Source organism: Arachis stenosperma, chromosome 1 (genome assembly GCF_014773155.1).
Source record: "Arachis stenosperma cultivar V10309 chromosome 1, arast.V10309.gnm1.PFL2, whole genome shotgun sequence".
NCBI classification, from domain to species: Eukaryota; Viridiplantae; Streptophyta; class Magnoliopsida; order Fabales; family Fabaceae; genus Arachis; species Arachis stenosperma.
This window is the reverse complement of record NC_080377.1, coordinates 123,174,367-123,316,495: the sequence shown is the minus strand read 5'-3', so window position 1 is coordinate 123,316,495 and position 142,129 is coordinate 123,174,367. Positions and strand designations below refer to the sequence as shown.

The following is a 142,129-nucleotide window of genomic DNA, read 5'->3' as shown; positions in this document are numbered from 1 at the left end:
ATTATATTTACAATTATACTTATAACATGTTCAATTTTTTATACATTTTTATATTATTCAAGTATTATTATTTAATAAATATTTTATGTTCAAAATATTATTTATTTATTTATTTTAACTAACTTATAATTTTATTTCTATTGTTATGTTATTGTTGATTATTTAAAATTTGATGTTAAGACTTTTTTTGTATGTATTTAATTTTTAATTTATAAAATCGTAAATCCAATCCAATCCAAACCGTTTAAAATTGGATCGGATTTTTTTTTGAAAGCATTGAATCCAAACCGCACCGCAAGTAAAATTAGTGTTCAGATCAGATAAATTTTTTACTCAAAACTGATCCAAACCGCACCGCAAACACCCCTACTCAAAACCCTTTTTTCTTTTGGGTCCTACTTAAAATGGATCCCTCCACTTCCACCAATTCAAAATAATATAGCTTTGTCTATTTTTCTTTTTGTTTTTTAATTAGCCATAGAGTTACTAATAAATTAATTTTAGGTGCTAAGCGTGCTATTTTATAAAATTTTATTGTTATAATTTATATTCTTTTAGTTAATATTAATTAATTTTTTATTATAAATTATTTTTTAACTGTAATTTTTTTAAAAAGTTTAAAATTTTGAATTAAAATTTAAGATTTAAAATTTAAGATTTATGATTGACTAATACCAGCCAAAAAAAAAAAAAAATTGCTCCTTAGTTGATATCGAATATTGGATCTTTTTCCCTTGTTGGATAATTATAAGCTTTTACTTAGTTGAAATGTGTTAAAACAAGCAAGCCTTCAAAAGTGCATTGTGTTATTGTGTATGCATCTTACTAAAGTGAAGAGCAAATATATCTCTAGTTATAAGGAGGGAGGGGGAGCATAGCATTACTTACATGAACCATCATGTTAAGTTATGCCGTGGAATAGGATGCTTAGTGTGCTGTATTATTGCCTAACATGGATAGATGCTGCCGCTGAATTCAATGGATGGTTCAACTTTGGGTTCCCACTGTTTTATGAGGATGATTGTTGTACCTGCTAGTCTCTCTAAAAGAGGTTTCTTGAGTAAATTAAAGCTCACCAACCAAAAATCCAAAACTTCAAATTAGTGCATAAAATCTTGAGATTGGTTGCTATCATGCTTTTGACCAAGTAATGATGCCTCACACTCTCACGGATTATTATTTATGGTCCATATTGGTGAGGGATGCTACTTGACCAATAAAAGAATGACGGCTGATAGAAACTCAAAAAAGTTGCCCCCAACTAATACCTTCCGTGTAGATTTCCATGGACCACATTATAATCCCAAGCTATGCACCCGATATTTTTGGTTCAAACAGCTACAAAAAGGTTTGGACAAGGTGCCAAACTCATCACTACCACCCTTTTAATTTCAGGAGACACTATTCCAAATTCTGATCAAAATCAGAAGCCATGGGATAAATGACTACGATCAAAATCATTATATGATCCGCATACATTAAATATTTTAACCATTTTCATTGGATTTAGATTAGGAGGATGTGAACATAATACCAATATGCGTATGTTTGAAGCAATTAATAAGGGTGATTGTTGAGATTGACTAAGAACTACGTCCGGTTTGCGGAAAAAGAAAAAAAATTTGAAATCCTATACCAGAATATGTAAAGAAAGTACTTCTATTTTACAAATATCAAACCTAACAATATTATTATTGTCATCATGCTAATGACTTCTGGCATGCTATGCTGTATTTATGTGTCACTATAAGGACCACACCCCAAATCTAATGCATAATTGTTCTTTCCACACACACAGTATTCATACAAAGTTTTGTAGTTTATTATTCAACAGCCATGGTATGAAAACCATAATTTGTCAGTAGAATTTATACATTACTGACTCTATATCTTGAGACTTGATACAACATTATATGAGACTTTTGTCAGTCCTTTCTTTGAGCGAATTTGGGAAACCTGATTAAAAACAGAACATACAATAGAAAAGGATTACCAGGCAATCAAAACAAACTGGACAAAATTAAGAATATCTAAGTCTACAAGGTTTTGATTCCATCTGGCTCCAATAACATGACTTCATTACAATGACAAGAACTTCCAAAAAATTAGATAAGATAACCATACCATGTTGATCAGTGTAAGCAAATAGATTTCATACCTTAACTTGTATGATGTCTGAAATATCAGTAACATGTGTACCACCACACGGGCACCCAGGATTCTCTCCTATCCTTACAATTCGAGGTGCGCTTTCCTGTTAGACTTCGTGCATTAGTATTATCAATGGATACTCTGGTGCAAGAGAAGAGAAATAAACCTGAAGTAGAAAAACTAGCCTAGAGATGAAATTCTAATTGTTTTCCATTCTTTCATGGATTTGTAAGCATGTTATGTACATTAATCATAACATACAGAATACTGCTCTCTGTCAGCTAATTCGAAATAATTCCTCCATTTCAATTAATATTATGATCTCATCCCAAAAACAGTGCAGAGAAAACAATGTGTCCATTCACCGATACTGATACTTGTATTACAATAAAACATTGTTTAGATTACAATGACTGGAAAGAAATGTTTTCATCTTCAACAAACCATATTTTGAAGTTATGAGAGAGTGGTTAGGATACTACAAGTATGAATGATTATTTCCCATGAAGAATTTCGAGATTGGAGGCCAATGGGAGCAATGAGACAAGCTGCAATATTCTTGACACAGTATAGGGGATGATATGTATACTTATATAGTAACATAATGCTGTCAATCGCCCCTTAACATCAAATCGAATTGAATGTTATTGGTTTATCCATTTAGAGAACAAACTGAAACAATTTTAAAGCAGAAACTGAAAAGGGGGCTTAACGATATCTAAGCGAGGCGACAGCCATACGGGTTATAAGTCATAACAAAGTCAACAACCAGTTTAGGACAAACAGCAAAGAGGAATCAGGAAGACAACATGATGTATCTTCTATAGACTGACCTTGGGAACATAATCAGGAAGACAACCACCACAAAGCTTAGCAGCTTCATCATATGGTAATATATCAGCATGAACCTAAACAGAAAAGTGAAGGTTTTCAGAACCAGATGCCACTTATGAATTTGCAAATTATGAACACTGCTAACTTACTTTTGCTCCCATGGAAATTAAATTATTAGCTTCCAACTCTAAATCCTTTTGCTTATTCTGCATTTCATTTTGTGGAACTGTACCTTTGTATTCAACCCAAGGTCTGGGAAGAATATAACAGGAAGAGAATAGTCAAGGTTACCAAAGTTTAGAAGTATGCAATAACAAAACACTCAAAAGAAAGCAAAGTGCATACCCATCAGCAAAATGGTAAGCTTTGCCAGGCTCTAAATGACCTAATCCTATTCTTGGAAGACAAACATCAAGCAAATGCCCTGCTGAATGCAACCTACACAAAGAAATAACAATGGTATTGAAAATACCACACCTCAGAAAAATTTAAAATGGATCATAAATTAAGCATAGAAGGTAAATCTTTTTGAGTTGCTCTTCAATTCCAATAATTTAATAATCAGTGGTTGTAACAAGGCAAGGCAGAATGTTTCAACTTAGAACTCAATCAAGAAACAGCACCTGGAATTGAGCTTGCGCCTGGACTCATCAACAAATAGTGAGACCTCCTTCCCTTTGTGAAGTTGGGATTCTGCTTCCCCAACCATGTTCTCAAAGAAACCGTAGTGAAAAACCTACATACACAACAATGAGAAATTCTTACATGCGCTGACAGTAAAGGATCAATTAATTATCTTCCATATCAGTATTGTAGATTTACTATTATTTTTAATTTAAATTCTAAAAATACTAATAACATAAAATTCTAAACATTAAATGTTAAAATCCTATACCATAAACCCTAAAAGAACACAACGAATGATAAGCAAAACAAGCAATTCATCAGACTAGAGAGAGAAGGTAAGTTTGACTAGTGAAAAGTGAAAACTGACAACGCCATCTTTGGATCGGACATCAGTAACCACAAACTTGATGGCTGAGTCTGAATCGGAAGAGTCAACGCCATTGCCAATGCGGACGAATCCATGGTCAGCAGGTTGACCACCTCCTTGCGGATAGAATATAGTACGATCCAATATCAATACATCTCTTCCATCTTGTCCCTGCAGTTCAACTAATTCTCAGTTATAATCACAATCAATGAAATCAATTTTTAAATTTCGAGAGGCTTCGTTCTTCATAAACCTTGAAATGCGAAAGGAGTGTGGCAGTGGATTGAAGCTTCCACATGTCATCGTAGTAATCCAGCTTCGTCGGAATCTCACTCTTTCCATCCATCATCAAGCATCCACCGATGATTCCTTTGATTTCTGTCTCGCAATTAATATGCAACCCCGGTCACCGGCGGCGCCACCTTAACAGAGACCAAAAGTAAAGCAAACACCTACTCCCACTAAATTTTGACACGTGGCATTAATATTTACCTTTGATTTTGACTTGGTCAAACCGCCAATTTATGGAAATTGGATACATTACGGATTTGAGTGGATCAATTTAGGTATCATAATCATAATATTAAATAAGCGGATTCGTAAAATATAAATGGTTATTAATTATATTTCAGTACAAAATATTTATATACGACTAGATTATAATTAGTTAGTTAAAAACGGGTTCTTTAAAGATGAGAATAAATTAGTTAGATCTATGACAGATCCTTGTAAAAGTAGAAAGAAAACGTGGTGGGTATTTCTCACATGTTTCTGTTTCCTATAAAAACAGAGAACGCTCTTATCTCTTTCTTATTCTTGACTCACACAACAACAAGAAGGTTGGGTTTCTCCTTCAATGGCTGATTTGGGTATCATCAATAACAAGAAGCAGATGAAGAAGATGAAGAAGAAGAAGAAGAAGCAAGTAGGTCAGGATCATGTGTTCCCTTCTTCTTGTTCTTTCTCTTCTGGCATAAAATTCCTTCCGAATGAGTTGTTGGTGGAGATTTTCGGGAAGGTGGCATCACAATCCATTGTTGATCTGTGCAAGGTGAAACTGAGTTGCAAGGAATTTCTGAAGGCGGCGGAGAACGATCACGTGTATCAGCGTGCATCCATGGAGAACTTTTCCCTGGTGCCACTTCCATGGTTCACCGAGCAGAAAGAATGTTGGTTCTTGAAGCGGTGTAGAGAAAGTGGGAATTTGGAGATTGCATATCGCGAAGGAATGGTGGAATATTTCAGTTCCGGCGACGTTGATCGGGGTCTTGAGAAATTGAAGAAGGCTGCAATGAACGGCCACGATGAAGGGAAGTATGTTTATTCAATGATTCTGATGTGCAGCGATAAAGAGAGAAAACAGGGACTTGAACTGTTTATTACGTTGAATGCGTCCACGTGCATAAGAAGGTGTAGAAAGAGGGTTAAGTATTTTGTTAGGAGCATGTGGCTCAATAACATTCCTATGCTTAATCATCATTCTTTCTTGTGTTCTTCCAACACATGCCAAACCAGTGGCAAAATGATGCTCAATTATAATCTTAATCTTTCAACAAAATGGTGGTCTTCCTCCGATCAAGATCAATGGCTTCGTACTATTTCCTGTCACCACTGCCTTGCAGATTATGAACTACTTTTATTTTCCCATATCTTCCAACCACATTATTAGGAAATTGTGAAAAACATTCCAATATAATTATAGATTATATAATTAGGAAACTGTGTATTAGTTTCAAATATTCATAGTGCTGATTATGTTAAGCTTTGCTTCCCTTTGTACACTATTTTCAATTCAAGGTAATTAATGGCAAAAGATACATGTCTTAACTATTTTCCAGGTTGAAGTAGTCACTCTTCTAAGAGATTTTTTTGCTTCCACGAATATCGATCTAGTTGTTTTTTTATTTTTTACACATGAATTATATATTATAATTAGAATCTCTCTCTTTTAAACTTTATAATTAGTTTGATAGCGACGATTTCCTTCTTATTTGGAATAGTTTGGTGGCTGTGTAATGATGACAGGTTCATTGTTGCCGAACATATATATACCTTTCTTTTATGGAGTGTAGTTATAGCGGTTACGTACATAAAAGGGATCTTCTTTAGTTTTTTCGTATACGCATCTACACACATTTATCGTATACCATAATAAAGAAAGTGTTCTCAAAGATTTCTGTAATATATATATATAATTAGAAATTCGGGTGTAATTAATTTGTCTATGAAATTGATAATAATCATTAAATAATAATTTAATTAAATTTATTAAATTATTTAATATTTTTTAACTATTAATTTTACATGAAAAATTAGTCACCAAAAAAATTTTTACATGAAAAACTGCATCTGAACTTCTAAAATATATATATATATATATATATATATATAAAAGTCCCCTCATGTCATGATTTTAAGTCTCTTAGCTAGTTAGTGTTATTCAAGAATAAGGTACGTATTTTGATAAAGAGAAAAGTCTTATATCCATGTAAAAATTACATAGATGGTATCCAAGTAATTTTTACTCTACGTTTTACCCTCCTATTTATTTTACACGCGTCTCTTATAACCTATATAATAAATTTTTATTTTGTATTATCAACATTTCTCAGCGTAAACTTTTTCATACAACGTAAATCTCTTTTGCGTTCTTCTTCTTCTTCTTCTTCAACCTAATTAAATTTGTTGTTCTCATTTTTCGTGTTTTTTTTCTCTACATTATGGATCTGGATTGATTCAACGCAATTATCTTCGTCGTTCATCTTCTTCGTTTTCTTCTTCAATCTGCACTTTTGAATTAAAACAATGAATGAATCAACTTCAAATCAGTTGAATGAGTACGATTTTGATGATTCTTCTCAAACGCATCAATTTGATGAGGTTTGGATTATTAAATTTTGAATCGAATTTAATGGAATGAAATTTTCTAATTTTATTTGAAGTGAATTGAATGGAATGAGGTGATCTACATCTGAATTGAATTCAATTGAATTGATAATATGTAACTGTGAGTAATTGTGAGTAACTCTGAGTAAATGTGAGTAACTTTTCGATTCGTTAAGTACTAAAGAGGTGGTTCATCACTTTCATGTTTTCGATTCGGTCCGCAGAAAGGAATTTAACAAAAATTAGACCAATATGTTTTGTTTTCTTCCCTAAGCATTATATAATTGTTTCATTGTAATTAAGATTTCGGTTTACCATGAGTACTGTGTTCGGTTCACTATGAATACTGTGTTCGATTCATTCCGTACTATTCAAAATTCTTCTTCCTCACCTTCTACTGCTTCTTCACCAGAGAGAGGAGAAAAAGACAAAAAAATACAGCAGCAACAACAACAAAAAAATGACGATACGGAGAAAACACGTGAAGAAGAAGGCGAAGAAGAAGGAACGCAAAAAATGAGGAGAAGGAGGAACGCGAAGAAGAAGGCGAAGAAGAAGACAAAGAAGAAGAAGACGCTCCGTGCGTAAACGAGCATGAAAAGAAGAAGAAGAAGCAGCTCGGGAGAAGAAGAAGAAGCATAGGGAGAAGAAGCGTTGAGCAATTTCGTATGCATTGGGCGCGTGTATTTCACGTTTCATTTAATGGTTTTGGGTTTTTTTTGTGTTGGACCAACTTAATTACATCATTACATAAATGTGTAGCATCCCTGTCCTACAAAACTATATATCGATACATAATCTATATCTGATCTGTCAGCAAGATTAAAAATTTAATGTGCTAAGTACCATTCAACGACACAAAAATATTTTGTTGACAATAAAAATAGTCCAAATCATTCCAAAATGATTTTATTTTATATTTATTAATTAAGTTTAAAATAATTATATCATATTAAATACAATAAATAAATAATTTTAAATGTTATATATATAAAATTATAGATATTAAATAAATAAAATAATTTTAAATTATTATCTTTTAAGTATCATTTATTTATGGTAGAGGTACATTATTTTGAGAATGGATCTTCTTAATTGTTAAAATAAATTGAGAGTGTAAAATGTGATCTCTAATTTTTCGTTATTCTCTCTCATATTTATTTTTGATCCCACTTAAAAAATTAATGATAAAATTAAAAATCATATTTTATCCCTCAATTATTAAAAAAATTGAAAAGATCAATTCCCGATTATTCTATCCACTTTAGCTCCTTTTAGATCCAACTTCCCAACTAAACTTGCGAAACAAATTAAATTATTGGTGAATTTTATCGTATCTTTTTTAAAACTTATAATTTGAGTTGCTTAAGTTAATTAGAGTTAATATCTTAATCATAATAAGATTATTTTATAATTAAAAAAAATCGATCCCTAACAATATTTTACGCATTCTGTAATTTTATGAAAACAAACTTTTAAGGCTGACAAGTGAATTCTGAAAAAAGAATGACAAAAAAAAAAAAAACGACGTCATTTTTTTCAAGATTCACTCTCGCTATGTTCTTGAATTGCATAAAATGAAGTGTCTCACAGTATTTTATTTGCAGAAATTTTTAAGGGTGTACTTACTTTAACCATTACAATTTGAACAAAGGAATACAATAAGAGTTAATCCATAATGGATCAATTTCGTACAATTTATTCAGATACCTCAAAAGCACCGATCATAGGAGTTCCTTACCCAAGTTTTTTTGGGTCAATTTTTTTTCGCATTTTTAACTTTGTCAAATTTGAGTTAGAACTATTTTGTTAATTACAAAAATAATCGATATACATTATATTATATAATTATTCAGTTTAAATAATATTTTAATTACAAAATAGTTTTATTATATTTAAGATATTTATTCTCATTAAGTTAAAGTAACTCAAATTATAAATATAGTTAGTTACATTTAATTAGAAAATAACACATTATAGAAGGTAAATTATATGTTATTCTAGGGAAGGGAGGATAGGATAGAATTTACCTAAATTATTATATGCAAACTTAGAAGGAAAAAAATCGTATAGTTTAATTACTTTATCGGTTTTTATAGTTTTATTAAATTTTTAATTAGGTCTTGATACTTTTTTTTTTAATTGGATCTTTATATCATATAATATTTTTTAACAAAATCTCTACCGTAATAAAAATATTGAAATTCACAAAATATTCTGTTAAATTATACAGAATATTCAGTCAAATGTTAGGTATATTTATTTTGTTTAATGGAATATTCGTTAATTTTAATGTTTTTGTCACGGAAGGAACTTAATTACAAAATTTAATATGATATAAGAACTCAATTGAAAAAAAAATATAAAGACCTAATTGAAAATTTAGTAAAATTATAGAGACTAATCGAATAATTAAACCAAAATATAAATAAAACTAAATGAAATCTAAAAAATAATAATATAACGTTACTTAATTAATATTTGTGCATTCCAGCCAAGTAGCTAATAAAATAAAATAAAATAATATTTTTAGTGAGTTTAATTTTGATACACCGACAGTGTAAAGTATTTTACATAGTATTCAATCATATCTATTTTTTTATATAACTATTTACGCACTGAATATAAAAGATAATTGCTTTTACTGATACAATGCTATAAAATTAAATACATATATAAAACTATTTTACAATTTATACTGATAATACATTAAAATTAAATTCTTTTTATTAAAAAATATTCTATAACCAACAAAAGTTAGTCCAGAAAAGAAAAAAGAATTTCTTTCTAGAAAGGGAATATTAGAAAAATTCTATTACAATTTTTGCACACACTAAATAATAAAGTATGAAAAAGGGGCTTGAATGATGCGATCGTGTTATTACCAATAATAAAATGGGGGATTTCATAATTTTTGGTTTGTGAAGATATCTTATTAAGTGCTTAGTTTTTTTTTTTTTTCACTAAAATCGAACCTAAACCTATGCTTGAAAAATAATTATTCATATACTGATAAGAAATGTATGAATACTACTTGAAAAGAAAGGAATTATGATAATTTCCGTACTACTGAGATCCTATATCTATATGATTCCACCGGAATTGTTTCACCTATTCTTTTGAGAAAAAGTTTAATTTCAAACTCGGTTCAAACAGGAAAATTATTCTAAAGTGTCTTGGATAATCCACAACGATGTAATTATAAGAGTCTCACATTAATGTGACGACTACTACATATGCCAAAAACGAGAGAAATTATAATCCTTTCTTTCTTTTCCTCCTGTATGTGTGTATGTATGAAAATGATAACGAGTTTTAGCCCTTTTTTTTTATACTTTTATCCTCTTAAACGTATTTTTATCTTTTTCAACATATTTATTAAATATATTTTTAATTGTATATTTTATAAAATACAATAAAAACAATAATGAATAGAAAACGCGTATTCACTATTAATAAAAAAAAAGTTTGTGTTAATACAATTGAGAAGTACACACATTTCATCAATACATGTGATTTCAAGTAATAACGACAGAAAATGTGCTTTTTTTCTCCTTATTTTCTGCATCTATTCTCTTATTCTGCTAGCTGCATGCGTGAATTCTAATCAAACAAAATAAAATTATTTTTAATTAATTTTATTATGTTCTATATTATTTACTATCGTCCATTTCTATGGTACACTAAATTACCTCTCTTTGCTACCACAAAATTTCACTTATATGTGTTGTTATACTCCTAAACTATTAATTCATTAATTAATATAACAAATAAGTTTTCATATTAGAATTAAAATTAGGGCACAATCAGATTTTTCAATATGTCCAATGATTTTAAAATATAAGTCAATTAATTTTAAAATATAAAATTTTTTAAGTAATATGAGACTTAACAAAGATTGTTATCTTAGCATTTCAATGTGTCAGATCAACATTTTCTATTCTGATATTATGATTTTAAGTTTGGATATTTTTGTCAGATTTTAAAATTTTTTAAGAAATTTTTTTTCGTCTTTTGCGCCCTTTTTTAAAGTTATTTTTGTGGCCGCTAGAAATTTTCAAGTATCATTTTAGTGTGTGTTTGGATTGCTAACAAACTGGAGTTTGAATGAAGGTAGTTTTGTAGAATTGATTTTGGGTAGAAGTAAATTTGTACCAACATGATTTATATTTGATAATTTTATACAAAAATTAATTTTGATAAAATAAATATTGTTTGGATAATATTAGTTAAAATTATTTATAAAAAATAATTAACTAATTACAAAAAAAATATAATATTAAATTATAATGTTATTTTTTTAAATATATTTAATTTTTTTTATACTTCTTTTAGTATTTTTTTATATAGTATTTTTTATAGTACTCTATTTTAATATTTTATAATTTTTTATTATTATAATAAAAATTAATATTTATTTATTAAATTAAAAATAATATAAAAAATTAATAATTTTTAAGAATTTTTTATAATAAAAATTAATATTTATTTATTAAATTTAAAAATAACATATAAAATAATATATTTTACTATTCTATTTAAATACTCTTAATAATCTTGTTTCTATTATTGTTTTGGATTCTAACTTTTTATTAATTATGCTTTTATTATTGTTTATGGTTAATTTTTTATTTAATTTATCATTTCTAATAGAAATAATAATACATATTATAAAATATTAGAATAATAAATAATGCACAAAAATTACAATAATAAATTTTGCAATGTCAAACAAAATTTTTTAAAATTTTCAATATTCTTTTATTTAGTATTATTTTGGTCTATAAAATTTTATTACTTTTACTCGATTGTTATGAATGATCAATTTTTTATTTACTTTGTCTTTTTCAATAAGATCAATAATTCATATTATAACAAAATTACAATAAAAGATTTAATAAAAAAATCAAAATATGAAAGAAAGTATTAAAAACGATAAAAAAAATTAAATATTTGAAATGAGTTGAAACAAATCTAAAAATTTAAAGAAAATACTAAAAATTGTACGAACGTTAAGAGAACAGAGAAGTTACAACTTCTTGCTTCAAGTGAACGTGCTTTTAGGATGCAAAATTACATTTGCGTTAGAGTAAAAAAAATTACAAAATACCAAAAAAAATTTTAAAAAAACTTAAACATACTTTTATCTTCTTAAATGTATTTTTATCTTTTTCAACATGTTTGCCAAACACATCTTTAACTGTATACTCTATAAAATACAATAAGAGCGCTTATTCACTATTAATGAAAAGAAGTTTGTATTAGCACAGCTGAGAAGTGCACACGTTTCACCAACACATGTGACCAAGTAATCGCGGCACAAAATGTGCTCTCCTTTTCTTTGTCTTCTGCATCCATCCTCTTCCTTGCTAGCTGCATGCGTGAATTCTAATCAAACAAAATAAAATTATTTTTAATTAATTTTATTGTGTTCTATATTATTTATTATCGTCCCTTTCTATGGGACTACACTAAGCTACCTCTCTTTGACTCTTCGCTGCCACGAAATTTCACTTATATGTGTTGTTATACTTCTAAGCTATTAATTCATTAATTAATATAACAAACAAGTTTTTATGAAGAAGTACTTTCATGTGTTGCCCAATGCTGACCTGTGAATACGCACACTACTACTTATTATAGAAGGCTTAATTTACGCAAAAATTACCCCCTACATTATTTTTTTCTTGTAACTCTATTATTTTTGTAGTAGCGAATCATTCATAAAATTTATTATTTATACTCTATTATTATGTATGATCAATTGTTTATTTATTTTGTCTTTCTTAATAAAATCAATAATTCATATTATAATAAAATTATACTAAAAAATTTAATAAAAAATCAAAATATGAAAGAAAATATTAAAAATAATAAAAAAATTAAAATATTTAAAATAATTTGAAACAAATATGAAAATTCTTATAATATGAAAGAAAATACTAAAAATGATACACATGTTAAGAGAAAGCAGAAACTACAACTTCTTACTTCAAGTACACTTGCTTTTAGGATGTAAAATCGAGACAAGCCTCAAAGTGGTCCCTGAAGTTGCATTCAAGCCTCATAGTAGTCCCTGAAAAGTTACCCATATTCATCTCTGAAGTTGTACTTCGAGACTCAGATTCGTCCTTTCGACACATTCCGTCCACCTGGCACCACCAGAAAGCTGATCTGGACTCCTCCGTGACACGCTGGCCAGGTAACGGCTAGCTGACGTGGATTAGTAAATTTTTATGGTGCAATTTGGTCCCTAAATTAAAATTAAAAATTTTAATCATCATTTTCTTATCTATAGTAGTAACCCTCTTTTCTCTATCGGCATAGATCTTCATATCACAAATTCACAATTTTTTTGTTTATTTTCTGTTGAAGTATCTTATAACAATAACAACAACTAAAATCTTCTTAACAACCATTATTTGAACAAGTTTAACCGCTTTTATCCCTTTTTTTCTGTAAAAAAGATGGTGAGATTATAACATAAAAAAAGTTATGTGACATATATAATTAAAGAAATAATACAAAGTTTAATTTCTAAAATTGTGAATGTTCATACAAATTTGTTGACTTTTAAAAATGATTAAATTGATTCCTAAATTTATAAATGGTGAATCTCAACTCATCTCTAATGCTAATATAAAATGTTAAAATGTCAGCGTGACATTTGCAAACAAAAAGATGATATGATTAATATTTTAATATGATCAAATTAGTGTCTTAAATTAGTTAATTATATTTATTTTGCTTAATTAGTTTTTTATTAATTAGAGACTAAAATAATAAATATTAAATTTGGTAAAATTTTGCTATTTTTTGTTTCTCTAATATTACCTTTAATTAATTTGAAATACCTATTTAATTATAATATAATCATAATAAATATTAAATTAGGAAAATTTTTGCTATTTTTATTTTTTTAATATTACCTTTAATTAATTTAAAATACCTATTTAATTATAATAAAATCTTAGACATGTCATTTTAATGGAGATGTCATACGATTTGAAATGCCATAATATAACACTTTATATTAATACTATGTAAATGACAATTAAATTAGGATGTTGCATGGTTATTTTGGAACAGGATTCAAAAGAAAATATAATGTAGTATATAATAATAATGATGTAACTTTTTAATTCCGTAAATACAAGAGATAGATTTTTGTAAAATCATATAAAAATATAAAATTGAATTTTGTAAAATATTTTAATTAAACTAGAGTTAAATGAGTGCATAAAATGTTAAATACAAAGATATAGTATGTGACTTTTAATTAACAAAATATATGCGTGCTTTTAATGAAGTTGTAATTTGTACTTTTGTAGTCTCTTTCACATCCATATGGAGAAGGGAAGAAAAGAAAAGAAAAGAGAGGAGTTACTACTATAGAGAAGAAAATGATGATTAAATTTGGGAATTGAAATTTTTAATTTTGATTTAGGGACCAAATTGCACCATAAAAGTTTACTAATTCATGTCAGCTAGCCGTTACCTGGCCAGCGTGTAATGGAGGAGTTAAGATCAGCTTTCCAGTAGTACCAGGTGGACGGAATGTGCCAGAAGGATGAATCTAAGTTCCGGAGTGTAACTTCAGGGATGAATATGGACAACTTTTAAGTTCAAAGACTACTATAAGACTCGAGTGCAACTTTAGGCACCACTTTGAGACTTATCTCATATAAAATTACATTTGCGTTTAGAGCAAAAACAATTTACCAAATAACAACAAATAGGGTTCAAAAAATTTAAACATATTTTTATCATTTTAAATATATTTTTATCATCTCCAACACATTTGTCAAACACATCTTTAGTTATATACTCCATAAAATACAAGAAAAAGTCTAAGGGGCCAGTAATTTTATTGCATTTTGGTCAGTATGTAATCAACAGAAAAAAGGTGAGCCATTGGATGAAATCTCACACCATCAAATCATCCTTGATGGCTAGTTGATAGCTACCAATCACAAATGTTGCTGGTCCCTAGCATTGCTCAAAATACAATAAGAACAAAATAATGAGTGAAAGACACGTATTCACAGTTAACAAAAAAAGTTTGTGTTGGCACGGCTGAAATGTACACATTTCACCACCAGACGTTATCCCAAGTAATCACGGCAGAAAATGTACTCTCCCTCTTCCTGTCTTCTGGATCCATCCTCTTGTCTTACTAGCTGCACGCGTGAATTCTAATCAAACAAAATAATATTTTTTTAATTAATTTCATTGTGTTCTATATTATTTATTATTGTCCCTTTCTATGGGCTACACTAAACTGCCTCTCTTTGTTGCTACGAAATTTCACTTATATGTGTTGTTATACTCTTAAATTATTAATTCATTAATTAATATAACAAACAAGCTTTTATGAAAAAGTACTCTTATGTGTTGTCATGCTGACCTATGAATACGCACACTACTACTTATTATAGAAGGCTTAATTTACGCAAGAATTACCCTTACGTTATTTTTTTCTTGTAACTTTATTATTTTTGTAGTAACGAATCATTCATAAAAATTTATTATTTATATTTTATTATTATGTATAATGTATGATCAATTTTTTATTTATTTTGTCTTTTTTAATAAAATTAATAATTCATATTATAATAAAATTATAATAAAAAATTTAATAAAAAATAAAAAATCAAAATATGAAAAAAAATATTTAAAAAATAAAAAAGTTTAAAATATTTAAAATAACTTGAAATAAATATAAAAATTCTTATAATATAAAAGAAAATACTAAAAATGATATGCATGTTTAGAGAAAGGAGAAGCTACAACTTCTTACTTTAAGTAAACGTGCTCTTAGGATACAAAATCACATTTGCGTTTAGAGAAAAAAAAAAAGTACAAAATACCAAAAAAATAGCGTTTAAAAATGTGTTAGCACAGCTGAGAAGTGCACACGTTTCACCAACACATATGATCCCAAGTAATCGCGGCAGAAAATGTGTTCTCCCTCCCCCTATCTTCTGCGTCTAGCCTCTTGTTTTGCTAGCTGCATGCATGAATTCTAACCAAATAAAATAAATTTTTTAATTAATTTTATTGTGTTCTATATTATTTACTATCGTCTCTTTTATGGGACTACATTAAGTTATCTCTCTTCGCTACCACGAAGTTTCACTTATATGCGTTGTTATACTCCTAATCTATTAATTCGTTAATTAATATAACAAACAAGCTTTGTTGAAGAAGTACTCTCATGTGTTGCTGATTGCTGACCTATGAATACGCACACTACTACTTATTATAGAAGGCTTCATTTATGTAAGAATTATCCTTACATTATTTCTCTCTAATAACTCTATTATTTTTGTAGTAGCGAATCATTCATAAATTTTATTATTTATACTCTATTGTTATGTATGATTAATTTTTTATTTATTTTATCTTTTTTAATAAAATCAATAATTTATATTATGATAAAATTATAATAAAAAATTAATAAAAAATAAAAAATTAAAATATGAAAAAAATATTAAAAATAATAAAAAAATATTTGAAATGACTTAAAATAATATGAAAATTCTTATAATATGAAAGAAAGTACTAAAATAATATGTATGTTAAAAGAAAGCAGAAGCTACAACTTCTTACATAAAATAAACGTGCTTTATTTTAGGATGCAAAATCATATTTGCGTTTAGAGCAAAAATAATTTACCAAATACCAATAAATAGGGTTCAATAAATTTAAACATATTTTTATTCTCTTAAACGTATTTTTATCCTCTCCAACGCATTTGTTAAACACACCTTTAGTTATATACTCCATAAAATACAATAAGAGCAAAATAATGAGTAAAAGACACTATTCACCGTTGAGGAAAAGAAGTTTGTGTTGGCACAGTTGAAGAAGTGTACACCTTTCACCAACACACGTGATCAAAAGTTATCGCGGCAGAAAATGTGCTCTCCCTCTCTCTGTCTTCTGCATCCATCCTCTTGTCTTGCTAGCTGCATGCGTGAATTTTAACGAAACAAAATAAAGTTATTTTTAATTAATTTCATTGTGTTCTAAGTTATTTACTATCGTCCCTTTCTACGGAGGCTACACTAAGCTAGCTCTCTTTGCTGTCATGAAGTTTTACTTATATGTGTTGTTATACTCTTAAGCTATTAATGAAAAGAAGTTTGTGTTAGCACAGTCGAAGAAGTGCACACGTTTCACCAACATATGTGATCCCAAGTAATCGCGGCAGAAAATATGCTCTCCCTCTCTCTGTCTTCTGCATCCATCCTCTGGTCTTGCTAGCTATATGCGTGAATTTTAACCAAACAAAATAAAGTTATTTTTAATTAATTTTATTGTGTTCTATATTATTTACTATTGTCTCTTTCTATGGGGCTACACTAAACTACCTCTCTTTGCTGCCACGAAGTATCACTTGTATGTGTTGTTATACTCTTAAGCTATTAATTCATTTATTAATATAACAAACATGCTTTCATGAAGAAGTACTCTCATGTGTTGCTGAATGCTGACCTAAATACGCACACTACTACTTATTATAGAAAACCTAATTTACGCAAGAATTACCTTTACATTATTTCTTTCTTGTTACTCTATTATTTTTGTAGCAGCGAATCATTTGTAAATTTTATTATTTATATTCTATTGTTATGTATTATAAATTTTTTTATTTATTTTATCTTTTTTAATAAAATCAATAATTCATATTATAATAAAAAATTTAATAAAAAAATAAAAAATCAAAATATGAAAGAAAATATTAAAAATAATAAAAAAATTAAAATCTTTGAAATGATTTGAAACAAATATAAAAATTCTTATAATATGAAAGAAAGTACTAAAAATAATATGCATGTTAAGAGAAAGAAGAAGTTACGACATCTTACTTCAAGTAAACGTGCTTTATTTTAGGATGAAAAATCATGTTTGCATTTAGAGCAAAAACAATTTACCAAATACCAACAAATAGGGCTCAATAAATTTAAACATATTTTTATCCTCTTAAACGTATTTTTATCCTCTCCAACGTATTTGTCAAACACACCTTTAGTTATATACTCCATAAAATATAATAAGAGGAAAATAATGAGTGAAAGACACGTATTTATTGTTAATGAAAAGAAGTTTGTGTTGGCATAGCTAAAGAAGTGTACATGTTTCACCAACACACGTGATCCCAAGTAATCGCGGCAGGAAATGTGTTCTCCCTCTTCCTGTCTTCTGCATCCATCCTCTTGTCTTGCTAGCTGCATGCATGCGTGAATTCTAACCAAACAAAATAAAATTGTTTTTAATTAATTTCATTGTGTTCTAAGTTATTTACTATCGTCCCTTTCTATGGAGGCTACACTAAGCTACTTCTCTTCACTGCCATGAAGTTTTACTTATGTGTTATTATACTCTTAAGCTATTAATGAAAAGAAGTTTGTGTTAGCACAGTTGAAGAAGTGCACACGTCTTACCAACACATGTGATCTCAAATAATCATGGCAGAAAATGTGCTCTTCTGTCTTATGCATCCATCTTCTAGTCTTGCTAGGTATACGCGTGAATTCTAACCAAACAAAATAAAATTATTTTTAATAAATTGTATTATGTTTTATGTTATTTACTACTGTCCCTTTTTACGGAGCTACACTAAGCTACCTTTCTTTGCTACCACGAAGTTTCACTTATATGCATAGTTCTAAAAACTCAATCGGACTGGCCGGTTTAATCGAAAAAACCAGAAATTGGTTACTTAGCCGGTCCGGGTAAGGTTAGAAACCGTCTGGCAAAAAACCGGTGAAAAAATTGATCAAACCGGCGATTAACCGGTGAACCGAAAGAATCGTCCGATTTTTTAGCGGTTTTTGGTTTGGATATTAAACTACTAAACGGCGTCGTTTTGAAGGTTAAAAAAAAAGAAAAAACAGAAGCTAAACGCAACGAACCCTAATCCTAATCTCAGTCTCACACTCTCACAAGAGAAAGCACACCATAGCCACCACGGACAGAAGAGAAAGCATCCACCGTCGCATAGCCACCCACGATGGAGCAGCCCCTCTTTGCCGTCGCATAGCCACCACCATCGCCACTGCATCCCACCGCCATCGCCACCGCATCCCACATCCCACATCCCCTCTTCGCCGTCCCTGAGCTTCCCTCCCCGTTGGTCGTCGCCGAGCTCGCCTCCTTCTTCGTCGCCCTTACTCGCCGGTAATACTCTGCCTTCCACCTCGCCTCCTGTTTAATCGTCGCCTCCTCCTTCCACCTCGCTGCCTTTTGATTTTCTGTGCTTGATTTTATGATTTATTAGCTTGTGATTTGTTCATGATTTGTTATTTGTGCTTGATTTTATAATTTTTCTGTTCATGATTTGTTAAGTCTGTGTTCATGTTTTGTTATTTGGATTCACCTTCCTTCTGTCTGAAGGTTTGGACTTCCACTCTAAGCTTACTCAATTTTTGAGGTGGAAAGAACTTTGCCAAGAAGTCATTGACTAGTTTTTCCCAAGAGTTCAGGCTTTCTTTAGGTTGTGAGTCCAACCATATCCTAGCTCTGTCTCTTACAGCAAAAGGGAATAGCATAAGTCTATAGACCTCAGGGTCAACCCCATTGGTCTTAACAATGTCACAGATTTGCAAGAATTCAGCTAAAAACTGCTGAGGATCTTCCAATGGAAGTCCATAGAACTTGCAATTCTGTTGCATTAGAGAAACTAATTGAGGCTTAATCTCAAAGTTGTTTGCTCCAATGGCAGGGATAGAGATGCTTCTCCCATAGAAGTCGGGAGTAGGTGCAGTAAAGTCACCCAGCACCTTCCTTGCATTGTTGGCATTGTTGTTGTTTTCGGCTGCCATGTCTTCTTCTTGTTTGAAGATTTCTGTTAGGTCCTCTACAGAGAGTAGTGCTTTAGCTTCTCTTAGCTTCCGCCATAAGGTCCTTTCAGTTCAGGGTCAGCCTCAACAAGAATACTTTTGTCTTTACTCCTACTCATATGAAAGAGAAGAGAACAAGAAAGTATGGAATCCTCTATGTCACAGTATAGAGATTCCTTGAGGTGTCAGAGGAAAAGAAGAATAGAAGGAGGAGGTAGAAGAATTCGAACTTATCAAGAAGGATATAGTTCGAATTGTGCATTGAGGAGGAGTGTTAGTCCATAAATAGAAGGATGTGAGAAGAGGGGAAGAATTTTCGAAAATAAAGTAAAAGATTTTAAAATAATTAAAAGAAATTTTGAAAATTTGATGAATGATTTTCGAAAATTAAAGTTGGGAAAGAAATAAAGTGATTTTTAAAAAAGATTTTGAAATTAGAAATCAAAAAGATATGATTGAAAAGTTATGGTTTTAAAAAGATTTTATTTTTAAAATTAATGACTTGGCTAACAAGGAATTTAAAAGATATGATTCAGACATTAAACCTTTCTTAACAGAAAAGGCCACATACTTGAAATGTTTGAATCAAATCATTAATTGTTAGCAAGTATTTTTGAAAATGGAAAGAAATTGATTTTGAAAATATATGATTGAAAAGATATGATTTGAAAAATATTTGATTTTGAAAAATTATGAAAACTTGAAAAAAAATCTGAATTAAAAACAAAATCTTCCTTCTTGTGCCATCCTAGCATTAAACGCCCAGAATGGTATCCATTCTGGCGTTTAACGCCCAAAATGCTACCCTTTTGGGCGTTAAACGCCCAGCCAGGTACCCTGGCTGGCGTTTAAACGCCAGTTTTCCTTCCTCACTGGGCGTTTTGAACGCCCAGCTTTTTTTGTGTAATTTCTCTGCTGTATGTTCTGAATCTTCAATTCTTTGTATTATTGACTTGAAAAGACACAAATTAATTTTTTTTTAATGATGAGGAATAATCAAAATGCAACTAAAATCAAATAAACAATGCATGCAAGACACCAAACTTAGAAGTTTGTATACTATTGACACTAACAAATTGAGAATGCATATGAGAAACAACAAAACATTCAAGACAAGAGAATTTAAAGATCAGAGCAAGGAAATCATCAAAAACAACTTGAAGATCAATGAAGAACATAATGTATGTAATTTTCGAAAATTAGAAGAAATAAGACATGCAATTGACACCAAACTTAAAATTAGACACTAGACTCAAACAAGAAACATAAAAATATTTTTGATTTTAAGATTTTATAATTTTTTTGGATTTTTCAAAAATTATATGGAAAAGAAAATAAAGAGATTCAAAATTTTTAATAAGAATTCCAGGAATCATGCAATGTTAGTCTGAAGCTTTAGTCTAAAGAAATTAGACATGGCTAGTCAAGCTTCAGCAGGACATTACATTCAAGAGCTAAATTGATGAGAATCAATCAGCTTTTGTGATGATAAGAACATCACCTTGAAACTCTAGAATTCATTCTTAAAAATTCTGAAGAAAAATACCTAATATAAGCAACAAGATTAACCGTCAGTTGTCCAAACTCGAACAATCCCCAGCAACGGTGCCAAAAACTTGGTGCACGAAATTGTGATCATCAATGGCGCCATCAACATGGTATGCTCAATTACAATCTCAACTCTTTATCACAACTTCGCACAACTAACCAGCAAGTGCACTGGGTCGTCCAAGTAATAAACCTTACGCGAGTAAGGGTCGATCCCACGGAGATTGTTGGTATGAAGCAAGCTATGGTCATCTTGTAAATCTCAGTCAGGCGGATTCAAATGGTTATGGAGGATTGATAATTAAAAGATAAATAAAACATAAAATAAAGATAGAGATACTTATGTAATTCATTGGTGAGAATTTCAGATAAGCATATGGAGATGCTTTGTCCCTTCCGTCTCTCTGCTTTCCTACTGTCTTCATCCAATCCTTCTTACTCCTTTTCATGGCAAGCTGTATGTTGGGCATCACCATTGTCAATGGCTACAGTCCCGTCCTCTCAGTGAAAATGTGCAACGCGCTCTGTCACAGCACGGCTAATCATCTGTCGGTTCTCAATCAGGTTGGAATAGAATCCAGTGATTCTTTTGCGTCTGTCACTAACGCCCAGCCTTCAGGAGTTTGAAGCTCGTCACAGTCATTCAATCCTTGAATCATACTCAGAATACCACATACAAGGTTTAGACCTTCCGGATTCTCTTGAATGCCGCCATCAATTCTAGCTTATACCACGAAGATTCTGATTAAGAGATCCAAGAGATACCCACTCAATCTAAGGTAGAACGGAGGTGGTTGTCAGGCACACGTTCATAGGAGAGAATGATTATGAGTGTCACGGATCATCACATTCATCAAGTTGAGGAACAAGTGATATCTTAGAACAAGAATAAGACGAATTGAATAGAAGAACAATAGTAATTGCATTGATACTTGAGGTACAGCAGAGCTCCACACCTTAATCTATGGTGTGTAAAAACTCCACCGTTGAAAATACATAAGTGATAATGGTGATCATTGGCTTCGGCCCCAGAGAGGGAACCAGAGGAACCAAGATGAAAATACAATAGCAAAAGGTCCTATTTGTAGAGAACTAGTAGCTTAGGGTTTACAAAGATGAGTAAATAACATAAAAATCTACTTCCGGGCCCACTTGGTGTGTGCTTGGGCTGAGCATTGAAGCTTTCATGTGTAGAGACTTTTCTTGGAGTTAAACGCCAGCTTTTGTGCCGGTTTGGGCATTTAACTCCCATTCTTGTGCCAGTTCCGGCGTTAAACGCCAGAATTCTTGAGCTAACTTGGAACGCCTGTTTGGGCCATTAAATCTCGGGCAAAGTATGGACTATTATACATTGCTGGAAATCCCAGGATGTCTACTTTACAACGCAATTAAGAGTGCGCCAATTGGGTTTCTTTAGCTCCAGAAAATCCACTTCGAGTGCAGAGAGGTCAGAATCCAACAGCATCTGCAGTCATTTTCAGCCTCTGAATCAGATTTTTGCTCAGGTCCCTCAATTTCAGCCAGAAAATACCTGAAATCATAGAAAAACACACAAACTCATAGTAAATTCTAGAAAAGTGAATTTTAACTAAAAACTAGTAAAAATATAATAAAAACTAACTAAAACATACTAAAAACAATGCCAAAAAGCGTATAAATTATCCGCTCATCACAACACCAAACTTAAATTGTTGCTTGTCCCCAAGCAACTAAAAATAAAATAAGATAAAAAGAAGAGAATATGCAATGAATTCCAAAAATATCTATGAAGATCAGTATTAATTAGATGAGCGGGGCTTTTAGCTTTTTGCCTCTGAACAGTTTTGGCATCTCACTTTATCCTTTGAAATTCAGAATGATTGGTTTCTATAGGAACTCAGAATCCAGATAGTGTTATTGACTCTCCTAGTTAAGTATGATGATTCTTGAACACAGCTACTTTATGAGTCTTGGCCGTGGCCCAAAGCACTCTGTCTTCCAGTATTACTACCGGATACATACATGCCACAGACACATAACTGGGTGAACCTTTTCAGATTGTGACTCAACTTTGCTAGAGTTCCTAATTAGAGGTGTCCAGGGTTCTTAAGCACACTCTTTTTGCCTTGGATCACGACTTTATTTATTTATTTATTTATTTATTTATTTTTATTTTTTATTTTTTTAATTCACTGCTTTTTCTTGCTTCAAGAATCATTTTTATGATTTTTCAGATCCTCAGTAACATGTCTCATTTTTCATCATTCTTTCAAGAGCCAACATTCATGAACAACAAATTCAAAAGACATATGCACTGTTCAAGCATACATTCAGAAATCAAAAGTATTGCCACCACATCAAAATAATTAATCTGTTATAGAATTCAGAATTCATGCAATTCTTCTCTTTTTCAATTAAGAACATTTTTCATTTAAGAAAGGTGATGGATTCATAGGACATTCATAACTTCAAGGCATAGACACTAAGACACTAATGATCATAAGACACAAACATAAATAAAACATAAGCATAAAAATTCGAAAAACAGGAAAATAAAGAACGGGTCCACCTTAGTGATGGCGGCTTGTTCTTCCTCTTGAAGATCTTATGAAGTGCTTGAGCTCCTCAATGTCTCTTCCTTGTCTTTGTTGCTCCTCTCTCATGATTCTTTGATCTTCTCTAATTTCATGGAGGAGGATGGAATGTTCTTGGTACTCCACCCTTAGTTGTCCCATGTTGGAACTCAATTCTCCTAGGGAGGTGTTGATTTGCTCCCAATAGTTTTGTGGAGGAAAGTGCATCCATTGAGGCATCTTAGGGATTTCATGATGAGGAATTTCCTCATGTCCATGAGTGGGATCTCTTGTTTGCTCCATCCTCTTCTTAGTGATGGGCTTGTCCTCATCAATGAGGATGTCTCCCTCTATGTTAATTCCAACTGAATTACAGAGGTGACAAATGAGATGAGGGAAGGCTAACCTTGCCAAGGTAGAGGACTTGTCCGCCACCTTATAAAGTTCTTGGGATATAACCTCATGAACTTCTACTTCCTCTCCAATTATGATGCTATGAATCATGATAGCCCGGTCTATAGTAACTTCGGACCGGTTGCTAGTGGGAATGATTGAGCGTTGGATAAACTCCAACCATCCCCTAGCCACGGGCTTGAGGTCATGCCTTTTTAGTTGAACCGGCTTCCCTCTTGAATCTCTCTTCCATTGAGCGCTCTCTTCACAAATGTCTATGAGGACTTGGTCCAACCTTTGATCAAAGTTGACCCTTCTAGTGTAAGGGTGTTCATCTCCTTGCATCATGGGCAAGTTGAATTCCAACCTTACATTTTCTGAACTAAAATATAAGCATTTCCCCCGAACCATTGTAAGCCAATTCTTTGGGTCCGGGTTCACACTTTGATCATGGTTCTTGGTGATCCATGTATTGGCATAGAACTCTTGAACCATTAAGATTCCGACTTGTTGAATGGGGTTGGTAAGAACTTCCCAACCTCTTCTTCGGATCTCATGTCGGATCTCCGTATATTCACTCTTTTTGAGTTTGAAAGGGACCTCGGGGATCACCTTCTTCATGGCCACAACTTCATAGAAGTGGTCTTGATGCACCCTTGAGATGAATCTCTCCATCTCCCATGACTCGGAGGTGGAAGCTTTTGCCTTCCCTTTCCTCTTTCTAGAGGTTTTTCCGGCCTTAGGTGCCATAAATGGTTATGGAAAAACAAAAAGCAACGCTTTTACCACACCAAACTTAGAAGTTTTGCTCGTCCTCGAGCAAAAGAAGAAAGAAGAGAGTAGAAGAAGAAGAAATAGAGGAGATGGATGGGGGCTTTGTGTTTCGGCCAAGGGGAAGAAGTGGTGTTTAGGTTGTGTGAAAATGAGGGGGTGAAAATGGGTTTATATAGGGGTGGAGAGAATGGTGGGATTTGATAGGTGAGGGGTTTTTGAGGTGATTGGTGAATGGGTGAAGAAGAGAGAGAGAGGTGGGGATCCTGTGGGGTCCACAGATCCTGAGGTATCAAGGATAGCTCATCCCTGCACCAAGTGGCGTGCAAAAACGCCCTTTCTGCCAATCCTGGCGTTAAACGCCAGTCTGGTGCCCCTTTCTGGCATTAAACGCCAGTCTAGTGCCCCTTTCTGGCGTTAAACGCCCAAAATGGTGCCAGACTGGGCGTTAAACACCCATTTGCTGCCCTTACTGGCGTTTAAACACCAGCAAGCTTTTCCTCCAGGGTGTGCTATTTTTCTTTCTGTTTTTCATTCTGTTTTTGCTTTTTTAATTATTTTTGTGACTTCACATGATCATCAACCTATAGAAAACATAAAATAACAATAGAAAATAGATAAATATAACATTGGGTTGCCTCCCAATAAGCGCTTCTTTAATGTCAGTAGCTTGACAGTGGGCCCTCATGGACCTTCACAGATGTTCAGAGCAATGTTGGAACCTCCCAACACCAAACTTAGAGTTTGAATGTGGGGGTTCAACACCAAACTTAGAATTTGGTTGTGGCCTCCCAACACCAAACTTAGAGTTTAACTGTGGGGGCTCTGTTTGACTCTGTTTTGAGAGAAGCTCTTCATGCTTCCTCTCCATGGTTATAGAGGGATATCCTTGAGCCTTAAACACAAAGGATTCTTCATTCACTTGAATGATCAATTCTCCTCTGTCAACATCAATCACAGCCTTTGCTGTGGCTAGGAAGGGTCTGCCAAAGATGATGGAGTCATCCATGCACTTCCCAGTCTCTAGGACTATGAAATCAGCAAGGATGTAGTGGTCTTCAACCTTTACCAAGACATCCTCTACAAGTCCATAAGCTTATTTTCTTGAATTGTCTGCCATCTCTAGTGAGATTCTTGCAGCTTGTACCTCAAAGATCCCTAGCTTCTCCATTACAGAGAGAGGCATGAGGTTTATGCTTGACCTTAGGTCACACAGAGCATTCTCGAAGGTCATGGGGCCTAATGTACAAGGTATTGAGAACTTCCCAGGGTCCTGTCTCTTTTGAGGTAATCTCTGCCTAGTCAAGTCATCCAGTTCTTTGGTGAGCAAATGGGGTTCATCCTCTCAAGTCTCATTACCAAATAACTTGTCATTTAGCTTCATGATTGCTCCAAGGTACTTAGCAATTTGCTCTTCAGTGACATCTTCGTCCTCTTCAGAGGAAGAATACTCATCAGAGCTCATGAATGGCAGAAGTAAATCCAATGGAATCTCTATGGTCTTAGTGTGAGCCTCAGATTCCCATGGTTCCTCATTAGGGAATTCATTGGAGGCCAGTGGATGTCCATTGAGATCTTCCTTAATGGTTATCACTGCCTCTTTCTCCTCTCCAAATTCGGCCATGTTGATGGCCTTACACTCTCCTTTTGGATTCTCTTCTGTACTGCTTGGAAGAGTACTAGGAGGGAGTTCAGTAACTTTCTTACTCAGCTGACCCACTTGTGCCTCTAAGTTTCTAATGGAGGATCTTGTTTCAGTCATGAAACTTTGAGTGGTTTTGATTAGATCAGAGACTATGGTTGCTAAGTCAGAGTGGCTCTGCTTAGAATTCTCTATCTGTTGCTGAGAAGATGATGGAAAAGGCTTGCCATTGCTAAACCTGTTTCTTCCACCATTATTGTTGTTGAAACCTTGTTGAGGTCTCTGTTGATCCTTCCATGAGAGATTTGGATGATTTCTCCATGAAGGATTATAGGTGTTTCCATAGGGTTCTCCCATGTAATTCACCTCTTCCATTGATGGGTTCTCAGGATCATAAGCTTCTTCTTCAGATGAAGCGTCCTTAGTACTGCCTGGTGTAGCTTGCCTTCCAGACAGATGAAGCTTTCATGTGTAGAGACTTTTTTTGGAGTTAAACGCCAGCTTTTGTGCCAGTTTGGGCGTTTAACTCCCATTCTTGTGCCAGTTCCGGCGTTAAACGCCAGAATTCTTGAGCTGACTTGGAACGCCTGTTTGGGCCATCAAATCTCGGGCAAAGTATGGACTATTATACATTGCTGGAAAGCCCAGGATGTCTACTTTCCAACGCAATTGAGAGCGCACCAATTGGACTTCTGTAGCTCCAGAAAATCCACTTTGAGTGCAGGAGGTCAGAATCCAACAGCATCTGCAGTCCTTTTCAGCCTCTGAATCAGATTTTTGCTCAGGTCCCTCAATTTCAGCCAGAAAATACCTGAAATCACAGAAAAACACAAAAACTCATAGTAAAGTCCAGAAAAGTGAATTTTAGCTAAAAACTAATAAAAATATAATAAAAACTAACTAAAACATACTAAAAACATACTAAAAACATACTAAAAATAATGCCAAAAAGCGTATAAATTATCCACTCATCATGATTCTATGAACAATGGAAGCTAATACTAATACTAGTAGGATGATCTCTCTTAATGGTCCTAATTATGATTTGTGGAAGTCAAAGATGGAAGATTTGATTTATGACAAAAAAATTTATCAACCAGTTTTTGGTACAGAGAAGCCTAATGATAAATCTGATGATGATTGAACTTTGTTGCATAGACAAGTCTGTGAATATATTAGACAGTGGGTTGACGATAATGTGTTGAACCATATTATTTGAGAGACACATGCTCGCACCCTTTGGATTAAGTTTGAACAGTTGTATACTCGAAAAACTGGGAATAACAAGATGTTTTTTATTAAGCAGTTGTTGGCTTTGAAGTATACAGATGGGGCATCAATGACATATCACTTGAATAACTTCCAAGAAATTATGAATAAGTTATCTTCCATGGGTATCAAGTTTGATGAAGAGGTTTAAGGATTGTTACTTCTTGGCTCCTTACCAGACTCGTGGAAAATTCTCAGAATGTCATTGTCCAATTCTACTCCTGATGGTGTAATCTCTATGGATCTTGCCAAGAGTAGTGTTTTGAATGAAGAAATGAGAAGAAAGTCACAAGGTACATCGACTACACATTCAGATGTACTAATTTCTGAGTCTAGGGGGAGAAACAAAAGTCGAGGTCCTAAAAGTAGAGATCAAAGTAGAAGCAAGTCTCGAGGAAAGTATAATAATATTGGGTGTCATCATTGTGGTCAAAAGGGACATGTGAAGAAATTTTGTTGGCAGCTAAAGAAGAAGAAAGCCAAGGCAAGTAAAGACAATAGCAAAAATAAAGATAATGGTAGCAACGAAGACAAGGTTAATGTTACTCATGAAGATTTTCTTCTTGTTGAGGAGTTTCAATCTGTTAACCTTGTTGATAATAGCACTAGTTGGGTGATTGATATTGGTGCTTCTATTTATGTTTCATCTAGGAGGGATTTGTTTACCTCTTATACTCCTGGTGATTTTGGTGATGTGAAAATGGCTCATCAAGGTGTTGCAAAATATGTTGGTGTTGGATAAGTTTGCTTAGAAACCTCCAACAGTACCAAGTTGACTTTGAAGCGTGTGAAACATGTTCCAGATATTCGGTTGAACTTACTTTCTGTTGGTAAGTTGTGTGATGAAGACTTGGATAGCTCATTCTCTCGTGATAATTGGAAGCTCACCAAGGGTTCCATGGTTGTTGTTAGAGGTACTCGACACTCTACTCTTTATTTAACTCAAACAAAGATTGTGAAAGATGTTGTTAATGCTGCTGAGTTTGTTGATGAAACTGATTTATGGCATAAGAGATTATGTCATATGAGTGAAATAGGTATGAATATGTTATCCAAGAAGAATCTTTTATCTGGTTGTAAGGTTACTTTGCAAAAGTGCAACCATTGCTTTGCTGGAAAACAAAACAGGGTTTCTTTTAAGAGCCATCTACCTTTAAGGAAGCTAGAGATACTTGACTTGGTGCATTCTGATGTATGTGGGCCGATGAAGACAAGAACACTTGGAGGGTCTATCTATTTTGTAACCTTTATTGATGATCATTCTAGGAAATTATGGGTTTACACTTTGAAGACCAACGATAAAATTTTGAATGTGTTCAAGCAATTTCAAGCTTCTGTTGAAAGAGAAACTGGGAAGTTGAAATGTATTTGTACTGACAATAGTGGTGAGTACTCAGGTCCATTTGATGCGTATTGTAAAAAGTATGGTATAAGACATCAGAAGTAGGGGTGGCAAAACAGGTCGAGCCCGCCGGGCCGATCCGCTAAACCCGCTAAAAAAGGCGGGTCGGGCTAGGATTTGGATCCCGCCAAATTTAAAAAAACCCGCCAAACCCGCACCGCCAAATTGGCGGGTTTTGGCGGGGCGGGGCGGGCCGGTCCGCCGGGTCGAAACTTTTTATTTTTCTTTTTTTTATTAAATAAAAGAGTGGTTACTATTATAAAATTAATAATTATAGAATTTTTAAACACTTTTTTTCATTTTTTGTTTTTATTCTTCTTTTAGTTATTAACTTTATTTATTTTATTTTACAATTTCGTATATATGCTCAAATTATGTGACTTATTTTTTAAAATAAAGATGATTTATTGACAAATATTATTTTGAACAATTTTATTGAAGTTAAAAATTAAAAAAAATAGTAAAAAATTTATATTATAATTTGACTATTTTTTATTTATATTTTATTTTTTAATTATAATTTTTTAGTTAATTTTAATGAATTTTGTTTTTTTTTAAAAAAGAGTCAAGCGGGCTAGCCCGCCAACCCGCCAATCCGCCAAAAAGCGGGGCGGGCTAGCATTTTGAACCCATTTTAGTTGGTGGGGCGGGCTGGTCCGCCCCGTTTATGAGGCGCGGCGGGTTGGGGCGGGCTAGCCCGCTTTGCCATCCCTAATCAGAAGACTCCTCCGAAGACTCCTCAGTTGAATGGATTGGCTGAAAGAAGGTGATTCGGAGTAAAGATGTTGTCTTTGTTGAAGACCAAACATTGAAGGATATTGATAATGCGGAGAAGCCAATGGTTCAGCCTAGTGATGATTTTTCTGACTTGGATATTACTCCCTTTATGCCTATGGTAGAAGATGGTAGAGTTGAAACTCAAAATAATGAGCATGATACAAGTGCAGGTGAAGATGGAATAATCGATCCAATACTTAATGAAGTTGGTGATGATGATCAAGGTGAACAACCAACTTTAAAAATTCCTGCAAATGCACTCAGAAGGTCTACAAGAGAGAGGAAGTCTTCGTCAAGGTATTCTCCACATGAGTTTGTTTTGTTGACTGATAGGGGAGAACCTGAATGCTTTGGAGAGGCTGTTGAGGATGAAAGTAAATCTCAATGGCTTTAAGCTATGCAAGAAGAAATGAAGTCCTTGCTTGAGAATGATACCTATGAGTTGGTGAAGCTACCGAAAGGTATGCGAGTTTTGAAGAACAAATGGGTATTCAGAATCAAGAATGAAGAACGCAGTTCTAAGTCTCAGTATAAGGCTAGATTGGTTGTTAGATGTTTTAGCTAGAGAAAAGGTGTTGATTATGAGGAGATCTTTTCTCCTGTTGTGAGGATGTCATCCATTCGTGCTGTGCTTGGATTAGCAGCGTCTCTTGATTTGGAGATTGAGCAAATGGATGTGAAGACAGCTTTTCTTCATGGTGATTTAGACAAGGAGATCTACATGGAGCAACCAGAGGGCTTTTATGTTAAGGGAAAGGAAGATTTTGTGTGCAAGCTTAAGAAAAGTATTTATGGGCTGAAGCAAGCTCCAAGACAGTAGTACAAGAAGTTTGAATCTGTTATGTGGGAGCATGGTTATCGTAAGACAACTTTAGGTCCTTGTGTATTTGTGCAAAATTTTTTTGATGATGATTTTATCATTCTTTTGCTTTATGTGAATGATATTTTGATTGTGGGTAAGAATGCTTTGAGCATTAATGAGTTGAAGAAACAGTTAAGCAAGTTCTTTGCTATGAATGACTTGGGTCCTGTCAAACAGATTTTGGGCATGTCTATTACTCGTTTTAGAGATTCCAAGAAGTTTTATTTGTAACAGGAGAAGTACATAAAGAAGGTGCTACAAAGGTTTGGCATGAATGATGCCAAATGTGTTGCTAGTTCTTTTGCTCCTCATTTTAAATTGAGCACCAAGCAGTGTCCAACCACTGATGAGGAGAAACAAGCAATGGATGAAATTCCTTATGCTTCAGTTGTTGGAAGCTTGATGTATGCTATGGTGTGTACTAGACCAGACATTGCTCATGCGGTTGGTACTGTGAGTCGTTTTCTCTCTAATCCAGGTAAAGAACATTGGAATGCTGTTAAATGGATTATGAGATATCTCAAAGGTACAACTAACTTGAGTTTGAGTTTTGGTGGTGAGAAATCTTTGCTAGTTGGCTTTACTGATGCAGACATAGCAGGAGATATTGATTCTCGAAAGTCTACTTCATGTTATTTGGTCAAGTTTGCAGGGGGAGCTATTTTATGGCAGTCAAGGCTACAAAAGTGTGTTGCACTTTCTACCACAGAGGTAGAGTTTATTGCAGCAACTGAAGCAGTAAAGAGTTGTTGTGGATGAAGAAGTTTCTTGCAGCACTTGGTTTCAAGCAAGACCGTTATGTGTTGTTATGTGATAGCCAAAGTGCTATTCATCTTGCCAAGAATTCTATGTTTCATGCATGATCTAAACATATTGATGTTAGGTATCACTGGATACGGGATGTGTTAGATTCCAAGTTGTTGGAACTTGAAAAAGTTTACACTGATGACAATGGTGCTGATATGATGACAAAAGCATTGTCAAGAGAAAAGTTTGAAACATGTTGTTTGATTGCCGGAATGGCGAGGGCTTCCACCTAGTCGAGAAGGGGAAGATTTGTTGGGTTTTTTTCTCTCCTTTGGGAGGCCCAAGCCCAACATTTTAGGGGTGTATTCTTACACCCTAGTGTCACAACCCTAATTCAGTTTTTTGAGGTCTTTTGAGAGAGAGTGTGTAGCCACCAAAGTGAGAGAGAAGAGGAAAAAATAGAATTCCCGTTTTTATGCAAAGCAGTAAATTTCAAATGGTTGTTTCTCATTTGTTCACCGTTGGAATGGCTTGAAATTTAAACTACTTGTTTTTATCATCTTGTTCTTCATTCTGGTCGGTGGAGATGTTGATTAGAGATTTTCAGTGAGAGAAATTGGCTTCACAAGAGAGAAATTAGGTTTCCCATTTTTACACAGAGCAGCAATCTTTAAACAAAAGTTTCTCATTCTTTCACCGTTGGATCGACGTGAAATTTGGACTGCAGATTTTTCTTATTTTGTTATTCATTCTGAACGGTGAAGATTTTTATTAAAAGTCTATAGTGGGAGAAATTTTCTTCGACAGCAGCTCTATTTTTTGGGTATATTTCATCTTCTTACTTCTCATTTGTAAGCTTTGGTGATTTGATGTTTTGGCTGGCTATATGCACGTTTTTGTGCTTTGTTTGAGATTCTCTTGTATCTCATTTGATTATAGTGGAGCTATTTCATTGGTCTGGACGACCCATAGTTTTTACCTCTCATATTGAGAAAATTTTTTACATTAAAATCTCGGTATGTTCTTGTTATTGTTTTACTTGCTATATTTGCTTGTTATAGTTGCTGCTATATTGTATTGTGAGTGCTTTCATGTTATTCTTGTGTTGGACATTTGTGTCGTTTCCGTTGTTAGGCTCTTTATTTTGTAGTAGCGAATCATTCATAACTTAGATGAACCACGACCATGTTAAACTTGAGTTTGGCGTCAAATTAGATCAATTAATTAAGTGTTTTTATCGTGATAATTAATTAAGTGTTTAAAATTGTGTCTTGATCATTATTAATTTAGGTGAACCTTCTTCAGTGTTGAGAATAAATAGACGCTGGAAAGGTCGACTATTTTTTTTAAATGGTATATAGTTTCTAATGCATAAATTGGGTTTAGATTAATATTATTGGTAGATCGCAACAAACCAAGCCAAGAACAATAATGACAATTTGAAAGGTTAGGTATGAAAGAATAAAGCATAGTTTAGCTTTCATCGTGGCACTTGCACAGTTGCATTACTGCACACACATCATATGTTGACATCTATTATAGATTTCGTATTTCAATATTTTTAAGAAATTTTTTCTTTTTTTTTTTCTTAAAAAGAAAGAAGAAGAAGAAGAGAATAACACCTGAATTTGTTTCAAGTTTCAATTAGTCGCTCAAATCATTAGACAAATTCTTTACTCAATACATCTGTCTATTGAGAACATTGCAATCCATTTTGAATATAGAAAATAAAGAATTCAATTCTTCCATCTCACCAGATTAGCTGGAACAGCTCCAATTAGCCTAAAAATAATTAAAACCGAAAAAAAAAATTAAAAGAAAGAAATCAATGTCACTCATGGGCTGGCTTCCAACTGTCTTAGTCGCAATACACGTTCTCTAAACAAAAAAAAAAAGAATACACATCAATAATTTTATTATGTTTTTTCTATTTTATTTTTTAAAATTATGTTGTAGTACTAGATTTAGGGTGTGTTTGGGGATCACGTTGAGGAATAGAAAAGCACGTTTGAGCGTCTTGAACGTTCCAATATCATGTTTGGCAACTTTTTGAAATTCCTAACCCAGAAGTGCTTTCACCTCTGAACGTACGTTCACGTGAAGCTACAAATTCAAGCTTCTGCGTTCACGTTAAGAAAATTAATTACTGTTGGAGGAATTAGGTAAGGAATTTATACCATATCTACCAACTGTACCCTTCATTTCATCTATAAAAAGGATGCACATAACCACATCATTTCACCATTAATTCTCTGTACGTTCTTCCTCATTTCACCATTAGTTCTCTGTATGTTCTTCCTTATAGTTTTTTTTTTAGATTTATTTTTATCACTGCTAAGTTAAAGATTTTAATTTTTTTTATTATTTTTAATTCTTTCTTTCATATTTTGATTTTTATATTTTTTATTTATATGATAAATATTTTTCATATTATTTTTTAGTATTCTGATGTTATTTTTTTAATTTTCTATTATTATATTTTTATCATTTTTTTTATTTATATGACAACTATTGTTGATATAAATTTTTATTTTTATTAATTTTTATGATACTTTTATTATTTTTTATTTATATAAATGATACTAAATTAAAGAGTACTAATGACACTAAAATAGATTATAAAATATTTTTTGTTTAATATTATAAAATGTATAGTACTCCCTTTTATATTTTTATTTCTTATTATTTTTTAGTTCATATGAATTTTTTTTATTATTTACTGTTTTTTATGTTTAATATGTAAAGTGTCTTTTTTATTTTTATTTGACTTTGTTCTTTTTTATTTTTTACTTATTTTTATCATTGACTTTTTTTATATTATTTTTTCAGTGTTCTAATTCCTCAGGTATGTTATTACTTTTTTATGGTATTCTTATTATTTCTTGTTCATATGAATTCTATTTTTTTTCTCTTTTATGCACTGTGTTTATATCTTATACGAAGTTTATTTAATTTTTTTATTTGATATAGTTCATATAAATTTTTTTATCTTTTATTATATTTTTTATTCATATGATATATATTGTTGGTGTTATAAAATTTTATTATTTTTTATTTACGTGAGTTCTCATTTTATATTTTATTATACTTTATTTTGTATCAGTTGAAATTTTTTATTTTTTTTGACTATGTAAAATTTATAATTATAATTCTCATATATTATATTTTATTGTAACTTTTTTTATAATATAGATTAATTGATCCCATTAAAAAAGATAAATTAAAAAAAGTTATTCATAAGTATTAATAAAATTATGAATGTTGGATGCCCAAAAAAGTCTTATAAAAATAAAATTATTGAGAGTACGGTATAAAAATAATATTAAATTAATATTCTCACGTTATTACTGAAATTAAAAAAAAGTTAACATATTCGACTAAATATTCTTATATATATATCTAAAATTTATATTTTTTCTAATAGAACAATGAGTAACAATGAATCTCTAAAGACAAAAGCCGCATGGGACATGGAGACTACTAAACAATTTATCCAAGCATGTTTAGATCAAGTTGCTAAACAGCAACGGAATGGAACCACTCTTACAAAAAAAGGTTGGAAGGATGCTTTGTCTCAATTTAATGAAAAAACTGGAAAACAATATGATAAGATTCAATTAAAAAATAAGTGGGACAATCTTAAGAAGGAATGGTCAGCATGGTACAAGCTTTTTGGCAAAGAAACGGGTTTAGGATGGGATTATACTAAACATACCGTTGATGCACCGAATGAATGGTGGGAGAGAAAACAATTGGTACGTAGTAACTTATTATTAAAGCAAAAATTTTAACTTTAATTTTGGTAACAAGTCTTGTGTTGATTAGTTGTACACATGCAGGAAAATCCCTTATATGGAAAATTCAGAAATAAAGGACTTCCTTTTAAAGATGAGTTAACTATATTATTTAAAGATGTTATGGCCGATGGCAAATTTGCTTGGGCTCCCTCATCTGGGATGTTACCTAGTGGCATAGAAGAGTATGGTGATGGATATCGACCATACTTTGAGGAAGGTCATGTTGATATAGAAGAAGGTTCCGGAGATAGTGAAGAAGGTATAGGTGCTAGTGTGGGAGTTAATTCTGAATTTCAACACATAAATCTTAGCTCATCTCAAGAAAATAATAGTCAAAAGAGTACGGTAAAAAGAAAGAGAGATGTGGTTTGTGAAACAACAAAACAGAAGAAAAATTTTAAAGTCCCTGCCTCAAAGCAAATTGCGGATGCAATAAGTAGAATTGCCTCTGCATCTGAATCACGCTCAACTATTGTGTCCACATTTCTAGTACCCGGTGCATCTATTGGGGAAGTAATGGCTGAGATTCAAAAGATGGAAATGATTACTAGTGATCCCGATTTTCATAGTCGTTGTTGTCAACTAATGATGTTTAAGCCTGCTAGAGAAATGTTTGTATCCTTAAAAGGATATGAGCAAAGATTGTTGGATTGGCTCAAACATGCAGCATATAATCCACTACCATTCATGCAAAATTAATATTTTTTTTGTGATTTTCATGCAAAACTAGTTAAGTTATTATTGTACTCCATTTTAATTTGTCCATGAATTTTTTGTTATGCTAGGATAAGACAATAGAAAAATTTGTGTGTTGCTTATTTAGTTATTTATCATCTTATATAATGTTTGTGGTACTTAATTATTGTTCTTATTATATATAATTTATTTCTTAGCTTGGTATTGATAAGAATTTATTTATATTCTTATGTAGGACTTACTTTTTGTTAATTAATTTGGAATGAACATGAAGTATTTATTTGAAGAGTATGAAAAGGAACAACATGAAGAATCAAAATTACTTTCCATTATAGAAGAAGAAACAGATGAAATTGAAAATATTTCTGCATTAATTGGTCAATATGCAGTCAATTATCTGTGCAAAAAACCATGCAGAACTAGTGAACAAACAGGTTATTTATGGGTGCAAGAAATTTTATGTGGCCATGACATTCGTTGTTATGAAATGTTTCGGATGGAAAAACATGTTTTTTTTAAATTTTGTGATGAACTAGTTGAACAAGGATTAAAATCTACAAGACAAATGGGAGTTCAGGAAATGGTTGCAATGTTCTTAAATACGGTTGGTCATGGAGTGGGTAATAGGATGATACAAGAAAGGTTTCAACATTCTGGAGAGACAGTAAGTAGACATTTTCATGAGGTATTGGTTGCTTGCTTGAGATTATCTATTAAATATATTAAGCCATCGGATCCTAAGTTTCAGAATGTTCATAGCAAAATAAAAAATGACCAACGATATTGGCCATTTTTTAAAAATGCTATAGGAGCAATTGATGGTACTCATATCCCATGTGTGGTTAGCCCAAGTGATCAACCCAAATTTATTGGAAGAAAAGGATATCCAACACAAAATATAATGGCTGTATGTGATTGGGACATGTGCTTCATTTTTGCTTTACCTGGATGGGAAGGCACTGCGCATGATGCTCGTGTATTTGATAATGCTATTACAACTCCTACCATGAATTTTCCGCACCCTCCTCCAGGTTAATTTTTATCATTTTCTTACAAATAAACTATATTTACTTGTTTATCATGTAACTATTTTTTTTCTTCATTAGGTAAATATTATTTGGTAGATGCCGGTTATCCAACACCGAAAGGATATATTGGTCCATATAAATGTGAGCGCTATCATCTTGCAGATTTTAGGCGTTCTTCTGGATTCACAAATCATAATGAAGTATTTAATTATTATCACTCAAGCTTAAGATGCACAATAGAAAGGACTTTTGGAGTGTGGAAAAATAGATTTGCTATCTTGCGACACATGCCCAAGTTCAAAATTGAAACTCAAGTGCAGATAGTGTGTGCAACAATGGCTATTCATAATTTTATTAGAAGACATTCTGAAACAGATACTGAGTTTAATCAATATGAACATGCAAACATTCTTGATGGAGAAGATAATAGTTATGTTGGTGAAAACTCAGATCAAACTCTAACCATTAGCTCTTCTGCAGAAATGGACCGTGTTCGAGATTCGATTAGGGATCAAATTGTTAATCACATGCAGTAGAAATAATAGTGTTCTTATGTAATAATTTTGTATAAGATATTGTTTTTTATGTATTTTATTAGTGTTTTATATTTTAATTTAATATTTATTAGTATTTTTATGTATTAAAATATATTTTGTCAATTTTTATATGTTACTTTAATTTAGTAAGTAAATATTAACTTTATTATAAAATGAATTAATAAGATTTATTCAAATATCTAAAGTAACATAATAGAATACTATAAAAAATTATTTTAATTGATGTCTCTTTTAGTAATTTTTCATCTAAAAGTGATTTTGAGTAGTATAATCCAAACAACATTTACTTTACTATAATCCATTTTGACATAAAGATTGCCAAACATAAATCACGTTAACACAAACTTACCTTTCATCAAAAGCAAGTTTGCAAAATCACTTTTATGCAAACTCTCGTTTGCAAACTGAAATCCAAACACACACTTAATGGTTAATTAAAGTCAAAAAGGATGATTAAAGTTTGCGTGGGAAGCAATTACCATTAGTGGCAGTCACGTTAAAGTCAAGTGGCAGCACTGGTAAATAAGTGGAAAAGTAATGGCATATTGTGAGAAAGCATCGCTTATAATGTAAGTCGCAGAGGCTCTTGTTCTTCTGCTCAAAACACAGTCACAAACAAAAACGATAACATGGCGAGCTCAAGAAGCACTAGAACCTTCTACGCTTTCTTTCTCCTCTGCGCGATCCTCTCCGTCCACGTGTCACTCTCCTCATGCTCCGCCGTCGGTGACCTGGACCACCAGCTCGGCGCCTTCTTCCTGCCGGTGAAGTCCGAGTGCCGCGGATCCATCGCGGAGTGCAGCCTTCTCGCCGGAGACGAGGACGAGACGGAGTTCCTGATGGACTCGGAGAGTAACCGGCGCATCTTAGCAGGGAGAAGGTACATAAGCTACGGTGCGCTTAGGAGGAACACTATCCCTTGCTCGCGACGTGGCGCTTCCTATTACAATTGTAGACCTGGCGCTCAGGCGAACCCTTACCGCCGCGGATGCAGTGCCATCACACGTTGCAGGCGTTGAGAGAGTGGTGTCCTGTTCAGTATTATTCACACTTCCTCTTTCTTTTTCTTTTTTTTTTTTAAATATATTTTTGTAATTGATGAGGATTATTTTATTACTGTTATTATTAATTGTTACTATTATGGTTCTATATGTATACGAGTAGAGAGAGAGAGAGAGAGAGAGAGAGCGTAGAGCTGAATAAAATATTAAAATCAAAAGATAATAATTACTGTTTGCATCTATGCGTATTGTAATTAATTATATTTTTGTTGGTAATATTTATTGGCTGGATCCGCCTTTATTTTCTGTTTTGCCAAGTTGAGAATGAAATGAGGGAGTGGTGAGTGGGGGAGGGAGGGAATGTCATTGTTTTCTGAGCAAAGCCATGTTTGGTTTTGGAAGGTAATGTGAAGTGATGAAATTGGGGCTGTGGCTTTTGGTTTTCGATGCAAAGGCAAAGGAATAGGAACTGAGAATGGGCCTCCTTTGGGATTTTGCCTTTTGGGATGTGTGGCTTCAAAGAGAAGCTGGGTGGTGTGGCAGTATCTGTTTGGTGCCTTGTCCCTCCTTGTTCCCTTCTCTTTTTCGCTTTTTCCTAACACTTTCAATTCAAATTCTTGAATTACCAATATGCCCCTCCTTCATTCATTCATAATCATATTCCGTAAATTTCTCCCTCTTAGTCTCATGTCAATTCTTGATAACCTTTTTAGGTTATTGCAAATTTATTCAGATGTTCCCCTAAAAAATAGATGGACATATAAGGTCATAGTGCATCAAACGATATTGCAATAAAAATGGCAGCGTTAAGCCATTAACAAAAACGTGAGCTGGGTACAAATTAAATTTATAACGTTGAGGTCTTTATCAAGCTTAAATGGGATCAGAGTAGGCACTTTGGTTGGAAAATAGACTTTGGAATCGTTGCTTTCTTTTGCGTTGCTTTAATTTAAAGGAGGAAATGATATTCTTATGTTAGATTAAAGCCAGCCTCACATGCATTATTATCCGCATCAATCAAAATCAACGAACGCGCTACTATGATTAATATGATGCCATCTAGCATCTTTACTTTCGTGTGTGACAACTAAATACACCTCACAAACCCTTTGTCCCATTATCTTCTGTCCAACTATAATTTTGTCCCGGACCACAAACTTGAATAGAGTAGCTACCTAGCTTAACCTCTTCTACTCTAATTTCTACACATTCATATAAATACACTATCTCCCTAGAGGAATTTATCTGTGCACATGTGAGTTTGATTTTGCTCACATTCATTTACACCAAATATTATACTCAACACCCTGCCAAGCTGTCAAATAGTACATATATAGGAAATAGATCTTCTCAATTTTTTTTAACAACAAGTTTAATCACCCGTGTCATGCACGTGATAAGATTGAAATTATAATTTTAAGTTGTTATGTTAAATTTCATTTTAATTATAATAATTTAATTAATAAAAAAATAACTTGTATGCATTATTTTTCTTTTTTAATATAGTGTTAATTGTATTAACTATAAAATAGTTATTTAATCTACTTTTTTCAATAAATCAGGCATATATACTCAATATGACCATAAATAATCTAGTAATACTTAAATCTACTAACAAAATTTTATATGTTAGTTTACTGTGAAGTAAGAAAATATCAAAATTAGCTCAAAATGAAGAACAAATTAATAGGAAATTCTAATGCAGAAAGTTTTGTAATAAACAATAAATAGTTTAAACATAATGAATAACAATTCAATGCTATCCTTTGATACCTGCAAAATATATACATGAAACAACACTGTATCAATGTTTGTATATAAAATTATATGATTAACGTAATTATAAAATTGTTTGTCAAGAGAATAAAATTATACGAATTTTTAGGATAATTTTAATATTCTCAAACTATTAATGTACAATAAAAATTCATCTATTAGTTCCTAGAATTTCTAAATTTTTTTAAGTGATAGTAATAAAGTTTAATAAATAAATAGATTTAGTAAGACATTTTGTTATTACCTTTTTATTATAAGCTCTAAAAAACTTCTCTATATACCACATTTATCGTGCAGTTATCTTCCAAGTGTCCATGATCTTACAACAACACTCGCAGACCATCTTTACTCGTTACCCTTGATAACGCAACATACAATTGACCATGGGTGAAAACTGGCCTTGGAAGGTAAATTCCAACTTTCGATAGAGTTTGTCCCTGAGACTTATTTATTGTCATTGCAAATGACATAATAATTGGGAATTGTCTTCTTTGAAACCTGACCGACAATGTTTCATTATTTGGAATTAGATTCAGTCTTGGGATAAGAACAATACTTCTAGCTTTGTTACCAGTTAAAGTCTTGCATTCTATCACATGATTTCCCATTCTTCTAACTTGCATCCTCGTTCCATTGCACAAACCATTAGTTTGGTCTATATTCCGCAGCAACATAACAGGAGCGCCAACCTTTAGAACCAACTTGTGTGGTGGTAGACCTGAACAATTTATTCCATTTAGAATCTCCGGCGAGAAAGCATCTAACTCAAATTCCATATTTCCCTCTTCAGCACACACAGAGTCTGAACTTAAGTAGACTCTTTCATGTCCAGGTAATCCTGCAGTCATCTTATTGTTGACATCACTGACACAATCTAAAGTTGGTGCAAGAATTGCTCTATCCTTAAAAGAGTAAAGTGTGATTTTTTACTATTCATTTTTATAAGTGGAATTAAGAGAAAACATGAAAAAGAGCACATTGAAAGATTATAGATCACACTTTACCTTTTTAATTTTTTTTAATAATTGAAAGGATCTATTTCTATATATATATATATATATATATATATATATGATATATTCAGATTTCAAACATCACACTTGATGCACCCACAATTTAAGTGATTACATCTCATGAGAGATCTAGCATTCTAGACTCTAGCTAGTTCTAGAGCAATGTTAACAAAAATTTTTAACAATATACCTAACACTTTTATAAGAAAAGTTGAACTCTTTAATCTCCTAATTTATTAAATTAGAGCTTAAAAACCTAGCCTTTTTTTTATGACGTGTATGTTAAGCATATTAATTTATTAGAATAGAATGATATATCATTTTTACTATGTGTAATTCGTCGTCCATTTTAATGCAACACAAAGACACTCTTGTCAATGAATTGAACCAGTGCGTTAAAAAGAAGACAAAGAGTCATTGAAGATTAAATTTTACTTTAGAGGTTAGACTAGTATTCAGCAATTTATTGATATATTACTCGAATAAATTAAAGGAAGAGCTTTTAAATAGTAATTAATGATTACCAAAGTCAACTTATTATTACAGTACTATTATCTGACTATAAGATAGGGTAAAATGTATGTTTTCTACTGCTAGTTAAGGTATATATGTTAGTAATGATTATTAACTACTCCAAATTAATATCAACTAACTATATTAACTATAATTTAATGATGGTACCAGTATTGATTATCGAAGATAGTACACAAAATTTTCCGGGTTATTGTTAAATTGGTAATGCTTGAGAGATAAAAAAGTCAAAATTTATTATATTTAGTATTTATTAATTATTATAATAATTAAATAATAATAATAATAATTAATAAATGTTAAATAAAATAAATTTTAGTTATTTTTGATTAATTTTTTTATTATCAAACATTTTTTTATATAAATATATACCCAAAATTGGTAGAAGAAAATTTTCTTTTTCACTTTTTTTTTAATGAACACACATTTTATTTAATTTTTTAGTATATATGCAACAATATAAATAAATAATTCTATTTGAAGAAATAAAACAAAATATATGTCTCTGACAAAATATTATTTTAAGTGTATTCTAATTTGAGTCAAACAAAAAATTTAATTTGATGTATAAATAAATATGAACGGGCAAATTTAGTGATTTCATGTGGCCACCTTAATATGATAATAGTTTTAAGAATAAAAGTCATTTTCAATCCCTAATCATTTATTCGATGGATATTGTGCTCCCTAATAATTATAAAATTACAAATTGGTCCCATTTACTTTTATATTTATTCAATTCAATCTCTGTAATCGATTGTTAGCAGGTCATACACTGACGTGTCAGGTAACATATCTACATGGCTTTGTCTCCTTCATAATAGGGACAAATCATCTCCTGAACCTCTCAACCGTCAGTGTGATCCCTCCTCCGCTTTTTCCGCTCTCTCTCCGTCACCGCCTCCTCCCTGTCCCTCTCTCTCCGAAATTCTCTCTCCTTCCCTCCTTGCCACCGACTCCCTCAGCTCCAAAATCCTGACCCCCAACCCACCTCATCTCCTCTCCAGAATTATCATCAAAATCATTTTTGGAGGAAGAGGGAAGAGGTAGCGACGGAGAAGGAGCGGGAGAAGCAGAAGAGAAATCACGCTGTGCGATTAAAAAATTTAAGAGGTGATTTGTCCCTATTATAAAAGAGACAAAGCCACTTAGACACATTACTTAATACATCACTGTGTAGTATGCTATTAATCGATTACAAGAACTGAATTGAATAAATACAAAAATAGATAGAGACTGATTTATATTTTTATAATTGTTAGAAGACAAAATATCTATCGGATAAATAGTTATAATGACGGAAAGAAATTTTATTCTATTTTTAATCTTTAATCACATAGCATGCATTTCATATTTTTCTGAAAAGATTGTAGGCCACGTGCTCCTCACATGGTCAGGTTGGCCTGCTTCGTTACTTTGCTACTCAGATATGATTTTGGGCTTAAATTGGATCAAATTTTAGATGTTACACTAATGAATGATTATAGGATCCATTTGATCAGCTCTGTCACAAGTTGTAGGATCATGCCTTGTGTCTTCCATTATCATGATAGAGACATTTTTCAGGTTATGCATTTTTTTTAGAGTCTTGGAATTGACAAGTTTAATCTTGAGCATAATAAGCTTCTTATAAATATAGCAACAAATCACATGACCATCCCTATCCGTCATAGATAAACGGCCTCTAAGCAATAGCATGTGGCTTCATATAATAATATTGGTCCACCCTTTTGGTGATTGTCTCTTCATTGGGATATACAATTTTGAGTTTGGACTACTTTGCCACCTTTCTTAAACGATATTTCTTGACAGTATACACACTACCTCAATTGTTTTATTTTTATTTCTTTACAACACCAAATCAATATACCGATATGTATATACTAAAATCAATTATTAAAATGTTATTAATATAAAATATATATTAAAATATAAATATATATTAAAAATAAATTAAATTATATATATTTATATATAAATATATTAATAATTAATGTTAATGTCTAATATTATGTATAAATAGCATTTTTTATCACTATAACGTGATTAAATTTATTGTGAAATTATTCAACTAGTATCTAGCTTAATAAAGAGCCTAAGTCATAAAAATTTAACTTTGGACCAACACAAAGACAACCCCTTCTCAGATATGACCTATCCATAATCGATCTGATCATATTTATTAATAATGCTTAATTTAACATCAAAATAATATAGTGTTTACTAATTCCTTTATAAATATCTACAATTATGATTCATTTCAATCATTTAACATCTGGCTTACTCTTTTATTAATTGAAGTATGAGAGTCGTAGTCAATCGTAAAACATTTAATGATCTATAAAATTTCCAACCTTTCATCAAAATCCATCTCTCAACGTAACTAATATTTTCTTCTAATAAGTGTGCTAAGTGCTAATCCATGTTCCATGTCAATAGATCAATTTGTAGAAAATGATACAAATACAATGATATTTTCTTTCTTTTCCTTTTTCCATCAATTTGTTTAGATTTAGATTTGGGCCACATCCAGATGTGAGAAAGGGTATGGAGAGTGAGTTTAGGATCCTATTTGTCCATGGACCATGGGCTAAGTGGGCTGACAATGGCGCCTCTTGTTTTTTGTTACAGGAATATGAATATCATATCATGTTACCTCCATTTTAAATTAGTAATTATAAAAGAAAGAGAAAACAATGTAAGAAGAAATAATAATAAAATGAGAAGGAATTGAAATAGGAGAAGAACATTCCAAGTTGATTCCTCCAACTGAGTGCTACTAAACTCTCAAGTCTCAACTTGAGTTGTGATCTGAATTTGTGGATCTCTCTCTCTATAACCCACCAAGCAGAAACACCCTAATTTCTCAATTATTTACCATCCTGCCACTCAATTCAAAAACAGACAAATACACACGCAAAGACACAAAACCGTTTGTCTGTGTCGGTGTCGGCGGTTCCGTCCGAGTTCCGACTCAACACAACTCAGAAAAGACAATGCTGGAGCGCTGCCTGGGGCTTCGCCGCCTCCGCCAGATCCAGCGTGCCTGCCGCCGCGGCAGCCTCACATTCCTCTGCCTCTTCCTCACCGTCGTCGTCCTCCGCGGCACAATCGGTGCCGGCAAGTTCGGCACTCCCGAGCAGGACCTCAACGAGATCCGCCATCTCTACGCCTACCGCTCCCGCCGCGTCGAGCCCCACCGCGTGCTCGAGGAAGCTCAACCCGAAACCACCACAAACGACGCCAACAACTACGCCACCTTCGACATCTCCAAGATCCTCGTCGACGAGGCCGCCTCCGCCGACGAACCAAAGCGCGATCCAAACGCCCCTTACACTCTCGGTCCCAAGATCTCCGATTGGGACGAGCAACGTGGCCAGTGGCTCAAAAAAAACCCCGATTACCCGAACTTCATTGGTCCCAATAAGCCCCGGGTTCTTCTGGTAACCGGGTCTTCCCCCAAACCGTGTGAAAACCCGGTTGGGGACCATTACCTTTTGAAGTCCATTAAGAACAAGATCGATTATTGCAGGCTCCATGGGATCGAGATTTTCTATAACATGGCTCTTCTTGATGCCGAAATGGCTGGGTTTTGGGCTAAGTTGCCTTTGATTCGGAAGCTTCTGTTGTCACACCCTGAAGTTGAGTTTCTATGGTGGATGGACAGTGATGCCATGTTTACTGATATGGCCTTTGAGGTGCCTTGGGAGAGGTACAAAGATTCCAACTTTGTGATGCACGGTTGGAACGAGATGGTGTATGATGAGAAGAACTGGATTGGTTTGAACACTGGTAGCTTCCTTCTCAGGAATTGTCAGTGGTCTCTTGATATTCTTGATGCTTGGGCTCCAATGGGGCCTAAGGGGAAAATCAGGGACGAAGCTGGCAAGATCCTCACCAGGGAGCTGAAGAACAGGCCGGTTTTCGAAGCCGATGATCAATCTGCAATGGTGTACTTGTTGGCCACTGGGAAGGAGCAATGGGGTGATAAGGTGTACCTTGAGAATCATTATTATCTCCATGGATATTGGGGGATTTTGGTTGATAGGTATGAGGAGATGATTGAGAACTATCACCCTGGACTTGGTGACCATAGGTGGCCACTAGTGACTCACTTTGTGGGGTGCAAGCCTTGTGGCAAGTTTGGTGACTACCCTGTTGAAAGGTGCTTGAAGCAAATGGACCGTGCTTACAATTTCGGTGACAACCAGATCTTGCAGATGTATGGCTTCACACACAAGTCACTAGCTAGCCGCAGGGTCAAGAGGGTCAGGAATGAGACCAGCAACCCTCTTGATGTCAAAGATGAGCTTGGATTGCTTCATCCAGCTTTCAAGGCTATCAAGTTGCCAACTTCATCTTGATTATATATATACCACCTTTAACAAAAATTTCATCTTGTATCCCCACAACTTGCCACTCATTTGGGCCTCCATAGTCTCTGCTCACTTCTGCAGTTATCTATTTATTTAGAATATGTGTGGGTCCTGTAATTGTTATCATTCATCATCTCTTTATTTAGCAACAAAAGTTGTAATCTTTCTTTTTGCTTTTACAGATATCATTGCTTTAGTATCTTGAGTTATATTGAATTTTGAGAAGAACAAAATTCCTTCATCTTAGTTGTGCCCATTCCTTCATTTGATTCAGTTTAGTTTAACAATATTGTCATGGTACTTGTTGAGTTATACTGAGTTTGGAGAATAACAAAGCACCCTTGTCTCATTTGTGCTTGTGTCTAGATTCACACAATTCAGATTAATGCTGTAATCACCCGTTTGCTTTTGGTTATCTCTTACCACTTCAACAGAGGCGGGTCTAAAGGAAATTTGTTTGCTTTATGAGGACGCCAAGTGCTTCATGATTTGCATATTCTGCAATTCTGCATTGTCCAGTCTATTTGTCAGTCAGAATTCAATATAAATATGGTTCTTTAGATAGATACAGCATTTCTTGTTATGGAAAGTATGGATGAATTAGGCAATGATTTTGTAGGGATTCTGGTGGAATTGTATGCGCAGTGATGGCTGATACTTTTTGTCGTAGATAGTTCTCTACTGGTACTGATATTTACAGACAGATAAATATAATTGTACATAGATTGATATGGGTTCAGAGAAAAGCTTGGGAGGGAGGGATTGTATCAGAAACTGTTTTTACTCTCTTTTGGTTTACTTGGTAGCCAAATGAAAAGAGTCACTTCTTTTTCTCTTTTTGTCTCCTATTCATCACCGTGGCAACTGGCAAAACAATTGAAATCTATCTTATATTAGTTTATTTGGATTAGAGTGGCAAAAAAGGGATGTAATGGGAGGAACTATTGTTGATTATTGGATAGAGTGGTAACCAAGAAAAGGGCCTCTTGATAGTCTGCCTTTTTGTTCACTGTGTTCCACCTGACATAGTTGCAATTGTTTGAAGGCACGCATGACACTGAAACAGGATACAGAAACACTAACAAGAGACTTACTTTTTATTTTTTCTTTTATTATTCTTGTTAATTTTTTATTATTATATTTTTTTTTCAAATTTTTTAAATGAAAAAAATAAGAATAAATTAAACTTTCATAATTTGTTTTAGTTTATCATCAAACAAAATACAATAATACTAATTTTTTGTATCTTGTTCTTGTCCTATTGCAGCCTAATGGTGGGTGAAAGTGGAGTGACAATAAAGCTTCTGATGGAAAAATTTATATACTATTGCTTAAAAGTATCATGTTGAATTAAAATCAATTTGTAAGTAATGACTATTAAAGTTTGTTCTCGTGAATGATCCAATTTTATACTCTTTTCAGATTATAAAAATGATGTTATCTTATGACATAATATATTATTACTAACAGCTGAACTCCTTTTGTCAGCGTTGCAGCAGACACAGGAAAGTTAAGTATGATTATGCTACACATTGTTCTCTATCTTAGCTGCTTATGCTACAAATCCTGTACTCATTGCACAAATTTAATGAATCTGTATGTGAGACAGAAATGCTACCTTGCAAAACTTAGCTAATTGATCTCAAATTTACCATAACTGTATTAAATACGATGCAGAGGATATCACTGCTATGGTATCATGCAATCTAAGTGGAAATTTAACCTTCATTATCTATGCTTCCAAAAGCTACAAAGCTACCATAAATATTCATGCAAAGAATACACTGAAGATCATGGTTCCAGCCATGACTACATCGAAACATTGGCATTATAAACAGCTTAGACAAGGATTGATATATTATCATCTCTCCCAAACTAAGATGCCAATCATATAATCTTCGCCCGTGTTCAACAACACCTGCCACTACAATTGCTTTTCTTCTGGATGTATCTGAATGCTTTCACTTTCAACACTACTTCTACTAAGGAGTTCACAAATGTTCATGATATTGCAAAACATTGCTTTTTAATGAACCTGCTGAGACTAGCTCGCATTCTAAACCGCTTGAAAAGCAGCAGCTACTCAATTCCAACTGGATTTGAATTTTAGGTGAGCATGAGACTGCAATAGAGAAGAAAAGACATGGCTGAGCTGCGGGGTGTCATCCTGGAAGAAAAATTGCTTCCAACGATCAAAAGGAGTTGGAGGCAGTGTCACAGGACACACTTGAGATAGAATTTTTAGAGAGGCACACAAAGTTAATAATTGGCTTCTCCATCTTAGTCCATTCGGAAGAACATATTCTCCACCTAATGGATGGTTCTCAACAAGAGACACCGGACAAATGAAACCTGGACTCAGTTGACACAGATCACCTACTGACTGTGCAATTGATTGCTGAACAAGATAGGATTTTTGCGCCACAGATAACTCATAGCGCAAAGGGGATCCTGATGGTCCATCAAGCGGAGAAGCAGCAGCATGAGTCAGGGTAAGAATAGTACGTTGCCATATTGACGGACCAAGAGAACTTGTGATTGACTTTAACATTGGTAAGTCGTTCAGATCTCGGGACTGAGCATCTACCCGATCGATATAGAGAATGGCATCTGGAGGAAACTTTTTCATATGCTTCTTGATAGATGACAATATTTTTCTGTTGAAAGCTTGCTCCTTCATAGAGGACCTCAGACCAGGTGTGTCAAGCATTCTGATCTTGATTCCATCTATGGTTCCAGAAACCTCTTCTACAGAGGTCGTAGCAGGTTGAAATGCATTTGTCACAACCTTCACATCATCAAAAATAGAATTTATGGTTGCACTTTTTCCCACCCCACTTTTCCCAAGAACTAGAATGTTTAAACAGAAGTCTAAATCATCTCTACAATCTTCTTCAAGCTTCTTTGCTGATAATTTTGCTGACTCAATGACAAATTCTTGATTTGAGCGCCTTCCAATATCTGCAACTAACCTGCATAGCACCTTTGAGACAAAGCAATCTTCCATAGGTAAATATAATCGCTGGACAGTCCTCAAGAATTTCACGCATTTGTTCTGTACCCTCCGTATTTTTTCCTTATCTTTGTTGCTTAAGTTGTGTTCAAATTCAAGTAAGAAATCGAGACTACCTGGATCTTTGAGTAAGATAGCACTGGATTCATCAGCATTGGTCTTGCCATTCCATTCACCACCACAAGTAACATTAACAAATTGCCCTTGTGCGTCATCCCTTGATAACATTATATTTTCATGTGAACTCCTGACAAGTTCCTCTTGTTGACAGTTCTTTAAAGAACCTTTTGACCCCAAAAGATAAGAGAGGGCGGAAATTTGTTCCTTGAACTGTTCAAGGCCTTCTAGGCTTACTGTGATCAAGCTTTCCGTATCTCCATCTGAAGCAGAACCATGTCTCTTTGATTCTTCAGCTATCATATTTAATGCAACACTGGCTTCTTCTTTAACTGTGACTCCAAATTTAAGATCTGTTTCCACGTGGTTGCAAAGTAGGTTGTCTTGATTATCATCTAAATTGGCCTCAGACAAATCATTTTCCAAATATCCATTCTCCTGAAGCAGTGTTGGGTCCAACCATCGAGAAGACTCAACACAGTGAGTTTGTTTACCTTCACAATCATCACTACATTCAAAACCGGATGACGAATCATGTAAATTGGCGTTTGAGTTTATCAAGGATTTAGGTATGCTTACCAGCTTCTTGCACTCACCTTCCTGGTTGGTTGCAAGACCTTGACTTCCATTAGCTACACTTCTTTGAGTTGCACTATCATCAATGGTGTCAGCAAAGACTTGTTCAACCGACATGATAAAATCAGTTTCAGGCTGGGAATACTGTTCTTGCGGATCACGAATGCTACTACTATTCTGTTTTGGCATTCTGCTATTGCCATAATCCTCAATGTTGATGCTATTGACCATGTTAATAGCCTCTCTGGTGTCAACTTCCAACTTCGCTAGCATTGTGGAATTATTCTCAATCATCTCTAGGGGGCTTCCCTCATTTCTGTTTATGTCATAAAATTCTCCCTTCTCAAACTCGTCTAACACTATTCTAACCTTCCCAACTTGTCTATTGCTCAAATTATCTTGTGAATACCGTGACATAACATCAGAGAAATCATCATCATCATCATAATCTATTCTACCATCAAGATCAAGCTCTTCTTCATCAAGACCTATCCCAACACTATCAATGTCATCTTGAGCTTCAGCAACAGAATTATCCGAAGAGAAATCGTTGAAAGAAAACTCATCTGAAAGCAATGAATGACTAACCGGTAATGAATTCGCAGAAGTATCATCATTTTGTTCTTCAACTTCAACATCATCAAACACCCTAATTCTGGGGGGAGGAGGCACCCTCACAACACCTAAAATCTCATCATCGGTTTGTTCTTCACCTTCAGTGTCTTCATCATCTCCATCAACATAGGTAGACAAATTGGCAAAGGGCCTAACAGGTAAAGTAGCACCATGGATAGGAGGAGATATTCCGTTTTCAGAGGCGTAACTTCCCTCTTCATCTTCTTCATCTTCTTCTGAATCATGGTTGGTAAGAGGAGCTCGGATAGGAAGGGAAGCTGAAAGAGACCGCATTTGAGGGTTGTAAGAGACGAAAGACTTGGAATGAAAGGGCATTTTGTGGTGGTTGTTGCGGTGGCACTCACTGTGGCAGCCGCAGAAGGGGGAAGGCGAAACTTCAAAGTTCAAAGTTTCAAGATTAGGATTTTGAGGTTGGCGACAACAACCTACCTACCTATTTATATATCGATTTCAAAATATCACATATAATCTCTGTCTTATGTACCTGCATCACTATTGTTTTTTATTTTAGTATTAACCAAAACCGGATACTTTTTTAGTTTTTTTTTTTTAACTAAATTGAAGTGATTTGTATCTTCTTTGCTTTAATTATTTATTTTTGTTAGAATTGTATCTTCTTTTGCTAATATGGTATATATCTTCGGTTAAATGGGTTAAGTGTTTGTTTAGATACGATTAAGTTGATAGAAATTTTCAATGAGAAAAGATTTTGTTTTTATTTTTTAATATGCTTGATAAATTTTTAATAATAAAAATAAAAATATTTAAAAAATTAAAAAATATTTTTTTAAAAAAATTATAATTTATATTTTTCTTTTAAAAAATATTTTTATATAATAAATAAATATTTTTATATTATTATATGTAAATATAATTAATAAATAAAAAATATTATATAAAATATTTAAATATAAAATTATTTTATTTTTTTTAAAAATAATTCAAAAAATATATTTTTTTAAAAAGTTCACTTAAACTAACCCTAATAATAATATACTGATTTGTAACTAGTAGAAAGAATCTGACACGAAGTGACGAGAAAAAAAAAAGTCTTAAAAAAAGTAAAAAAAAAACACCACTTTTCCTTTATAAAAAAGAAAAGAAAGCTTTCACTTTTGTGCTTTTTTATTTGACCATACTCTTCCTATTTTAAACTCAAAGCAATTCGTCCCAAAAAAAAAAAAAAAAAAAAAAAAAAAAAAAAAAAAACTCAAAGCAATTCATAACTTAAACTTCTAAGACATATTTTTCAAATTAAATTTGTATAATTTTTTTATACCATCTCTCACCTTCGCATGTGAAAAACAAATTTCTGTAAATTTAGTTTTAGAAAAAACTACCATTTGCATCCATAAAGATGGGTTTTGTGTGACAATAGTATCCAGACCGTAATTTTTTGTTGATTTTTTAATAAAATTCCTAAATTAACCCTTCTATCTTCATCCCCAAATTCCAAATTTCTCAACCCATTACCATGTTCAACAACAGTCCCCTTCTATCTCTCTTCACCGTCATCATCATTAGAATCCAAAGTGAAATTCATGGAATTCTCCAACTGCTGCATCTCAGCAAAACCAATCGGCCTATAACTGGCAGCAGCAGAAGAAGATTCTAGAGATCCTCCACTCCTCGCAGAGATTACCGAATAAGCACCAACAGAAAGAACAACCATGAAAGCAAGTTGGCAGTTGAACTGAAGCGTGGCAAGGGCGCTGGCTCTGTGGTAGTCCATGTGGCCCTTGCACCTCAGAGTATAGTTTTCCCTGCTCAGTTGGTGCAGGGAGCACCCTTGCGCCACCCAGCCGGAGAACAAAGCCAGCCCAATCTGAATGATCCACGTGCCCTGAAGGATGAAGCCCATTCCACCGCCCAATTTGGGGAAAGCGGAGCCCGGAGACTTCAATTCAAGAAAAGTGGAGAAAACACATACAGCGATGGGAACCAGCAAGAGACTGTAGTAACGGTTTTCGACCCCGCTTGGATCCTTCCTCTGAAGGTAGAGAACAAGAGGAACTCTTGGACGAAGGCGAAGGCGGCAAGGAGTTCTAATAATGATGAGGGGAGAGGGAGGGGGAAGGTGAAGAGAGAGAGGAGGGAGTAAGAGAGGAAGAGGAGGGCAATTGGTAGGAGCTGGAGTTGGAGGACGGAGCCAACGGCGTCGTTTGAGTTGTGTGCGTCGAAGAGGGAGACGAGGGAGTTGATGATGAAGAAGGCAGAGAAGATGGAGACGGAGATGGAGAAGAGAGAGGATTGAGATCGAGAATGGGAATCTTGTTTGCGGTTGGAAAAGGTGGCTTGGAGGGTTTCGTGGGAACTCACCGGAGGTGCAGAGGAAGAAAAAGGAGTAGGGTTGTAAAATTTGGAATTTGGGGACGAAGATAGAAGGGTTAATTTGGGAATTTTATTTAAAAATCAACAAAAAATTACGGTCTGGATACTATTGTCACATGGAACCCATCTTTCATGGGTACAACATTAGTTTTCTTGTTTGATGAGTATTTTTGTCAGCGTTCTCAAAATTTATGAGTACAAATGATAGTTTTTCCTTTAGTTTTATTTAAAAATTTGTTGTTAATCTATAAATTGTTATACTAATTCAAACCTCAAATATTTTTTACTATATGCACAAGGCAGAAGAATTTAAACCACGGATACTTGATTTTTTTTTTGGGATAATGAGTTAACTACTAAATTAATATAAGTAGTTGATATGGTTTTTGTAGAAGTATGAGTGCCCAATCATAGCATGATTAAATTGGACCTAATGGGCCTAATGATAGGGCCAAAATAACCGTAGGCCCATAGAAATAACACCAACGAAAAAGACAAGACCACCATAGCAGAGAATGCAAGCAAGCTTCAGCTGCTACTCTTTCTCCTTCTGCAGCCATGGAAGGAAACGATTCAAAGCCGAAATCTTGAAGCAACCAAACCACTGACACTCTCTCCCATGGCGCGTGCCCATTCCACTTTCTTCTCCCTCGTTGCACCTTCCACCTGCCCCGCACGAACCCCGCCCGTTATTCTAGCTTTGTCAATTGTATCTTCACGCCCTTCAAAAGTCACTCGCAGGAAAAATCATTTGCGACCCAAAATTCTGAAAATCCTAAACCCTAAACCCGTCGTTCCCCTTCCTCCCCAAGAACCTTCACCACCACTAGAACCCGCTGCTCCTATTCCCTGCCCTCAGTCCACTGAAGAAAACGAGCTCCTCTCCGTTGAGGCTCCATCCGAGGAGACTCATGGCGAAGTTGATGCCGCTGACGCCACCGAAGAAGCTGAAGATTTGGAAGACTTGCAAGTCTCCGAGGCCACCATTGAACCCAAGGATGTTTCTGGTAAAGTTTCTGCTTCGGATATCTTCAAATTTGGCGGTGTGTGTTTTCTTGGGGCTATTGTGTATCAGGCGATTTTGTCGGTTTTGTTTATTATGAATTACGATTCGAGAACTAAAGATGGGAACTTTGAGGTAAATGGAAGCGAAAAGAGAGATCTTTTGCTCAATGGAAATGGGAATAGTGAGCCAGTTACTGGTAGTGGTAGCAATGTGCTTCGTGTGATGGGTCAAGTTGTGAGGCAAAAGAAAATTGAGGAGATTAAGTTAATGGCAAGGAAAGCTCGGAGAATTGAGAGAATGGAGAAGAAGAAGAAGGAGAATGAAGAAGAAGAAGAAGATGGTGATGATGAAGATGTGGATTATGAAAGTGATGACGATTTAAGTTATGCTTCTAGTCCTAAACCTGGTATTGAGAGAGAGATTGGTGCACGCTTAATGAAGCTGCAGAATAGGATCAATGGTAATAAGGATGCTCATAAGAATGCTCATGAAGGAAATGAGCAATTAATGTTCAAGAAAAAGCTTAAATATAAGTACCCTTCGACTAAGGCAACAAAAACTCCCAAGGGATTTCCCGGGACTCGAGATCATAAAGCACCTGATGCCAAAGATAGAAATTCAGAAGTTAGAAGGGAGGTTGTTAGTTCTGTGAGTGATGATATTCATCATGCACAAATATCACATGAAGATAAGCCAGTGATTGAACAAGATGACGAGATACGGGAAAGTACACCGAGTGTTCCACTGAAAGAAAGAGGAGAGTCTGTTGCTCAAGAGTCCGAGGCAATTCTAAATAATGGGAAGAATTTGGAAAGAAATCTGGAGACGCCAAAAGCTGGAGTTAAAACAACAAATGCAAACAACAGTAATGTGTTATGAACTTGTCATCCATGAGTTTGTTTATTCATACATCTTTCATTTTCTGAGTTTGAATTTGAATTTGAATGAATACAATTACAACAATGAACATATAACATATTATTATCCTTCTTGAATATATTTCGGTGGTGTCTTCTCCCGAGTTATGAGAAGCAACCAGTGAGTCAGTGACAAATAGGTTGGCTTATAATAAACTTAGCATGATTTTGTGTATTTTGTTAATATGTTTAGGTGGTGTCTGGAAGACTAGCTTTGGGTTGTCTGGAGTTGAATTAAAACAATCGAGAGAACCGAGGAAACAAAATTCTGAGAGTTTTGTGGAAGAAAAGCAGGACACTGACCCTAGTTTTGAAAAGGATGTGCTGCAGAACATAAATGGCAGTTCAAGAAATGGATTAGCTAGGAAAAAGACCGAGACTGATACGTGGTGGCTCAACCTCCGTTATGTTCTAGTATGTGCAGAAAAACTCTTTTTCAGTAGCTTAAGCATGGAAATGACATAGCATATCTACCCATTGATAGTGATACACACCACTTTCTTGTATAGTTATGGAAACCTTTGCAATTTCTTCTGTTCTATCATCAACTATTATCAAGTTTATAAATCATCTTGATACAAGTTGCTTTACTTTTGAAGGTAATTCTCATGCAAGGAGGCGTCAACGGAGGAACAAAAGGGATCTATAGTGTAAAGATCGGTTCTAAGGGGCAGGACCAAAGTGAAGATTCCTATATTGTTGCTTTTGAGGATCATGCTGATGCCAACAACTTTTGTTTTCTACTGGAGTCCTCTTTCAAAGAGTTGGGTGATTTCAGTGCAGATGCTGTTCCGATGACAATACAAGTAAGAACCTCGACTTGTGAAAGATACCCTATATGGTGAGTGCACTGCCCAATCATTTTTTAATTTTGATGTTTGGCAGGAACTCAAAGAAGAAATATTGTCACGTGCCAAGAAAGTAGTAGTTATGAAAAAGAGGCAGCTTCAACTCTTTGCTGGGCAACCACTTGGTGATGCTGAGAAGGCCTTGTGCTCTTTAATTGAACATGATCAAAATGTGATCACATCCAGATGACCATTATAGAAACAGCAATTGCTGTTGTGTACAGCGTCAAGAGAGTGCTTGTTATTTTCATCTTGGTAGAATTCTTTGAACATGGGAATAGGCAAAATGTTAGGTAGGAAAAATCACAATGTTATATGGAATATCAGCTCAGAGTTTTTGTTCCAATTCTATAAATGGAATGAACTCAATGGAAGGAGTCGATATTTCTGGAGTAGAAATCAAATTGGAAATCTTTGTATCTCTTTAATAATCAATCTGCTAGTTTCTTTAACATGGCTTTTTACGAGAGACCAGCTGTAAAAAGAAAAACAAGTTTTTATTTCGAGATAATACTCAATTTGGTCTCTGAATTTACATCCAAACTTCAATTTAGTCCCTAAAATTTTAATTTTCTTTATTTAGTCCTCAAACTTTGTAAACATAACTCATTTAAGTCCTTGAAACAATTTTCAATGTACAAACATTAACGAAATACTATCATGGACAGCCGGATGTTACACTAAACTTTGTAAAATGATGTCTTTTAATTTTGGCACTCAAATAATCCAAAAACATCATAAGTAGTGTTTATTAAAATTTACCTAACAAAATAAGTAATACAAAGCTGTTTACGAGCTATTTGAATGTCAATCAAAATTGCATCATTTTACATGAAAATCGTCTCAAAGACTAATGTGAAGTACGTTTATAAAGTTTGGAGACTAAATAGAGGCAATTGAAACCTCAATGACTAAATTGAGACTCATGTAAATTTAGGAACCAAATTGAGTATTAACTCTTTTATTTCAACATTCAACAAGACAACTACTCATGCAGCATCATGAGCCTTAGGAACTTCGCATACAGAACTAAATTTTGGCTATCTGCTATATGACTATAAAACTACGTACTAATACACCCAATACCCAATATTGCTTCAAGTACCAACTATCTTAAACAATGAAATAGCGTGAATTGGTGTCAACTTGGATTGGCAGAAGCTCTGCCACATCTCCAGCTTCTGTTCCTTGTCCTTTGTAAGTGCCTCATACATTGAAGTGGCGATACTCCGAGCCGCATCTCTTGCCTCAGGCAATCTATCGTTCAGTAAATCAGCTGCCACTTTAATCAGTTCTGCCAACCAAGATTCATCCATTTCTCCAAGCCCCTCCTGCATCAAATCAAACTCACCTTAGAAACAACGCAAAAACACCACTGAAAATAAGCAGCACAAGGAAGCAGCAACTTATACCTTGATGAATTGTCAAAGAAGGAGAATCTTTCATAGATTAGATAAATGTCTCATCTCACATAAACTTAACGTGAATTGAATATCCATGAATGAACCGAGCACCTTCTTTGCTTTGTGTCAATGACACTGAACCTTCAATTACTGGATCTTGTTCCAGCTCTATGGGGATCATAATAGTATATGAATGCCTGCAAAAGAGATTAATAACATAGTGACATCAAAGTAGTACCGGAACTTAAAAAGCAACTTTGTGCATTACATTCCAGCATCAAAATAACCACAAATAATATAAAACTAGGTTAAATAGAAAAAGGAAATAAATGGAAATAAACAGTCAGGTTCCCTGCCTGACTTAGCTTCACAGTTTCTTTGGTAAAATTATTCCAAACAGTGATTGAACCTAGTTCCCGTCTTCAGGTACACTCATTACTCAAAATTATGAAACTGAAAAAATGACGCCTATTACTGTAATGAAGTAAATCCGCATTTTAGTTCCCACAATTTTCAGAATATAACTTTAGTTTTTGAAAGATTACTAGATTAGCGACATCAATCTGGTCCATAGACTGCACAGTAAAAAATTGTCCATACATTATTAATTTTGCTCACCAAATGACATTAACTTGATTCCATTAGAAAACAACTTTTTTGTTTAGGATATTTTGATCTTACAAAAATCAGTTGAGTACCTTATAGCTGACATTCAACATTTCAACTGTAGAACTCTAATGATTGTTTTAAAAAAATAAACCAGGTTGAAGATGTGTGCCATACACTAGTTAGTAGTTACACACATGCTAATAAGTAATGGACTTATGGACTTGAATGTATCACATCATGGAAAGATGAAAACAATAACCAAGTATTGGACATAGTTATATATACATAAACCGCACCTGCTCCCAATGTGCTGGAGGGTCCTCTGGTGCAGTGGACAGGAGTCAGGATTTGTCCACTTTCTCTCCTGCAACTACTGTGCACTAGATGATTATCAGTAAGGAGTTGATTAATGATAATTGCTTGGTGCTATTGCTGGCCAATTAAATTCAATATCAAACCAAAATGCAAAACCAATGTAGACATGCAATGGTGCTGTAGAACAAGCGAAAATTATTTCCATAAATGCGATACATCGCAAGATTTTTCAATAATAATAAATGTTGAGAAGGAAAGAAGAAATTAACAAGAGAAATGTGGGAGGGAGCAAATATAGAATATGTACCACATGTTACCAATAATCTTTACACGAGCAAACCCCATCCTTAAAATGATGAAATCGAAATCCATCTCTCATGATAAGTTCCCTTGAGGTGACAAAAGACAATAGCTTTATTACCGAGTGACAATCATGGCAGACACGGAGATTTTTCATCACATATAAAGGCATCCAAGATGGCAAACTCAGTAACCCAAAAGCGAAGGCAAGCTTTTCACTATGGTATTTCTGACTCCTATGGGGAGAAGAAACTGGACTAATATATCTTCCTGTATGTTCTATCTTCTTCATCATCTCCTCCAGTTTTATATAAATTTCCTTTATCTGTGGATGATTGGTGTCATCTACGGTGAATACATGTACCGTGTTATCAACCTCTATCCAGCTACAGCCTGGACTCTTTCGAATTCCCTTCACTTTCATTAGCTTTCTCATATTAGCAACACCTTCTAACTCTCCAGATTCAGCATATATATTTGCTAGAAGGACATAATTACCAGAATCTTCAGGATTTAATTCCACCAAATTCTTCAAGGCAGTTTCTGCTAGATGTGATTCATGATGGATTCGGCAGGCTCCAAGTAGAGCCCCCCAAACAGTAGCATTCGGCTTAAAAGGCATTTCATCTATCACTTCCTTTGCCTCGTCTAGCATCCCTGCTCGTCCAAGCATATCTACTATACAAACAAAGTGCTCACTTGTAGGAGAAATACCAAAAACTTTAGTCATGGATTTGAAGTAATGTTTACCCTCTACTACAAGCCCCATGTGGCTGCAGCCAGATAGAACAGAAATATAACTAATGTGATCAGGTTTGCACTCGGTCTTCAACATATCCTCAAATGTCTCAATTACTTTCTTGCCTAAACCATTTTGAGCATATGCTGCCATCATAGCATTCCAGGAAATGAGGTTTTTCACATATATTGAGTCAAAAACTTTCTGTGCTTCTTTGATTTGCCCACATCTTGAATACATGGTAACAATACTATTTGCAACTGAAACATCCGATATAAGGGCGAACTTAATGGCATGAGATACAATTTGCATCCCAAGTTTTACAACAGCTAAGTCAGCGCATGCCCTAATTGAAGTAGCTAAAGAGATCCAGTCTGGTTCTACTCCTCTTCTTCTCATCAGAACATACAACTTCAGTCCTTCTTCCGATAACCCATGTTGAACATATGTGCTTAGCATTGAGTTCCAAGTGATGACATTGCGCTCAGGCATTAAATCAAAACATTCACGAGCTCTGGAAATGTCTCCATTCTGAGAGAAGGCAGTGATCATGGCTGTCCATGATATAGTATCTCTAAGCGGCATCAAACTAAATGCAAGATAACCTTTCTCAAAATTGCCAAACTTTGAATACATTGTAATAATTGCATTCCCTACAGGAACATAAGAATCCATACCACTTTTGATTGTATATCCATGAAGCAGCTCCCCAATAGCAGCATGATTTTGTTCTGAACAAACCCCAAGAACAGTTGCAAGGGTAACATCATCCAACACAACAGAAGCCTGTCTCATTTGGTTAAACAATGCCAGAGCGTCTTCTTCAAGTCCAAACTGAGCCACACCAGTGATCAAGCAAGTCCAAGAAACTTCATTGCGTTCCTCTAAGCAGTCAAACACGCGCCTCGCCAATTCTAAACGTCCACACTTAGCATACATATCTATCAAACCACTTCCCAAATAGGCATCTAAGCCATGCTCCACGCGAAGAATCCGAGCATGCAAGTGTGCACCCCATTCAAGATCACCAATGCTGGCACACGCGCTGAGTACACTACCATAGGTCATGAAAATCGGGTTAAACCCCCTATCACACATCTCTAAAAACAAGAAAAGGCATTTGACCCCAAGGCCGTGCTGAGAGAAAACTGAGATCAAAGTGTTCCATGAAACAGAATCATGTTCCGGCATCCGAGCAAACAAATCAAGAGCCTTATAAGCTCCATACAACCTTGAATAACCGTAAATCATGCTGTTCCAACAGAACAAACTGGGCTCCTCAATGCCAAAGAAGACACTCTCAGCGAACCCAATCGCTCCACATTTAATGTACATATCAACAAGGGCGTTTTGGATGCTGATATGGGCTCCTAAACGTAATTTGACCACAAGGGAATGCAACTGAAGAGCGAAAGGAGTGCATCTGAGGCAGCCACAAGCCTTCATTACACAAGTAAACGAAAAAGGATCAAATTTGTCCTGAGTTTGACCATTATGAAATTCGAATTCCTGGAGCATGGAAGCGAAGGTCTGGATGCTATGAGCTGGGAGGCCATTGTGAGAGTAGCCAGATATGAGGGTTGTCCAAGAGACGGAGTCTCGTTGGGGCATTTCGTCGAACAGGTGTTGTGCATGGGAGACCTGACCAGAAGAGAGTAGCGCATGGATGATGGCATTCCAAGTGAAGACATTGCGGTGAGTGGTGGACTCGTGGAAGAGGCGGAAGGCATCGTCGGTGAGGTGGCAATTGGAATAGACGTGGAGGAGGCTATTGCGCAAGAAGACGGAGGCGTACCAGCCGGAGAAGATGAGGTGGCCGTGGAGCACCCGGGCGCTGCGTGGGGATTTGAGGGAGGAGCAATGCTTGAGTGTTTCGTAGAGGTTCTGGTAAGATAGGTAAGAATAGGGCATGGGCTTAGGAAAGGGCATGGCGAGGAAGAAAGGAAGAGAGGTTTAATATTTGAAAAAAACTGTAATCTTCTTCTTCTTCTTCTTTGTTTTTTTTCCTTGATGAGCATGCTTTATTGTCATTCTTACTTGTATTCATTTAGTGGTTAACTCCAAGGTTCTGAAAACCGAACCGGTCATCAAGCCGCTCTAGCTACTGGTTCACTGGTTCATAGGTTCAACCGGTTCGACCATGATTGAAACGAAAAAACCGTTTTATAATAAAATAATAAATAAAATATAGATAAACACATTAAAACATAATTATATTCTAACATAAACTTTAAAATATCATCCAAATTAAAAATACTACATAAGCCAGAATGTTATGATCTCATTCAAATACAAACTTAAAAGTCAAATAACAAAAACAACCAACCAAACATAAAATTCCAACATCCAACTGATCCAAGTTTGTCATTCAATCTTATTAGTCATTTGGGATTTTCATGAGATCAGCTTGACTTCCGTTGGATAACTTAGTAAGGTATAAATCCAAGTCAATATATGGAAATGCAAACCAAAAACTGGATGTTTGCAAAACATTTCATTGATCAAATGCTGAAATGCGGTGAGATCAAATAACAACCAGCAAGCATCGCAAAGCAAAACAATTATATTCATCTTGGAATGACACAACACAACCCTACCCTAATCAATTAATCAATCAACAAAATTTATACCTAGGGTTAAAGAATCAAAGTATAAAATTCGAATAGAAAATCCAACAACCCAATAACAAAAAATAAAGACAATCTTAATTTCAAGAATCACAATAACACCAATAATTTAGCAAATTAACAAATTAACAATTTGATAAGAACAAAGCAACCCAATAATCTCAATTTCAACTTTCAAGAATCACAACAATTTAATGAACTAACAAGTACAAATTCCAAATAGAAAATCCAGCAGCCCACTAACAAAAAATAAAGACAATTTCAATCTCAAGAATCACAATAACAGCAACAATTTAGCAAATTAACAATTTGAGAAGAGCAAAGATACCCAATAATCTCAATTGCAAGAATCACAACAACTATTGGACGAATTAACAAGTACAAAATCACAGGTTTACAAGAACCCACAGCAAATCACTCCAACCCAATAATCCCGAGCCTAACTCTATCATAAAAAAAATTGACACTAAGCGAAGAATGCAGACTGGACCAAACCAAGGGCACTTCTGGAAAGGTTCCTTTGATAGAAGATCGGTACTTGAAGTCAGAAAGATCCACGAGTCAATCGATTAGAAAAGAACTTTCCTTGAACTGAAAGCAGGAACTCCCACTCTTCCATCACTTTCCTTTCACTTCCACGCATGCAAGGGTCGGTCAGGAAGAAGGCTGTTCGTAGTCAGCCAGCTTAAAGGGATGGGGCAGTCCCAGCACTCGAAGTAAAAGCATTAGATAAAAGACTACCCTCCAAGAAATTGTAGAACTTGGAGAAAGTATTCACTTTGCGTTCCATGATTCATAAGTCAAAATTATTCGATAATAATTCAACCTAGTATAAGTTACAACAACAAAATTCACAACTTAACTAACAATAATTATTCATTATTATTCAACAATTCAACAAAGTTCACAGTTCACAGTAAAAAATCACATAGACATTCACAGAACTTCACACTAACAACAAATTATTCAATTATAGTTAAAAGAAATTACCTAGAAGCTAGAAGACTTGAAGAGAGCACGCAAGAGGGAGACCCCACGACAAGGTTCACCTTCGAATGGGCTTCGAACGGCCTTCGAACGGGCAGTGGCTGCAGTGGAACAGAGCTGGCACCGACGGCACAGTGACTGCGCGACGGAGGTTTCCACGTTCGCACGGTGGCTGCGCGATGGAGGGGAAGGAAGGTTGCGACGGCTGCTGCGCGATGGAGGGGAAGTGAGGGAGCAGGTGGTGGCTCTTCGAAGCTGGAAGTTCCGACGGCGGCGGTAGCAGGCGGTGGCTGGACGGAAGTAAGGGAGGACCAGGAGCTCTGGACTGAGTGTGAGAGACAGAGAGAGGCTAGAGCGTTCTGGTTCTGGAGGCTAGGGCTGGATTCGAGAGTGGAGACTGAAGTAGCCGAATAGTGGAGGAGTTAGGGTTCATTGACTCAGAATCAATGAAACGGCGTCGTTTGCTTCCCAATTCACAAAGCCGGCCAAATCACGGTTCGGTTCGACCGAACGGTTTCTGACCGGTTCGACGGTTTAATAGTAATTTTTAAAATTGGCGGTTTTGATATTTAACTGTTTCATTTTTTGCAACTATTCATGGTTCGATCGATTCGACCGACCAATTTAAACCAATTTTTAAAATCTTGATTAACTCATTAGTTCACTTAATCAAGTATCCGTGGTTTCTATAAAAAAAAAAAAAGCAAATATCAGCAGTTTAAAGTTTAATCTACAACAAATTAGTTCTTAACCTGTTAGAATAAAAGATAGTATGGATTACAAAAATAAAAAAATATTTGAGATTTGAATTAGCATAATAATTTATAGATAAATAACAAATTTTTAAATAAAACTTAAATTTACATAAATTTGTTTTTGATATGCGAAATTGAGAGATGATATAAAAAAATTATACAAATTTAATTTGAAAATTATGTCCTAGCAGTTTTTTTTTTTTTTGAGTTATGAATTGCTTTGAGTTTTTTTGGTGACTGAATTGCTTTGAGTTTAAAATAGGAAGAGAATGGTCAAATGAAAAAGCACAAAAGAGAAAGCTTTCTTCTCTTTTTTATAAAGGAAAAGTGGTGTTTTTTATTTGAATTTAAGGGTTTTTTATTCTTTCTTTTTAAGATTTTCTTTTTGCTCGCGAGTATTCTTTCTGCTAGTTGCAAATCAGTAAATTATTATTAGGCTGGTTTTGGGTAACTTTATAAAAAAAAAAAAATTTGAGTTATTTTTTAAAAAAATTTATAAAAAAAAAAGTAATTTTATATTTAAATATTTCATACAAAAAAAATGTATTTATCAATTATATTAGAGTAATAATATAAAAATATTTATTTATTTATTAGGTAAAAAATATCTTTTTTTTTTTAATTTTTAAAAAAATATAAATTATAATTTTTAAAAAATATATATATTTTTAATTTTTTTAATATTTTTATTTTTATTACTAAAATTTTATCAAACATACTACAAAAATTAAAAATAAAATCTTTTTCATTAAATTTTTTTTTCATCAATTTAAAAACATCTAAACAAATATTTAAGTATTTAACCCATTTAACCGAAGATATGTACCATATTAGCAAAGAAGATACAATTCTAACAAAACTAAAGTATCCGGTTTTGGTTAATACTAAAATAAAAAGGTGAGTTCTATGGAGTCTTTGTTATGGTATTTAAATTGCTTAACTTTCTTTTTAAAATAAAAAAATAAATTTTATAAAATTTATTAAATATTATTTATTTACTTTCTTTAGTAATAAGTACAAAGTAATAGTCACCGACGGATTATATGTGATATTTTGAAATCATATATAAATAGGTAGGTAGGTTGTTGTCGCCAACCTCAAAATCCTAATCTTGAAACTTTGAGGTTTCGCCTTCCCCCTTCTGCGGCTGCCGCAGTGAGTGCCACCACAACAACCACCACAAAATGCCTTTTCAAGCGGTTTAGAAAGCGAGCTAGTGTCAGCAGGTTCATTAAAAAGCAATGTTTTGCAATATCATGAACGTTTGTTGAACTCCTCAATAGAAGTAGTGTCGAAAGTGAAAGCATTCAGATACATCCAGAAGAAAAGCAATTGTAGTGGCAGGTGTTGTTGAACACGGGCGAAGATTATATAATTGGCATCTTAGTTTGGGAGAGATGATAATATATCAATCCTTGTCTAAGCTGTTTATAATGCCAATGTTTCGATGTAGTCATGGCTGGAACCAGGATCATAAGTGTCTTCTTTGCATGAATATTTATGGTAGCTTTGTAGCTTTTGGAAGCATAGATAATGAAGGTTAAATTTCCACTTAGATTGCATGATACCATAGCAGTGATATCCTCTGCATCGTATTTAATACAGTTATGGTAAATTTGAGATCAATTAGCTAAGTTAAGTTTAGCATTTCTGTCTCACATACAGATTCATTAAATTTGTGCGATCAGTACAGGATTTGTAGCATAAGCAGCCAAGATAGAGAACAATGTGTGGCATAATCATACTTAACTTTCCTGTGTCTGCTGCAACGCTGACAAAAGGAGTTCAGCTGTTAGTAATAATATAGTATGTCATAAGATAACATCATTTTTATAACCCGAATGAGTAAATCCGCATTTTAGTCCCACAATTTTCAGAATATAAATTTAGTTTTTGAAAGATTACTAGATTAGCGACATCAAACTGGTCCATAGACTGCACGGTAAAAAATTGTCAGTACATTATTAATTTTGCTCACCAAATTGATTCCATTAGAAACAGCAATTGGTGTTGTGTAGCGTCAAGAGAGTGCTTGTTATTTTGATCTTGGTAGAATTCTTTGATGATCATGGGAATAGGCAAAATGTTATGTTATATATGGAATATCGCCCAGAGTTTTTGTTCCAATTGTATAAATGGAATGAACTCAATGGAAGTAGTCGAAAATTTTTGGAGTAGAAATCGAATTGGAAATCTTTGTATCTCGTTAATGATCAATCTGCTAGTTTCTTTAACATGGCTTTTTTTCATTACGAGAGACGAGCTGTAAAAAGAAAAACAAATTTTTATTTCAACATTCAACAAAACTCCTCCTACTCATGCAGCATCATGAGCCTTAGGAACTTCGCATACAGAACTAAATTTAGGATATCTGCTATATGACTATAAAACTACGTATTAATACACCCAATACCCAATATTGCTTCAAGTACCAACTATCTTAAACATTGAAATAGCGTGAATTGGTGTCAACTTGGATTGGCAGAAGCTCTGCCACACCTCCAGCTTCTGTTCCTTGTCCTTTGTGAGTGCCTCATACATTGAAGTGGCGATACTCCGAGCCGCATCTCTCGCCTCTGGCAATCTATCGTTCAGTAAATCAGCTGCCACTTTAATCAGTTCTGCCAACCAAGATTCATCCATTTCTCCAAGCCCCTCCTGCATCAAATCAAACTCACACCCCTTAGGAACAACGCAAGCAAAAACACCACTGAAAATAAGCAGCAACTTATACCATCTTGGATACGCATTTGGAGAGTGATATGGCAGCCTTGGCCCTGACTCGGAGGTTTGCATGGCTAACATATGCTCCAAGTTTCTGAAAGAGAGGAAGAGGGGTCATGGAGTCCACCATTGAGCCCAGTGCCTTGTCTGCTTCTTCACACACAAACCGTTTATCCTGCGATGCTTTCAGCAGCAGCTGCAGTAGCTGTTGGAAAATCCAATCTCTTAATCAACTGAGTGAAACCAAAACCATGAAACAAGAATGAAAGAAAGAGGAAGTGAGTCCACACACACCATGCCATCAAATGCCTCAGAGGTAGAAGGGTCAAGCAACTTGTCGCCAAAGGCGTTGAAGACATCAGAAGCAGCCATAATACAAGTTTTACACACAGCACTGCGAGGATTTTTCATGGTCTTGGCCACCACCAACACAACTTTTCCCCTGTTCACAACTTCATGTCAGACACAAACAAATTTGAAAAGAGAGGAACCAAAGAGAAGAGATTCCTTACAATAGAGGAAATAGAAGAGACGAATGGAACAACGCAAATCGCCTAACATCATTAAGTGATTCACACACGTTAGTCCAATTCTTAGACTCTAATTCTTCAACCAAGCTCTGCATTTTCAAATAATCAACCCATGGGTGCAGATAACAAAAAGGAGCGAGCTTGAATGAGAAACAGAAACGAGGGCTTACCTTAATCTTGTCTTCAGGGTCCGAAATGGGCACAAGGTTTTCAGAGGAGATATAATCAATGGTGGCATCCCCAGAAGAGGGCAAGGGAACCTTGTTTTGGTCATTCTCGGATAGACATTGTTGGTTCTTGATGGGAACAGAGATTTTGGGTTGTTTTTTGGGTCTGTGTTGTGGTGATGTTGTTGGAAGAGCGTTGTCAATGGGTCTGAGCGGCATGGTCGCGATGATGCAGAGAGAGAAAGAAGAAGAAGTAGTTACGTTGCGAAATTTTGAAGAAGTGCTACAAAATTTTAAAAATGAACACTTCAAAATTTAAATATGCTGTAGCTTTTGTGTAACGGTCACATTTAATATGATTATCACTTTCCATCTTATTAAGCTCTAGCTTTTGGGTAACGGTCACCTTTCCTATGATTACTCTCTTCTTTTTTGAATTTACTGTCATTACTTTCGGGTGTTTGCGGTGCGGTTTGGTTCGGTTTTAAAGAAAAAAGTCATCCGATAGTTTAATTTATGTACGGTGCGATTTGAATTAGATGAATTTTTTTTAGAAACTCGATCCAATCCGATCCGATTACAAGCGGTTTAGATTGGTTTGGATTTACAGTTTTCTAAATAAAAAATTAAATACATATAACAAGTCTCAACATCAAATTTTAAATAATCAACAATGACATAACAAGTCCTAACAATATCTTAAAAAACCAATGATAACATAACAATAGAAATAAAATTATATGTTAATTAAAATAAATAAATAAATAACATTTTGAACATAAAATATTTATTAAATAATAATAATATATGAATAATAGAAAAATGTATAACAAATTAAACAAGTTATAAGTATAATCTTAAATATAATAATAAAATAATAATATTATAGCATATTGTACGATTTGGATTGTATTGGATCGGTTATGAAAATTATGAAAAGTAGATTCGAAATCCGATCCAATCCAGCGGTTTGCAAAAAATATGATCCAATCAAATTCGAATTAGTGCGATTTTAATCATTTTTTGTTTGGATTGGATTAGGTGAGCGGTTTAATTTAGATCGGTTTGGATTTGAACACCCCTACTCAATTGTATACTTGGCTCTCAACGATGGATTTTTTATAGAGAAAGTTTAGGGCCAGCAGATTTTGTGGTTTTTAGTCATCAATTAGCCACCAATGATGTTTTTAATGGTGTGAGATTGCATCTAATGGTGTAGAATCATTCAATTTTCTTTTAATGTGATTAATGTGAAAATAGTTATTATTAATGTGAAAATAGTTATTTTTTGTTGGTATGGTCTTATATAATTAGATGCACATGTAAAATTATTTTAAATTGATAGTATATCAAAATTAAATTTTATAAATATTATTCCAAAATAACTTTTTTTACATTAATCTATTTTAAATGATTGTTAATGCATTAAAACAAAACTCATATATATATATATATATTATATATATATATATATATATATATATATATATATATATATATTACCAAATATAAAAGATTCGAACCCGCAACTTCTTAATTGAGTATGAAGAAACTATGTCGTTTGAGCTATTATTCATTGACAAATTCATATTTATAAGAGATAAAAATATTTATTTTAATGTATATAATTCTGTAATTTTGTGAGAAATTGTGATGCTAATATTAATATTGTACTAGAATTAAATTATTTATTTGTTTATTCATTTTATTAATAATTTTTTCGAAGATTGACCAACTTTTGCAATCAGATATGACTTACCGTGTTTGGATTAGTATTTGTAAATGGATGATAGTACTGGTGACGGGTTAAAATTTGACTAATATCAATGTGATTAATAGTAATTATAATTTTTTTAGCTTAATAATATACTTTTAGTCAAAATTTTTAAATATTATTAACTAATTGTTTGTAAAAAATAGAATAAAATACCTTTTTAAATTAAAAGCAACTCAATATTACTTTTTTTTTAAAGATAAATGTTATTTTATTAATATAAAATAAAAGTGTTTCCATAAGAAAGTACAAAAGAATTGGGTATTTCCATTTATCACCAACTGTGACTGAAAGATTAAGAGCTTAAAGAAGAGTAAAGTAAGAGTAAAGAAAATTAGTAGCATCTATCAGGTATGGCTCACGAGTTCACGCACTAAATTGCTGGGTTCTTTCACTATCTCTGGTGCCGAGTTATTACCTTCTAAAAAACACACCGATTCCTCGCTTTTCAAGTGCTCCAATACAGCGCCACTATGAGGAGGGTCTTTTGTCTACCGTCTAATTGAGCCGCTGCCCAGGATAAGACTCGTTGCCACCAATTGAAAAATGTCTCTTCTTCTCTCATCCATAGGTCAGGGGTTATTAAGTTTAGTCTCCATATTATTGAAGATAGGGGGCATTGGAACAAAGCATGAGAAATTGATTCAGCCTTCAACATGCATCTTGGACAAGTGGCAGGAGTGGATGCGAACCGGCTGTAGACTTGTTGCAACACTGGAAGTTTTTTATGAAGACTTTTCCATAGAAAAATCTTAATTTTATGTGGTAATTTCAACTCCCAAATGCTATTCCAGACTCTATTGTGTATGTTCTGGGGCCTCAATGAAGTAGGAGAATGAAAGAATCCATAAGCAATTTTGTATCTTGACCCAACTTCATATATACCAGATTTTATCCAACACCAATTAACTTCATCCTCCTCCTCTGTTGGTTTGATTGAAAAAATTTTATTGCATATATCAACTGAAAAAGTCGACTCAATCAGATTTCTATTCCAGCTTCTATCAGGATTTAGTAACGCACTAACGTAATACACTTGCAGATCTGGCAGGATTGTGAATGCATTTTGAGGGACATTAAAGGGCAACGGTGGTGGGAGCCAGGGGTCATGGAAGATGCGAACATTAGTGTCAGAGCCTATTTTCCATAACAAGCCTTTTTCGATCACCTTGCGCCCTTCAAGAACACTTTTCCAACCCGACGACGATACGCTTCCTATCTCTGCATGTAGGAAATCTGTTTATCTGAAATATTTAGCTTTGAGCATTCTTGATAGAGTAGAATTAGGGTATTTCATTAGACGCCAACATTGCTTTCCCAATAAAGCCAAATTTTGCGCCCTTAGATCCTTGATCCCCAGCCCGCCATCTTTCTTCGGTCTCGTCATTGTGTCCCATTTAATCCAAACCATTCTTCGTTCTGCACCTTTTTGACCCCACCAAAATTGCGAGAGTATGCTATGAATCTCAGTCAACAGCGTGTCCGGGAGCTTGAAACAAGAGAGTGTATAAATAGGAATCGCCTCCCCCACCGCTCTCAATAGCGTGTGCCTACCACCTGATGACAATAAACTTCTTTTTCAACCCATAATCCTCTTCTAAACTTTATCCTTGATAGCTCCAAAGGTTGCTTTCTTCGATTTTTGAACTATGGAGGGCAGTCCTAGGTATTTGTCTTGTGCTCCGATATGTTCAATATTTAGTGTCTGAGCAATTGCTAGTCTTGTGTTCTGAGGTGTGTTGTGACTGAAAAAGATAGCTGACTTATTCAGATTGACTTTTTGCCCACTGAAACCCTCATAGATCTCTAGCAATTCTAGAATACTTTGGCTTGTATTAGGTGCGCTCTTGCAAAAAAGGATTGAATCATCAGCAAACAAAAGGTGATTAACTGTTTGGCATCTCCGATTAACTTGAACTCCTTGAATTAATCTGTTTTGCTCTGCCTTGTGTAGCAAGAAGGAAAGCCCTTCTGCACAAAAAAGAAAGAGATATGGAGATAGGGGGTCACCCTGTCGGATGCCCCTATTTGGCCTAAAATAGCCAAAAGGTTGACCTTCCACAACGACAGAGTAAGAAACAGTCGTTACCAATTCCTTAGTCCAATTAATTCATTTAGCATCAAAGCCCAGCTTATCCATAATATACCATAAAAAATGCCACTCGACCCTATCATAAGCCTTGCTCATGTCTAGTTTAATAGCCATCTCATGCTCTGCCCCACTTCTCTTATTTTTCAAATAGTGCATACATTCGTGGGCAATTAGGATATTATCTGAAATGAGTCTACCTTTGAGAAACGCACTCTGATTTGGGCTTATAATTTTATTCATAATACCTTGTAATCGATGCACCATAACTTTAGAAATAATTTTATACATAACTGAAGACAAGCTGATCGGTCGTACCTGAGTCATGTCATTGGCATCTGGCACCTTTGGAATCAAACAAATTTGAGTATGATTGAAGCATTTTAGAATTCTGCCACTGTGAAAGAAACTTCTTACTGCCTTAAAAATGTCACCTCCAACTATATCCCAGAAAAAGTGAAAAAACTTAGCTGTAAACCCATCATCACCAGGAGCACTCTGAGCGTGAACACTAAATGTAGCTCTTTTGACCTCGTCCATAGTTACTGGCCTTTGGAGCCTACGGTTCATGGAAGCTGTAACCTTTGGCTCTAAATCCTCTAAGTATGGATTCGGATCAGCCGAACAAGAAGAAGTAAAAATATCGCAAAAGTAGTCTTCAGCTATCTTTGCAATATCCTCCGGTTTCGATGCAATCTCATTGTCCCTCCTCACTAATCTCCAAATTCTGTTCCTTCGCATCCTTGATTGAAATTTCTGGTGAAAGAATCTAGTGTTCTGATCTCCTTTTTTTAGCCACTTGACTCTAGATTTTTCTCGCCAATAGCTCTCTTCTTTCAAATATGCCAGCTCCAACTTCTTCTCCAAACTGGTAACCTCCTCTCCCCCATTGATTCCAGCCACCCGCAGCTCCTCTAGTTTAGCTTGAAGGTCCTCAATTTTTTTTCGAGAGTTTGCTTTGTGAGTTTTCTGCCATTAAACTAGTCTATGTCTACAAACTTTCAACTTTTGGGCCAAGGAGAACATAGCTGAGCCTACAACTTCCATTCCCCACACTTCACTGACAATTCTCTTGACATCCTCTTCTCCACACCAACGTTCCTGGTATTTAAACCGCCTTTTACTATGCCAGGATTGAGGTTCGGTTTCCATCAAAAGTGGAGCATGATCCGAGCCTGACTCTGTGAGCCTGTGCACCAATGCATTCGGAAACTTCAACTTCCATTCCATCCCAACTAAATAGTGGTCAAGCCTCTCCTTCACCAAATCCCCTCCTTGTCTTCGATTTGTCCACGTGAAAGGGTGCCCCACCATTCCAATATCCACTAATTCGTTACTGTCAATAAAATTAGTGAATGTTGCAATGGTGGTTGCTGATTTTTGGCCTCCACCCTCCTTTTTCGCTTGGCTTGTTATAGCATTAAAATTGCCTGCTATTATCACTTTTCCTTCCAGGTGTTGGTTCATTGTTATAAGCTCCTCAAACTGTAAGGATCAAATTTGTTCCGAACAACTCAAATGGACACCAATGAACACCCATATCTCACTGCTTCCGACTTCCTTAATTTCGGCTGCCACAAAGAATTCTCCACTGCTAATAATTTGAACACTGATGCTGTCCTTCCAAGCTAGCACAAGTCCTCCTGCCACTCCTGCCGGGTTAACAATATGCCAGTTTTCGTAGCCGCATACCCGAAGTTTTGCTTCCACCTGTCGAGATTGGTTCTTTGTTTCACTTATAAACACAATCTCGGGGGAGTGGGATTTACAGATCCCTTTTAAGGTGTGAATTGTCAGGGGTCTCCCCAAACCCCGACAATTCCAAACTATAGTTCTCATGGCGCCTTGGGTGCCATTTGTAGGCTGGCACCCTCCACCATCTCTTCAACTGCATTTTCATCCTCTATTCTTGCTTTCTTTATAGATCCTTCAGTATACCACTCATCAACCTTTTTTTGGGTTCACTTTAGTATCTGACTCTGTAGCACCTTGTCTTGCTAACCTTTTCCACTTCCTACCTTTCTCTGTGGTGAGACACTGTCCAATAGCGAATTGCATAAGCTGCCCTTCATCCTCCTTGGTATTGGACTGACCAGCTATGATAACCTCCATGCATTTTGTTCTAGAATTGGCTGATTGAGGTGACTCAGGTGGTGCCCTATTACCAATGTCTTGTGATTTCAAACTTTGTTTCCCTTCTTGCATTGACATCCCTGTAAATTCTTCCAATAAGCAGTTTAAGACCGGTTTTTTCTTACGTTGAGTGGCCTTATTCTGGCTTTGGGTTGAGTTGTTGAATGCTCTTTCTCCTTCAGAGTAGATTCGCGTTCCCACTTGGCTGGCTTTAACCCATTCGCCAATGTCATCCTCTTTTACCATATCACTCTCTGTGTCCTTCAGCAGATCATGGCAGTTTTTCACCTCGTGCCCCAATTTTGCGCAATAGATACAGAACTTTCCAAGTCTCTCATAGCGTAATGCCACTTCTACCTCCTTTTTATTAGGTTCTGCCACTATTAACTGATCTCTCACTTGCCTGGCAGCATCAATATTGATTTTGGTCTTCACAATCCTAGTTTCTCTGCCTCGCATCTGAAATTTACCTACCTCCAACACTGTGCCCAATTTTTCTTCCAATTTACGTCCAACTTCGAGGGTTTTAAACAATTCTGGCAAACCCCAAAATTGAACCCAAACTAGAAAATTGGAAATAATCTCTTCATCACATTTCTGATCTTCCTTCCATCTCTTGACATGGATCACATAATCTTTGAATAGCCATGGAGAACCACGTTCAATACGCAAGACATCCACTTCTTTATTAAAAAAGAATTGGAAGGAATTATCCCTTTTATCACTCACGCTAAATCCTTCCGGATTTCCCCATATAGCCTTTAAAGCATTTCCCATATAGCCTTTAAAAACCGTTACTTAGAATGTCTTCATGTATATATTTATGTAAATCGAATTTACGTATTTTAGTAATAAATTGAATTAATGTGTATCGAATTACATGAAACACTATATTTAAACTATTGCATTTTAGTTTAAATTTTAGAAAATTTATATTTTTACAAACTTATAAATTTAAAATAGAACAATAAAATATTTTTAAAAATTTATTAAAAATCATTTTATTAGTATCTAAATAATTATTACTGGAATTTTCGATGTTGAAAAAATTAATATAAAATATAACCCTCTAAGATGATATAGGAGTTTAAACTTAAACTTTTTTAGTATCAGAAATAAAAGATAATTATACATAATAAAATGTCCAACTATATTTACAGAATATATAAATTGAAAAATAATTAAAATGACCGACTACATTATAAAATTACCAACTATATATATTTATATATTGTTAAATTAATATTTATATCAATATATATATATATATATATATATATATATATAGTTAATTATTTTATAATGTGGTTGATCATTTTAATTATTTTTTAATTTACATATTGTGTACATATAATTGATCATTTATAATGTATAACTATAGATTATTTCTCATTTAAAAAAATTTCAAGTTTTAATAGAATAAATAAATAATTGACTTAAAAATAAATATTTTAAAGTTAACATAAAATAAATAAATAATTGACTTAAAAATAATAAATATCAATAATTTGTACAGATAGTAAATCAAATCATTCAATTTACTGTATATATGTGCTGTGCAGTAGTAAATTGAATCAACTAGATTCGATTTACTTAAATATACTCGCTCTATATAATTTGATATATATTAATTCGATTAATTAAATTCAATAAATTCGATTTACAATTTTACATAAATATATAATAAAGATATTTAAATAATAATTTTTATTTTGGGTGATCAAATAATATTAGGATTTTTTTCAAAAATAAAAAAATCATATTTCTTCAAACACCATTTTTAAACTTTAATTTCCCAGATACGATTTTTTTTATTTAGAGTAAGTTGGTCGTACCCAAGCCAACTCTATAACCTGACCTGGCAAATTCCCTTTAATTTGTTTCAATCCCGCATTTTTAATCCATTATCATCGTATAACCAGCATCAACATGACTTCTTTAAGAATTTTTTTAATTATAAATTAAAAAAATAAGTCATATTTAGCAATGACAACCATTATCATCATGTGCCATATTTAATAAGGATTTTTTAAATTATAAGTCGTATTTTATTTTAAAAAAAATTATTTATAATTAAAAAAATCCTTGAAAAGGCCATGCTTGTTGTCTGTATTTTTGTGTACTCTTATATACTGATGATAATGAATTAAAAATTGGCGATTAAAAAAATTAAAGAGATTTCGCCAAAGTTAAACGAACTCTATAATTTTTATAGAGTTTGCCCGGGTACGACTTATTCTAAAAAATCGTATTTAAGAAATTAAAATTCAAAAATAATATTTAAAAAAATATAAATTTTTTTTATTTATGAAGAAAACCCAATTTCATTAACACGAGTTTTCCCATTTTAAAAAATCCAGCGGCACACAAATATCTATATCCTATAAAATGGACATATTTTAAACACGACACTCACCGACACTCGTTCGACATGCGTGTCTGCTGTTTCCAAGTGTCTTAATAAAAAACAAAAAATTTTTCTCCGAACTAAATCGTAAATATCATCGTATGTCGAGTCTTATTCTTAACATATTTTTGAAATAAATTTAAATATAGTATACATTATTATTTATTAAAATAAAAAATATTTTAAATACTTAATATAATTAAAATAAAATATTAAAAATAACTAAAAAATTTAATTTATATTTTAATATTAATAAAATATCAAAATATCATTATAATTTATTTAAAAAATACTTTATATTTTATATATATGTGTCCATATTATGTAAAATTTTAAAATTTAGATATCGGCACAACATGGAGGACCCAATTTACAAACACATTATGTTTTAGGAACTATTTTTCGCTGTTAATCCATTTGAAAGAGGTTGTATTTTTCTGGTAGTGCCGCGAAAGGCCAAAGCAAAGTGGAAGAAAATGAAAATCACAAAATCGCCAATTCCTCAATTCATTCATATAAAGCCCAAATTCGCTTTTTTGATTCATTTCCTTCTCACTTTAATCTCTAATCATCACCCTTCGCCAACGTGATTCTTCAAAATCATTGCGTTTTGAGTTCATTCGGCTGCGTTTCATCTGCTCTAAGTTCTTTCGCCGAATCCCCAAATTCACATTTCTGAACATGCTTCTTCTTCGGCGAATTCATCGTTTCTGAGCTCTCTGCTGCATCAATGGGTCTCATTAGTAGTAGCAACAACAAACGCCACCAACAGTGCATGAATTTGAATCGCATGTATCCGTCTCCGAATTCCTCAGATTCCCGCACCTTAAAAAGAGCTACGTTCCAATCAACGAGCATGAACTCAACTCCCACTAGTACTGGTTCAAGAGTTTCCCGGTACCCAAATGCAGTGCTACCGTTGCATAGGGAGGTTCACGCTCCTTGCAGATCCAAAAAGTTCGGTCTTTTGAATATTTCAGGAACTCAGAAGGAGATTGGTAAGGGTAGGGGCAATGATGCGTTGCATCACAAGTACCGCGTGTACCAGCAGGCGAAGGATTCTGCACTTGCTTGCATTCGATTATTTGAAAAGCGCAAGGAGGCGGCGAAAGTTGACACTGCTGGTCGCAACAAGGAGGTTTATGTCATAGAAGATGATGACGAAGAAGGACCATCCATGGTGACAGAACAGAGTTTGAAAGGGATGCATGATTTTGATGCTAAGGATGTTGTAGGATTTTTGCAGCAATCAACTCCTTTGGTTTCTGAGTCCATAACTAGTAATTTGAATGTGGTTTATGCTGAGAGGATGCTGGACACTCTATCCTTGAGTCCCGAGCATCCGAAGAAGGAACCACTTGTAGAGGTGAATTTCATTCATTCTTCCATCTTTGTAGATGTTGTTATTTAAGCTATAGTGCTTTTCCCAATTCTGTTAAATTAGAATGAAGTATATCAATGTGTTGACTTTGTTATCAAGGAATAATATGGGGTTTAAAGTGTTTGTGCAATTTACAAAGTGTTGCTATGGATTTCAGCTAGTGTCACTGAAACCTTTTGTTCCTCTTACAAAGGAGGAAGAAGATGAGGTTGCACGTGCCTTTTCTGCTGACAGGTATGCTTTTACAATTTTCTTTGTATGTCAGCAAAATGGTTTTAGCTGTTTCATCTCTCATTGAGGGCTTGCTAATGCAGGAAGAAGGTTTTGGTCACTCATTATAAATCCAACATTGAGATCACAGGCGGAACGTTTCAGTGCCTCAGGCCGGGTGGATGGTTAAATGACAAGGTGATATTATTTGCTTATTGTTTATTCTGAAGAAGAGAAGAATTTGGTATTAAAAAAATATCACAAATTGTTACTCCTCCAATTTAATGATTCTGTACTTTCTTTTGCAGGTCATAGATTTGTACCTGGTACTTCTGAAAGAGAGGGAGAGAAGGAAGGCAAAGAATTCTCTCCAATGTCATTTTTTCAGTACCTTTTTCTACACAAAGGTAACTTGTTTTTAATTATAATGTAACCTAGGTAGTGTTTGCATGCACAAACTCATTCACTTGATAGCTTGTTTTCCAACGATGACAAAACACCTGATTTGAATTATCTTATATTGAAAGGCTAATCGCTGAAGGAAAAGTGTAAATCCTAATTACTATGGATACCCCATTATTCTAAATTTCCTTCTTGTTGTTTGTTCCTGCCCACCCCATTTGGGGGTGAGACAATTTGAATAGCTTCTGATTGGCTACAAGCTCATTTTGTTCCTTCTTGATTGGTGTATAGTATACTAATATTATGGGAAAACACATCCTATCTAGGCCGTAATGAGGGAAACATAAACATCATTCATTTATATTTATATGGTTTATACTCTGTCTATAATTGCTTTGCAATTTAGCCGTATTGGTATGTTGTTAATGCTCTTCATTTTGAATGTCAAGTGGCAGTTGATAAGTGGGAAGAATGGTTATGATTTCAACTCTGTAAGGAGATGGACCATTCAAAAGAAACTGGGATACATCCCCCATGAATGCGATAAAGTAAATTGTGTTGAGCATTTTTTTTTCTTTCTCAAAATCAATTGAATTGCTTTTCATGCTGATCTTTTACTTTTTTGTTGATGTTCCTAGATATTTGTACCTATTCATCGAACGTCTCATTGGTGTTTGGCTGTCATCAATCAAAAAGAGAAAAAATTCCAGTATCTTGACTCTCTGAGAGGAACAGATACCCAAGTGCTGGAAGTGCTGGTAAAATTTTTGGTCTGTCAATTAAATAGGATATTGCAGATAGATGTATATGCCTTTACCTTGCATTACTGCAAAGTTTTTCTAATGTTTATCATTGATGCCCTCCAGGCTAGGTATTTTGTAGATGAAGTAAAGGACAAGACTGGAAAAGACACCGATGTAAGTTCTTGGGAGAAAGAATTTGTCAAAGACCATCCTAAACAATTGAATTGGTGTGTATTATAATCTTTTACTACAGGGATCATAATTTAGTTTGGCGCTTTTTTCTCCTGCTCTTTGAATAATCAGGAAAACTTTTTCCAATAAACAAAAGCAGTACTAACATATATCCTCTGAATAAAGTATGGCACACAAGAATTTCTTTAATGTTGTAACAGTAAAAGCATAAGAATAAACGCAATGAATGTTTTTTATCACCAGTAATTACAAACCTTGTATTTCATTCTTTCATTATCCCTCTACTCTTTGCACACCACGTGCTTTTAAGGGTTTTATTGTAGCTTACGGTATTTACAGCAGTTTTGTTTTTGGGTGAATTATTTTCTGAATTCAATTGTTTTTTTTTTTTGGACAGCTATGATTGTGGGATGTTTATGATCAAATATGCTGATTTCTACAGTAGAAATATGAGATTGTGTTTTGGCCAGGTAAGAAGCAGAGCAGTCTATTCTAGCTTTAAAGTTATGCTTCTATTTTGCATTTATTTTGGATTGTTAAAATTAAATTTCTTTCCCCCCCCCCCCCCCCCCAATCAAATCAATAATCACAGGTGAGCTGTTAATCTGTGGCTGATCAGAAATGCACTCGTAGTGCCAATTGAGACAGTGCTGCTACCAATAATTTTTCATTGCAAAATGTTTCAAGTCTTGTTATTTGCTTGAAATTTCTTATTTTTTAAAAAAAAAAAAAACAAGTGTGGTTTCTGCAGGTTGTGTATGGTGTGAGGAATAACTAATATAATATCAATGATTCCTTGATGGATGCATATTTTAAATAATGTCATCATATGCTTTTATATGGTGTGACTCAGAATTTGGATCCCTCTTGGTCATTTGTAGGGAGACATGCCTTACTTCCGGCTTAGAACAGCTAAGGAAATCTTGAGACTAGAAGCTGACTAAGCTAAGGAGTGATCAATGACCATACTTTTGGGTGCATTTGTGATTTTGGGATATGATTGATGAGATTAATAGCGTCTGCTTAGGAGGACTCACTTTTTGTCAACAGTTTCAGATTGAGGATTGGACTGACCAAGTGACTATCAGGATTCTGGATTCCAACCAGGTATATCCACAATGGTAGTGTATAATCCAGTAAAAATTTGTATTTGTACATACCACGAGAACCGAATCATTAGAAGAGGAGTCTTGTCTTTTTTCTTAAGAGTTATTTTTGTAAGATCCAATCATCCAATCAGACTGATCCTGTCTTCCTAGGCAACTAGTTTGTTTACCATTACCAATTACCATCATTCACTTCTAGGTTTTGACCTCGTCTGTATCCTGTGAAACGATTTCTCAGTTGGGTCAGATTCTCATTCTCACGTCCATCGAATAGAAAGCACTCCTAGCGAGTTAAATCGCAAAGTGGTCTTTGAAATTTGCCACTTGCATCGAAAAAGTCCTCAGGATTCTAATTGCACCACAAAGGTCTTCGAAATTGAAAAAATTGCACGTTAGTTCTACCCCTTTTCTATGGTTACTTGTCAAGCTATGAGTGACTTGGCACATCCTTTCAGGTTGGATTAGACAAAATAATGTTACTTTAGTTTTGACGCTAAATGTTCGATGAAACAATGTCATTTATTCTTAATGAACTACAAACATCTTGTCCCCCAAAAATTATGACAATTAAGGTTAAATGATATTTTGTCAAGCATTTAGAGTCAAAACTAAAGTAATGTTATTTCATTTAGTTCAATATGGAAGAGATACCACAGGTTACTCTATGGTAGGGGATTAATATGGTGCAATTTTTTCAATCTCAAAGATATTTATGATATAGTTGGAATCTCGGAGACCTTTTCGGTGTAAGTAGCCAATCTTAAAGACCATTTTAGGGTTTAACTCTAGGAAATTGGAACTTCACGTTGTGGATTATCCATTAAAAACATACTACTTAAAAGATCGGATTTTTTTCTATTATATAAAAAAAACTTTATTTTCCAAAACAAATTATTGAAACTTTAATTTTCGAGATTTAATTTTTTTTGGTATTTAAATTAAGTTCACTGCATTCCCGACGACCCTTGTTATTTTCATAAGGTTCATCGTACTCTCGGTGAACTTCAAGTGTTATATAAAGTTCACTGCATCTTCCGGCAAACTTCACTTTGAGTTCTCCAAGTATAAAAATCTAGTTTGGTTTAATTTGGATGAGAAGGAAAATTAAGGAGTTGAATATTGCATAGACAATAAACATGATTTCTTTAATATTGTCGGTAGCAATTACAATTGTTATCATCGTTTCTAAGAATATACAGGAACAAACCGTATTTAAAAATGGATTATATTTTTGTACTTTCATATTAGTTTATTTTAAGAATACGCACTTTTAAAAACTCGTAAAAAAATGAAATTATGTGTTCAAATGATTATTTGTTCAATTATAAATGACACATGCATACAGGGAACAATGGTGTAGCAGGGATGATGCTCCCTAAAACAAAACACAAAAAAGAAGCGCTTGTGAAGTTCGTCGAGGGGACGGTAAACTTGCCCCCACAAAAAAAAATTGTATTCTAGCCAAGAATATTTTTTCTGTGAAAATAAAGTTTTTTTATAATTTTATTCTAGAAAAAAAATCCTTAAAGACCTTATGACAAAGATACTTCTTAGACTTCTTAAGCTTGATCTGGTAAAATCTTTTAAAAAAATATAAATAAAAAAATCATGTGCTGATGCTTATCATTTTTAAAAAATATGGATGTTTTTAAAAGTTTCTAAGATAAATTTTTTTAAAGATGACTTGTGTTTATAAAAATTAGACAGTCTAATATAATCTCATATATTAATTAATATCTAAATTTAATTCTTACATTAATGTCTATTATAATATTTTTAAATTTTACAAGCTATTTTATCAAACATATTTGTTGTTTGTGTATATTAAAAGTCATTTTTTTATTTAATTTACCAAAAATAGATGTTATAACTTTTAACAAGTCATCTTTTAAAAGTTAGTTTTTACAAATTATTTTAAAAAGATAAAAAACTTATCAAACTAAATCTTATATTGTTAATTTATAATAAAATCTTAAAAACAATCTTATTCATTAAAATAAAGAGATGTTTCCATTTATCTAAAGTACATTTTGTTTCTATTTTGGTTTCTTTAAGCGGATTATTATATAAATTAATTTAATACAATAATTTTGGCTAGTATTAATCTGACTCCGGTTATATGATTTGCTACATTACTAATGTTTAAGAATTTCTTTTTCTAAAAATAGTGTTTAACTAATAAGGGTTCATGTCAAGGCTATTAATTAAATATTTTATAAAAAAATACAAAATTTAAATTTTTAATATAATAAAATATTTAAATATTTTGACTAATAGTAATCTTAAATATGGGATACATGTTATCTGAAACCAGAAAATTATGAGATTAACGGTCATTAAGGAGAGAGATATTCATTTATTCAATTAATAACATGGTAGCCATTACTCATTAGTGAATTACAAAAGTTGATTTCATGGTTAATTCAATTAAGATGTCAGGGACATTTTCCTCCAACAAAAGGAGCTATGTACATATATTACTAATCTATCCTCACTTTTTTTTTTTGGACATTAATCTAATCCTCATTTTTTTTTTTGTCAGTGGATTGGACAACCTCCAATCCTAGGTACACAATACACACCCACACATTCCTCATATACTTACTAATTTTTCTTTTCGGTTGCAACTGATAGGACTAATCCTCACTTTTAATTAAGGTTTTCGGGCAAGAAAGCCAAACGTGGAGAATCTGCCTTGTTCTCAAAACTCACAACCTTGTGTATATATAAATAAGTTTTGTTGCCACCTATATAGGGTTGATGGAACTGTAGCTTACTCCTTAGCTTAAATAAACAAATGTTGGGGAGTTTAAATTTCATCTAATTTATGCAATAATCCATTGATCAGTGAAGTAGATGGAAAGGTCAGTTTCTTAGCGCTTTTCTTTTCTTATTATTCTCATTTGTTTGCAGCGGGTTGTGAAAGGAGCAGTTGATGTAGACATTGGTGAAGATGAGGAGGGTGTTGATGACCAAGCTCAGAAGGTTGTTGACACATTCAGTTTCTCGATGAACACAAACAAGCTCTCTTCAAAACAAGTAAATTTCCCCTCTCTAACATCTCTGATCTTCAGTTGTAAGTACCACTTAATTGAACTACAATTTTGTTGGACAAGTCTTCAAGTTCATTGTCAATTGAAATATTTAATTGCTCTACTTTTTTCATGTTTCCCCACTATCCTACATGTGCTAGATTTTAGTCTCTGCTGAATTTATGACACCTATTTTGTTGTAAAAGCTAGTAGGGGTGGATGTGAATTGATTGCTTTAAAGACCACGTAGACGTAGGTTGTGAGAGTTGGTTACGCACTCAGGCTAAGTATCTTTCAGTTACTAGTTTATGTCTTGAAAGAAAAATCTTATCTATACTACTTATTCATTCATACACAGTTAGCTTGGATGCAGCTTTTGACAACTGCAATTATGAATTCAACATGACATTTTACATCGTCATTAATTAGTACTTGACAACACATATTAGCCATGTTATTGCCACGCCATTCATTTTAAAACGAAACTTAAAAGAGATTAATATTCGTGATGAGAATTTCATGTGAATGGCAATATATATTAGCTATTTTTCCATTTTTTGCCAAGTCGTTTTATTTCTATTAGCTGACAATATAAAAAAAAAAATGTAAGTAAGTTTTTTTTTTGAACAAAGAAAAACTCAATACATTAAAGTAGAGTGACACAAAAAGATAAGTTACAAAAAAAAGGTAAAATCAAAAGAAATACAAATACAATTAATTTATTGTCATCTTTGACATTGCCATCAATAATTACATAGATCAGCACTAAACTACTCTTTGAAACTTAACATCGACCTCAATTTGATGTCTTTCATGCTACTTTCTTCATTTTTAAATATTCTCACATTTTGTTCCATCCAGATATTCTAAGTTACTACACATAATCTAATCAACCTCTTATTCCAATCTTTTTACCAAGTTCTCCTATCCAACTCTCAAACAGTTCTTTGATCATGCCCGAAACAACCTACACTAGTTAACTAAACACACCACACATACCAAGTAAACTCACAGAAAAGAAACAAATGATGAACAACTTTTATATCTTTTTTACACAACACACATGTATTATCACTTAGATGAATGACGCCTAATCTACTCAATTTCTTTTTGGTATTTACCCTTCCCACTAAAACAAACCATGCAAATAGCTCAATTCTTGGTGGAACCAATCCTCTCTAAAGTACATTAGTAAAGCTGTAACTTGTGACTTCCTCCGAGACAGTTTCTTTCTGCAACACTTGCACAAGAGTTAGTTGACAAAATATATTTTTTTATCAAATTTCTACGTCACTCTATTCTCTCTATTAGGTGATAATTTAACTGGTCTTAATCTTTCATGGAGTTAGTTTACAAGTGCCAACTCCCATTGAAACAATTCTTTCCTTCAATGAAAATTTCAAATCCATTCTAACCCATCCCGAAACCCACAATCTCCTATAATAAATTCTTGCTGGTTTAAAACAGAAAAAAGTATTGAAAAACTCTCTTTTAAGGATCCACCTTGCAACCAATTATCTTCCCAAAAACGAATTCTCTTTCCATCCCTTATTTCTATAAATAAGTCACTGATCATCTTGTCTTTTACGTGTTGTTCCTTGATTTTCAATTGACAGATATTTTTTCACGGACTCCCTCTTATAAACAGTGATTGATTTGCTAGCATTATATTTGGATTTAAACAATTACACGAATATACAATCTTTTTCTACAATAGACAATCTCCTTTAAAAACTGCCACCACTTAAACAAAAATGCCATATTTCTAATCACAACATCTCCCGCTACCACACTTCTTAGCTTTTTCGGCGCCGTAATCCTAGCTTTGTAAGTAAGTTTGTTTGCACTAATGTGAAGTCGCTTATTTCTTCTCCTCATGGTTAAACAATGCCCAAAAGGAAAAGAGAAAAAAAAAAGAGAGTAAAAATGTTGTCAAAATAAATAATCCCAAGACCTTATAATTATATATTAACTAAAGACACCGTTTCAAAGATTGTATATTGTTGTCAAAATAGATAATCTCAATAGTCAAGACCTTATTATTATTATGTATTATTTTATACCTTGACATACTTGCATAGAGAAATTATGAAAAGAAATTTGTGTATGAGTCTCTCTGCTCATTGGTTGAGTTTGGGTAGCCATGGGGCATGAAAAACGCATTGTTTGGACGTATGTTTATTGTTTAGACAAGACGGGAGAGCTAATTAATTTGGTGAGAGAGAGAGAGAGAGAGAGAGAGAGAGAGAGAGAGAGAGAGAGAGAGAGAGAGAGAATTGATGAAACTTTAATCCAAATTAATTATCCTAATTAATCGTTGGATCTATATGTCCTCTCACGCTTCAAGCAAAAGCAATGAGTTATGTTCAGAAAGAAGTGAACCCAAAGGTATAACATGATTGACATAATTTGATAGGTCTAATTTTTTTCCCTTTCTATTTTATAATAATAATATAATCATATGATTATTGTGAAAAAATTAAGTGAATTAGTACTAATTAGACTATGAAATTAAGGAAAACTTAAACCTACATTATTGTAGGATATGTTTCAAATTTTTAACACTTGTGCCTTTTTTGTTTTTGTACTATACTGATTATTTGATTTTGTTGCTCCCTTGAAATAAACACGCTTCGCTGTCCACCGCATGGGATGACAGAAACAAAACACCCTTTTTCACACTTATTTTTAAATTGTTTTAATGGAAAAATCAGGCTAGTAAAAATCCACGATCCACGTTTTATCAACAAAATATTTCATGGTTTTATGAGCATGCACTTTATATACTGGTAATTAATTGGTTCCTTAGCTTATTATTCTGTGGCGTTGGCCTCTCCCAATGAGTAAAAGCCTATAAGGATGATGAGAGTAATTAAGTCTACTACTCAAGTTTAATTTAATAAAGTTTTTTTAGAAGTATTTTTATTAAACTTAACCTTTCAAAAATAATTTACTAAAAGTTGTAATAGTTATTTTTGAACGTTTAAAATATCTTTAGAAGACATAATATAATGAAAGATAAGAATAAATATAAGTATTCATTAATATATAATATAATATTAATTTTTTAATTTAAAAAATACAAATTAACATAAAAAATATCTTTATAAAGTATTTCCAACTTTTTAAAACTAAAAATATGAATATATAAAAATTCATCAAACACAAAATAAAAGTGTTTATAATATTTTTCAAAAGTTCAAACTAAAGACTTTTCTAAAAATATTTTAACTATATTAGATGTATATTAAAATTAATCATTAAAATTAGTTATTAATATAAAATATTTATTAAAATATAAAATATATATTAAAAAGATAAATAATATTTATATTTATATATATACAAATACCTTTTAGAAAAGTATTTGATGTACATGTCATTTTTACCATTGAACCAAAGGCAAAGGAATAACCCGTGAAAGTTTTCCAGCATTCATTAGTTCCACTTCCACCCACCCATTCCCACGAACTGTGCAAATTTTGTGTATATAATCATCTTTATATAATTTTGACAATTATTAATATATTATAATTGCAGATCGTCACAAGTTTAATAATAATGCATGATGAATTTGACAGTGCTTTGTTATAATCATAGCATTTGAGATACCATATACATGGGACCATATCCATATCACACAATCTGTTAAAATGTCCGATTGGTTATTTAGGGCAACTACAAAGTAGGCAAGTACCACCAAGTGCTGGGTATAAAATCAAATGGTTAAATGCTTGTCATTAATTGAGTAATTCTAGCTAATAACAAGATATATCCTAGCTTTGACATTTTTTTACTGGCCAAAAAACTCCTTAGTGTTCATGGACCTAGTACCATAATTTCATACATCTAGCTAGCACAAAACTCTTGGACAGTGATTGGGTAAGAAACTCACATTCATGCCGGCCCTTTCCGTTAAAATCCATGCATGTTCCACTAGAGAAATAAAAGAGGTTCAAACCATTATCCAATAGAAAAGAAAATGTATGCGCTAATAGTTAATTGGTGGTGAGTGGTGAGTATAATTAGAGTTAGAGGAACGCTCGTGGTTGCATGATTTTCTAATTGAGATATTGAGTTGTAGTAGTACAACTAGCAAACAAAGAAGAGAAATTCGAATCTATGAATATTTGGAGCTTGCGTCTGCCAAGCCTGCTTTGAGTCTGTGACTGATATTAATAATAGAACTTAACAATTGCCCATGGACTTCACATGCACCTTCATCCTTCACACTCATCTACCCCATCTAACCGAGCATCCAATGCCTCCTCTATTGTCTTGTTTATGGAAAAGAAAGCTTGCTAATTAAACAATACTCATATGATATATGTAACTAAAATATTTGTTGGCGGGTACGTCAACGAAAGGGAAGAGGTGAAGGTACGTTAACCTGTTACCCACTTCAAAGCTTAGACATCAAATTGAAATGGCGTCCGGTACAAGCTATATAATGGGAAGAGGAACCTTAATCTCTCATGATTAAATCCTTTTACCAAAATAATATCACATACATGAATTAAAAGGATAGACGGGTGAGGGCATAATGGTCTTTACAGAAAGAGGCTTGAAATTCATCATAGCCGTTTTAATTTAATTTAATAATTTTGTATTTGACAGATACATTTGTCGTTCAGAAGGTATATCTCCATCATTCATATCATCAACCCTTTTATCCTTCTCTCTCTCTCTCTCTCTCTTCGCCGAACCCATTCGCTTCTTCACTCTCAGACCTAAATTCGAAGGGCCACTTTTCTCACTTTCCGTTCCTCTTGTGATTTTCGATCACTTTCAGATCTCAATTGCAATCCAGGCCTTGCCGATCATCATTTCGCACTGCAGATCTCGATTTTCCTCTGCGCGATCCCTCTCCATTTCACTTTAATTCCGAATTTTGCTGATCTTGGATTCCCTCCCTCCACTCCTCATTTTCATGTTCTTCTTCGGATCGCAATTCTCCCCTCATAGTGAGTGCTGCTTCTTGTTTATTGATTCTCTTCGGTAGTAATCATTTGGTGCTGTTTCCTTAATTCTCATCGAACGTTACTATTTACTGCTGTTACTGTTACTGTTCCTCTTCCTCTTCTTCTTCTTGCTGTTGTTGTTACTGTGATGATGATTGTGATGGTTTTGTTGTTTGTGCGAAGCGTGTGTAAACAGATCTTGAAAATTGGCGCCCCAAAGACGGTCGCAGCGCCACATGGGTGGCCAGATGCAGCAGAACAATGCTGCAGCCACCGCTCTGTACGACCACGCCGCCGGTGGTTCCCTGCACAATGCGGCAGGACCTGCCACCGATGCAGGCGATGCCGTTATGGCAAGGTGGCTGCAGTCCGCCGGCCTGCAGCATCTGGCCTCTCCCTTGGCCTCCACAACCGCTATCGACCAACGCCTCCTCCCCAACCTCCTCATGCAGGTTTGTCTTAGTATAGGTTAATTTGAAGGTGCTAATTTTTGTGTATGGTAGTAGCATCTGATATGACTTGAATGAACTTGATGTTTTCATAGGGTTATGGGGCACAATCCGCAGAAGAGAAGCAGAGGCTTTTCAAGTTGATGAGAAACCTCAATTTTAATGGGGAGTCTGGTTCAGAGCCATATACACCCACTGCACAAAGCTTTGGTGGAGTGGCTGCATCGGAAGGGTTTTATTCTCCCGAGTTCCGGGGGGATTTTGGAGCTGGGCTTTTGGATCTTCATGCTATGGATGATACAGAGCTTCTGTCCGAGGTACGTTTCTTTGCGTGATAGATACTCGTTCCTTCAAGTCAACTATAGTCTACGGTATAATTTACTTGTAATATCCTATATGGCGGTTGGTTGTAGAAGATATTACCCCGTTATTATTAAGCTGTTGTCGTTAAAAAGTTTACAAGTTTCTTGTACCGTCTTATGCAACTGTTTGTTTTGGTGGCAGTGAAAAATCTGGTTATATTCCAAGGCTTGAAAAGCTATCTTGAGTTTGAACAGCTGAACTTTTAACGTATAACACTTATGTTTTTATTATCACTTTTTTTGTTGCTCATGTTTGTTCTCATTGTTCCCTTAGGTTGCTTAATTTACCATGGTTTTCTTGATTAGTAGTACAAGTATCTTTGCTAGCATATATTGTATTGGCTCTGATATTCTGATTATGTTCCGCTTATCAGCATGTTATTTCAGAACCCTTTGAGCCATCTCCCTTCATGGCTGGAGGTACCAGAGTATTTGAAGATGACTTAAATCCAATTACCAGCAATCAGGAACGTGGAGAGGCAGATGCTGATGCATCAAGTTTTCTACCTGTAAATGAAAAGGAGAATAGTACAAGAGAAAATAATGTTGCTAAGATCAAAGTTGTGGTATGTCAGTATTTTATGGGCACAAGTAATGTATAAATACTTGATGCTTGAAATGGCTTCATACTTGTTCATTAGTGCATGTATATATATATATTCCTCCTTGGGTCCTGGTAGTTTTCTGATTGAATTATTTATTTACTTTTTATATTTTTATATTATAACAAGCAACCACCACCACTATGCTGCTTACCATCATTTCCCCCCAAATAGAAGAGGGATTATAGTAAAATGTGTATCATTTTTAAAGAAACTGATGAGTAGTAATTGTAAATGCATCTTTTATCGATAGTTGCTACTTGCTGTGTGTTAATTTAAAGAAGCATTATTCTTCTTCAGGATCATCAAAATGTAATTTTGGATTTTAAACAGTTGAGGGGATCATGCAAAACATTTGGGCCACAGTTTTAACTTACCAGAATACACTTACTCATATCAATCATCTATGCTATTTTTATTATTATTATTATTAGTTTTGCTTTAACATAGTTTGCTTTTAATTGCATGTATTAGGTACGCAAAAGACCTTTGAATAAGAAGGAGCTTGCTAAGAAGGAGGATGATATTGTAACTGTATATGACAATGCATATTTGACAGTCCATGAACCCAAGTTGAAGGTTTGTTTATGTTTTATGTTTGATTGAAGCGCTATATTTACCATTAGCACTATTTGTGTTCAAAAGTCGTATTATAGCTGACTCAATATCAAGTTCTTATTTATTTATTATATTATTTTAATTTTTTATGCTCAAAGATCTGATTATGTGTTCTACTCATGAAAGGTTGATTTGACAGCTTATGTGGAGAAGCATGAGTTTTGTTTTGATGCTGTTCTTGATGAGAATGTTAGCAATGATGAAGTAAGGCACCTATTTATCAAAGACTAATTTTTATTTTATTTTTTTCCTCTTTCTTTAACTTCATCTGTATTTGATTTAATCATTGGGTAATATGAATTGTTTGCCTGTCTCTGACTTGCGTTGCTAAAAGCAAGGTTGTTTTGTGACAACAGGTATATCGAGTTACAGTTGAGCCAATTATTCCTACAATTTTTCGGAGGACCAAAGCTACCTGCTTTGCATATGGTCAGACAGGTGAGAAGCTATTATTACTGGTTTATATCATACTTGTACCAGTTTTTTCATTCCAAAATACTTTCCATTTTTTCTCAACATTATCTATTCTTTTTGTTGGCTTTACTTGTCTGGTTTGTTAATTGATCTAAGTGGTTATAGATGGTTCTTGATACTGTCAGTAGCTAAGCATATTAACCAGACCCCTTTAGAAAGATAGACATTCCTTCTTTTCAATCTTTATTTTGGTCCCCCTTTTTATTTCCTGGATGGTAAATGAAATATGGGCCAATTTATTTTGAAGTTCAAAAATATATCATAACATGCCAATAATGTGCTGAGAGTTGGAGGTTAGTGATGGCCTTGGCCTTGACCGAGATAATAACAGTACTTGTGCTGGATGTAATTACACAACTAATGTGTGTCAAACTCCCTTTTTATGGACGCATTGACAGTTATCATGAAGCAGAATTTTAATTGTTGTTACCATTACTTTCTTCATTCACATTTCATAGCTGCTGCTTGATAATCATATAGCCTCCTCATCAGTTACTTTCTTTTGTTAGCATGATGCTAGTAGTGTTGTACTTTCAGGTAGTGGCAAAACATACACAATGCAACCTTTACCACTCCGAGCTGCCGAAGACCTTGTTAGACAGTTGCATCAACCAGTTTACCGAAATCAGAAATTTAAATTGTGGCTTAGCTACTTTGAAATATATGGTGGAAAGCTTTTTGATCTTCTGAGTGACAGAAAGTGAGTTTCTCTTATCTGCTCTGATCTTTCATATGAACAAACTGGGTGTATTAGTCTAAATGTAGATGACGCTGCCGTTGTAGTGCTATTTGTCCTCAATGCATTATTCGTGCCTCTGATATGAATACTTTTCAATTTGTGATATGGACCCTAATTAGAAGATTGTGTTTTTACTATTTGCATCAAGCAGCACTAACTTTTCTGCATGAATGGTTTATTGTTTGCATTAATTTTACCTTTCAGCTATATATGAATGTAAACACTATTTGTCCAAACTTATATACATTAAAAGATTTATTGCACTCTCTCTATGTGCATCAATTGCATGTTATGCTACTGGATGCACATGTTATTAATGGATTTCTGAGTGCGTATGCTTGTTACTCTGCATAGGAAACTCTGCATGAGAGAAGATGGACGTCAGCAAGTTTGTATTGTAGGACTGCAAGAATTTGAAGTTTCTGATGTACAGATTGTCAAAGAATTCATTGAAAGGGGAAATGCCGCAAGAAGTACCGGATCAACAGGTGCTAATGAGGAGTCCTCCAGATCACATGCTATCTTACAACTAGTTGTAAAGAGGCATAATGAGGTAAAAGAAAGCAGGCGGAATAATAACAATGATGGGAATGAGATGAAAAGTGGGAAGGTTGTAGGGAAGATTTCTTTCATCGATCTTGCTGGAAGTGAAAGAGGTGCTGACACTACAGATAATGACCGTCAGACACGGTATGCTTGCATTTAAATCATTGCCTCCTTGATACTGATTGCTTGCATGGGGTCTTCATTCTACTGATTTTTTTTAGTTTCTATACCGATGACATTTATGGTTGAATGTGAACTTAATAGATCTTCTTTGTAGCTAATGTTTTTATGTCTGATACCATTGCAAACCTAAAACAAAAATGAAAAAAAGAATCATGTTTCTTGAGTAATTGTGCTGCTCTTTCTCGATGGTGAAACATGATGTGGGTCACAATTGGGGACGACTCTGTTGTTGTTATTGCTTCAATGAGTTCCTTCTTCCTTGCCTGTTCAGCTCAATAACTTTCTCATATAATAAAAATATTGCTTCACTTCTACCACTTCATGTATCATTGATGTAGGATTGAAGGAGCAGAAATCAATAAGAGCCTTTTAGCTTTGAAGGAATGCATTCGTGCTTTGGACAATGACCAGATCCATATTCCTTTTCGTGGAAGCAAACTGACAGAAGTGCTCCGCGACTCATTTGTTGGCAATTCAAAGACTGTTATGATCTCCTGTATATCACCAAATGCTGGGTCATGTGAACACACACTTAATACATTAAGATATGCAGATCGGTATGTGTTTACCTTTTGTGATTCATATCATGGTGTCCCCTTCTCTTATGTGTGTTCATGCTTGCGAATACTAACCAACCTTTTCATAATAATCTGAACAGTGTGAAAAGTCTATCTAAAAGTGGAAATCCTAGGAAAGACCAAGCCCCAAGTCCAGTTCCACAAACAACTAAGGAGGTCTCATCCACATCATCCTTTCCAGCTAGTGTTGCTGCAGAGGAAGTTAATGATCAACGTCAAGAGGTGAAGACAGTTGATACGGGCAGGAGAGTGGTTGAAAAGGAAAATTCATTTTACAGCTCTGCTGCCGCTGATGTTGACAGGCAACCATCAAGTTTTTCTTCAAGTAACTTGTTCAATGGGCGAGAGGACAAAAGCTTGGCTTCTGTCTCAACAGACAGGGAGAGGGTTGAACTGAAGAGTTCTTCTTACAGTGATTCTACCAGTCAAAAGATGAACTCTAATTCCCAAAATGACGTGAATCAGAAAGTGCAAAAGGTGTCACCCCCACGCAGGAAAGGGACAAAGGATGAGAAATCTGAAAGGGCTGTAAACTGGATGAAAAGGGATGCCAATGGTTCTGATCAGTCGACCACAAGCTCCAAGCAGCAGAATTCCGGGAATTATAATACAGTTACAACTGCACCCAGGCAGTCTGAAACAGAAGCCTCTCCTGATGGAAATATCAATGCAATACTTGAGGTTTGCCAGACATTTTGGAGCTATTGGCTTTACCGATTTTCGGTTGAATGTAAAACTTGTTTATGTCATCTTTTTTCTTACCACCATTTTTTGCTTTTGCAGGAAGAAGAAGCACTGCTTGCTGCTCATAGGAAAGAAATCGAGGATACAATGGAGATAGTACGCGAAGTGAGTTATTACATTCTTTTTTAAGCTTAATATTGAAACTGTAAAGTTTAAATGGGAAACAGCATCACGATATTAGGTCGCATAGGCAGTTAAAGGATACCTTTCCCTATTTAAAATAAGAGAAATGCTAGAGGGTCATTATTTTTAGCCAATCAACCCAATTCTTTTAGTTTAGTAATCCAACAATATATGTTAGCCTATACGTTTAAACATTGATGGCCAAAAATAATAAATTATGATAGTCTTCTAGCATTTCTCTTAAAATAAACTAAAATATCTTGGTTGTCAATAAAAAATAAATAAAAGTAAAAATAAAAATAAATGCTTTCAACCTATGATCTGTTGAGTTGGTGATCATCTTAATTTTTGGTTTCTTAGGAGATGAAATTATTGGCAGAAGTGGATCAGCCAGGAAGCCTTATTGACAACTATGTAACCCAGCTGAGTTTTGTTCTCTCTCGCAAAGCAGCTAGTCTCGTCAGTCTTCAAGCCCGGCTCGCAAGATTCCAACATCGACTAAAAGAACAGGAGATACTAAGTAGAAAAAGAGTACCTCGTTGAGAGACCTGGTTTTATTCAATGATGATCATGTGTATGTTCTTGATGTAATTTGTTAGCAAATATATAGTTTAAAGGTTTTTGTTCATTTGATATCAGCGGATCTTTCGTTGGATATTCAAATTTAATTCACTTAAATGTATATTTGTCTCCTTGTGTGATGTTACTTCGACCTCATGCCTTGCAAGTTGAATTCGTGTAAAAAAAAAAAAAAAAATTCATATGATTCTCTCCTGTCAAATTACTGAAGTAGTATAACATATCTATTATAAAATTTTAGTGCTATCTAACTACATAAAACATAATCTAGTATCAAGATGGTTCTCATTTGGCATAGATAAAGTTTAAACCTACTTGGCAATTTGGTATTCTGTTGGTTTCACTCACGAATTAGGTTTCTGTATCCTGGGTTCTAGAAGCAAGCTAGGGTGACACCGTTGATGTGTTGGGATCTAATTAACGTTAGGAGAATGATATTTGGAGGGATAAGCATCACTTATGTAAACACAAATGTATTGCCTGGTACATAATTTTGTGTGAAAGCTTAGGGAGGGGAACAGGTAGCGTCTCAAAAGATGGATGCATTTGAGTTAGTACTTAGTAGTAAGCAATTAAGCATTTTGTGCACATGATGGGATGAGAAGGGGACGCTTGTCAGATGGCAGGCAGACACAGGCACAGCGTCTTTAGTGGATCTTTGTGTGGAGCAAGATTCACTTTGTCCTTTAAGTCCATTGGTATCTTTGATCACCCTCATGTGGATCTTGATCCTGTCGTCTGATCTCTTTTATGCCAGCCATTACACAAACAACAAAGCGATCCATCTCAAAAGAATAGATCAGAGGATCCAATGCTGCTTCACATAAACACAATTTAAATGCTGAGAAGAAACATGGTTATAATTTCGTTGGTTGGTTACTATCCCATACCATATAATAAGGGACCCACTAGGCACACGTAACAACCGTTTACGCGTCCACAAAACTGTAACGTACTGTATGTACAAACTTCAAACTACTCCGAAGCACCACCGCACCGCACATTACACAGGTCAGTCAGCGCAACGCATAAAACGTCTCCAACACGAAAAACCGCCACCCACCACCGACAAAAAAACACCAACATAATAGAATTGATTTGAATTTCCAAGTTGGACCGTCGGTCAAAGAAAAAAAAAAGATTGCAAATAATAATAATAATAATAATAATAATAATAATAATAATAATAATGAGTTGATTCTAACTTGTTTGTTGAGATTGGAAGGTAAGAAATGAAATAAAGGAATTCAACTCGGACGATTATTACTACAAAAGCTGAGCATTGGTCCCTGGAATTATCTGAATTTCCCCGAATACATCTATCTAATCTAAAATCACAAAAAGAATTAAGAAATAATGGTACATACAAAAAACGAACAAGGTTGACTACTTGGAGCAGCTAGATCCAGAAAGTGAGTTGAGTTCATTCGTCGGAATCGTCGCCGCCGAAGATGGAGACGCGGTTGTACAAGAGGAAGAGGATGAGGACGAGGAAGAGTGCGACGCCGGCAGGGGAGCCGGTGGCGCGGTGGATGGTATCAGGCTCGCCAGTGAAGATGGAAGAGATGAAGGAGCCGCGATCGGAGGAGAGGAACTGGATAGTGAGTAGGAGAATGATTGGTAGGAGTAGGAGACCGAGGGGACTGAGAAGCTCTGAGATGGCTTCTGTGATGGCTTCACCCTGGTCTCCAACGAAGAATGGCACCACCACCACAATTGCCACCACAATTGCTAGAAGCATTCCATGGGGTGCACCCCTTTCTTCTATCATCTTTTCCTTTTCCTTTTTTCTTTTACTTTTCCTACCAATGGCCAAATCAAAATCGTATGTAACTACTACTTCATCACTCTGCTTTCTGTGAATTATGTGTCCTTAAAATAAGTGCTTCTTCGGGTTGCGGGGACGCGTCTAACTTTCAAAAATAATTGCTCTTTTTTTTTTTTCTTTCAGAATTATGGAAAGAGTGAGTAAACTTGCATGTGCTTCCATGATGGAAGTTTCATGCGCAATTGATTTTTTTTTTGGGTCAGTAATGTTGTTTTGTTTATGTTGTGTATCACACACTGCTTTGAAATTTTGGGCCTTCCTGATAGCAAAAAATTAGGCTGCAATATCTAAGCCCATTTTCTCGGATATACCTATTTTTGTACTCTCTTCTGTGTCCATAGCCTTCAATTAAATAAAAAAAACGATAACCAATTAAATGATTCTTATAATTTTTTTTTGTTTGTTCAAGATATCTCCTAATTTAATTGGTCAAAAAATTAATCTGTTACAAATTTAAATTTTATTTAAAAATTTGTTGTTGTCTAATTAAATTGCTATATATACAAAATAAAATTTAAATTTTAACATTTATTTAAACAAACAAATAAATTGATTATTCAACCAATCTAAATTAATAAAATAATTCTTATACTTAAACAAGTTTTTAAAGATATAAATTTTACTTTGTGTATATAATAACTCATCGTTCAGATAAATAAGTGTTTGGAAGGTACTTATGTTTGCGTTTAGATTTTAGGATGTAAGGCTGGCTCACACATGGTGCCAATCTTGTGGTTACACAGAAAATAGTTGCTCATGTTGGCTGTTTTGTTAAAATGAAAATGTTATCCAAATCCTAATGAGAGGCTCTATCCTCTGCTCTCTTGACACTACTTAGCTCTCAGGCCCACTGTGTTGACTTGTATGATTAATTGACAACAACCTTGATATAAAAAAAGGTCTCAATTCAATGAATGCAAGAGAAAATATCTTGATCCAATATGAACTAAAGAAAGGGTAGTAACGCGTGTCGTGGGGTAAGAGGAGGTTGGTTTATGTGTTGGCACCCAAATGGCGACACATGGTTCCGCTCCGCCACCCCGACCCTAGCTTAAACTACACTTTCTCTTGTATTGTGGTTATAAAAGGAACCACACAGGCAACATTAGAATCCAGAGGGAACAGAGCCACCCCATAAGCCGTGGTTGCTGCTGCGGGATTCCGCCTTACATCCATCAGAAGCGATCTTCCGCAGCAGCAAACTAACAATATCCTTATCATATAACATAATAATAATAAGCATGGCTCGCTCTCAGGGGCGGAGCTAGATAAAATATTAGAGGGGGGCCAAAAATATTTATCCAATAAACTAAGACTAAAATAAAATTTTAAGGGGGGCTAAACTAAAATTTACATATAATTTACATGTAAAAAATTAAAATTAGGGGGGCCATCGCCCCCCTTTCCCACCACCTAGCTTCGCCCCTGCTCGCTCTCTCTCACAAGCAAACCGCCTTGGTGCTCTTGTTGCTGAAGCTTCCTCCTCCTTAATCCCTCTTCGTCGGTGAGTTTTCTTTTCTTCTTTCCTCTTCTTCCTTGTGAATTTTATTTTTGGTGATTTGTAGTTTGTTGCATGGTAGGCGGGGTTATGCGGCAGTGTCTGATGCTTCAAATTCCATTGTAGAAGGAAAGGGGGGAGGAGGTGTGTGCAGAGATTGGGCCCCAGATCCAGTAAGCGGTTACTACAGGCCCATCAATCACACTCCACAAATTGACCCGGTGGAGCTCCGACACATGTTCCTCAACCGCAAACTCACATCAGACCACACCCCGGGCCCACACTCATAATCATATTATCATATCAAAACCAAAAGGCTTTTTATGCTTCCTATGATCGTATCCAAAAGCAATAGCAATGATATACTCGTTTTTGTTTGCGTGTCCTTAGTTTCTATCCATCTATATTTGCTAAATTAGTAATGGACTTATCCTTCATACTTTTTCTTTCTTGTTCTTTTATTAATCTAATAACACAATTAATCGTGCTATCCCTCCATTTATATGAGACCGGATCAATAAGAATCAAAATACTTAGCAGAACGGAACAGAAAAAGTATGAATTGATAATTAATTATTGGTCATAATAATTTTATGAAAAAGTATATGAAACTAACTCAGCTAAGAATGGAATAATTTAATTAATTATAAATATAGTAATTAGTTTTATTTATTTATGATTTAAAATATTAGTTATTAAATGTTTTATCACATTTAAAGTAGGAAGAGATACATTTACTATCATTGTAACGTGAATTAACAAAACTGATTCAATTAGTTTTTGTTTCTTCACCCTTCTTCTCTCTCTCTAAATGTCTAAAATCTGATAAAATAGAAAACAGATTCAGAATTATTCAATTTACAAAGAAAACAAATATCCTAATACTTAGCATAAATATCATCCACCTAGAGATTTTAGATTTATCCAAAAATATTTAGCTGATTTTTTTGCTGAAATCATCTTGATTTTTTAGCATTATTATAATTTTATATAAAATTAATAGTTAATAACTATGATGCATCGACATAGACACGACACAACACAACAAAAGATATACCGACATACGAATTTTAAAATTTTATAAGATATAAGATAGAAGACACGTATATATATATAATATAAATTATTTTTTAAATAAATTATAATAATATTTTTTATTTTATTATATTAAAATTAAATTAATTTTTTAATTATTTTTAATATTTTATTTTAATTATATAAAGTATTTAAAATATTCTTTTAATAAATAATAATATATATTATTTCTAAATTTATTTTAAGAATACATGTTAAGAATACACTGGTACACAATGATATGCAATGATATTTAAGTATGTTTAAACATGTTTAGAGAATAAATTTTTATTTTTTATTAAGATATGGTTGGACACAACAGATATGTGTGTCGAACAAGTGTTGTGTCTGAAATATGTCTAACATACAAATAGGACAACTCAATAAAATATCTATGCTCCATAAATTAATAATATTAAAATGATAGTTTAGTAAGGTATATTAAATTATTTAATTATTTTTAATTATTAATTTATTATAAAAATAATTATATATAAATTTTTATTTAAATTTTGATTTAGTTTATTAAATTCATTAAATGATATTAGTTTAATATTTATTTTAAAATAAAAATTTATATATAGTTATCTTTATACCAAATTAATAATTAAAATCTTTTAAATAATTTGATAAATTTAATTAAATTATTACTTAATAATTTTTAATTATCAATTTAGTAAAAAATAACTGTCTAATTCATTAGTGGTCAGTGAGACAACGTTACATGTCATCAAGTGGGGATAGATTTCTATTTGATATAACAAAATGTGATCTTTTGGAAAAATAGGTCTCGAATATGAAATGCAAGTCTTACGATGTTAAATGTTAAGCTGGGATAAATAGATTTTTATTTGACGTGGTAAAAATACGATGATTTGGATTTATGAAATTAGAATGTGAAATTCCTTTTTTAAACAGATTAATTTGTTTTGTAATTGAAATTTTGTTTTATGATAAAATTCGTAATGATTTATTTGTTCAGTTGGTAAAATTCATAATTTTACTTCATTTTTTGTTGTAATTCGGAACAAATAAAAAGCTAAAAAGAAAAAAAAATAATTGGACAAGTTAATTTAGTAACATATTATTCTTTAATTATATATTATATTAATATTTTGACATGTTATTCTTCTTCAAGTTTGATTAAAAGTAAAATCATCTATTTATAATAATAAAATATATATACGTATAAAATTATGAATATCATTAAAATATTTTAAACAGGATGTCACGTGTTACGGTGTTAGGGTGTGAATAGGCCGCGAAAGCGTGACCACGATCGCCACCGTAACTGCAGCCACGGTAGAACTGAGCGTGATAATTATGTCTCGTTTGATTCTTTTCAACAAGCTTTTGTGAGTTTGTCGTTCTCATCTTGTTTTGTGGTGGAAAAGCTTTTTGTTGTTTTGTGCTGCTTCTTTTTCTTCGGCAAGTAATTTTGTGCATGGGAATTGGAAAGAGATGGAACTGTTGTCTCTTGGACCTACAACCTGAACAACCTGAGACGCCACGTTCCATTGCTCAGCCCAAATTTCTAAAATTAGTGGACCCATCACTCCTCCTCAATAATTATGATTATTTTTATCATCATGATCTCCATGCCCATCACAAGCCCGTTGCCCCGTAGGCCCATCTCATCTCACTCGCATTGCTCTACTAATCACAAGCTAATCCAAGTTTAACTAATTAGTATTGGGACCATTAAGATTGATTTGAGTATGTAGGAAGGAGTTTAGATAATGTGATCATACTTGAATTAATAAAGCGGGTGTAACCAATAGAGAAAATTGCCGAAAAAGGTTGGTAGACCCACATTAGCGTGTATAGGGATGCAAGGAAGAAAGGAAATATGTTCGTTTGTCCTTAACTGATTATTCCTCTTTATTCCATGGAAAAAAATTCTGTATTTACTTGCTTGAGTGCATTGTATGTCTAAAACCCTACATACCTATACCCGCAAGCTATAGCTCTTTGGAAAGTAACCATAATTCATAATACCCTAAAGAAAATATATTGTTATTATCCAGCAGTTAATCAATATTATTTAAAAATATGAGCTAAAAATATATTGTTGATTATTAGACTAAAAAAATTAAAGCTTAGAAAGAGGAATTCAATTACTCTTTCCTCGTCCCTAATCTGAATTTGTACTCAACGATTTGGTTCTAGCTAAAGGGTGAGAAAAACAATAGTCGATAGATTAGGCAATCAAGAACCAATTTAAATTTACTATTTGAACAAGTGTCGGAATTCAAAGAAAGATTAGGCAGTGGAATAATTAAGAAACATAGATTTGAGATGGTAACAGAATGTGAATTACCGTGAGTTGCAACGAAAGATAGAAAAGAAAATGGGAAGTAGAGGGGGTGTGGGTTAAAAGTACAGGTTAGTTGGTCCACATCTTAATGATGCGCATCCACCAATATGAGGTTAACAGTGTCCCTTTAGCAGCTTTCCTGATGTGTCTCCTCTCTCCTTGGCCCTTGTGTACTTTCCCATCACCCCTTAGAGAATAGAGAGAGAGAAAGAGTCCCCATCATATGTCCATGTTTCCACCCTTCTATCTTTCTTCCCTTCCCTATAATAACACCAGTCACCATCACTCTTCTTTTCTTTCCTTTCATTTCGTCCCTTCTTCGACTAAACAATTTTACTATTCCAATAAAAAAAATATACCATGTGGTGTTGCTTGGACGTTTTACCGACGGTATATATTTGAGTGTTGGTTGGTTAGCGTAAACGACAAGAAATTAAAATTACTTCCTGATGGCAACAATAATATTAATTAGCGAGTGTGGTGCTTGGTGTACTTGGATAGGCACATGACGATATGTTGACCAAAAACCAGGACTGTGTATACAGCTGTATGTGAATGAGTGACATGGAATACCATACGATACAAGAGAAGTAACAGCAGGTGTAGATGGAGTGCGAGAACATGGAATAAATGCCATGCCACAGCCTACAAGATCTAGTCCCATTCAATGTCAAACTACGGGACCACTTTCTTCACTAGCTCTGTATTTGACTACATAAGGAACCTTTTGCACATGATGTATTCTATATAACTCATCACAATTAGTATTTAGTAGTAACAATTTTTATTGAAATTCCACACAACCTCTACAACGGTGATTCCAAAACATGTGTATGCATGTGAAAAGTAATTCTCCTCAAAATTAAAAATTACATGTCTTGGCCATACTAATTACTAAAGTAAGAAAATTATCCAACAAGGAGAAGTACAACAGTCATAATAACATAAATTAAGACGAACCACGTGATGTGATGACAGAGATATTCTTCTCACCGGAGAGATCAGAGTACTACGCCTCCATTACAAGCAGCTGCAACTATTCATGAACACCAAATTTATAAGAGAAAAGTAGTATCAGATTGCTAATTAAGTAATGAAGGAAATCAAAATGAATAGTAGTAATTAACATGGGATTTCTTTCTTCATCAGCTTCTGACAGTGAGCAATGAAGGTATAGCAGACAAGTTTGGCGTGGCATTCTTCTTATTATGATTATCATTGTGATTTGCATCTCTAATAATATCCCTCCGATTCTGATTCTCTTTGGAAGAAGAGGGTTTGGCGCTGAAAGCTCTCATAGGACTCGCAAACGCCCAACCCCAACTCCTGACTCTGCCATGGGAGTGTGAGAGTGATGTTGCAACAGCAGCAGTAGAAGAAGAGGACGCTTTATTATTCCCATTGTTATTGTTATCGTCAGCAGAGGATGAGACCCAGTAAGAGGAAGAAGACGACGAAGAGGAAGATGACGTCATCATGAAGCCGCTGAATAGGCCTCCGCACCTCACTCTTTCCTTCATGCAATGGTGGTGGTGGTTGTTCATGGCAGCGCCGGCGCCGCCAGCGGAAGAAGAAGACGACCCCTGCTTGTGCTTGCCTTCGCGGTGAGACTCCACTCGGCGGAGAGTGCAGTCACCAAAACCGGTGGAGATTCTCTCGAAGAAGTCGCCGGAGAAGCTCCTGCTACCACAGCCAACAGATCTGGATCTGGAAACCTTGCGCTCAAAGGAAGCGGTGGAGTGGCTACTGTTGGGAGTGTTATCTTCTTCCACAACAACAATGTCGGTCCTTCTGGCCATGAGAGAAGAACCGGAGCAGCACTTGCTATTTTCCTTTGGCTTGGAAGTTTCTGAGATGGTGTCCCTGAAGCTCTTGGAGGACTTGGAAGAATGGTAGAGAAAGGACCAGAAGCCGTGATTCCTCTTCCTGGGAGTGAAATCGTGGATGAGTAAGTCGTCAGGGTCGAGGAGAGAGCGTGGTCTTCTCGGTGTGGCGGTGGACTTGCTGCGCTTGAGAATGGCGGCGTCAGAGGGTGCAGCGGAGGAGCTGGGAGAGGGCTTCTTCTTCTTCTTCTTGACCAAGAGAAAAGGAAGGCGTGGCCTTCTAGAATGAGTAGTGTTAGCGGAGGAAGTAGGATAGAGAGAGAGTGAGGGAGGAGGTACGGCGGAGGCAGAGGCGGAGGTAGAGGTGGAGGTGGAAGGAGGAATGTTGTCGGAAGGGGAGGAGGTAGAGGAAGAGGAAGAAGGGCGGATGGGGAGAGGGAAAGAAGAGGAGAGAAGCTTGCCGAGCTTGTCTTGGAGGCAGAAGGCACAGATTCCGCCGGGATTCGTTCTGTAAGGGTGGTCGGTGCATTGCATACCGTCAGCCATGTCGTCGTCGGCGCCTCCTTTGATTTCAGCCATCTACACAACAAGCTAAGAAGGGTTGGACACTTCTCACAACCACGTGGATCACTCCCTCACTCTCTATTCTATTCTATTCTATTCAACTCAAACTCAAACACTCCTCCACACCCCCCTATTATGTCCCATCACTTATAACCCATTAATACTTTCTAAATTACTATTACTAAATAAATTTCCACAAAATAACAACTACTTTTAAAAAAAAATAATTCAATCATCATATGTACATATGAAATTATTTTTTAACTTTTTTATAATTCAAAAATGTAATTTCATATATATCTTTTGTATTCATTGAGTTTTTGTTTAACTAAAAATGGCTACGTTTGATTTCATTTAAGAAATAAAATTTTATCATATATATATCATAATGGTACTCGGCTCAAGGAAAAGGTTAACTGAATAATTATCGAGAAAAATGAGTTAAAAACAATATTAAGAAAAAAAAGTATAAATGGTGGTTGTTCAAATATAAAAGGAATTATAAATTATGCGTGTAATGTTGCACTAGCCAGTAGCCAATAGCCAGTAAATCCAAACAGAAGAATCTATGAAAGATAGAGTTTGCTGCTCCAAAATCTGTAGAGGTCATTTCCTTCGTTTTATTTTTTTAATTCTAGGAATAAAAATTTATATTTATTCAGATTCTCCTTGCAATCTTCATATATTTTCCTTTCTTCTATGAAATTTTTATTGAACTACGGCCACTCTTATTATTACATAACTCAAAAATTATGAAAAGTGCAGAAATGTTTGTCGCAATTTGTTTCTAAACTGATCTACGCTATAATATCTTTAGGGAGATGAGAAATGTTATATGACCATGTTAAGATTTTCTAAAATTGGAATCATTTTAAATATTTGTCTTGCTTACCACATTCATAAATGTGTGAAGTAAAAACGGTTAGTTTTGCATTTGCATGTAGCTCCAATTTTGAGATGAATATCAAATGTCATCCATTACTAAGTGTGGAATAGTGACTATTTTCAATTTTGAGGTAGAGTGACCTAGTGACTATTTTCAATTTTAAAGTAGAGTGATATCTCAAAGCCTTTTGTATACAATTCTTCTTATATTTCATATTTGATTATCTAGTTTATATTTATAGCAACAAATAAAAATTTATCTCGTAATTTAAAACTCTTAAAACAAATTGTTAGATAAATGGTAATGAAAATTTTAAATTATATAGAACATATTATAAAATATCAGTAGTTCACCTTTAAATAAATTTTACAATATACTAACAAAAATAAATGTTATAGTTATCATACTTGAAATTAAATATAAAAACTTTTAATTAACCGTATACTATACAACTATATTAAGCAGAGTGCAACATGAGTTAACATAAATTTTACAATATACTAACATAAATAAATGTTATAGTTATCATACTTGAAATTAAATATAAAAACTTTTAATTAACCGTATACTATACAACTATATTAAGCAGAGTGCAACATGAGTTAACATAATTAACTTTATTAAATACAACTAGTCACTGATGAATGATTAGCGTATAAGCTTTACAAAATATACAAATATTATCTAAAAATAAATGACCATTTGTATTTATAAAAAATAAAAATGTTGACATATGTACTTATTATAGATCGAAATTGATCTTGTACCCACGAAAGATATATTTTGTGTGACAAAAGTGTCCTGTCTTAAATCTGCACTTGCTTCGTGGTTATTCAACCCTACGTGGTACTCCAACCCTCTAAAGCGCTATCTACGTGGAAGTGAACAATTTTTTTCACCAAGGATTTGGAAAAAGAAGTACATTTTGCGGGAGAATCCACTGTGCCCTAGCAGAGCTTCATCGTCATCGTCGTTCCATTCCAATTTGGAGAAGACGACCAGAGCATGCACAATTGGTCATAATGAAGACGTAATAGAGAATCGTGCATAGATTAGCGAGTAGAGCCTCATACTAGGCATTTCGTCGTCGACAACGAAGACGCCACTCCCTTTAATCCGCGAAGAAGAGAGGTATGTCATTGTCACTAGTTAGACTGATTCTGTTCCTTTATCGAACCTTGTGATTAATTTTATATGTTTGAGAATTGTTAGAATAGTTGGTTGAGGGTTTGTGTTAGCTGCAGTTATAGACAATGTTTTTTAGATTGTATTGTTTAATTTTACTTTTAGAAATGGCCAAGATCCATATAACTCTGCCTATTAATCATAGAGGATAGTTTGAGAGAGGGTCATATGGGAAGATTAGTTACATTGGTGGAGAAGTAACAGAGATTGAGAAGGTTAACGTTGATACCATCAATGATTTTTTTCATACCTGATTTGCTGAAGGACATTGAATATACGTCTATTGCTAAATTTTACTAGCTAGAACCTGGAAAGGAGCTTGATAATGAGTTGAGGTTACTAAGGGTTGATATGGACATAGTTAAAATGTATGAGGTAGTTGTGAAGAATGGTAACAAAATTAATGTCTATACAAAGCATCTGGTGGATCATCCTGTGCTAGTTGAGAAAAATATTACTCCATCAAAGATGAAAATGAGGAGTTGTACTAGAAGGGTTTCAACTCTAAAGAAGAGTCCAAGAAGAAGACTGATAGTAGTGGAAGATGATGACGATGCTGAAATAGTAGGTCATGTCCAAGTTGTGAAGGAGACCCAAACCAGGGAAAAAGCCCATGAAAAAAATAACCAAGCTTAAGTTGAGGCCCAAAATGAGGACAGTGTCACTATGGCCCAACAGATAGCAAGTCCAACACCTTTATCATCCTATGAAGCAAGACAGATTTCTCAGCTTCCTGCAACACCTGTGCAACTGGAAGAGCCACCATCAACTCAGTCCTAACCTTCCCAACCACCTATTGAGCATGACCAGCAACCAATACATACTGATGGTTTAGACCTAGTCCCACCCTCTGAAACCAATGTCTCTGACCATCCTGCACCTGAAAAACTGACCAATTACATCCCACAGCCATATAGAAAACCACTTTCACAATCAATCCCTGAGTTAGTCCCACCCTCTAACTCTAATAGGACTCCCCAAAATAATCAAACCAATCCTTCAGATGAGGTTGAGGGACGGCCAAACATGAACATGAGAACATCAACAAAAAGGCCTCCCCCTACAGGACAATCCTTCATCACAAATCCTGATCCGGACAAGCCTCTAACCTTCTATGTCCCCATTGATGAGGATGATTTTTCTGATGAAAATGTTGGATATCATTGCTATGAGTCAAAGGACTTGCAAAGCTTAGCAAGTGATGAAGATGTCGACCAGACTCCAGTTTTTTCTCAGAGCACAGGTGCGGTTGGAGTTGGAGATTGAGTTTGAAACCCTCAACCATTTTAGGAAGGTAGTCCAAAAGTTTAATATCAATATTAGAAGAAGCATATTCTTTGCTCATTGTGATTCATCATATCCAAGGCTATATGCTACGATGAGGACTGTCCTTGGCAAATATATTGTGCCAAGAGAATATTTCCAGCAAGTTATCAGGTCAAGACTTTTGTAAACGAACACACCTACAATAGAAAAAATCATTGTAAGTCAGTAGATAGAAAATGGGTTATAGATGAGCTAGAAGAGACGATAACGGTTCAACCAAACTTGACAATGAGAGAGGATGACAAATACTTCAGAGCTGAGTATGATGTGATGATCAACGAGAGAAAAATTTACAAATCTATGAAGAAGGCAAAGGAAAGGATTGAGGGTTCCGAGATTGCACAGTATGCAAGACTTCGTGATTATGTTAACGAGATACTGAAGACTAACCCTGACTCGACCGTAAGGATACACACGAATCCTATATCTGATTTAAATCCTCTTTTTCTTAGGATCTATGTATGTTTTGATGCATGCAAGAAGAGATTTGTGGGTGGTTGTATACCATTGATAGGGTTAGATAGAACCTTTCTGAGAAGGTATTACGGGGGTCAGCTACTAACAGTAATAGGACATGATGCAAATAATCATATATACCCTATTGCCTATGCAACTATAGAATCAAAAAACAAAGAAAGTTGGAAGTGATTTTTAGAAATACTTGAGGAAGATGTTGGAGATTTTCAGGCAAACGGGTTTAACCTCATGTCAGATATGCAGAAGGTACTTCTTTTGATTAGTTGTTGATTTTGATTTAGTGGTCTCATTGTATCTGATTCATGTACTTATTGAAATCTAATATAGGGTATTATTGAATGTCATATATTGAAATTTGGTTTAGCTAGGGAACTTATTGAATTTTGATTTAGATAATTATTGAAATATGTTTTTGGGACTTAATTTGGTTATGATTTAGGTTATCGTTGAGCCTTGTTTAGATAATTATTGAAGTCTGATTTAGGTTTTTCTGAAAGTTTGGTTTATGGACTTGTTGAACTTTGATTTAGATACTCAATGAAATCTGATTATTAAAATTTGATTTTGGTCTTTATTGAAATCTGATTATTGAAATTTGATTATTGAACCCGAATAGATAATTATTAAAATCTGATTTAGGTTTTTCTTGAAATCTGGTTCATGAAATCGATCTGATTATTGAACCCAATACAAATAGATAATTATTGAAATTTGAGTTTAGGTTATCGTTGAGCCTTATTTAGATAATTATTGAAATCTAAGTTAGGTCTTTCTTAAATCTTGGTTTATGGACTTATTGAACTCTGATTTAGATACTCAATGAAATCTGATTATTGAAATCTAATTTAGATACAAAATTGAAATCTAGTTCATGAAATCTGATTATTGAACCTAAATAATTATTGAAATTTGATTTCGGTCTTTCTTGAAATTTGGTTAGGAGACTTATTATGATTATGATTGAGGTACTCGTTGAATCTTGTTTAGATGCTTGTTGAAATCTGATATAAGTCCTTATTGAATGTTTTGTGTATTAATATTAAAATCTTGGTATATTTTCTAATAAAGATGTCTCTCATGGTAATATGAGTCTTCCTAACACTTTAGAAGTTGCATAAAATAAACATCCATAGCAAAAGTTTTGGTTTTTATTACATTGTTCTCTAATGGCCGTGGAATTGTGGAACTTGGATGGAGTGGAGCTTATTAGATTGAGCTATTGCTTTCTAGCATATATAGCATCTTTGGTGAATGGAAATTATGTCTTTATTAAGCCGAATTGATTTTGAGTTGAAGTTCAAACTATAGTGATGAATAATATTTTTGGTAATTTGTCCACCATTGATAAATATTTTAAACAAAAACAATTACATGAATACTTTTGACGCCATTGATATTTTAAGCATGTATATATAGATTTATGTTTTGAATGATATGAAATCTCAGTAACATTACTGATCTTGTTGTTTCCCTTTGTTGTTACCATCTTGGAATATCGAAAATAAATGTTTTCCCTTTGAAGCGAAAATGGGGATTCTTAAGAAACACAAAGCTTTGAGATGATAAGTGTTGAAGCATGTTGAACATTATTTACATAATTATTGAAATCTGATTCAAGATATATGTATTTGTTGAATTTGATTCAGATCATTGTTATATATGCTTCTTCTTGAACTGCTTATTTTACTGTATACTGTTAGGGGTTAATATCTACTATGCAAAAAATATACCCAAATGCCAACCATCTTCCAACCATCCATCTACACATGAAACAACAATTTAGATGGCATCAACACCTTGAAAGGAGAAATGTTAGGCGACCTCCTCTGATTGTACAAACACATGAAACACCTACACCATCTACCAACCATCCATCTATAACCCATTCCACACACAACTCTCAAACTACACCTCATCCACTGCAAGGTGCTAGTGTAGGGACAACCACACGTTTCATGCAGTTTATGCCTACACCTGGTGTGACGACAAGTGCTAGAGGCCGAGGCACAACTGTTAGAGGTAGAGATCAAAGCAGAGGTCGAGGTAGGATAGGCGTATTAAGCGAAGCAAAAAATGGTGTCTCAAGCGGGAGCAGTAACTCAACTCCAATTTCATAGACTACGTGTTCTAATGTGTTTGTGAACGTTCATATAAGAGAAGAATTCGATACTCTTAGACTCTTATGTTTTCGTATTTTCATGTACTTAAGATAGCTCGCAGACTATTTATGCTTGCCTTTTGTTGTTTTGGTATACTAAAGAGAGATACAAGACTCTTATATTTTGTTATGCATTTTCATGATCTCTTTAAGGGTAGAGTTAGTTACGCTATTTTTGAGGGTGTGATGTGATTTTCCAATTTATAATGGTTGTGATAATAATGTTTTGTTTTGATTTCTTGTGATGGATTATGCACTTCCTCACTTGCCTTCTTTGTCTTATGTGATGACTATATTTTTGAGAATCAGAATTAACTAACTCCAAATACAATGTTCAATTGAATTGTTCTTGTTCTTGCCATGCACATGTTCTTGACAATCAATGGAACTTGCAGCATCTATATACAAGTGTTTCTCAAAATACTGTTAATTTTATCACTCTTCTAACAACACTTTGATCTGATTTTGGAAGACACTTGGGTTTGGAAACTAAGACCATCAGGTTTCTATGTTACATCTTCAGCTTATTATTGGCTCCTTAAGAAGAAAATAGAGATTGATGTGCATTTAGATTGGCATTGTCCAGAGATAAAGTTTGTTAAAATTAATTTAGATGGCAACAACAAATTGAAAGCATGGGTGTCTATGTCAATGTATCAGAAATTAAATATCATCAAGTTACTCATATGTGGGTGTCTATGTCAATGTATCAGAAATAAAAAAAAAATTAGAATGACTTAGACATCATGTCATGCCAAGATCATAAAAAAAATTCACATATCTCAAGATTAACAAAAATCCCAAATTATACCAATCTTATATTTTCATCACCAAATACAACTCACAAAATAAACAAAATGCTACCCCCAAAGCAATGGTTGAAAGCAACACTCTAATTTTCCTAATTTCACCCCTAAATTTGTCTATCTTCCTAGCCATCATTGAGGATGCTTGAGGATTTTTTCCCAACTGCAATGATAGTCAACTTATCTTCATGCCTTGCATAAGAATACTCCAAATTTCTTTTAGCTAAAGATCTTGCTAGGCCCTCCCATTCTTCTTCAATTTCATTCACCTACACAAATTATTTGCAGTCTATTCTCTAAAAAAATACAAAAGACGCACTCAAATGTTAACTAAAATTCAAAAATAAATTTCTAACCTCAACAATAATAATGTTTGGCCATTACTGCCCATAGAGGACATTGGATGAACCGTCTATTAGGGTTTGTCATTGTGCCAAATTCCATCAATGCAACATCCCTCCCACAGAAGCATCTGTTGTCGAGCTTCTTCTCCTTCATCTTCTTCAAACCTGAAGCATTATTGCGACTTCTATCATTTGCAGCAGAGTAAAATCTGTGCAAAGACATTCTAGGGGTTACGATGTTATTCTTTCTAACCGTGGGTGCACTTGACACTATATGAAATTCAATAAGTTTCAATGTTTGAGGTAGGGTTCGAATTGGGGAAGATAACTTGCTAGGATTTCAATTTGATGATTAGAACCTTATCAAATAATCATATACCACCGTAGCCTTCCATGTAGATAGAGCTTTGGAGGGTTGGAGTGCCACGTAAGTTCGAATAACCACAAAGCAAGTGCATATCCAAGACAGGGTATTTTTGTCACACGGAGTGCATCTTCCGTGGGTGCAAGATGAGTTTTGATCCATCATGGGTACATATGTTAGCGTTTTCATCTTTTATTAGTACAAACAATCATTTATTCTATCACCCAAATATGACGGATAATAATAATTACACAACGATATTAAATTATACATGACTGAATTATAAAAAATAGATTATATTACATTATATGAAAAAATTTCCACCAACTTTAAAAGTTCACCAAAAAAAATATATTCCCAACTCAAGTTAACATAACAAAACAACAATGTTATATGATTAATAAAATTTATTATTTTTAATTAATATTTGACTAATATTCTATATCTTAAATACACAATTTTAAATTTTAAACATTAAACTTAACTCCTAACAATATAAAAAAATATTGGCTAAAAATATTAATTAATATTGATAAAAAAATATTGTTACTAACATTTCTCCAAAGAAACTATATGCAAATAATTTGTATGATTCAGATTTATTAATTATTTGGATTTAATTTATATAAATATCAGTGTAAAATTGATTTTTACAGACATCTAATTAACATATCAATACATGAACAAATAATTTTCACTTAATCACCCACATGAATATTATAAATATATGCAATTAGACAAAAATAGAAAGTTATTTAATGATATTAACACATAATTAAAATAATCTAAATTAAGAAAATTAAGGACCTAAAATGACAATTCAACATATGTAGATATTTGAGTACATGTTTGTTTTGACAGAGTAATAACAGAAAGCTAGCAAAAGAAATTAAAAAAAGGGACAATAATCTAGTTGCATCTTAACATCAGCACAAAACTATTCCTTTACAAAAGAAACAAATGTTGTTATCATATATATGCTCATCAACTACTTTTAAGAGAATAAGAAGTCCAACAAAATTTCTAAATTTAACAACTCTATTGTCTATAAAACGATATCCGATCTCATGGAATAACATGCAATTTACAACTAGTTAATCAAGCGCGCTAGTAATAATGGTGGTTGATATATCCGTGTCGATTAAAGCAGGAAGCTCTGATTATTTGGAGAAGCATCCAGAGCGCAAAATATCCTTTTTCCGAAATTCTTACGTTGTTGGAGTTACTTTTGCGGCTGGTATTGGTGGCCTTCTATTCGGTTATGATACTGGTATAAACATATGCATACTTTGTACCCTTTCATTGGTTAAAAAGAAAAAAGGAAATAAAATGATATAGCTCATAGTTTGTTTTCATTTGCAGGTGTGATATCTGGTGCTCTCTTGTACATAAAAGATGATTTTGAAGTTGTAAAGAATAGTAGTTTTCTTCAAGTAAGAGTGGGAGAAACTTGATTTTTTTTCTCATTTTCTTTAATTTTTTAGCTTGTAACTGTGAACATAGTTACATGAAACGCATTTCATTTTGGTACAGAAATCAGTATGTGTTATACAGTACATCACATTAAAAATATTTGATGTGAAAAATGTACATATAGCGTTTCATTACACAAATAAATTGTGAATTGGTATGCCGTATTATCTAAATGGTGAATTCACGCAATTATAACTAAGATACAAAAATTTTATATGCACCAGGACTATATTAGAGTTCTCTTTTGCACCAATTATATGTTCTCTTTTTTGTATATTTGCAGGAACTAATTGTTGCCATGGCCTTAATTGGTGCAATTTTTGGCGCCGCCATTGGTGGTTACATTAATGATTTCTTAGGACGTAAGGCTGCCACTATTATCGCAGATATTTGTTTTGTATTAGGATCATTCCTTATCGCTGTCGCACCAAATCCAACTCTTATCATAGTGGGCCGATTTTTTGTTGGCCTAGGTGTAGGTTTCGCTTCTATTACTGCTCCTATGTATATAGCAGAAGTATCGCCATCTGAAATAAGAGGTGGATTAGTTAGTATCAATTGTCTTATGATTACAACTGGGCAATTTCTTTCCTTTGTCATCAATTATGGTTTGACTAGAGTAAGTATACCCAACCCTTTAACCAACAATACCAATACTAATACTTTTTTCTTCATCTACATTCTTGATTTTCTAACGGCGAAATTATGTATGCAGGTTCCTGGGACATGGCGTTGGATGCTTGGAATTGCAGGTACACCAGCTGTCATTCAATTGGTTCTTATGGCCTTTCTCCCTGAATCCCCAAGATGGCTTTATTTGAAGGTAAATGATGATATGAGATTAGTGATCATTCACGTGAAATTGTCTCTGTGCCAAGATAATAAGTGGTAATTGTTAGATAATTTGACGTATTCAACTAAATAGTAATGCTAGGAAACTAATTTTTTCAGCCAACATCAACCAAATTTTTTTTAAATTATTTTGTATATCTTAAATTTTAAAACCTAAATCTTAAATTATAAACGTAAACTTTAAAGTTAACTAACTAAATTATCATTTAACAATTTCCAACTATTATTTTCACATGAAAACAACTTTATGTTAGTAGTCATATATAAAATCTAGGTAAGATAAATCCTTATGTTGATTTCCTTTTGGTACAATAACTAAAAGCTTAGTTCCTTTTAACTTGCAGAATAGGAAAGAGGAAGCCACCAATGTTCTTTCTAAGATCTACCCATCACCTCGGTTGGAGGACGAAATAGAAATTCTTGAAGCTCACATGAAGCAAGAACAAAGGGATAAGGTCAAAGTTAAATACAGTGATGTATTCAAGTTGAAAGAAATTAGATTTGCATTCATATGTGGGGCTGGACTTCAAGCATTCCAACAACTTACTGGAATTAGTGTTATAATGTACTATAGCCCAACAATCATCCAATTAGCTGGCTTCAAATCAAACGAATTGGCTTTGTTCTTATCCCTTATTGTTTCTGCAATTAATGCCGGTGGCACAATTCTTGGAATTTACCTTATTGACATTGTAGGTCGAAAGAAGCTAACTCTCAGTAGTTTAACAGGTGTAGTTGGAGCCTTGATCCTACTCTCTGCTTCATGTTATGTTAGAGGACATGGCAACCCGAATTTAGTTTATGGGTGGCTTGCTGTTGTGGGTTTGGCTTTGTACATTATATTCTTTGCACCTGGAATGGGTCCTGTTCCTTGGGCTGTGAACACAGAGATATACCCTGAAGAATATAGAGGAATATGTGGTGGCATGTCTGCAACAATTAATTGGATTGGTAGTGTCATTATGTCCATTAGCTTCCTTTCAATTGTAGATGTCATTGGGCTTGGTGAGAGTTTTATGATTCTCTTGACAGTTGCTTGTGTTGCAATAGTTTTCGTGATTCTCTATATGCCGGAGATAAAAGGGTTGACTTTTGAAGAAGTTTCAGATATTTGGAAGGAGAAAGCCTATGGAAAAAATAAAAACACAGAAAGCATGGTTGAACAAGCAAGTACATGATCAATAACTTTTATGATACGTCTAAGACCTGTAAAAGCATGAAAGGGCATAAAATTTTAGGGTTTGAACATAAAACGAAAAAGAACAAAAACTAAAAGGAGAAAAAATGAAAGATGTAATACATGTGTGTATGCACACACGTATTTGCGTGCTTACCGGTAGCTTTGGCTAAAGAATTCCATGGTCCATGACCTTTCTCACTTTCGGATCTTGTGACATGTTGAGAGAATGAGAGAGGGGGAGGGGGAAATGTTAAGGGAGAAGACTCTGGTGACATGTGTGACAAGCAATGCAAAATTAGGTAGATGAAGTAAGAATTTATTATAGGATCAAGTGTTAGTTATTGATGTGTTGTTAACTTGTTATTCTTTGTTTTTATTGTGTATATAAGTGAGGTAACTTCCTGTGTAAATTAATACATTCCAATATCAATTCAGTTTTATATTCTCCGCTCAGAGAGTGGATTCTCTCTAGTGGAAAAAAAATTGGATAGTGTCCAATATTTAATCTCACCCTTCATTATTCTCTCTTTCCTATTTAATTTTGGTCCCACTTATAAAATTAAAGATGAGAGATCACATTTTATTTTTTCAAATGTTAAAAAAAATGGAGAGGATCTATTTTCCTCAGCTCATTCTCGTAACTTTTTCTCTAGTTTTCATCTCTTTCAATAATTTTGCATGGTATTAAAGCTGGTCATGATCAATGATGGCCTTAACTCTTGTATCATCATCATCCTCTGCCAAAAACACTTTGGTTCCTCTCACTAATAAGCTTGAAAAAAATAAATTCTCAACTTAGAAACACATCATTCTGCTTATAATCCAAACTCTTGAGCTTGATAATCACCTTGATCTAGCAAACGCACCATCACAATATGCATTTGTCACAGTTCTTGATAATAGAGAAGAGTTGGATTCATCATCAAAATCATCAACTTCAACCGAGTGGTTCATTGCTTATAAAAACAAAGTGGTTCATTGCTCAACTTTTGCAAAAATGTGAAAGAAGATTATTCATATCTTCACCACATCATCAAGAACTCGAATCCAAAGCTTGAAGTCTCAGCTTCGAGCTTGCAAGCAAACCTCATCAGCAATTGAGTATCTTTTTAGCATTCAAAAGCTTATGGATTTTCTCGTTGCTATTGGCTATTCAATGCAAGATGATTGCATCCAAGCTATCTTGTTGGATGGCTAAACTCTTATATTAAAAAAGAAAAAAATTGTTTTTGTTTAAAATATATTATAATTCAAATATTTTGATAATTTTTTAAATAATCAACATAACACTTATAATATCTTTTTGGTGAACACTTCATGTTTGTTATTTATTAAATGAGAAAATAATGTTTGTACATTTTGTTTAAATTTTTCTGTATATTTTTTTATAATATAAAATATAAATGTTTTCATTGTTTATCAATTACTTTTAATGTAAAAATAAAAGATGAAAAAAATACCAAAATGATACAGATAAAGTTTTTTGTTAAATTATACTTAGATGAATTTAATTAAAGAAAAATGATATGCATAGAGGTTAATTAGTTATATATATATATATATATATATATATATTAATATTAATATTCCGTTCTGTGTGTGTAATTGTGATTGATTGGCTTGTAAAATTTTGAACTTAAATAAGTATGATGCATGTCAATACCAATGTGTTTCTAAAAGGGAGAGACAGCAGTGATATACTTGGTCTGGTGGCAACGTTCAAAAGGCCAAATCATAAAACAGAGAACTCAAATCTGAAGAAGTGAAAAGGGGGGACACCAAATTTTTGGGTAAAAGGAGTGGATTGACGATGTCGCAGTTCATTGACAACTTTTAGGTTGCGTTTGTTTCTGAAAACAGAAAATATCTAAATAGAAAATACAAGATATTGAGAAAAAGATATAAAAGATAGAAATACAAAATTTTGTATTTTTATATTCTATTTGGTGATAAATTAAAACAAGTTATAAAAAATTAATTTATTCTTTTTTTTATTCAAAAAATTTGAGACAAAAAATATAATAATAAAAAATATAATTATAAAAAATTAATAAAAATAATAAAAAAATAAAAAATAAGTTGTGTCTCTTATTAATATTTTTGTGTTCTTTCTGTCAGAATGGACACAAAATACACTAGTTTAATATCTCTAAATACAGTATCTCTATCTATATCTCCTCTATCAAATACGATTTTATGTTTTTGTATCTTTGTCTGAATGTCCTATTTTTATAAATAAATACTGCCAAAAAAATTGATACTGCGGATTCAATTCCTAAAAAGTACTTGCTCTTACTCTCCTACATATTATTTATTTTTTCTTTTTTTAGTAACGAATGTCCTTATATATGTATTTTATCTAATGTTTTAATCTGTATATGTGTTTTCCTTTACAAAAACCCGCTCTTATTCTCTTACATATTATTAGTAGTATTTTTTTTAATAATGAATGTCCGTTATTACAAAAATTCAAAATAATAAAAATTTATATACAGTTATTTTTATATAAAATTAATAATTAAAATTTATTAAACATATTAAATTATTTAATAATTCTTAATTAATAACTCTACATAACACAATAACATTTGAGTTTTCACTTTCCAAATACATTCCCTTCTACGCATTGAAATCGATCAAACATTTGTTTGGCCTCTTGGAGATTGGACTCTTGTATTTGAATAATTCGTGCAGGGAATTTATTTTTGAATCAAAAGCACGTTTAAACAAGAGGTAAATATCAACTCAATATCTAAAAGATTTTGACGCTGATAAAATAGTATCTGACTTTTGTTATCGATAAAATAGTCTTTAAATAATTTTAAAAATTGACAAGCGTATCCCTAAATTCGCTAGAACACATTTCCGACGTGAAGGATGCTGAAGTGGCCACCAAATTTTGATAAAGATAACGGAAATATGCGATACTAAATCCGACGATAACTCCGACAGTGATCAGCACATTTCTTGTAGTGTCATCAGAGTTAGAATCGTCTTCGTTGCAGTCTGGTCTTCGTCGCCACCTCCAACAAGATCGTTCTTCATCGCCGTCGTCACTATCTTCGCTGTTGGCCGTTCTTCTTTTTGGTATGTTAGCCTCTTTACATTTCATCTTTTATTAAATGCTGATGAACAAAATTTGTATTCTTAGAATTACTGCTGCTGAACTAATTTTTTTTTATTGTTTTTCAATTTTTGTTTTTTGGTTTTTCTTTCTGATTTTTTGTTTTGTTTTGTTGTTTAGTTGATCAGATTATATAATAGAAGTACAATCATTGGGAGGATTTGAAAAAGATATATATAGCTCTAGTTTTTAGTTCGGTGGTGGTGGTGTCTGGAACAACAATAAAGAAGTAAGGAGAGACCGTGGAAGGCGCAAGGCAAACACTTTTGCAGAGGTTGACATGGAGGAGGTTAGCTTAGGATAAAAGACTTGAGAATTCTTTTTCCAACTTGTAATTATTTAATTAATTATAAAAGATAATTCAGTAATTAATTAAAGAAACATACCATATCATTAAATTAAAATTTAGTGTCCACCTCAGCAGTCTTTTCGTCAAAAATGTGTTCTGACGAGTCTATGAACACGTTTGTCAAATTTTTAAAATTTTTTAAAAATTATTTATTTTATTAATAACAAAAATCAAATACTATTTGTCAATATTAAAAATTTTTAAGTACTAAATTGATATATACTTCTTTAAACAAAGTACCAATTTGTTTTCCCTTCTCCATTAGCATACTATCCGTTGAATTTTTAATTATTCATTTTAATTCCTAAAAAAATATTCTTGCTCACTTAAAAAAAATAATAAATATTTTTAAAAAGCATCATAGAATTATTATTATTTTATATATAAAAGATTAAGACTCATATCTATTATTTACGGTTAAAAAACTTATATATATTTCAAATTAATTAATCTCATATTTTTTATACTTAAACACATTGAATTAATAAATAATAATTTGGAAAATATGAAATTAATGTAAAAAATGAAATAAGTTATTTAATAATGAATAATAGTTATATAATTATTTCGATGTGTTTTATTTAAATTTTAAAATATTAATTAAAATAATATCAAATAAATATAATATGTTCTGTTTAGTAATTATTATATGTTGCAGATTAACTCCTAAATTGAGTATAAAGTTGTGGCAACATTCTTTTTGAATATATCAAGTCATAAGACATAATTTAGAATATATATATCATGCATATATCAGGCACAAATTTATTCGCATTCTCTCCAAATTTACCTTTCAAACAATATAAATAGAGAATTTAATGCATATCCACGTGAATTTTTATAGTCAACATAAGTTTAAGTCAAAGTAAAAATTTAGGTGCAGTCAATTACTTCACGTGAAGTTAATAGTTGAAATATGTTAAATGATTTGACTAAATTTTTATCTAATAGTTTTTAATTATCAACTTCACATAAAATTTACTGTATCTGAATTTTCATCTTAAACCAAATTACAAAAAAATAAATTGAAAAATTTGGAGTCTCTTCCATTCTCCTTTCTTTGATTCTAATGTTATGTTTCCCAAATCCTACTCTCATTCACATCTCATAGTGTCCCCATCTAAGTTCTATCTGAGTCAGTCCCCACCACCTTTCTGTTCTCATCCCACTTCCATATATATTTTCTTTTTGAAAGAAATAACATCATCATGCTACCTTATCCGATCCTACCATCTTAATATAAGTTCTTAACCCCCTATCACCCTTACTCCAAGATCCAATTCTTTATCCATTAAGAGTTTTATCATTGAAAACTTTGATCAATACATTTATTAAAACAGTAACTTGGAAAAGTAGTCTATACTAATAAATATATGGGTCAACATATATATTCTATGAGAAAGTATTGGGAGACAATAATTTGAGTGTACAATATGTATAATAGAATTAAAAAAGAAAAATTTAAATTTAAATTAAAAATTAAATAATTAATTATTAAATTTTAAAATTTAAAATTTAAAAAATTAGAATTAGTATTTAAATTCTTTCGCACTATGCACGGTTATTCCTAATCTCACTCTAACTTTCAATACACGTCTAATTCTCGCCGTCATCGTTCTCTAATTCTCATCTTGTCTCGCTGCATTGCCGCTGGCCATATACCGACGCTGCCGCAACCTCCTCCACAATCACATGCCGCTCCTTCGAGACTGAATCTGCCGGTGCCAATTACACCATTGGCTTCATCGTCGACAAGCGTCGCTGCACATCATCCTCACCAATCTTTTTTTCTTTATGTAATAGTTTTTTTTTTTACTTCATAAAGGAACAAGAGAAACGGTGTCGCTTGGAGAGACAGGATTGTGCAAATTCTTTCCAACCGTGGCTAAACAAAACGTCACCACACTCATCCCTTGACCAATGAACTTCCAATTCAGCTCTGTTTGGAAGACTTGGAAAAATAGAACGTGACATAATTCGTTTCCAGTATATATGCACAAAGTTATTTCAATGGCTAGTTTAGGATGATTATTTTAGTAGGTATACAGATGATTTTTTTAATTTTTATATGGATGATTATTTTGATTGAATTGAGTTTAATTAAAATATAATTAAAATATACTGAATATTCAATTCATTAAGTATACGGATGATTATTTTTATCCTTAATTAGATGGTTATTTTCACTAGGAGTAGACAATGATAACTAATGAAAGAGCTTCTAATGCCAGAAAGGTGGATGATTGATAAAGGTGGGAGTTACAGACAGTATAGAGGGAGGAGGAGGGAGGAGGAGAGTGTTTGGGCGAAATGCTTTAGTAAATTACGGTTAGGATGATTAATTTTTTAAAATAACTGTTTGAGTTATTTAGTTTAGATAATTTGAAAAAAAAAAATTTACTATTTTTTCTTTCATATTGGCTCAAATTCAAAATTCATTGTACACATTGTCAAGATTTTTTATTGTTTTCCTAACAAAATTCATATTCTATTGATTGAATAGATAGGTCATAAGAACTTATTGAAATAAAGGATGAAGGTTTTGGTTTCCTCGACAATGCAAACAATAATTAAGGTACTTTGAACGTTACTAATATGTGATTTAACAAAGGGAGTTGTATAATGTATACTATTGTTCTATAGTGATTTTGATAATTGTTGTGGACAATAAACAGGTGCAAAAGAACGAATTACGGGAACATCATTGTGAATCAGATCACTTACTTTCAACCACAAAACGTTTCTGCGGCAATGCTTAGTACACGTCCAAAACACCAAAACCAATTATTGCTCCGTATTAATTACTTAAGAGTAAATAAAACATTAATTTTTAATTAATAATATTAATTAATTTTTTATTATAAAATTATTTTTTAACCCATACTTTTGGATAGTTTAAGATTTAGAATTAGGATTTGGATTTAGAATTTAAATTTTAAAATAAAAAATAATTTCAAAAATGTAAATGATATTAACTGAAAAAAATAGTTTTTTAGTTAATTGAACTCATTACTTAATTTCATAGTTTACACAATGGAATAAATACTAAAGAACTAATATTCTAGTAAAAAAATAAATAATTAGTTTTTTTTGTTTTCTACGGTATTCCTCCGAATCCCCGACACTTGCTTAAGCGGACGAGTGAGACCACTCGACCAATCCAAATTGGTTAAAAAAAAATAAATAATTAGTTAATGTTAAGATGTTAACTCATGTGCAAGATTAATAAAATAAAAAAAAATGTTGACTACCTAACTTTTCTCTCGGTAATACATACAAACAAAATAGGAACATGCATGCAGCGAGTACTTCACTCCCGTCTTTGGGTATTAAATTGATGAGACCCAAAGTCGGAAATATAATGAAGTGGAGTATAGGAGTGAATAGTGATGCCAAGAGCGTAAGTATCGGAAGCAGTTGTGGCTTTAGGGGGCAGAGGCATTATTGTATTAAAAGATTCTACCTGTAAATGCATCAATTCAGCTAATAAGATGCATTTTATTTAGATATGTTTGTTGGCCTCGTCGAGTTTACATGCGCCACACCTAACACAACGTGAGCAATACCTTTACATACCCTTTTCTTCTTTTCATTTTCTCCTATATATCTAATCCCTTTTTTGGCAGTTAACTATGCTTGCACATGTTTAAATTACGAAACAACCAACCCTCTAGCTGGTGCCCTGGAGGCAATGCTGTTCATTTGATATGATGATCTTGTAGGAAATGTGTTTTTTTAGTATCAATTCTCTTTCAAAAATACTTTCTGCTACTTTAACCGACTATATATTAGTGTTTTTTTAACAATAATGCTCTGCATCCAAGTAATTTTCCTAACCAAGTCCAACTATGTTATTTTCTCTCACGCGCCACACCACCTTTTCTTTCATGCTTTCATAACAGACTTTTAACGTAAATTTCTTCAACGTAAAGCTTTCTCTTCAACGTAAAGCTTTCTTCTTCGTTCTTCTTCAACAAAGCTTCTTCGTTTTTTCTCTGATTTCTCTTCAGATTTTCGTTTGTTTTCGTTGTGTTTCTCCTCTGATTTCTTCTCTTTCTCTTCAGATTTCGATCTGCATTCGAATAGCGTATTATTATTCTGAATCGAATAGCGTATTATCAAAACAATGAATGATTCAAGTTCAATTCAGTTAAATGAGAGCGATTTAGATTATTCTTCTGAATCGAATCAAGTGGACGAGATTTGGATCGGTCTTCATTTTATCTAGTTTTATTCTTCAACAATTTTGAATTGAGTGGAATGGAATGCAATTGAATAAAGTAATAAAACCAGTGTTCAATTTTCAGTTCATTTGGTGTTATACAATGATTTTGTTTTGATAATATTTTCGGTTCATTCTAGAATGCATGAGTTTTGAATTTGAATTTATATGATGGATACTTTTTGGTTCATTTGGTATTACATAATGGTATTGTTATGACATTATTTCGGTTCATTCTGATCTTTAACAATTTTGAATTAAATGGAATGGAATGCAATTGAATAAAGTAATAATGAATAATTTCGTCCTTCTTTGCTAAAATTAGTGTTGTTTATGAATTTGAATTTGAATTTGAATTTGGATAGAATGCAGGAGTTTCTGAATTTATAGAATGCATATGTTTTGGTTCATTGGTTATTACACAATGGTCTTATTATGACAATATTTCGGTTCATTTTATAGTCCAGGTGTGTTGTCGATGAACAATTTGTCCCAAAGATTGAAATGACTTGCAAGACACTTGAAGAAGCTGGAAAGTTCTACAAAGATTATTTCAAACTTGCTGGTTTTTCTACAAAAATAAGGAACACTACTCGGAAGGAAGATGAAATTAAGAATCAACTAATTACATGTAGTAGAGAGAGAAAATGAAAATCCAAGATATTTCCAACTCTGAAGACAAACCCCTCAGCTGGAAGAAACTATCCATCCAGGATTTATGCACATATATTGAAGGACGTTGGTCTTTGGATCATTTCTAAAGTTGTCTTGAATCATTCACATGATTGCTGTCTAGATCGAGTAGAGATCCTTAAACAACACAGGGAGCTAAGCACGTTTGTGCGTCGTACCATTGAAAATAATGAGGAAGTCAGAATCAGACCGAGTAAAATATATCAGTCATTTGTAATAGCAGTGGGTGGTCATCGTGAACTAAGTCTTATTGAAAAAAATGTGAGGAATTACATTATAAAGAAAGTACGGAATATTCCCGAAGATGATGCCAAAGAATTTGGAAATTACTTATTAAGAATGAAAGAGATAAAATCGAAATTTTTTTTAGCTTAACTTTGAAGTTGATCACTCTATCAAAAATGCATTTTGGGCTGATGCAAGACGCAAAGCTGTGTATGAGTATTTTGGAGATGTTGTTTCATTTTATACGACTTATAACACAAACAGATATTCAGTTCATTGTGATATAATATTCAATTCATACGCATAACCAGTTTTGGTTCATAACTATTGGTGTCCATTTGTAGGTACAATATGATTTTTGGTTCTTTTGTGGGTGTGAATCACCATGATCAGTCAACACTTCTCGGATGTGCTTTGATGAAAAATGAGGATATTCAATCATTCAAATAGTTATTCGAATGTTGGCTTTGTTGCATGGGAGGAAAGGCACCAAAAGGGATTTTTACTGATCAATGCACATCGATGCAAAGGGCTATTCAGAGCTGTATGCCAACAACAATTCACTGCTGGTGCATTTGGCATATCATGAAGAAGATCTCAAGTAAATTAAATGACTACAAGCGACACAAAGAAATCAAATAAGAGATGAGTCATGTTGTTTGGAACTCATTTACAAAAGATACATTTGACAGGAATTGGAATGATTTTCTCATGAGGTATGATGTTGGAGGTTATAAGTGGCTTTCAGGTAACTGAGGTTTCATTCGAATTAATTGATGTTATTTTTTTGGTGAAAGTGGGTATAAGTATTTCGGTTCATTTGCAGAGCTATTTGAAGATCGTCATTTATGGATTTCAGTTTATCTAAATCACCATTTTTGGGCCGGGATGAGAAGCACATAAAGGAGCGAGAGCATGCATGCTTTTTTTAACAATTTTATCACACGCAATAGCTCCTTGATTCAATTTGTAAAGCAATATGATAATTGTCTAGGAAGCAGAGAGCAAAGAGAGAGAGAGAATTTAATGCTGCAGATTTTCATATCGTGATACTGTGTGCAACAAAATCACCAATAGAGCCTCAATTTCAACACGTGTATACTCACGAGAAGTTCAGAAAAGTTCAAGCATAATTTAGATGAAAGGTGAATTGCATCACAAGATCAATGTATTCCACTCTAGGTTTTAAGGCATATGAAATTGTAGAGCAGATTTCTAACTTAACATTCAATAAGTTTGTTGTTACATACGATGTAATATCACGCGAAGTAAAGTGTCAATACTTGTTGTTTGAGTCAAGGGGTATACCGTTCCGTCATTCTCTGAGTGTCTTAAGTTTTGAGCAAGTAGATAAAGTGGCACCGAAATATATATTGGAACACTGGAGTAAGAACATAAAGAGGAGGCACACACATAGCAAGAGCAGCCAAGATGAGCCTCTATTGGAGCCAAGAAGCAAGAGATTTAATGATTTTGTGTTTCGCTTGCACAATATTTGTGAATTTACGTCAAAATCTGAGGAGTTGACTGAAATTTTGCACCAGACTTTTATTAATGTCATGGTTGAGATACAAGAATATCAAGCAAAAAGTAAAAGTAAATGTTCGTTATCTCACGAAGACGCTATGTTGAATGATGTTAATGACATTCAAGTCCCCCCCATGTTAGAACAAGAGGACATCCCAAGAATAGAATGGGATCAAATATGGAAAAAAGATCGCAAATGCAATAAAGAAAAAGAAAAAGCCAGCTCTAAGCGAGGTAACATTGATTTGCTTTTGATTAGAAAAAATGCATTTTGCTAATATATGTTTTATTTGTTTTTGTAGTTGAACCTTTTAGATAGTGAATCAATGATTCATTCAAGCTTCAGCCTTTACGTGCAAAGGATATGAAGTATCCCGGAGATGATGATAGAAGTTTTGGTGTTTATTAAAATAAATTTTGCTAATATAATATTTTTCCCCTTTGATGAAAATGAGGGTTAATTTCTAATTTGTGTTATTTTTTATTGAATAGTCACCTTTGATTTTTTAAACTAGTTGCTATAATTGTATTGTGGCAAACAGTTTTAGGTGTTTATTAGAATACATTTCGATTAATGTATAACTAATTTTCGGTTCATTTGAGTTCTAGTCATATATGAGGGTTAATTTTTTATTTATGTGATGTTTTATTGAATAGTCACTTTTTTATTTTTCAAATTAGCTTCTGCAATTATGTTGTGGCAAATAGTTTAGGTGTTTTTGGAATTGAATAGTCAGATAATAAGGGTTCATTTTTCGGTTCATTTGAGTTTTTGCCGCTCTTGAGATTTGATAAATACATTCAACCTATTCAGTGTGAACCTAGATTCATTCAAATTAGTGTTAATTACAGATTGAACCTATTTACTTTCTATATCCTCATATGAGAATTTACAAAAAGAATTTGAGAGGGCAGCGAATGGCTTTGGGATTCTTATGGCATTAGATGCCTCAATGACTTTGTCTCTCAATTTATTTATCTTGTCCAAAAAAATAGTTGGACCATATTCCTGCCTAAAAGCATCTACTTCTTCCTACAATTCAATTAAAAAAATTACTTAATTTGAACCCAAATAAAATAAAAAATGAACCGAAATTTATTAATTTAGAAATTACTTACCTGTTTTCAGTTTTTACATTTGTATTTCCCATTTTTTTATCTTTTTTTGAGATCAATTGTTTCCAAACATTTCATGACATATATTTTACAATCATAACTAAAAAAGAAATAAAAAATTAAAATATGATTAATAGGAGAGACACAGAAAAGCACAATAAAATATATTAATAATAGTACTATAGTAAAGAAAGATTTGTACAATATTCGTTGACTGCTGATCGAAATATGCGGTGCTTCAAGACCTTCTTCGTTGCCTACCAAATGTTTTGCCCTAGCATAGACCCTCATTTGGGATACTATAAGCCCTGAAAAGGATATAAAAAGTGCATTTCAATTCAATAATAATTGAACGAAACCAAGCCCACAAACAATTCTTAATCGGGCAAAAGAAGTGATTGATAATGGCTAGAAATAAGAGATAACTTACAACAAAAATATGTATTATATAAATAAATTACAACAAATTTGTTCAAAGTTATTCTTTTTTCAGGTATATCTTTTTTCTTGATGTGGTCAAGCACATGGAAGACCTTCTTCTTAACATCACCAATCCACAACCACCAATGGCCTCTATGGCAAACTAGTGCAAACAACTGAAGTTTAGAAAAGGGATAGAATATTTTAGTTTAACTGATAGCAAACGGCAGAATTATTAAAGAAGTTTTAGAAATCACAACTTACAAATGGATGCGATACTAGTTTTCTTTTATCAAGAAAAGACAGGTAGTCCTTAAATTCACTCATCTGGTAGGATGCCTTAGTGTTTGGATCAATGTATTCATGGTTGTGCTTCCCCAACATTAAATTCTACAAAATGAACCGAAATAAACTAATAAATAAACCAAATTACTTAAGGAATTACAAATTTGGTCAATGTTTATCAGCAGCATCAAGTGAATCTCAGTTAAATCACAAATGAACCAAAATTAGTTCAGATTTGAACAAGCAGTCATAAAGACTCAATCATCAACAAAAATATATTAAATTCATTTTTGGATTCAAATGAATCTCAATTAAACTAAGAAATAAATCGAAATTATTTCAGATTTGAACAAGTAGTCCATAAAGACTCAATCATCAATAAAAACACATCGAATTCATTTCTAGATTCAAATGAACCTCAATTAAACTAAAAAATGAACCAAAATTACTTCAGATTTGAACAAGCAGTCATACAGACTCAATCATCAACAAAAATATATAGAGTTCATTTCTGGATTCAAATGAACTTCAATTAAAATAAGAAATAAACCAAAATTACTTCAAATTTGAACAAGCAGTCATAAAGATTCAATCATCAACAAAAATACATCGAATTCATTTCTGGATTCAAATGAACCTTAATTAAACTAAGAAATGAACCAAAATTACTTAATGAATAAAAAATTTGGCTTACCACAATATCTGTCAGCACACAGTATATTTCTTCATCAAATTTACGACATTTTCTGTCATTGAGAACCATATACATTGCGAAAACCACCTATAGGACAAAAATTTATTAGATATATGGGAATAAAAATTTTTAGAAAAATCATTAATGTTAATGTAATAGACAAAGATTTTACCGTATTTTCTACGTCTTGTTTGGGTTTTAAAGATAAAAAGTTGCATATATCCCCTCTAAATGAGTTTTGTAGTCCAACATGAATATGGTTTTAAACTCATCGGTTGCCCTTTCTTTGTTAACCTTTATTTGATATATCCACTGATAACATTTCTCCCTCAACTCCTCTGTTATTTCTTTTTCTTTCACCGGAGTCTTGTACCCTTTAGGGGTGCTCAAACTCGGCTCTACACTGGTTTTCTCAACATATTGCAATACTACTGTCACCCCAGCATCTATTACCGCCTCCACCAATTTTTCAAGTTGTGTTACTGTTGGTTGAGAGGTGGGTGGACTTATGCCAAGACTGAATGAAGGTACATCATCTTTCCAATGTCGAGGACAGAAAGAACTGTAAGATAACAGAAGAAAGCTTTTGAAATAATAAAAAAGCATTATGATATAGTATCAAAACTAATAAAAAGATTTTTAAGTAAAACTTACACATTAAGAGAAACCTCTTGCTCCGATTGCCTTGCCAAAAATTTTTCGGGGGCTTGTGTAAAATCCGGTTAATTAACGGCTAATTAACCCATAAATGAGAATTTATTCTAGAAAGCCTAAAATGTGATTTTTATGGCTAAATGTGATAGAGGAGACTGAGACGAGAATTTTGGTACCAATTTTATAGAATTCGGACCAAGATTGGACCGAACGGGCCAAACCGGGCCAACCGGACCCAAAGTGGGCCCTTGGCCCAACATAACTTAACCAAAACCCTAGTTTTCAGCACTCTCTCTCCTCACAACACTCAAACTCACGCTGAAATTGAAGAGAGGGGAGGAAGAACACTCTCTCAAGTTCTTTCTCTCACTTGATCTTCAAACCACCATAACTTTTGATCTAGAGATCCGATTGCCGCTCCGTTTGTGGCCACGCGTTCACCGCGGAGAGCTCTACAAAACCCATACAACTAATCTTGAGGTAAGCCACGAGTTTTCGTTCGAAATTCCAGCCCTTATTTTCGAGTTTCATGGGTGAAATGTTGAGATTTTGGGTTCTTTGATGTTATAGGACCCAACTCCCTTGAAGGAGAAGGTTAATCTTGTCTTCTTGGACCTTGGGTGTGATAAGATTCTCAACCCTAGTGTAATTTGTTGTTCTATGATGTTTGGGTATTGAGATATTGTGTATGGGTATGATAATTGTGGCTTAGGTTGTGTATATGTGAATATTGGAGCTTGATTGGTGATTTCGAAAAGCTTGAAAAAGGGATTTGGTGGTGAAAAATCTGTTCTTGGAGGTGTTGAGGCCTTGAGAGCTTGTGGATAAGTGATTTGGAAGTGCTCCGGTGGAGCTTGGAAAATTCGGCTAAGGTATGGTTTCGGTTTCCCGTATCTAATATGTAATGTGGTAGGAAATACTTAGGCTAGAGGCCCTAAGATAGACATTGAATGGTTGATGTTGTTGAATTGTTGATATATATGATGTGGTCATATATGTGATGATGAGTAATGATGCCTTGGTGGTATGATGTATGAGGTATATGCATGTTGTGATATATGCTTGATGATTGATTATGGTTGAATTGTGGGTTGAACCATGTTTATGGTGAGTATGATGTTGATTGTGTACAATAATGATTTATTGGGATTGGTGTTGTTGGAATTGGCATGAGGAAGAGTATATGATATGTCACTATGTTTGAGTTTGAGCCACTTGGGTGAAATAGGTTAAAGTGATGAGATAGTGATTTATAATTTGTGGTAAGGTGTCAATGTGTGAGTTGAGGAGGCTTGATGTTAAAATTGATGTATTTTGATTGATTTCAAAGGAAAGGGATGAAAATGGCATGTTTTGACTGATTTTGAAAAGAGTTGGAAATTGCTTGTTTTGAAAATGGCACTTTGTGATTTTTTATGAAAAACATGGTATTTGGGTATACTTTGGCGGGGCATAACTTGGACTACGAATCTCTGTTTTGTACCAAATCTTTTTAGAAATGAAATTGGATCCGGGATGTCCGTGCCGTTTGAAGAACGGGTGAAAAATAATTTAAAATGAGGAAGTTATGTCCGTCGGAAGATTGGGGCCTAAATCTGTGAATTCTGCAGCTTTTAACTTAGAAAATTTTTAGCAGAATGACCCCTGGCGCGTGGGCGCACCTGGCGCGTACGCGCCGTTCTTCCCGAGAATGCCATCCACGCGTGCGCGTGATGTGCGCGGGCGCGCCGATTGTGCTGCACCCAATGCCCGGCCATTTTCCAGAGAGTTATGCCAGAACTGTGCCAATGTTGTGCCTGGGGCACGAGAACACCCACGCGTATGCGTGGTTGACGCGTACGCGTCGATTGGAAAATTTTTAATCCACGCGTTAGCGTGCATGATGCTTGCGCGTCGATGAGTTTTGAGGCCATCCACGCGTGCGCGTGGAGTGCGCGTACGCGTGGCCCTGTTTTCATCCCAAAGTTGATTTTTGAGTTTTGAAAGTAAAATCTCATACTTCTAAGCCTCCGATCTCACCACTTATATCTTAAATCATTATGATATGTCTAGCTATGAGAAGAAAGGCTAGTGAATGTGGTAACTTGCGAGTGAAGCAAGGGGAAAATGAATGATCAATGAGGATCATTGATGATTATGTGAGATGTGGAGGATGGTGGTGGAAGTGCTTGTATGCCATTGGCGGAAGGGCCGTAATTGTTTATGAATTGGCTGGTTCTGGATTGAACCGTGAGCCGGAATAGCGGTGTATGCTATGAATATTGGCTGTTTTGGATTTAACCGTGAGCCGGATGGCTGATATGGATGTTGATCCATGGATGAGAATTCATGCATGTTTATGCTGAATTATTGATAATTGTGATTTGCACTTCCACTATCGGAGATATGAGTTTCCCTGGGTAGTAGCAGTGGCTAGCCACCACGTGCTCCAGGTTGAGACTCGAAGCTCTTTTGACCCTATGTCATAAGTGTGGCCGGGCACTGTGAAAGACCCGGATAAGCTCGCCCCCGTAAATATTCACCAGTGAAGGTGATGGATATAGATCATGATTATGATCAAGTTTATGATGAGTATAACTCGAGTTGGGGATGCGTGACAGAGGGACAGTCCAATGGTTAACTGCCAGGACTTGTCGGGTTGGCTCTATAACCGACAGATGATATCATCAGCCACTAGGGATAGGCATTCATCATATGCATACTATGTGAATTGTTTGAGATTGCCTATTTGACTGCATATTACTTGCTAATTGTCTAAATACCTTAACTGCTCCTATTTGTATATTCCTTGTTTGATATAATTGTGTTTGCTACTTTATACTCCTGCTGGTGGTTGGGAGGTCTGAAGGAATTGGAAAGGGAAGTATTAGTTAGACTGAAGAATCTTTAGTCAGATGCCCTTTCATGGTTTAGCCTGTTTATAAGCTTTGATATTATCTGGAGGAAGTTCTAGGATTGCCTTTGGCTTTCCTCCATTATTATGTATTATATATGTGGAAGCTGTTACCATGCTGGGGACCTCTGGTTCTCACCCATGCGGATTTTGTGGTTTTCAGATACAGGACGTGAGGTTTCCCGCTGAGGCATGCTGGAGACTTCTAGATTTGCGAAGATCCTTTGTTCTCGCGGCTAAGTTTTGGTTTATATGTTTTGTTTAGATACCTTTATCTCCATTAAATAATACAAACTGTGATGACTCCTCTTATGGGAGATTTTGGAGAATAGGTTTTATATATTTGTGTCCCTTTGGGTTTCCTTTGGGGTTTTCCTTATTTTTATCATATGTATATATGTTATGCTCGGACCGGTTATCTTTGCAGCCAGATCTTGAGTCTTGATATTCCTATTTTTGACACTCCTTTGTATATATATAATCTCGCGTTGGTTATCCTTGTTCGTTACGTTATCGATCGGAGTGTTGCGCTTTTGAGTTGCGATTTTTGTTTACCCCTTTTTCTACAAAGGCTCCTAGTTATAATCAATTATTCATACTACTATACGTACTAATTTTTATTTTAGAGGTCGTAATACCTTGCCATCACTGAATTATGACTTAAGCATAAGACTCTGTATGGTAGGGTGTTACAGCTTGCTATTGGGATTCTGGAGGGCAGCTGGATTACACAGGAAAGTGTTTAATAATGAACCAAAATTATTATTATTATTATTATTATTATTATTATTATTATTATTATTATTATTATTATTATTATTATTATTATATAGTATCAAAACTAATAAAAAGAATTTTAAGTAGAACTTACACATTAAGCGGAACTTCTTCTCTGATTGCCTTGCCGAAGTTTCTTTGGAGGCTTGCTGTTGGGATTTCGAAGGCAACTGGATTACACAGGAAGGTGTTTAATAATGAACCAAAATTATTATTATATAGCATCAAAACTAATAAAAAGGATTTTAAGGAAGACTTACACATTAAGAGGAACTTCTTGCTTTGATTCTCTTTTCAAAGTTTCTACCAGGGCTTGATGTTGTGTAAAACCCGGTTAATTAACGGCTAATTAATCTATAAATGAGAATTTATTCTAGAAAGCCTAAAATGTGATTTTTATGGCTTAATGTGATAGAGGAGACTGAGACGAGAATTTCGGTACCAATTTTATAGGATTCGGACCAAGACTGGACCGAACGGGCCAAACCGGGCCAACCGGACCCAAAGTGGGCCCTTGGCCCAACATAACTAAACCAAAACCCTAGTTTTCAGCACTCTCTCTCCTCACAACACTCAATTCACGCTGAAATTAGAGAGAAGGGGGGAGAAGAACACTCTCTCAAGTTCTTTCTCTCACTTGATCTTCAAACTACCATAACTTTTGATCTAGAGCTCCGATTGCCGCTCCGTTTGAGGCCACGCGTTCACCGCGGAGAGCTCTACAAAACCCATACAGTTAATCTTGAGGTAAGCCACGTTTTGCTCTTCGAAATTCCAGCCTTGTTTTCGAGTTCTATGAGCAAAAATGTTGAGATTTTGGGCTCTTTGATGTTATAGGACCCAACTCTCTTGAAGGAGGAGGTTAATCTTGTCTCCTTGGACCTTGGGTGTGGTAAGATTCTCAACCTTAGTGTAATTTGTTGTTCTATGATGTTTGGGTATTGAGATGTTGTGTATGGGTATGATGATTGTGGCTTAGGTTGTGTATATGTGAATATTGGAGCTTGATTGGTGATTTTGAAAAGCTTGAAAAAGGGGATTTGGTGGTGAAAAATCTGTTCTTGGAGGTTTTGAGGCCTTGAGAGCTTGTGGATAAGTGGTTTAGAAGTGCTTCGGTTGAGCTTGGGAGATCGGCTAAGGTATGGTTTCGGTTTCCCGTATCTAATATGTAATGTGGTAGGAAATACTTAGGCTAGAGGCCCTAAGATAGGCATTGAATGGTTGATGTTGTTGAATGATTGAGATATATGATGTGGTCATATATGTAATGATGATTATTGATGCCTTGATGGTATGATGTATGAGCAATATGCATGTTGTGATATATGCTTGATGATTGGTTATGGTTGAATTGTGGGTTGAACCATATTGATGGTGAGTATGATATTAATTGTGTACAATGATGATTTATTGGAATTGATGTTGTTGACAATTGGCATGAGAAAGAGTATATGATATGTCATTATGTTTGAGTTTGAGCCACTTGGGTGAAGTGGGTTAAAGGGGATGAGATAGTGATTTTGGCAAATTGCGGTAAAGTCTCAATGTGTGGGTTGAGGAGGCTTAATGTTGAATTTGATAGATTTTGATTGATTTCAAAGAAAGGGATGAAATTGGCATGTTTTTATTGATTTAAAAAAGAGTTGAAAATGACTTGTTTTGAAAATGGCACTGTGGTTTTGTATGAAAAACATGATTTTGGGCATACTTTGACGGGACATAACTTGGACTACGGATCTCTGTTTTGTGCCAAATCTGTTTAGAAATGAAATTTGATCCGGGATGTCCATGCCGTTCGAAGAACGGGTGAAAAACGATTTAAAATGAGGAAGTTATGTCCGTCGGAAGATTGGGGGTTGAATCTGTAAATTCTGCAGTTTTAACTTAGAAAATTTTTAGCTGAATGACCCCCCGCGCGCGCGCGTAGGCGCACTTGGCGCGTATGCGCCGTTCTTCTTGAAAGCGCTATCCTCGCGTGCGCGTGATGTGCGCGGGCGCGCCGATTGTGCTGCACCCAATGCCCAGCTATTTTCCAGAGAGTTGTGCCAGATCTGTGCCAGCTTTGTGCCTGGGGCACGAGAACACCCACGCGTATGCGTGGTTGACGCGTGCACATCGTTTGGCTATTTTTCAATCCACGTGTTAGCGTGCATGACGCTTACGCGTCGATGAGTTTTTGAGGCCATCCACGCGTGCACGTGGAGTGCGCGTACGCGTGGCCCTGTTTTCATCTCAAAGTTGATTTTTGAGTTTTAAAAGCCAAATCTCATACTTCTAAGCCTCCGATCTCACCACTTATGTCTTAAATCATTATGATATGTCTAGCTATGAGAAGAGGAGTTAGTGAATGTGGTAACTTGCGAGTGAAGCAAGGGAAAAATGAATGATCAAAGAGGATCAAATATGATTATGTGAGTGGCGGAGGATGGTGGTGGAAGTGCTTGTTATGCCATGGGCCGAAAGGCTGTGATTGATAATGAAACAGCTGGTTATGGATTTAACTGTGAGCCGGGTGGCTGGTTATGAATTTAACCGTGAGCCGGATGGCTGGATTATTGCCGTGTTACGGCGGAGCCATGATTATGGCTAAGAATAAATGCATATATATATATATATATATATATATATATGCTGTTGAATGAATTGTGAATGTTGCACTTCCATTATCGGAGATGAGAGTTTCCCTGGGAGAAAGCAGTGGCTAGCCACCACGTGCTCCAGGTCGAGACTTGAAGCTCTTTTGACCCTATGTCGTCAGGGTGGCCGGGCACTGTGAAATTTCCGGACGAGCTCACCCCCATAAATATTCACCAGTGATGGTGATGGATAAATATTCACCAATGATGGTGATGGATAAATATTCACCAGTGAGGGTGATGGATATGGATCATGATTATGATCAAGTTTATTTTGAGTATGACTCAAGTTGGGGAGACACGACAGAGGGACAGTCCAGTGGTTAACTGCCAGGACTTGTCGGATTGGCTCTATAACCGACAGATGATATCATCAGCCACTAGGGACAGGCATTCATCATATGCATACTATGTGAATTGTTTGAGATTGCCTATTTGACTGCATATTACTTGCTAATTGTCTAAATGTCTTAACTGTTCCTATTTGTATATTTCTTGTTTGCTATAACTGTGTTTGCTACATTATACTCCTGCTGGTGGTTGGGAGGTTTGAAGGAATTGGAAAGGGAAGTATTAGTTAGACTGAAGAATCTTTAGTCAGATGCCCTTATATGGTTTAGCTTGTTTATAAGCTTTGAATTATCTGGAGGAAGTTCTAGGATTGCCTTCGGCTTTCCTCTATTATTATGTATTATATATGTGGAAGATGTTACCATGCTGGGGACCTTTGGTTCTCACCCATGCGGATTTTGTGGTTTTCAGATGCAGGACGTGAGGTTTCCCGCTGAGGCATACTGGAGACTTCTAGATTTGCGAAGATCCTTTGTTCTCGGGGCTATGTTTTGGTTTATATGTTTTGCTCAGATACTTTTATCTCCATTAAATAGTACAAACTGTGATGACTCCTCTTATGGGAGATTTTGGAGAATAGGTTTTATGTATTTGTGTCCCTTTGGGTTTTCTTTGGGGTTTTCCTTACTTTATCATATGTATATATTGCTATGCTCGGACCGGTTATCTTCGCAGCCGTATTTTGAGTCTTGATATTCCTGTTTTTGACACTCCTTTGTATATATATAATCTCGCGTTGGTTTATCCTTGTTCGTTACGTTATCGATCGGAGTGTTGCGCTTTTGAGTTGCGATTTTTGTTTACCCCTTTTTCTACAAAGGCTCCTAGTTATAATCAATCATTCATACTACTATATGTACTAAATTTTTATTTTAGAGGTCGTAATACCTTGCCATCTCTGACTTATGACTTAAGCATAAGACTTTGTATGGTAGGGTGTTACATGTTGAGTTTGGGGCTAGTAGCTGAAATACATAATAATGTGTTTAATAATGAACCGAAAATGTTATTATATAGCATGAAAACTAATAAAAGTATTTTAATTAGAACTTACTCATTAACGGAAGCTTCTTCTATTTGTGTTTTTGAAGGGACAGAGGTAAAGATTTTTTGTTGTTTTAGCTCTTCCACAAGAGAACTTGGAAGAGCAATTGCAATAGAAACTCTAATGAAGGTAAACAAAAAAGGAGTTAATGTTGAATGATTAGAATTGGAAAGTAAATTGAAAATTTGCACTAAGTAAATTTGCACATTGATTAGAATAGAAAAGTAAATTGCAAAACTCACATATCCAGAGGTTGAGACTGACTTCTTCTCAAACCACAAGGATTTATTCTTGAGGATCAGGTGTTGGGGTACTGATAATTAAACAAAAATTTCATGTCAATAATTAAACAAAAATTGTTACCTAAATTTAAAAGACCAACCTAAGTATTTCAACTTACATAGTTGGAGGTTGTAAATTCTGTTTTTCTACTTTTTCACGCCTTTTTTTTTCTTCTAAAAAATGTAACTCGGGATTCAGAAGTTTTTTTTCTAATAAAGAAGATAAGAAATTAAATAATCAACCAAGATATTCTAATTAAAAGTAGAAGAAGTTAAAAAATATTAAGAGGAATTACTTGGTATTGCTCGGTGCGTTTACAGACGGTGCTTAACTCATCTGTGTTTGTAACACAGGTTCACTTTCGCTGAACAAATTTACAGTCAGCAATCTATGTAAAAAAATATATTATTCAGTAAAGCCAAAGAAATTATATGAGGTTTTAGGAAAACTTAGCAGAGAATGAAAAAGAACTTTATATAAGAAACTTAATCTTACGTCTTTGATAAATCATATCGCGCGTCCATCGAGTCACGGTTATCCGGAGCAACGTTTGTTTTTGTAGCACTGTCATTTTTTCTTTTCATTCTTTTTTCTTTTTGTTTTCTTTTTTTACTTGTCTCTTCTACTTCTTCAATTCTGACAATTCATATAAAAAGTTTTGATTTAAAATTAGGATGAACCTTAACTAAAAAATAAATGAATCAAAATTTTTAAATGATTTGAACATACAACCCATGTTCAAAAACAAGCAGAGAAACAAGAAGTCAAGTGAAACTCAGTTAATTCACAAATGAACCGAAATTATTTTAGATTTGAACAAGCAGTCAAATAGACTCAATCATCAACAAAAACACAACAAATGTATACAGCTGACAAATATCAGAACTATAACTAACTTAACAAGCACATATAAATAAGTTCAGCAAATCCAAGTAAAACTAAGCCAAATGAACCTCAAATAAACTTAGAAATGAACCGAAATTATCAATACTTATCAGCATCATCAAGTGAATTTCAATTAATTCACAAATAAACCAAAATTATTTCTGATTTGAAAAAGCAGTCAAAAAGACTCAATTATGCTCTTTTCACAATTTCCTAAAACAGAAACTTATTTACTTAGCATAATAATTCATAAGCACCTTAACCGAAATTTCAAGGGAAATAATTTTTTTATTTACCGTTTCATTATTCGTCTCGAAGGCAATCCGGCCGACCAGATTCCTTCATGTCTAGTACGCCACCATGGTGGCCTGGGAGCATCATCTGCTTCTGGATCAGGGAATTTCGTTTCAAGAAAATATATTAACATTAAGAGAAAGACACAGCCATCAACTGAAAGTTTGTGTCATGCTCTCTGGGCTTTGATCCCTTTGATCAAGAAGCTCAACACATGAGACGCCCAATTCCATTGTCGAACTGTCTCCACATGAAGGAGATGTGGCTTATGGACTGAGGAGACTATGCTTATTGTTGTTGACAATAAGAAGCATTTCTGGACAAAGAGGATGAAGGTCGTCTTGAATTTCAACAAGTTCACATCCCCTTCAACACTCATATCTATCATAGATTTTGTCAAAGAAGCCAAAGTAGCACCTTTGAAGCAGTCGGCAATCTCCTTCTATTGCTCATTCATTTTGTTATACGCAACTTTTTCAAGAAAATTATCCTCTACAATATTTTAATATAAACAAATCAGTTTAGATTTGAACAAACAGTAAAAAATACTCAATCATCAACAAGAACACATCGAATTTATTTTCTGTATCCAAATAAACCACAAATAAACTGAGGAATAAACCGAAATTATTTAAGGAATAAAAGTTTTTGTCAATACTGAATGAATGAACAAAATATTTTAATATAAATAAATTAATATAAAAATAACAAAACGATCAAAAAGGGAAAATACAAATATAAAAGAGGGAAAGTATAATACCGCCTGAAATTAGGCCTAGTGCATCTCCTATCTTAGCAGGGGTTATGTAGATTTTGCCATAACGAATGTCAAAGAATCCATGATAGAGATTAAAGCAAAGAATCAATTCCTTCAAGTGCTTGTGCGAGACATTCAATTTTGGGATATGTCTCAGTGCACCGAATTCCATTCCTTCAATGATAACTTTCTTTTGTTCACTTAATTCGGCGAACACCCTAGCTATTGATCTTGTTGAGCATCTCAAATCGTGAGTTTTCTGCAAGGATTTGAAATATTATGTTATGATATATTTATAATACAAAACTAGAGTTGATTTAATGTGTACATGCTTACATTATAATGCGACTTCTCTTTTTTTGAGATGATCATCGTTTTTATTTTTGTTGTAAGGAATAAAAAAATTTGTCAATACTTAACAGCAGCATCAAGTGAACCTCAGTTAATTGACAAATGAACCGAATTTGATTCAGATTTGACCAAAAACTAACTAAACAACCCCACATGAACAAGTTCAGCAAATTCAAGTGAAATCAAACCAAATAAACGTAAATTAAACTAAGAAATGAACTTAAATTTCTTAAGGAATAGAAAATTTGGTCAATACTTAACAGTAGCATCAAGTGAACCTCACTCAATTTACAAATGAATCGAATTTGGTTTAGATTTGAAAAAAAACTAACTAAACAACCCCACATGAACAAGTTTAGCAGATTCAAGTGAAACCAAACCAACTTAACGTAAATTAAGCTAAGAAACGAACCTGAATTTCTTAAGGCATAACAAATTTGGTCAATACTTAACAGTAGTATCAAGTGAACCTCAGTTAATTCACAAATGAACCGAATTTGGTTCAGATTTGAATAAAAAGTCATAAATATTCAATCAGCAAGAAAAACACATTCAATTCATTTCTGCATACAAATGAACTCAATTAAACTAATTAAGAAATGAACTAAATTATTTATCGGAACCAATAAACTAACAACATAGTTTCATTCGATGCCCTAATTACGGAGAAAAACAAGAAAAAATGGAATAAGAGAAACTCAATCTACTAAATGAATGAACTCGATCCACTAAACCTTAAATCGAATTAGCAGAAATGCGAGATTTGTGAGAAATTAACTAAACATAATAACAAATAGTTTTCTCAGTATCTTGCGGAATCTTTGTTCTTGTTTTTGTGTGTGTTTTTGTTGATGAATTCAAACGCACCATCAGATTCTAAAATAGTTTCGGCAGAAAATTTGAAAGATTTTTGAGAAAAATTTAAAATTTTTTGTTGCAGTTTTGAATTTGAGGAATGAATAGTTTTTTATATTAGCGCGCGATGAGAAATGGTAACGTTTGGGGTTTTCGGCGCGTATAACCACTCTCTTTAATGAGAGTGGGTTAAAGAAAGTAGATTTTTTTGGTGTTTGATTTGCTTGGTTAAACTTAAATGCAAAAAGCTTGGATGTGTAGTCTAACTGATTTTTTAATGTGAAATGAGTTGAAGAGCTATCAATCTTAGGTAATCCGTACCTCTATAGGTCGGCGACTGCTTATTTTGTCTCAGCGAAATAGTTAAGTACTAAGCTAACAAACTCTGCTCTAACAAACTAATTCCCTTTCCATACCCACTAATAATTCAATAAGCGTATATGATATATAGAATGGTCATTAACTCAAAAATTGAGTATTATATATTAGACGAAAAATGACGAAAAAAAATTAGCTACACATAAATATCATTCTTTACTTGTTTAGTGATATTTGACAGGTAATTATCTAAAATAAATGTAAAAGTCTTTTTTGTAGATACCATACTTGGTCCGAGTTTTTGAAAGACCAAAGCATAACTCTCTAAAAAAGAAAGGACGCAACAACTATTCTTTCTAAAAAGACTAATTATATCGCGGATGTCGTTCCACACAAAAATATTAAGCATTGCATTACAAGCCGACCTACCCACCCACAAATATGGATTCTTATATTTTTACTATACGAGTTAAACCTATATTTTGAGTTCTGATGCAGTTTCAAAGAGCCTAACAAATCTATTATTTGTGCCAAGTCTTATCTGCGTGTATTAGTGCTTTAACTTACTCTTTGATTAATCAACTTGAGTTGGTCGAGTAGTCAGCTCACTCGTTCACTTAAACAAATATTGGGGGTTTGAATCTCGTCTTTTGCATGTAGCAACTCATTGATTAACCAATGTGAGATTATCCTGTGATAATTTCTAGTCGTGTAAGGTTTTATGGGCCGATCCAAATGGACGTAAAATTTTAAATGGGTGGCTCACATTGTGTTGGGCGGGGCCTTGGCCTTTCAATCTATTTTCAAAACACTAGTTTTGTAAATTTTAAGATAGAACAGCTTGACCTAAAAAAAAAAAGATAGAGCAGAAATTTCAGTCCAGAAAAAGGAAGAGAAAATAAAAAGAATATATAACGTTGTTTATTTTCTCCTGCTTGAAGAAAAGGTTGTAGTTAACTAGTTATATTATATCACTAGATATTGAAAAATATTAGGTGATTTTCTATTTCTATTTTATATTTAAATTAATATTAGTCAATTTTTTACCTTTTTTTTCTGCTTAAAATATTGACTCCTTAATATTTTCCATGAATATTTAGGTCTTATAGCGAAAGTATGTTAAATAGTATATTTCTTTCTTTATAATACTAGTTAACTTCAAATATATTAGTTATACTAGTAATAATGTTAAAATTAAATTTGAATAACATATTAGTTATCTTATATTTAACATTTTTATTAAGTGTTGTAGCTGGTAAACCTGACACACAGAATTACAGCAATTACTTACACTCAAGTAGTGAAGGAGTTGGCATAAGAATAATGGAGAATGTTAAATATATACTAATTCAAATAAAGGATTTTGATCATCATCATACAGATATATATTATCCCTAATGGAAAATAAAAATAAAAAATAAATAAATCAACTATAATACGCATAGACTAAAATTCAACATAAAATAATCATTTATATAAAATATATATTAAAAATATGTAAAATAACACAAAAATTTGTCGATAAGATGTTAATTGAGTATAGCTATACATATTTGTCTTGTCTGAAATGAAGTCAAAGCTAGGTTATAGGATGAAGGTGCGTGTATGTGGGAGGGGGACAGAGACAGGAGTTGCACCATGCATGAATTATTAAATGCGGATCTTGAAATCTATTATTGTTGGCTACCATGAATGATATCGGATTAGTGAGCCCACTATGATCAGCTCTGTCTATATAGATTTGGTGAAAACCTGTTTGCCTTCACGTGATCGATGAGGCGATGAAAGGCTCTAATATGATAGTGTAAGTGATCATTAGCGCTTGCAATTTAAAATCTGTGAGAACACCATCATGATATTCTTTGTTTGTTGAATTATCTATATTATTCTATAAACATTTATTCTAACATTAAGCATCAAGGGGTATAGTTGACCAAAAAAAAAAAACATGAATTGAAGTAGCATATATATGAGGAATAATAGAACACCAGTACATTAAAATTTATTTTTTTCTCGGTAATTATTAGTTATTAATATTTAAAAATACAAACTAAAAATATTTTATTGGATTATTAGATTACTAAAAAACTTGAATTAATAGTTAAAAATTATTGCCAAAAATAATAAATTCTGACTGTCCTTGATCATTTTTTTTAAAAACTCTTGAGTGCCAGTAAATTTTAGTATATTTTGTTATTATTTGACTAATACAAATATTAAATTATTTTTAATAAATAAATTTTACTAATTTATATGTGTAAATTCTGAAAAATATAGGTACAAATAGTAATTTTTTTATAGATTATTTAGGATTTTTAAGTGATTTTATTTGGATAATTTTATTGTACGAAACTTATACTTTATAAATACAAATGACAATTTTCTTCTTCTATAGATGGATATGTCATCTTTTTTTATTTTTGTAGATAGAAATAGTTATTTATTCAAAATATTATGTAATAACAAAAATACTATATACATATAAAAAATTTAATTATTAATTTAATCATGATATATTATGTATAAATATATATAGTTTAATTTAATTATATAAGTATCAGGTAAGCTTTTAATTATATATATATATATATATATATATATGGTGAAAATTCAGGTGAAAGTTGATATTTAATAGCCGTTAGATGAAAATTTACTCAAATTAGTCAAATCATCTAATGGCGTATCAACTTCACGTGAAGTCGACTTCACCTAAATTTCCACTAATATATACAGAGAGAGAGAAATATTATTAGTTTATTACCATGGCAGCCAGAGGTGATCCATACAGAAGAATGAATGTTGAAGGCTGCACCCTTCCCACGGCATTAATACGAGTGACACCTTCCAATGCTAATTGAGTTACAGCTACAACTGCACCCAACATTACCACATACCAGAATCGCAGTCTTCACCTGATGTATGCATGTCACCATTTAAATATTTCAGCTTCAAATTAGAATCAATCAGATAAATATACAGTTAGCTAGTATATTAATTAGTACGTGTACCCTTCTGCGTTTGGGAGCATATATGAGAGGAACATGAGAACTGAGATCATGTTACCTACACACGCCCACACAAATGACTAGTTATTATGTATATATACCACCAATTTGTTGGTAAAACAACATATTATTATATGTTTAGAACAGTGCGTGGTTTAATTACCTATGATCCCAACAAAGGAACTCAGTTCTGCACTTCTGCCATCTTACTTTGCGGCCCAAGAAACCACAAATCTTATATATATGTAGCTGGTTCTTTTATATTGCGATGAAAGAGGGAGGGCGGATTCTTTAATTTGACACAAATTGAAACTCCAAATCTAATTTATATGTAGGGATGCCAAGCGGAAAAGCCTGCTCCGCTTTGTTCTTTCCCACCAAAAGTCCGTCTTTTGGCAGGCTAGCTTATCTCGTCTCGCTTAGTGAGGTGGTCCTAAAATCTTACTCCATTTCATTTAACTGTGGGTTGGCAAGTTAAACTCGCCAAATCTCTTTTTTTTTTATTATTAACTATTAAATAATATATATAATTTCACAATCATTTTAATAAATTTATAATTTCTAAATGTATAAAAAAAATTATAATTTTTATATTCACAAACATTAAAATTTTTGTAATTATAAATATCTAATAAACATAATTATAAACCAAATTTTCATCCAAAATATAATTGAGATAAGCCTCAATGTAGTCCCTGAAGTTGCACTCGAGTCCCATAGTAGTCCCTGAACTTAAAA

General features: G+C 33.8%; 17 protein-coding genes and 1 pseudogene across 24 annotated transcripts; 10 read left to right on the top strand and 8 right to left on the bottom strand.

Annotated features, from left to right (window-relative positions):
• Positions 1 to 1,643: 1,643 nt before the first annotated feature.
• On the bottom strand, positions 1,644 to 4,498 carry LOC130970118 (uncharacterized). The gene is made up of 8 exons (XM_057896114.1): positions 4,233 to 4,498; positions 3,980 to 4,150; positions 3,609 to 3,721; positions 3,331 to 3,423; positions 3,135 to 3,237; positions 2,985 to 3,059; positions 2,159 to 2,254; positions 1,644 to 1,956 (listed from the first exon to the last, which is right to left on the bottom strand). The coding sequence occupies exons 1-8, from the start codon at positions 4,326 to 4,328 to the stop codon at positions 1,885 to 1,887; spliced, it is 819 nt and encodes a 272-aa protein (XP_057752097.1). The 5' UTR covers positions 4,329 to 4,498; the 3' UTR covers positions 1,644 to 1,884.
• A 116-nt stretch (positions 4,499 to 4,614) lies between these two features.
• Positions 4,615 to 5,809, top strand: LOC130970127 (uncharacterized). The gene has a single exon (XM_057896125.1). It carries the CDS (start codon positions 4,836 to 4,838, stop codon positions 5,646 to 5,648), a length of 813 nt encoding a protein of 270 aa, XP_057752108.1. The 5' UTR covers positions 4,615 to 4,835; the 3' UTR covers positions 5,649 to 5,809.
• A 29,295-nt stretch (positions 5,810 to 35,104) lies between these two features.
• LOC130933551 (L10-interacting MYB domain-containing protein-like) lies at positions 35,105 to 36,172 on the top strand. The gene is made up of 2 exons (XM_057863184.1): positions 35,105 to 35,431; positions 35,516 to 36,172. Exons 1-2 carry the CDS (start codon positions 35,105 to 35,107, stop codon positions 36,170 to 36,172), a joined length of 984 nt encoding a protein of 327 aa, XP_057719167.1.
• Positions 36,173 to 36,437: 265 nt separating this feature from the next.
• On the top strand, positions 36,438 to 37,733 carry LOC130933543 (uncharacterized). Its single transcript, XM_057863177.1, has 3 exons — positions 36,438 to 37,200; positions 37,276 to 37,397; positions 37,518 to 37,733. Exons 1-3 carry the CDS (start codon positions 36,438 to 36,440, stop codon positions 37,731 to 37,733), a joined length of 1,101 nt encoding a protein of 366 aa, XP_057719160.1.
• A 604-nt stretch (positions 37,734 to 38,337) lies between these two features.
• Positions 38,338 to 39,061, top strand: LOC130960243 (protein RALF-like 33). The gene has a single exon (XM_057885598.1). The coding sequence runs from the start codon at positions 38,384 to 38,386 to the stop codon at positions 38,771 to 38,773; it is 390 nt and encodes a 129-aa protein (XP_057741581.1). The 5' UTR covers positions 38,338 to 38,383; the 3' UTR covers positions 38,774 to 39,061.
• Positions 39,062 to 40,851: 1,790 nt separating this feature from the next.
• On the bottom strand, positions 40,852 to 41,379 carry LOC130933536 (uncharacterized). The gene has a single exon (XM_057863169.1). The coding sequence runs from the start codon at positions 41,377 to 41,379 to the stop codon at positions 40,852 to 40,854; it is 528 nt and encodes a 175-aa protein (XP_057719152.1).
• A 3,414-nt stretch (positions 41,380 to 44,793) lies between these two features.
• LOC130972082 (xyloglucan 6-xylosyltransferase 2-like) lies at positions 44,794 to 46,692 on the top strand. Its single transcript, XM_057897150.1, has one exon. The coding sequence runs from the start codon at positions 45,072 to 45,074 to the stop codon at positions 46,437 to 46,439; it is 1,368 nt and encodes a 455-aa protein (XP_057753133.1). The 5' UTR covers positions 44,794 to 45,071; the 3' UTR covers positions 46,440 to 46,692.
• Positions 46,693 to 47,815: 1,123 nt separating this feature from the next.
• LOC130933526 (translocase of chloroplast 159, chloroplastic-like) lies at positions 47,816 to 51,283 on the bottom strand. The gene is made up of 3 exons (XM_057863159.1): positions 51,278 to 51,283; positions 50,178 to 51,222; positions 47,816 to 50,075 (listed from the first exon to the last, which is right to left on the bottom strand). Exons 1-3 carry the CDS (start codon positions 51,281 to 51,283, stop codon positions 48,535 to 48,537), a joined length of 2,592 nt encoding a protein of 863 aa, XP_057719142.1. The 3' UTR covers positions 47,816 to 48,534.
• A 1,005-nt stretch (positions 51,284 to 52,288) lies between these two features.
• On the bottom strand, positions 52,289 to 53,258 carry LOC130933516 (uncharacterized; annotated as a pseudogene).
• Positions 53,259 to 53,643: 385 nt separating this feature from the next.
• On the top strand, positions 53,644 to 56,470 carry LOC130970111 (uncharacterized). The gene is made up of 4 exons (XM_057896101.1): positions 53,644 to 54,995; positions 55,241 to 55,461; positions 55,647 to 55,853; positions 55,933 to 56,470. The coding sequence occupies exons 1-4, from the start codon at positions 53,744 to 53,746 to the stop codon at positions 56,083 to 56,085; spliced, it is 1,833 nt and encodes a 610-aa protein (XP_057752084.1). The 5' UTR covers positions 53,644 to 53,743; the 3' UTR covers positions 56,086 to 56,470.
• Positions 56,471 to 57,311: 841 nt separating this feature from the next.
• On the bottom strand, positions 57,312 to 63,265 carry LOC130970079 (pentatricopeptide repeat-containing protein At2g13600-like). 6 transcript variants are annotated; one of them, XM_057896074.1, is made up of 4 exons: positions 62,879 to 63,265; positions 58,530 to 62,714; positions 58,204 to 58,399; positions 57,312 to 57,495 (listed from the first exon to the last, which is right to left on the bottom strand). In XM_057896074.1, the coding sequence occupies exon 2, from the start codon at positions 61,188 to 61,190 to the stop codon at positions 58,536 to 58,538; it is 2,655 nt and encodes an 884-aa protein (XP_057752057.1). In that variant the 5' UTR covers positions 61,191 to 62,714; positions 62,879 to 63,265; the 3' UTR covers positions 57,312 to 57,495; positions 58,204 to 58,399; positions 58,530 to 58,535. The 6 variants fall into 6 exon arrangements, with proteins under 6 accessions (XP_057752057.1, XP_057752048.1, XP_057752074.1 ...); XM_057896065.1 differs by having other exon boundaries at positions 58,204 to 58,339; XM_057896091.1 differs by having other exon boundaries at positions 58,204 to 58,287.
• A 2,610-nt stretch (positions 63,266 to 65,875) lies between these two features.
• LOC130942724 (uncharacterized) lies at positions 65,876 to 67,319 on the bottom strand. The gene is made up of 5 exons (XM_057871025.1): positions 67,055 to 67,319; positions 66,867 to 66,973; positions 66,649 to 66,796; positions 66,365 to 66,559; positions 65,876 to 66,288 (listed from the first exon to the last, which is right to left on the bottom strand). The coding sequence occupies exons 1-5, from the start codon at positions 67,268 to 67,270 to the stop codon at positions 66,055 to 66,057; spliced, it is 900 nt and encodes a 299-aa protein (XP_057727008.1). The 5' UTR covers positions 67,271 to 67,319; the 3' UTR covers positions 65,876 to 66,054.
• An 8,590-nt stretch (positions 67,320 to 75,909) lies between these two features.
• Positions 75,910 to 80,282, top strand: LOC130941580 (putative ubiquitin-like-specific protease 1B). 2 transcript variants are annotated; one of them, XM_057870142.1, is made up of 9 exons: positions 75,910 to 76,820; positions 76,993 to 77,069; positions 77,150 to 77,243; positions 77,354 to 77,452; positions 77,903 to 77,995; positions 78,086 to 78,205; positions 78,314 to 78,417; positions 78,780 to 78,852; positions 79,264 to 80,282. In XM_057870142.1, exons 1-9 carry the CDS (start codon positions 76,185 to 76,187, stop codon positions 79,324 to 79,326), a joined length of 1,359 nt encoding a protein of 452 aa, XP_057726125.1. In that variant the 5' UTR covers positions 75,910 to 76,184; the 3' UTR covers positions 79,327 to 80,282. The 2 variants fall into 2 exon arrangements, with proteins under 2 accessions (XP_057726125.1, XP_057726132.1); XM_057870149.1 differs by lacking the exon at positions 79,264 to 80,282 and having other exon boundaries at positions 78,314 to 78,364; positions 78,780 to 78,853.
• A 6,894-nt stretch (positions 80,283 to 87,176) lies between these two features.
• LOC130970059 (kinesin-like protein KIN-13A) lies at positions 87,177 to 93,611 on the top strand. Of its 2 annotated transcripts, none has more exons than XM_057896030.1 (13): positions 87,177 to 87,484; positions 87,678 to 87,933; positions 88,026 to 88,247; positions 88,667 to 88,858; positions 89,369 to 89,473; positions 89,639 to 89,716; positions 89,869 to 89,950; positions 90,524 to 90,686; positions 91,080 to 91,415; positions 91,793 to 92,011; positions 92,113 to 92,713; positions 92,816 to 92,881; positions 93,260 to 93,611. In XM_057896030.1, the coding sequence occupies exons 2-13, from the start codon at positions 87,718 to 87,720 to the stop codon at positions 93,440 to 93,442; spliced, it is 2,463 nt and encodes an 820-aa protein (XP_057752013.1). In that variant the 5' UTR covers positions 87,177 to 87,484; positions 87,678 to 87,717; the 3' UTR covers positions 93,443 to 93,611. The 2 variants fall into 2 exon arrangements, with proteins under 2 accessions (XP_057752013.1, XP_057752005.1); XM_057896022.1 differs by having other exon boundaries at positions 87,178 to 87,484; positions 87,665 to 87,933.
• A 952-nt stretch (positions 93,612 to 94,563) lies between these two features.
• On the bottom strand, positions 94,564 to 95,444 carry LOC130970072 (uncharacterized). The gene has a single exon (XM_057896040.1). It carries the CDS (start codon positions 95,247 to 95,249, stop codon positions 94,902 to 94,904), a length of 348 nt encoding a protein of 115 aa, XP_057752023.1. The 5' UTR covers positions 95,250 to 95,444; the 3' UTR covers positions 94,564 to 94,901.
• Positions 95,445 to 96,327: 883 nt separating this feature from the next.
• On the top strand, positions 96,328 to 97,245 carry LOC130933508 (late embryogenesis abundant protein Lea5). Its single transcript, XM_057863145.1, has 3 exons — positions 96,328 to 96,405; positions 96,692 to 96,810; positions 96,887 to 97,245. The coding sequence occupies exons 1-3, from the start codon at positions 96,328 to 96,330 to the stop codon at positions 97,092 to 97,094; spliced, it is 405 nt and encodes a 134-aa protein (XP_057719128.1). The 3' UTR covers positions 97,095 to 97,245.
• A 3,744-nt stretch (positions 97,246 to 100,989) lies between these two features.
• LOC130941269 (uncharacterized) lies at positions 100,990 to 102,693 on the bottom strand. The gene has a single exon (XM_057869709.1). It carries the CDS (start codon positions 102,595 to 102,597, stop codon positions 101,341 to 101,343), a length of 1,257 nt encoding a protein of 418 aa, XP_057725692.1. The 5' UTR covers positions 102,598 to 102,693; the 3' UTR covers positions 100,990 to 101,340.
• Positions 102,694 to 111,244: 8,551 nt separating this feature from the next.
• On the top strand, positions 111,245 to 122,696 carry LOC130933500 (inositol transporter 1-like). The gene is made up of 11 exons (XM_057863136.1): positions 111,245 to 111,398; positions 111,491 to 111,561; positions 111,885 to 112,220; positions 112,317 to 112,424; positions 112,798 to 113,619; positions 116,542 to 116,720; positions 119,782 to 119,854; positions 121,791 to 121,893; positions 122,125 to 122,306; positions 122,392 to 122,456; positions 122,591 to 122,696. Exons 1-11 carry the CDS (start codon positions 111,245 to 111,247, stop codon positions 122,694 to 122,696), a joined length of 2,199 nt encoding a protein of 732 aa, XP_057719119.1.
• Positions 122,697 to 142,129: the final 19,433 nt, after the last annotated feature.

Coding starts and splice junctions, on each gene's coding strand:
- LOC130970079 (XM_057896051.1), bottom strand. CDS start 61,190: ATGCCCTTTCCTAAGCCCATGCCCTATTCTTACCTATCTTACCAGAAC.
- LOC130933508 (XM_057863145.1), top strand. CDS start 96,328: ATGGTTCCGCTCCGCCACCCCGACCCTAGCTTAAACTACACTTTCTCT. Junction 96,406..96,691: donor TTATAAAAGGAACCACACAG/GCAACATTAGAA, acceptor AATTAAAATTAG/GGGGGCCATCGCCCCCCTTT. Junction 96,811..96,886: donor TCCTTAATCCCTCTTCGTCG/GTGAGTTTTCTT, acceptor GTTGCATGGTAG/GCGGGGTTATGCGGCAGTGT.
- LOC130970118 (XM_057896114.1), bottom strand. CDS start 4,328: ATGATGGATGGAAAGAGTGAGATTCCGACGAAGCTGGATTACTACGAT. Junction 2,255..2,984: donor TTCCTGATTATGTTCCCAAG/GTCAGTCTATAG, acceptor GAAGTCTAACAG/GAAAGCGCACCTCGAATTGT. Junction 1,957..2,158: donor CAGACATCATACAAGTTAAG/GTATGAAATCTA, acceptor GTTTTTAATCAG/GTTTCCCAAATTCGCTCAAA.
- LOC130960243 (XM_057885598.1), top strand. CDS start 38,384: ATGGCGAGCTCAAGAAGCACTAGAACCTTCTACGCTTTCTTTCTCCTC.
- LOC130941580 (XM_057870142.1), top strand. CDS start 76,185: ATGGGTCTCATTAGTAGTAGCAACAACAAACGCCACCAACAGTGCATG. Junction 77,244..77,353: donor GTGGATGGTTAAATGACAAG/GTGATATTATTT, acceptor TTTCTTTTGCAG/GTCATAGATTTGTACCTGGT. Junction 78,418..78,779: donor CATCCTAAACAATTGAATTG/GTGTGTATTATA, acceptor TTTTTTGGACAG/CTATGATTGTGGGATGTTTA.
- LOC130933526 (XM_057863159.1), bottom strand. Junction 50,076..50,177: donor TCTTGCAACCAACCAGGAAG/GTGAGTGCAAGA, acceptor ATGATTGTGAAG/GTAAACAAACTCACTGTGTT.
- LOC130933536 (XM_057863169.1), bottom strand. CDS start 41,379: ATGACTGCAGGATTACCTGGACATGAAAGAGTCTACTTAAGTTCAGAC.
- LOC130933551 (XM_057863184.1), top strand. CDS start 35,105: ATGAGTAACAATGAATCTCTAAAGACAAAAGCCGCATGGGACATGGAG. Junction 35,432..35,515: donor GGTGGGAGAGAAAACAATTG/GTACGTAGTAAC, acceptor GTACACATGCAG/GAAAATCCCTTATATGGAAA.
- LOC130942724 (XM_057871025.1), bottom strand. CDS start 67,270: ATGCCGCTCAGACCCATTGACAACGCTCTTCCAACAACATCACCACAA. Junction 66,974..67,054: donor ACCCTGAAGACAAGATTAAG/GTAAGCCCTCGT, acceptor TTGAAAATGCAG/AGCTTGGTTGAAGAATTAGA. Junction 66,797..66,866: donor TCTCTTCTATTTCCTCTATT/GTAAGGAATCTC, acceptor AGTTGTGAACAG/GGGAAAAGTTGTGTTGGTGG.
- LOC130933543 (XM_057863177.1), top strand. CDS start 36,438: ATGAAGTATTTATTTGAAGAGTATGAAAAGGAACAACATGAAGAATCA. Junction 37,201..37,275: donor TTTTCCGCACCCTCCTCCAG/GTTAATTTTTAT, acceptor TTTCTTCATTAG/GTAAATATTATTTGGTAGAT. Junction 37,398..37,517: donor GATTCACAAATCATAATGAA/GTATTTAATTAT, acceptor ACTCAAGTGCAG/ATAGTGTGTGCAACAATGGC.
- LOC130972082 (XM_057897150.1), top strand. CDS start 45,072: ATGCTGGAGCGCTGCCTGGGGCTTCGCCGCCTCCGCCAGATCCAGCGT.
- LOC130941269 (XM_057869709.1), bottom strand. CDS start 102,597: ATGGCTGAAATCAAAGGAGGCGCCGACGACGACATGGCTGACGGTATG.
- LOC130970127 (XM_057896125.1), top strand. CDS start 4,836: ATGGCTGATTTGGGTATCATCAATAACAAGAAGCAGATGAAGAAGATG.
- LOC130970072 (XM_057896040.1), bottom strand. CDS start 95,249: ATGATAGAAGAAAGGGGTGCACCCCATGGAATGCTTCTAGCAATTGTG.
- LOC130970059 (XM_057896030.1), top strand. CDS start 87,718: ATGGGTGGCCAGATGCAGCAGAACAATGCTGCAGCCACCGCTCTGTAC. Junction 89,951..90,523: donor CTTTGCATATGGTCAGACAG/GTGAGAAGCTAT, acceptor TTGTACTTTCAG/GTAGTGGCAAAACATACACA. Junction 90,687..91,079: donor GATCTTCTGAGTGACAGAAA/GTGAGTTTCTCT, acceptor TACTCTGCATAG/GAAACTCTGCATGAGAGAAG.
- LOC130933500 (XM_057863136.1), top strand. CDS start 111,245: ATGGTGGTTGATATATCCGTGTCGATTAAAGCAGGAAGCTCTGATTAT. Junction 111,562..111,884: donor AGAATAGTAGTTTTCTTCAA/GTAAGAGTGGGA, acceptor GTATATTTGCAG/GAACTAATTGTTGCCATGGC. Junction 113,620..116,541: donor CAGAAAGCATGGTTGAACAA/GCAAGTACATGA, acceptor ATTTTGATAAAG/ATAACGGAAATATGCGATAC.
- LOC130970111 (XM_057896101.1), top strand. CDS start 53,744: ATGGCGCGTGCCCATTCCACTTTCTTCTCCCTCGTTGCACCTTCCACC. Junction 55,462..55,646: donor TCAACCTCCGTTATGTTCTA/GTATGTGCAGAA, acceptor TTACTTTTGAAG/GTAATTCTCATGCAAGGAGG. Junction 55,854..55,932: donor CTGTTCCGATGACAATACAA/GTAAGAACCTCG, acceptor GATGTTTGGCAG/GAACTCAAAGAAGAAATATT.